The sequence below is a fragment of the Cnephaeus nilssonii genome, assembly GCF_951640355.1.
Source record: "Cnephaeus nilssonii genome assembly, chromosome: 4".
NCBI lineage: Eukaryota > Metazoa > Chordata > Mammalia > Chiroptera > Vespertilionidae > Cnephaeus > Cnephaeus nilssonii.
Genome location: NC_137075.1, coordinates 32,619,762 through 32,757,115, shown reverse-complemented (window position 1 = coordinate 32,757,115; position 137,354 = coordinate 32,619,762). Strand labels below are relative to the sequence as shown.

The window sequence follows — 137,354 nt, the reverse complement described above, 5'->3', positions numbered from 1 at the left end:
GAAGAGGGACAAAGAGATCTGTTCTAGGGCTAGTTAAAGCAGTTTAGTGGGGAAAATAATAAAAGTTAGAGTAAGAGAACCACGTTTGTTTGACTAGACAACTAAAGACCCAACAGTGTTTGCTCTAGAAGTAACAAAGGACGTCATAGGCCATCAGGGCTGCAGGGACCTTAAAAGTTACCAGGTACAGAAGAGGACATGGAGACCCAGAGATCTGGAGTGGGCTTCCCTATGGTCACCAGCTAATCCAGATCTGAAATAGGAAGCCAAGATTTCTGCCTCCCTGACCTGTGAGCTTTTCAAGGTCTCTTCCTACATCATCCTTGGATCACCCAGTCCCTTATGGAGGTGTTCCATGGGGAAACTAGGATAGCCCAGTGCCTCCCTTGTTGGACCCATAAGCAAATGCCTGTAATGCTGGGGAGAAGACAGCCTGGAGGAGGGGGTTGGGAAGCTGAGTCTAGTGCCCACTCCGGGCATCTCAGACTTTACCTGAAGCTCTTTGAGCTTCTTCTGCAGCTGACTGCCCAGGGCCTGCTCATCCTCAATCCTTGCATTGAGGGCGTTCAGCTCAAAGTCCTTCCTGTGGGGAAAGAAGGAGGCTGAAGCAAGGGAGGTTGTTTGGGCTCTAGAAGGGCCCACCTGTGGTTGGAAATGGTAATAAAACAAATGAACAGCAGGATTTCAGCAGAAAAACTATTTCCAGGGCTGATGGAGGGTCCACCAGCTGAAGGATTGAAGTCCAAAAGGAAATGTGATGGGAAGAACATCGCAGGTAGAGTGATAGGACCTGGACTCTGAGGGACTCTCCCTCTTTGGTCTGTAAAATGAGAGGGTTGGACTAGATGTTTCAAAGGCCCTTTTAACTCCAAAGGTCTTTAATTCTGTCACTCTAACTTTGAATTTGGTTAACATTTCTGACCCTTTGTTTCTTCTTTAGTAAATTGGGGTTAAAAAAGCCATCCTTTAAAGGTGGTTTGAGGATCAATGGGATCATGTATTTACTCACTCATTCAACAAATACTGTGCCTGGGGAAGTGTGGAGACTTGTAAACTGATGTAACCCAATGACGATGTGGAGCCTTTCAAAGCCCTGACTCTAAAGCACCATAGGATCCTTGATTACCCAAGCATGTTCTGCAGGCTCACTGTTTACCAAGCTGGAAAGTAGAACTATACATTTTAGAAGGACTTGCAATTAGATTTAGAACCACACGTTCATGAGGGGAAAAAATGGCCCAGATCCTGCATAGCTCAAGTGTGATGGCTGACCCATTTCTCTGTGGCTCTCTGGGCTCTCCGTGAAGGACCTAAAAGAACTTTCTTGAGAGGCTTTTGTGTGGAGCATTCCTCCATGTTAACAGCTGGTCTCCAAAAAGACTTGTGTATAAAGGGGGTGAGCTGTTATTTTCCATCCCTTTTAAGTGCCCAATAGAAAAAAGGGCTTGAGGGATTCAAGTTAGACTTTACCAGGGAGAACTGCTGGGCCCTGATGTACATGTCTCGGGGAGGAAAGAGCTCTTCCTGGAAGCTTTGACCTGAGTTTTGCACTCACTTATTGAATCTAAATGAGGCTGTTACCTCTGAGGATGGATGTCTTGGGTCAGCTTAGACTGTGATCCACAGAACAGGGTGCTGGGCTGGGAAGGAAAAAAAGGCAACAGGGAGGGAAATACGCTACTTTTTCAGCCGCTCATCCAGCTGTTGCTTGGCATTCTCTAGATCCATGATGCCCTCCTGGGTCAGTTTCAGGTCACCCTCCAGCTTCCGCTTTGCTCTCTCCAGGTCCATGCGCACCTTCTTCTCCTGTTCCAGGGACCCCTCCAGCTGGTGGAGAGAAGGACTAGTGTGACGCATGAGAAGTATCCTGACTTGGTGATTTGAAAACTCAGTCACTCCTGGGGTTGGGGAATCCCAAGAGATGTTCAGGACTTGGGGAAACTGCCCCTGAGTGGGCCAAATGTTACCAGGGAGCTGGGAGAATGCCTAGCCATGTAGGGATGCTCAGTAACCGATAAAATGATAGAATGAATGACTGTGGGATGAAACCCCAAATCTGCATACCTTCATTCTGCGTAGTATAAACACCTACTAAATTTCAGGAGCCATACTAAGCACTGCAGAAACGAAACTAAATAAATCTAAGTTTCTGCCTAAAGGCAGCTCACATTCTTGTGGCTGAGACAAATACTTCAATAATGATAAGACAGAGTGAAAGTGACTCAACAGAGATGTGCACAAAGAACTATCTGTGGAAACAATGATCACTGAGAACAAGACCCTGCCTAAAATATCAGAAGCCCAAAGATCCTCTTTGAGGATTCTCACAAAATTCCCGGAGAAATGTATCATGTTCTTATGAGATAACCCTCTAAATCCAGTGGTTGAAGGTAGAGATATATATACTTGAATCTACTGTTGATCTACTTAACTCGCATTTGGTCATCCTTCTCCTTTTCTTTTTTTAAATATTTCAAGAAAAACAATTTTAAATATAATGTTACATGCAATAAATGTTAATATTTCAAGAAAAATGATTTAAATATAATAATATTACATGAAATAATCATTAATATTTCAAGTATCCTTCCCCTTTTCTATTCCCCAGCTCCCTTCTAGAAAGGTTTCAGGAAAGGGAGCACACTCCAATACCTCTGCACAAACACACACACACAAGCATAGATGGGCATGGTATATCTAGGCCCTGTGACAATCTACTCACATCGTCCACCTGCTGCTCCAGTTTGACCTTGGCCTTAGTCAGTGTGTTGACCTTGTCCTCTTCAGCCTGAAGGTCATCCAGGGCCTGCTGGTGGGCCTCTTGCAGAGCTTTCTTCTCTTTGGTCAGTTTGGCGATGATCTCGTCCAGCCCAGCCATCTCCTCTGTCAGGTTCTTCACCTGTCAACCAAGAACCCCATCCCTTTTAGGGTCAAAGGTCACAAGCCTGAGGACAGTTATGGAGATCTCCAATGCCAAGGACCACCCTGCTATCAGGATCCCCTGAGTGGCCTGGTATTGGTTAAGGTCGGTGTGGTCTTTGAATCCTGAGGAGACCTGGGCTGGCACCGAGGGAGCTGCCCTCACCTTGTTCTCTGTTGCGTGCTTCTCTTTCTCCACCTTGGCCAATGTCAGCTCCAGGTCATCAATGTCCCTTTTGAGTTCAGAGCACTCATCTTCCAGCTTGCGCTTCTTGGCAGTGAGCTCAGCATTCGTTTCCTCCTCGTCCTCCAGCCTCTCATTTATCTCCTTCACCTTGGCCTCTAGCTGGATCTTGTTCTTGATCAGCTGGTCACAGCGCTCCTCTGCATCAGCCAAGTTGTCTTGTTCCTGAGGGTGAGACACAGAGGGGAGGCTGTTCAGTGGGTGGGGTCTTTGCCGAGATAGGTGGAAGTGGGAGAGGCTCAGCCCTCTCTATAGGAGGGGAGATTCAGGACATCCCCCCACTGAGAAGAACTGCAGAAGGATGGGGAGGGGGTGAATTTTTAAAAATATATATTTTATTGATTTTTTACAGAGAGGAAGAGAGAGGGATAGAGAGTTAGAAACATCGATGAGAGAGAAACATCAATCAGCTGCCTCCTGCACATCCCCTACTGGGGATGTGCCCTCAACCAAGGTACATCCCCTTGACTGAAATCAAACCTGGGATCCTTGACTCCGCAGGCCAACGCTCTACCACTGAGCCAAACCCGTTAGGGCGAGGGGGTGGATATTAGGGCAATGTGGTGAGAGCTTTGGGGAATGGGAACAGAGGGTAGGGAACCAGAAGGCTCTTTGTTTGGCCCTCTTCATCTGGTCTCCTCCTTTGAAGAAAGGGAACTACATAAATATATATATATATATACATCATATGTTTGCAATGTGGTGAGATGGGTAGCTTTATTCCATTTAGGGATGAGGACAAAGAGATTCAAAGGTAATGCATGGTCTGCCCTGGAGCTGTGGATACAGGATGAACCGAGGTAGAAAGCCTGTGTTTTAAAAGTTATTTCTTTCTCCCCTTCCCATTTCTTCTCTTAAGGGACCCCTTTGGAGGCCTTTGAAAGTGTTGATTTTAGAATCCTCTGCCTGTGAGGGGACAAAATGGTGAGCCCCTGGGTGGAGAGGTGTAGCACAGTCAGGGCTGGGTGGAGAGGTGTAGCACAGTCAGGGCTGGGTGGAGAGCCAAAAGGGGCCCAGAGCCTCACCGCCTGCACTTGGAGCTGTAGGTCGTTCTTCTCCTGCAGCAGGGACACCATCTTCTCCTCCAGCTCCTTGCGGCGAGCCTCGGACTTCTCCAGCGCCTCTTTGAGGCGCCCAAACTCCTCCTTCATGGTGGCCATCTCCTTCTCTGTCTCTGCACTCTTCAGCAGAGGCTTGATCTTAAAGTACAGTTTCATCCAGGGCCAGTTCTTGACCCCCATGAAGGCCCGAATGTTCCACTGGATTATCAGCAGGGAGTCTCTGCAGGGGCCCAGTGAGAGGAGTGGTGAGAGGTCCCTCCTCCCTCCTTCCTGCTCTGAGGCCCTGACTCCTAGGCCCTTTCCTTCATCCATCCTGTTCTCTGACCATGAGCCCCACCCTCTGTCCCTATGAGACATTCCTGCCAGTCTCATTGTTTGAAGCTCTTTCTCCTGACACTGCCCCTGAACCAACCTGGGCCTCGGGTTGGCACCCTCCTTTTGCGATCTCTCACCTGCGTTCCAACAACTTCCTGAACTCCATTCTGGAGAGCACACCACGGGACTGGGCCTGAATGCGAGTGATGATGCGGCTCAGCTTCTCATCTCGCATCTCCTCCAGCAGCCCCAGCAGCCCCGCCTTGAAGAACACCTGCGAACAAGGGAGAGCCAAGGGGGTCGCAGCCTCAGAGAAGGATATCCAGGATGGAGGAAGAGGGTGGGAGACCCTGGCTGAGCTTCCAGGGGACCCATCACCTGCTCATTCCAGACCTGGAAGTGAAATGTGGAAGACAAGAGAGAAAGGAAGCCTGCCTTCCAGCCTTTGGGTTGAAACAGGAAGCCAGGAATCAGGGGTCTGCCTTCCAAACTCCCAGCTACTCTGCTCAACATGGCTGCACCCCCTGCAAGTCCACCCTGTGGAGCTCTAGACTCACCTTGGTGTGGCCGAACTTGTACTGGTTGTGGTCAATGTCCAGGGAACCTAGCAGCTTCTCTGCCCCTTTCCTGCTGTCAATGAACTGCCCTTCAGGGATGGCCGCTGGGTTCAGGATGCGATACCTGGGAGGGAGGTGGCCGAAGTCACCCACGTTCTGCACTGGCCGGCTCTTCTCACAAAATCTGGGGCCACCTGCCGACTCCATTCCCCACGAAGGCCACCTGGACTCCCCCTGTTCCCTGTACTCACCTCTGCCGGAAGTCTCCATAGAGAATACGGTTGGGGAAGCCTTTCCTACAGATGCGGATGCCCTCCAGCACGCCATTGCAGCGCAGCTGGTGCATGACCAGGGGGTTGTCTATCACCCCTGTGGCAGGAGGGAGGGAAGAGGAGTGTGTGGGAGAGCACTAGACTAAGAGCTACGTCCTGAGTTCTGATCCTGACTCTTCCACTTATAAGCCGGTAACTTTAGCAGGTTAGTTAATAATGATCTTTAATTACTTTTCTGTCTCTCTTTCTTTCTTTCTTTTCTTTTCTTTCTTTTTTTTTTTTTAGCTTTTAAGAGTAACCATAGGCTTTCACATTTTTTATATAGTTTATGCCTAAAGGGTAGCCATGGAAGATATATCCCATTTTCTAGAAAATAAACTAAAACAAGAGGGGTTAAGTTCAGAGAGGTTAAGGGACCTGACCAAAGTCACTAAGTTGATCAGAACAGAGCCAAGCCTTAGACCCAGGCCCCTGAGCCTCTATCTCCTTATCAGTAAAAAAGGAATAAACAACCCTTATATGTCTCATTGGGGGTTTTAAGGTATTCATGAGGTAATGTTAATCAAAGAGACTTATACGTTACCCTGAGTTACACATTTCAAAGGTAAGGTAGTATTGGGGCAAGGAACCTCATGGGAGATAGGAGAAGGATGTAATTTGGAAAACATGGTGGTGGGAGATTAGTAGATGCCTGTTCTTGGAGCAGTGAGTCTCCAGCAGTGGGCTGGTCCTGAGTTCTGGGGCTCACCTGGAGACTTGGTCTCATTGGGGATGATGCAACGCACAAAGTGGGGATGTGTACAGCGCAAGTTGGTCATCAGCTTGTTCAGATTTTCCTGTGATCCAAACAAAACAAAACAAAACAAAAACATGAGGGAAAAGTAAAGTAAGTGAAAGAAAGAGAAGTAAGAATGGGAGAGGAGAGGAAGAACAGGAAAGAGAGACTGAGAGAATACAAAGAACTAAAAAAGAATAGAGGAATGCTAGGGGAAGACATGGGAGAGGAGAGAGAGGATGGAAGGCAGGAGGGAAAGAAAAGAGAAGTGAGATGGGAACTGAGTAAGGGAAGAGACCAACAAATGAAGGGGAAGAGAATGGAAATGAGGAGATGAGCAGATAAAGAGTGGAAAGGATCACAAATGGAATGAGGAGATGGAGTGGGAGGAGTCAGGATGAACAAGGCAAAGAAGGAGCCATGTTGGGCTGGGGTCATACACTCACCCTGTGCACAGCTGATACGGTCTGAAAGGATGAGCCTTTCTTGGCCTTGCCTTTGCCCTTATCAGCAGCTGTGGGTAGGATAGTCAAGAGAAGGGGCACAAATAGGTATGTGGGGAGGCCAGGGCAGGGGTGAAAAGTCACATCCTCTATTAAAAAAAATAGGCACCCACAGTGAAGACCCTCCCTTGGAGTCCAAATGCTAGCAAGGATATGAACTAGAGCAGCGGTCGCCAACCGGTGGTCCACGGACCACTGGTGGTCCATGAGGTCCGAAAGGTTGGTGACTGCTGCTCTAGTTCATATCCTTGCTAGCATTTGGACTCCAAGGGAGGGTCTTCACTGTGGGTGCCTCAGTTTCTCCACCCAATTCTCTCTCAATGAGTCTGTAAACCTTGAGTACAGCCTAATATGAAAGTGATGGAGTGTAGCAATTTTCCTGCTTCAGATCCAGGGCAGAAATTCTGTTCCTTAGTCCCCTGGTTTCCAGTCTCTACTTACGTGCATCAGATGCAGCATAATTGGCAAACAGGTTGCTGAGCAGCTTGAGGGAGGACTTCTGGTACAAGCCCACCACTGTCTCATTGAGTGGGTCTTTGTTCTTCTGCAGCCAGCCCTGGATGTTATAGTCCACGGTGCCAGCATAGTGGACCAGGGAGAAGTGGGCTTCCTGCTTCCCCTTGATATTGCGAGGCTTCTGGAAGTTGTTGGATTTGCCCAGGTGGTTGTCGTACAGCTTGGCCTTGAAGGTCATGTCTGTGGCCTTGGGGAACATGCACTCCTCCTCCAAGATGGACATAATGCCCATGGGCTGAGGGTGAAAGGGAGAGCATCACTGAGCATGCCTCATATAGATGGAGATAGAGCCTGCTCTAGGATCATTATTTGCTTATGGAGATGCCCCTTTGGACATTAAGGTATCAGGGTCAGCTCTGAGCACAGTTATCTACTGTGCACAGCTGACACGGTCTTCCAAGGTAGAAGACTTTGCTTGATTTCAGAGGAACCTTTGTGAAAGTCTGGGAATGTTGATGCTATACATATCATTCATCACCCAGATCCCTGAGATGGAGGAGTTGAAAATAGGAGCACTCTTACAATTCCCCACCCTACCCTCCAATTTTCTGCTCCTTGGATGGGTAAGCCAGCGTGGTTAAACACACTGGCGTGGGAGGTCATTCTAGAGGTAGGAGGTCCTCTGTGTGCCTACTCTCAAGCCCTGGGAACTCAGCTCTCCTAGGTGCCACCCTGTCCTGGGTGGCTAGGACAATAGAGGGCTCTGGAAATTGGGGCTCCAGATGCTTTTGTTATCCAGATCCTGTTCCTTAGAAGGTATGGGGCTGCCAATTTCACTGGGGCGTTCATGTGGGTATGAGTGGACAGTTCAGGTGGGGCGGAGGCAGCACCTTCTCAATGAGGTCGATGCAGGCCTGCAGGTCCATGCCAAAGTCGATGAACTCCCACTCGATGCCCTCCTTCTTGTACTCCTCCTGCTCCAGCACAAACATGTGGTGATTGAAGAACTGCTGCAGCTTCTCGTTGGTGAAGTTGATGCAGAGCTGCTCGAAGCTGTTGAACTGCAGGGGAGATGAAGGCAGAGGCGGGTCAGGTAGGCAGATATCTGAATGGTCAGCCCAGTGAGGGGTGTGGCTGGTACCCTCCCCTGTCAGGGCAGAGAGGGAGTACCCCCTGAAGACAGGATGCTGACTGCCTCTGTCACTGCTGAACCCCACTTGCCTTTCTGGTGTCTGGCTTATGGCTTTCCTGTTGCATGTGCCGATGAGTGTGTTATTGTTCCCCCTACTCCCAGGGTTCCCCCTACTCACATCGAAGATCTCAAAGCCGGCGATGTCCAGGACTCCAATGAAGTACTGGCGCTGCTGTTTGGTCTCCAGGGTGGCGTTGATCCGTGTCACCATCCAGTTGAACATCTTCTCGTACACTGACTTGGCCAGTGCCCCAATGGCATATGACACCTGGAAGGTAGGGGAGAGACCCAGGTGAGCAGACTCATTGGGAAGAGTGAATTCCAAAGCTCCCACTCCACCATCATTTATCTTCTAAAGATGACCCACCTGCTGGACATTCTGCCCTTTGGTGACATATTCATTGCCCACTTTCACTCGAGGGTGGCACAACCCCTTAAGCAGGTCGGCTGAGTTCAACCCCATGAGGTAGGCAGACTTATCAGCCTCTGGAAAGAAAGGTAGCATAGTTGATAAAGAGATGACTCCTGACATATTTCAGAGGGAAGAGGAGCCCGGAAGCGATTAACCAAAGAACTTATATGCATATATGCATAACTCATGGACATAGACAATAGTTTGGTGGAGGCCTGGGGAGGGAACAGGAGCAGGGTGGAGGGGTTCAATGGGGGAGGGGCATTTGTAGTACTTTCAACAATATAGATAAATTTAAAAAGAGAGAGAGATGACTCCTCAGCAGATGCAGCCTTCAGCGACTCCACAGCTGCCCCCAGCATCCCAGACTCCCACCTTCCGTGCCATCCGGCTCAGCCTGCTCCTCTCGCTGCTTCTGTTTGAATTTCATATTTCCAAAGTGCATGATGGCACCGGTCAGCTTGTAAATGGAGTTCTTCTCCTCTGGAGTGAAGCCCAGCACGTCAAAGGCATTCTGTAAGAAAGCCCCATATTGGTGGACCACAGCAGAGGAATTATGGCAGGTAAATGAGTTCTCTCTTCAGTTGGAGAGAAAACCCCGTGAATTCTGAGATTCCCATACCCAGTGATGACTCCAAAACAAGGTGGGAGGTACCAGTGCAGGGTGAAGGACAGACCGCCTCAGCCCCCGGCGTCAGTGATCACAACTGTTCTCTGGAGGTGCTCTGGGTTACCCACGCATGTTTCCTACTGTTGCCCCTTTTCTAGGCCCCACACTTGCTTTCCTTCCTGGACCTTCCATGTCTGTCCATATATGCTGTTTACCTAACAGTGAGCCCAGCTCATGGAATCTACATGACCCTGCCCTCCCTCCTTCTCTTAGTGATGCCTTATTTTTTCACTTGTCTGCTTCTCTGTCCCATGGCTTTCAGCCCTCTCTGGTTTGATTGAACACCAAATACTGGCCAGCCTTATCTCATTATACCCATATCCCAGCACACTCTGACCAGAGGGACATGCAGGCCCTCAGGGAGCGACATACCACTATGAACAACAGACAGCCAATGTCAGCTCTACTCCTGGGCCAGTGGAATGCCCATTTTCCCCTCACCACCAATACCCTCACCTCTGGACTGGGTCCTTTCTTACACACTTACATCAGTGGCCATGAGCTCCTCAGAGTCATCAATGGAAGCCACAGTGGTCTCTCCTTGGGAGATGAATGCATAATCATAGGGGTTGTTGGTGATCAGCAGCATGTCTGGGGGAAGAAGATGTGATTAGGATATGGCACAAACCCCTGGCTCTCACTGCCACAGCACAGGGCCTGTAGAAAAGCACATGACAGGACTTAATGTGGCTCCACATCCCACAGAACTCAATTCAGCAGTGCCATAAACCCGGTGCATGCCAACAAGCAGCCCAAGCAGAAGGAACCAGGTTGCCATGGAGACCATTGGTCTCAGTTGGTAGTCTGACTCACCCAGAAGCTCAGGCTTTTTATTAGACAGGATTTGGTAGAAAATGTGATAATCTCTTTCTGATTTCAGCTGGAAAATAACTCTGGATTTTTCCAGAAGGTCTGTGAACAGTAGGGGAGAAGAAAGAGAGAAAAAGGACAAGAAAACAGAAATGAATGGTTATGTAGCAAGCAAAAGGTAGAGGCAGAGGGAGAGGGATAGAGGGAAGAAAGAGAGAGAGAGACTCATACACAGACACACAGAGATGGAGATAGAGACAGAGAGCCAGGACGAAAGAAATAGTCTCAGAGAAAGACACACAGATCTACAGAGTCAGAGAAGGAGAAAGACCAGAGGAAGTCTCAGAGAGAGAACTAAAGACACAGACACACAGAGACAGAAAGAGAGGGAGAGAGACTGAGGGCCAGAGGCCCAGAGAAAGACAGACAGAGAGAGGTTGGGATCAAGATGGTTAAAATGAGTGTGGGTTCAGGCTGAGCCCTAGCAGATTGATGGCACTCACAGGTCTCTATATCTGCTGATGCCAACTTGCCAGTTGCCCCAAAATGGATTCGAATGAATTTCCCCTGGTGAGACGGAGGAGAGTAGTGATGAGTTGAGGGAAAGTTCATATTTGATGCTATCCCTCGACCAGCCCAAATCCCAAGTCCAAGGTCAGGAACCACTCACAAAGCGGGAGGAGTTGTCATTCCGGACGGTCTTGGCGTTGCCGAAGGCCTCCAGGGCAGGGTTGGCCTGGATGATCTGGTCCTCCAGGGTGCCCTGCAGAGGTCAGGAGGATGGGAGGTGAGAGGACTCCCTTCCCTTTTTGCAATGTGGGCCCTTGAGGGACAACAGGCCTACCTTGCCTGTGTTCTGGTCCTTCTTGCTGCGATCCCCAATGGCAGCAATAACAGCAAAGTACTGAATGACCCTCTTGGTGTTAACTGTCTTCCCGGCTCCGGATTCTCCGCTGTCAGGACATTCAGGGGCTCATTAGTCAGTGCACAAACACTGCTGGGGGCCAACAAGCCTCATCAGGAGAGAGTGTCTGGTCCTACTTGACAGTGGGAGCCCTGGCGCAGGCAGCTGACAGATACTAAGCATCCCAAATACATAGCTGTACTTTGACATACCCAGGGTCAAGCGTAGCAACCAGGAAGGATGACACAAGAAGGTGCGGGGTTTGGGCAGGTGGAACCTGGTCTTAGCTGAGTAAAGTCAATCAGAGGAGATGGGCCTAGGCCATTTAGAATAAGAATGGATGGGACTGGAAGAATGGGCAAGGGAAAGATGGAAGAAAATGAAGAGTCAAAGAAGATATGGTGATACTGGGCTTAGGAATAAATGATGAGTTGGTGAAGAGTGGGTGAAGGAGATTGGAAAGGAAAAATAAGAGAGGGAAGGAAGAGAACAAAGAGAAGGTAAGGGGAAAGGCCAGAGAAGAAAGAGGAGCTGGCATGAAGGTGGAGGGAAAAGAGTGGGCTATGCATAGGGGCTGGGGATCCTGATGGGGCTGGGCTCAGGGAGATTCCGGAAGGGAACAGGGTAGGATCCACACTCACGTAATCAGGATGGACTGGTTTTCTCTGTCTGTGGGGAGAAAATGAAGAGGGAATCAGGAGCCACTCAGGATGTTCTTATTTGGTGTCCATCCCCCCATCTCCCCACTCCCTGACTTTCTCCAGGCCTGTCCATCTTCCAAACCCCTCAGGAGGAGGAAGAGAGCCAGCGTGTGCGTTTCCTCATGTGGGACTCTCAGGAAAACCTGTCACTTGGGGCCTGTCACCTGTCAGCATGTTTTGATAGGCGTTGTCGGAGATGGAGAAGATGTGGGGCGGTGCCTCGCTCCTCTTCTTGCCCCGGTAGGCAGCCACCACCTCCGCGTTGTACACGGGCAGCCACTTGTAGGGGTTGATGGTGACACAGAAGAGGCCTGAGTAGGTCTAGGAGTAGAAAAAGGGAAGTGAGTTGCCAATGGGAGGGATGGCATTGGAGTTAGAGAAAGATCACAGAGAGGAAGAAGAGAAAGGAAAATCTATGAATACATTAAATCTGAGTCGTGCCAGCCCCAGGGCATTAGAACTGAACCAAGGATGAAGGGACTACGACAGAGTGCAACGCTGTCTGGGCACAAAGAACAGAAACTCTCGTCTCCAGGAGGTAGGTGTGTATGGGCCAGGAAGCCACCAGATTCAAAGGGATGTCCTAGGTGGAGCACTCACGTAGATCATCCAGGCCGCATAGCGCTCCTTGAGGTTGTAGAGCACGGCGGGCTCGTGCAGGAAGGTCAGCATGGCCATGTCCTCGATCTTGTCGAACTTTGGCGGGTTCTGCTGCATCAGCTGGTCCTCCTTCACTGTCACTGTCTGCAACAGACCCCACACAGAGCCTACTGTCAGTCCTCCCTCAGCAGGGATAAGAGTTAGGCGAGCTACAGGACGATGGTATTCAAGAGAGAAGAGGCCAGGATCATAGAGAAGATACACTGGATGTTGGGAATGAGAATGGCTATTTGGAGGATGTGGATCCCTACCTAAAGGAAGGGAAAATCGGACTGTCCTCAGGCTTGTGAGGGGGGGTATCCAGGGAGGCCTCTTATGACAGCCCTGCCACTCACCTTGCCATTCTCGGTCTCGGCAGTGACTTTGCCACCCTCTCGAGACACAATCTTGGCCTTGACGAACTCTTCTTTGTCATCAGGTACGAAGACATCCTTCTTGAGGTCAAACGGCCGGGTCTGGGCTTCCAGCCGCTCCTTGTCTGACTTGCGCAGGAAGGGGGCAGCAGCCCCAAACACTGCCATCTCTGCATCCCCCATGGCTGTGTCTGCAGTGGGCAAGAGGAGGAGCCGGCTGCCCTCCCACCCACCTGTCCTCCCCTCTCCTCTTCTCCCTGAGATCTCCTCTATAGTGGGAGCCCCAGAGCCTAGCACCATGCTCAGGAGTCAGGAGGGGTCACTGGTAAGTCCTTTGTTTCTTGAGCTTATCCCTCAACCCAAGAATGCCTAGCAAATCTGTCAGGCAGAAGGAGAAACTAACTTTTTTTTTAAAATTCTCACTCGAGGATATGCTTTTATTGATTTTAGAGAGAGGGTAAGGGGGGGGGGGAGGAGAAAGAGAGAGAGAAACCTTGATGTGAGAGAGAAACATTGATGGTTGCCTCCTGATGCAACCAGGGATTGAACTCGCAACTAAGTTATGTGCCCTGACTGGCAATCGAACCCACAACCTTTTGGTATATGGGATGATGCTCAACCAACTTTTGTTCACCCTGGGCTCTCCTGGACAAGGGTGGAGCATCCTGGGCTTCTTGTGGGAGTAGGAAGTTGACTATATCCATCTCTGACCCTTGTCTTTCCCTGGCCCCCTCATTAGTCACAGGTGAGGACTCCTGGTCACCAAGACCTTCTCCCCAAGGCCAGGCAGAAACTAGAGTTCAGTATCTTCCCAGATCCCCCACACCCCATCTTCAGCTTTCCTTACCTTGGCTTCTCAAATATGTCTGTAAGAGGAAAGCGTCTCAAGTCTGTAGGGAACCTGGAGAGAGGGAAGGCTGTGTCCGTGCCACCTCCTGCTACTTCCTGGCTGTACCCTTCAGCACCCACCCACCCCTCCCCTAGTACTGAAAATAGGTGGGCAGTGGTAGTCAGCTTCTCTGGTCCTGTCCTCTCTCTTGCTTTCCAAACACTATTCCTTTTATCCCCTGAGCAGTAATTCTAGTTTTCTGATGTCAACTCAATTCTTAGCCCTAGTCCCCCTCCCTCTGGGAGATGGTCCCACCTTAGCCTATACCCATCTAGTGAAACTTCCTTTCCTCGAGGCACCTGAAAAACAACAAATGCTCACATTTGTTCAGAGCTTTATAGCCTCCAAAGCATTTTATTCACATATTCTTACTCCATCCTCACCCCATTCAACAGACGAGGAAATCAAGGTCATAGGGCTTACTTGTCCGAGAACACAAAGCAGTAGTAAGTGAAGGAGCCAGAACTTGAACCCTAGTCTCATGACTCTAAAGCCAGTTCTCTTCCATGCTGTCCCCATTTGATTGTCAGTCCTGGTGGACATTCTCAGAGAGGAGACCTTGTGGGCATCCTCTCATAGACACACCCCTCACACCGCCAAAGGTGTTCCACATGTCCTCTGATAAACACGCATGCCCGCCACTCATGTCTCACACAGACACATTCCCTTCCTTCATATACCTCGGCACACCCCCCCTGCCATTATGCCTCAGCAAGAGATGCGTGCACACACACACGCACACCCCTCTGATGCATTCTGGTCTCATATGCTTTGATACAGACATCCCCCAGTAATACATGAGCCCCCACTTAAATATGTGTACAGCAAACACAGTCTGTCTCTGAGTATGCAGAGACCTGGACCAGCCACACCAGGTGCCTGCGAACGCCTTTGCAGGGTGTACACAAACTGCAGCAGTCTCAAATGCTGGATGCGCACACAAGCACCTCCACGTGCGTGGACATGGGTAGTTACACATTGAAGACCTCTCAGAACTAGCTTTTAAACATACACACTTTCTAAATAATCATTCTCTGCCATCCTCTCCCCCTGTGCCTCACCCCAAATGGACCTGCTTGTCCTCAGGCATGATCATAAACACACTTGATATTTGTGTATCTGTGTTCAGACCATGCATGCTTGTACACACCACGCACACACACACACACAGCCCTCTGATGCATTCTGGTCTCATATGCTTTGATACAGACATCCCCCAGTAACACATGAGCCCCCACTCCTCCTGGGCACATACACGCATGTTTAGACCTGAACATGTGTGCTGTTACCAGATCCAGTACTCTGCATGAAGTCCTGCATGCAGCTTGCTATTCCAAGAGGAGCCCCTTCCTAAACCTGGGGCCCCCTTATCCCAGAGGAAGGCTCCCAGCTCCGTCTCCTACCTGACTGCAGAAAGGACAGAGTTCAGGAGAGAGCTGCGGAGCCTGACCTGGTCAGGGGCTGTATATATGGGGCAGCAGGGCGCCCCCACCCCCACCTGCACCCAGTCCCCAGCCCGATTTAGAAAGGCTGTTGTCACTAGAAGCATTTCCCCCAGGCTCCCCCCCCTTTCCTAAACACCACTCCCCTCCCCCCTTCCAGCCAGGAAACAATTGGAAGTGGTCGTCATTGTTATGGCATGGAGAATGCAGGGTCTGAGTTCCAGGGGGCGGGGATGGCTCAAAGTGCAGCCAAAATATCTCCCAGGCCAGGCCTCAAATTCCACAGCTGGCAGGAGAGGGAACTGACCACAACTGACCACCCGTGACCTCAGGCAGGCAGCGCCTGGCCCTCCCCAGGGCTCTCCTGGCCCCTGGCACTGCGGCCCCTCGGCCCCCTGCCCCAAGCACTGGCCTGGCCCCATTTGCACAGTGTCCTCCCTGCTCCCTGGCTTGGGTCCTGCATTCAGCTGAGATGGGAGGGGGCTGAGTGTCAGCAGCAGAGGGTAGGGCAGAGTTGGGGGCCTGGCTCCAAGATGGGGGCCAGACTGCGGTGCCTGGAAGAAGGTTTCCCAGCCAAGTGGCAAGAACAACGACCAGGAAGCTTAGAGATGGGGACTCTGGTTTGGGCACTAATTTCCTTGGACTAGCCAGGTGATGTGTTGAGATCACTGAGCCTCAGAGCCAGACAGGCCTTAGTGACGGGTCCAAGCCCTTCATTTTATAGAGAGGGGAAGTGCCTTCTTTAAGGTCGAGCAGCCAGTCAGGGCAGCAAGATTCAAGGGCAGAAAGAAAACTCAGCAAATGGGGGAGGGAGCCCAAGTGGGTGGAGGGAGGCTAGAAAGGAGGGCAGGGAGTCTAAAGACCCAGTGCGGAGGGCAGGGTCCAGCTTCCGGGGAGCCTTTGCCTGACTCCTTTTCCTAGCTCTGCCCACAGGTGCTAAGGGCCTAGCCCAGAGCCAGACGATCCGGAGCCACAGAGACACAGCTCCTGTAGAAGGAGACCTCTAACCAAGACAGCCGTTGCCTGGCCCACCGGACCGCTTGTGTTCTGTGGGATGGTCTCTATCCAAACCTGGAGAGACTGGTGTTCTGGTAAGTGGGGCAAAGACCTGCCCCTTTCTTGCAGGCCTTAGGGACAGCCACAGAGTTAGTAAGGAAAAGGAGCTGGGCTCAGCCTGTGAGCACAGGACGTAGCCAATGCCACTCTCTTCCAGCAATGGTGTGCAAGCTTCACTGGCTCCGTGTCCAGGCAACCACTGCGTGGTTTGATTTAGAATCCCTCCTCCTTCCCAACTGCAGGTCTTCAGCGCGCGCAGGTTAACCCTTCTGATTAGCTGTCAGCTTGGAAGGAGAGCGGCAAGCCTGGGGGATGGGATAGTGCAGGCACACTTTGAAGGTAGGGAGGGCATAGCAGGGAAGGACAAATCTAGGCTGGGGGCCTCAGTGGGGGCTGCTTGGTAACCGAGGCATAGCCTGAGGATATTGAGCAGCTGTAAGGAAGGGTGCAGGCAAGTGGGGGTAGAGCATGAACACAGGGGCCTTGTCCAGTGCAGCCACAGCGCTGCAGTGCTGAGATATACAGCTGCTGGGGTGGCCCTCATGGGCCCAACTGCTAACGTGTCTAGCAGAACAAACTCTGAGGGTCCTGATCAGGCCCCGCCAGGTGCCGAGGAAGAAAGCCCACTGGTAGGGACCCCAGGATTGACAATGAAGGGTAAAATCTCTCTCTCTGTCCTTTTTATAAAAAAATATTTTTATTGATTTTTAGAGAGGAAGGGAGAAGGAGAAAGAGATAGAAACATCAATGATGAGAGAGAATTATCGATTGGCTGCCTCCTGCATGTCCCCTGCTGGGGATTGAGCCCACAACCCAGGCATGTGCCCTGACCAGGAATCGAACCGTGACCTCCTGGTTCATACGTCAGCACTCAACCACTGAGCCACACTGGCCAGGCTGTCTCCCTTTTTTAGAGGTTAATTACTTTTATATTGTTTAATTACATTGTAAAGTCTACATCTACAGTGTAATCAGGAAGAAATGCTTCGGGAAAATGTCTTTTCATCCACCCCTTCCAACTTACCAAGCTCAAAGCTTCCATCCCTCTCTGGTTTTCCAGGGCTCAGGCACAGAGGCAGGCACTTGAGATGCACCAAGAATACTTGGGACATGGCTGAGCCATTTCAAAGCCAGTGTCTTCACAGCTGGCCTCCCTGGCTGTGGAGCTGGGAAACCCTTTGTACATTTAGTGAATCAATTGTACTTTGTTTCCCTCCTGGTGGGCTTGGGAGCACTGGCCTACTGGTGTGACAGAACTCGGCACCCTCGCCTCTGGGCTTCCTGCCTTGGATCTCCAATCTGAAGACAGGGTCTGATATCCTTAAAGATCCCCACTCATCCCCCAAGCCTCTGGCACCCACTCTTGGTCCCAAGATTTTCTTCCCTCTGATGAACTGAGCAGCTTTGCTGATTCTTTCATTCAACAAGTATTTACTGAGTGCCTACTAAGTGCTAGTCATTGTTCTGGTCAGTAAGGATCTAATGGTGACCGAAATAAAGACCCTTCCTCCGGGCAGCTCTATTGAACTGTTTGCAGAATCGAAATCCAAGACTGAGCTTACAGCCAGTGCTTTTGCTCACATGTACATTCCTGGTGGGGGAAGTGAGGGGCCGGGGGCCCCACTGGTGGAGGTGGGTGGGGATCTCACAGAGTGTACTATAGAGTGATAGCAGACAAGACAAAGGAGAGCAGAGCAGAATGCTATAAATAAAGAGCGACTGGAAGAAGGCTCCTTCACCAATGTAGACCAAATAAGGCCTGGAGTGGAAGGAAGGTGATCTGCCTCCCCTGCCCCTCCTGCCCCCCTTCTCCCCGGCATTGTGTCTGCTTTGTCTGGGCTCTGTCACCACCCTGATCAAGTGTCAGGCCCAAACAGGGGCTGTTTTCTGTGAACATGCCAGCGGGAAAAAGTTGCTAAAATTACTATCAGGAATGGGGGGAGGAGAGGCACGCTCAGGCAAGTTAGAGGAGACCCTGTTGTGGAAAGAAGCCCCCAAATCCAAAGGAATGGGAACAAGATAGGGGAGAAAAAGGCACCAGTTGTTTGTGCACACGGGAGAAGGCACCCACCCTGGATCAGAGCTGAGCACTCCTATTTGCCTGCCCCCAGATTCCCTGACCTTGGGGGGACCCCGACCTTGGCTCCACATGAGCCTGGGATTAGGGCTTGAGCTTTGTGCCTGTCTCAGGTTTCCCTTTACAAACAGCTGCTCCTTCTTGTCATTTCTTTTGTCTTCCTCCTGGCTCCAAAATCTTTGTACCTTTCTGCACCCGCCCTCACTCCCTAGTCCAGAGTCTCTGCTTTCCCGTAGATAGCGGACAGCTGGGAATGTGGGGCCAGGGGCTGAGGCTGGCCCAGTTTTGTTTGGGGTGTTTGGGAAGGTGGATCTTGCCATCAGGGAGTGTTTGGATGAGCACAACTTACCCCAAAGGAGGCTTTGTGGACTTGGTCAGTCTGGATCCAGGGCTGGAAGCCTCAGAGGGCATGCCTGGTGAGCTTTAGGGTCAGTCACAAAGATTCACTCCATTTTCCAGCTGTGTGGTTGAGGTCAATCACAGAACTTCTCTGAGTCAGTTTCGTCCTCTGTAACAGGGGCATAGTCATATTTCTCTTCCAGGGCTATAAAGACCACAAGAGTTTGTGCAGGTAACGGGTCCAGCACAGCCCCAGGCACATAGTGGGCCCTCACCAAGTAGCAGCTTTATTGTTAGGAACACAGACGTCACTGCTGGTGGGTTGGGCAGTTACACTGCCGTCAGTTCTCTGCCCCACATCTCCCTCAGCCCCACTAAATCAACATGGCTCCAGGGATGGTCTGGGCCAGGGTGGAGAGAGTCTCAGCAATCCTGCGGTCTCTTTTGCCCAGACTGTGGCTGCCTCTGGGAACATCATGACCAGGAGGTCAAGTCCTCAGGCTGGCCCATGCTCAGTTTAGGCCCACAGCCCCTGAGCCAGGAGTGGCACCACGGCCTGAGTGCAGGTCATGGACTAGGCCTCATACAGGCCAATGAGCTGAGCTGAGGTCCACCCAGAGTTGCCCAGGCTAAGTGGTGACATTAGCCAAGGACATCTGACAAGGTAGAGGCTGCTTGGCCAGTAGACCCCACCAGCAGCAAGATATGTTTGTGTGTGTCCTGGCTAAAGATCTTAGGGATCCTAAGCGGAGTTGCCTGGGGGAGCTGGACTGGCCTTAGGAAATGGGAGTTGGGTAGTGGAGGGGAGAAAGGTTAAACTGAAGCCCTCAGACATGGGAACCATCCCTGGGCTGGAGCCAGACACAGGATACAGAGGGGCTAGCAAGCTCTGGGAGGAGACTGGCCAGGGTATTGTGATGGGAAATTATTGGACAGACTGAGAAATAGCATCCTGGAGTCACCTGCTGGACACTTTGATGTCTCAATCTGGAGCCCTGCACACTGCTCTCTCTATTTTGGGCCCCAGCTGGGGACCCAGCACAGGCCCTTGCTCCTCCACCTGAGGACCTACCTGCTCACAGGCCTCCCTGTGCTGCTGGGCCGAATCAGCCCAGGATATGGAAAGACCATGGGATTTACTAGGGGTGAATGGGTAATTGCTCAGTGAGGAGCTAAGAGGCTGGGTAATCAGGAGCACCCTTCCCAAGGGGAGAAGAAGTTCTGTACTTCATTCCTTTCTTCAGAGGCCCCACTTCCTTAAGCAGGCCTCCCTGGGACCATCGCCTGTCTCCCTGCCTCTACCTCCATCATTAATGCAGGCATGCAGATATGCATACATCTCTGCATAAAGACCTATAACATACAGTCTCAACTACCTTCTGTAGCCAGTCTTAAGACAAAGCATTGGTGTTTGGTGAACTTGCCAGGACTGCCTCCCTCCCAGCTTCCAGCCTATCTCATTCTTCTTCCCACTGCCCAGCTGAGTCCCAGTCAGTTCTTAATCAGATCCTTTGCTGACCCTACTGTGTGCCCAGCTCTGTGGGGGCCACAAGAGGATCTCATGGCTTCTGACTCACAGGCATTCCCATCAGCTCAGCCACAAGTAACGTAGTGGAAAGCAAGGGAGGATGGTTCAGGCTACACGGTGTGGTCCACATCCAAACAACTCAAAGCAGAGAAGCTCTTGTTCAGTGTGGGCTGAACAGGCAAACGTGTCTAGGTGGGCGCCTCAACTGGGGCTTGAAGGGAGGAGGGCAAGGCTTTGAAAAGCACTGGGAATAGGGTGTGGTCTAGGTGGTCAGATTCACAGCATGACCAAAGGCATGGCAGGGGATGGCATGCTGAGGTTAGTAAGGAACCAGAAGACATATTCCTGATTGGACCATGGGGTCTGGAGATTTCAGGTGGGGCCACATTGTAGAAGAGGAGAAAGGGCTGTTCATAGGTGGAGAGCCTACCTGTGCCAGGTACCATGCATATTATCTCCCTTAATGCTCACATTTGCCTGTCAATTAAATTGCACTTTATGGTTGAATAACGGGGTCCAGAGGCTAAGATGTTTGTTCAAGATCAAGCAGCAAGTGTAGTGCTGGCATTCAAACCCAGGTCTGTCTTGCTCCAGGGCGCTTTCTACTGACACTACTATGTTTCCCAGGCTAGCAAAATGGACAACATCCTGGAAGCAATGAAGAACAACTGAAGCTCTGGACCAGGGGCAATCACTGTGAGGCTGTGACAGCAGAGTTTTAGGGGCCTCACGGGAGTACTGTGACCTCAGGCAGGCAGCTTGCTATTCCAAGCACCCTGCTGCTGGGTGCTTTGAAAGAGAAGAGTCTGGAGGCAGGGGACCCGAGTGAAGGACAGAATAGCAATCAAGGTCAGGAGGAGGATGTGGCTAGCAGATGTGAAGAGGAAAGGGCAAATCCAGAAGGATTTTTAAGGAAGAGAAAAATGCCTTGTTACAGACTGGACATGGGAAATGAAGAAGGAAGACTCACGACTTCATGATGTTTGGCAAGGACAGGGATGGTGGCAAAAGAGAACCAGCTCTTAGGCAGGCAGGAGGAAGGACTAAGTGTTCGGTTGGGGGGAGTTGGAGGTAACAATGGGGCATGTGTTGGAAGATGCTTTGCAACCTTGTAGGAAGTTGGAATTATGGGTCTGGCAGGAGGCTGCTGAATGAGACTGCCTGCCTCAGGGACAGTGGAAGAAGCCATGAGATTGGAAAGAAGAAAAAAAGCTCGAGGAGATGCACATGGTACCAAGCTAGAAGGAAGAGAAGTGCATAGAGAACGAAGAAGTTGACTCAAAAGAGCTCGGGGACCTGAGAAAAGGGCAGTTTCCTAGAAGCCAGAAGTGTTTCAAGAGGAACAGGTGGCTGTAGTGTCAGATACCAAAGGAAGACTTCGTGTCAGGGAGACGGAGAAGAGAAAACGGAATGATCTGGGAGGAAGCACCTTCTATAGAGTCACAGGGCAGAGCCAGGCTGCAGTGAGGTATTAAGAAAAGGATGAGTGAACAGGAAGTGGAGGCAGTGGGTGTAAACCATGCATGTGAGGAGCTTGGCAGTGAAATGAAAGAGATTAGACAGCAACTAGAGGGGAAGAGGGCCAAGTGACACTGTTTTGTTTTTAAGGCCAGGCAATCCCAAACACATGAAGAGGGGGTGATAAAAGATGCCCTTTTTTTGTTCCCCATTCTCTTTTACAATTTCTGGTTCTATTTTTAAAATATCTTTTTTTTATTATTGAAGAGAGAGAGAGGGGGGAGAGAGAGAGAGAGAGAGAGAGAGAGAGAGAGAGAGAGAGAGAGAGAGACTGATTTGTTGTCTCACTTGTTTATGCATTCATTGGTTGATTCTTTGTATGTGCCCTGACCAGGGATTGAACGCACAACCTTGGCTATCAGGACAATGCTTTAACCAACTGAGCTACCTGGCCAGGGCTTGGTTCTATTTTCTTATTGCTACCTTGCTTTCTGGAAGCCTGAGAGGTGGTCTGGAAATACCTGAAGAGTGGGGAAGCTCACCACCATACAGTGGGCTTGCAAATGGGAGGCCCAGCCAGCTCTCTCCTCATCCCTAGATACACATGTAGGCAGCCCCGGCCCTCACACTTTGGCCCTCACCAACTGGCTCTAGAAAGGTCTTGGCTTCCTGTGTTCCAGGGTATGAGGACTAATGGAGGGCTAGAGGGCAGGGAGTAGCCCTAGAGAGTCATCTGGAAGCACAGTTAGCACCCAGGCCTCTGCTCCTTCTCCTTGCTTATACCTCAGTATTTTAGTTTTAGCTAGAAAGGTGATGCTCCTGGTTTGGTGGTACAAGTGCCTCTACCAGACATAACCCAGTGCCACAACTCAGCCGAGGGATAACTACTGCTCTCTGGGAGCAGGGCCCTTGCTGGTGTCCCAAGAGGACAGGAGGTGGAAGGAAGGCCGACCCTTCTCTGATGTTCCTGTGCTGCAGAGCCCTGGAGCATTCCTGCTGCTGGATGTGAATTTCATCCCTTTGCTACACATGCTCCAAAGTTCTGCACAAATATTAGAGACTGATCAAGAACACACAGAGGGGCCACATTTTTCAGGTCCTTCCCGCCATGGGGGAGGGTGGTAAGTGACTTCCCTGGGTCTGATGTGGAACAGAAGAGCCAACCGGCTGCTGTTTTCTCCCAAAGGAGCTTTCAGGGGCAGCAGGCAGCCTGACTGCAAGATCGCCTCGGAACCACGGACCAGACTAGGGACTGAGAGCTGGTCAGGCTCCTTGGTGTCTGAGGGACCAGAGCTGGGGTCTCAGCTTCCTGACCTGCAGTAGGGAAAGAAGGGCCTTTATCAAAGGGCTTTGGGTTTACTAGATAAAAAGAACCTGACGCATTCTGAGCAGGAAGAGTGGAAAGGAAGCAAGATGGTGAGGTAGTTGCTTTGTTGGGAGTAGGTAGAGCCAGGGAAGGGTCCACAGGGAGCTGGAGAGAGGGGCAAGCCAGGAGGTGCAGCTGAGTAGTAGGGATGGGGCTGGCAGAATGGAGGCTCAGCTGTGCAGTGACTAGGCCAAGACTGCAGAAACAAGCAGAGCTGTGTAACTGTGTGTCTGCACGTGTCATGTGTCATGGCGGGAGGGAGTGGTGTTAATGACCTTGCCCCAAGGGCAGAGTCTCTTGGCTTGGAGAAGTCAGGGCAGGGGGCATAGGTTCCAGCCTGGCCTACTCATGCCTGGGCCCCTGTCTCTGAGATTACAGCCCTGGCTGCCAAAAGCAGCTCCCTGGGGGCGGTGTAAAACAAACCAAAAGGCCCTTTTGTGGTCCTGGGTGGCTAAGAATAGCCCTGGCTGGGCTTGGGGAGGTGTCTCCCAGGGCCTGCATGTTCTGGGTCTTGTTCTCAGAGGTGTCCCTGTGCCAGGTGTCTGGTGATGATTGCTAGTTGTTAGGGGAGTGGAGGCTGTCAGCTCACCCCAGCCTCTGTTACTTGTGCTTGTCCAGTTCAGCTTTGAGGGAGGCACAGCAACGGGGCAGAGGGAGGAGTGGACAAGAAACAGTTAGGAAAGAGAGATAAAGGCCACCAGCCTGGAAAACAAATCTGGCTCCTGAAGCTGAAGACGGTGAGGATCCTGGGAGGAGAGGGAGTGGGGCAAAGAGGCCAGGAGGGAGACGGCAGTGGGGAGAAGGATAAGTAGGAAGGCCTTGTAGGAAGTGGTGGGAGGAAGCAGAGCAAGACAGAGAAGTAGGGAGAATAGGTGCAGGAGACAGGAACAGGGGAAGAAAAAGGTTGAGGAATTAGGATGGCAGGAGAGGAAGGTGGGGAGGGGCCAGGGGGAGGGAGAATGGGTGGGCATTCACGGAGAAGAGCAGAGGAAGAAGTGGTGAAAGACCATGAGCACTCCTACACAGACAGGGCAGAGGAGGGAGTGGTGCAGCTGTTGGAAGAGCTTGGAAAAAGGCTCTCAAACACCATTCCTGTGAGATAACAATGCAGTCAAATCCCTCCCTAATCTCCCCTCCTATTATTAGCCCTGCAGTCCTCCCAGAGAAGAGGCCACGGTCCCTGGGCCCTGTCCTTTCTCCCATGCCCTTGGCTAGAATTAGACAGACGTGCCTGCGTGGTCACCTGCTAACCATGGTCCTGCTGGCTTCTGACAGTGTCACTGGAGAAGAATGTGGAGAGGTGGCTGGAGAGGAACGGAAGGCCACTGCACACCCTCTGTGGAACAGGCAACACTTAGACACTGGAAGGGGTAGAGAGGCAGGTCAGAGGCCTCTTTGTCCTCCAAGCGTTTTCAGATCAATAAACACATGGCCAACATGATCACAGGTCCAGAGTGACAACAGTTAACATGTGCAAAATAACTGAAAATCTGAGTGTAGAAATACAGGCATGCAGAAGTGCTGTCGCTGAAATCAGAGCAGCGAGGACCGAGGGCCATTAGGGAGGTTTCCGGGGTCGGTACGCTGGAGGTGGTCCCTGAAAGGGCTGAGAGTTGAGCAACCCTATTCATGTCCACGGGTCAATGCTGTCTGCTTTCTGGAGGAAATAAAGGAGGTGAAGGAGGCAATGTCTACCTTTCCGGCCCAGCCTCTAGGAAGCAAGGTTGTCATAGCTCAAACAAGGAGCAGCAGGCTCCAGGGTTTTAAGCAGACTGCTATTTGTTGCCATTGACTTGATACTGCGGTTTCTTTCTTGTCCAATATTTTCTTTTTATGCTGTCCCCTTGCCCTCCCTCTTGCCTCTAGTTTCCTTAAATATTATTCATTGTTTTGATATTTTGAATATCCAGAAGTTATTATGTATATTTTTATCTTGAACTCTTTCATCTCTGATAAATCTAAATAAAATACATGATGAATAATGTACCAATGAGGGTGAACAGCTGCTGTTCTTTGTTCCTATGAGGGTTCCAATTGCTCCTGCGGGATAAGGGACACAGATAATCCCCTGGATCTTATTCAGGGAGAGGGTGGAGGTAGCTCCTCTCCCCCCCCCCCTCTCTATTCTTCCCTCCCTCCCTCCTTTCTCTCTCTCTCTCTCTGTCTTTTCTTCTCTGTCTCAAATCTCTTTCTCCTTCCTTCCCTTTTTGTTCTTCCTTCTTTTCTTCCTCCCAATTGTAAAAGTAATGGTCATGGAGAAGTAATATACAGCATAGGGAATAGAATAAAAAATATAATAACTATATACCCTGACAAGTGGTTACTAGACATTGTGGTGACCATTTTGTAAGGTATATAAGTGTTGAATCGCTGTGTTGCACAACTGAAACAAACATTGTATGTCAACTATAATTAAAAAGGAATTTTCAAAAAAGCAATGCTCATTACTTTAAAAATTCAAACAATAAATCTTTTATAAAGCAAAAAAAGTGGAGTCCCTTCCACTATTCACAGTCAATAGTTGGAGTGTATCTGTCCAGACCCTTTTATGTGTATGTATAAAATATATGTTGGGATTTTTTTTCTTTTTTTACTGGGATACACAAAAATGAAACGTTTGTAAATTTTGGAGGCTTCAAGTCATGGATGATTCCAAGGTTCCCTCAAGTAACTTGCATTTGGATGCTTACCAGAGTCTCCAGAGGTTACACAGTAATCTGCTCTCAAAAATGAACCAAAATAAAATTTAAAATGAATCAGAAAGGCTAGGGAAGGATCTGTAAGAGGATGCACGCAAACACTCCCTTTCTGCCTCCTCTTTGCCCCGGGATATCCTCCTCTTAGAGAAGGGGTCACTTGGACAGAGACACTCTGCCTGGGGGCAGAAGTGACAGTAGGTACATGATGGGCTCTCAGATCCTGGAAAATCACTCTAGGATAGCAGAGGCAATTATCTGTCTCTGCTGTGAAAAGAGTGTTGTTTTTCCACTGCAGTGACACTGACATAAAGATGCCTGATAATTTCTTTTGCAAAGCCAGTACTGATTTGCCCCATTTTTCACGCTTGCAAATGTATCTAGTCATTTCTGTTTGGGGCTCTGTAACTTATTCTTTAGGTCACATTTGTACCTGTCCTTTGTTGTGGAAGTTATGAAGTGGCCTTTAGCCAAAAGTCAATCAAAAGTTCTGACCAAGATCCTAATATAGTTGATGACTCTGATTCAGCCCTCAAGCTGACAGCTGGTATAGTGTGGATGACTGGATTCCTGATGCAAAAGCATAAATCCAGAAGCATCTGAAATTCCCTGTTCCCTAGTGTCCTGCTCTGTCTGCTTCCATGGGCCCGCCACTCCCCATTGCAGACCCCAGACTGAGTCAATGCTAGCACCTCTGATTTCTACCACTTTCCAGAGAACTATGCCCTGGCCAATCAAGGAACAGTCAGGATGAAAAAAAGGAAAGAAAAATGCAAAGCCATTGTTATAGATCCTGACAGACCAGGGTCAGTAGGATAAGGGCCTGAAATATGGAACTATTTAGTCTTGCAAACAGGGAATGTGAATGTGGAGGACTAAAGTGGGAGAAAGGCGTGAAATCAAGAGAATGGAGTACAGGGAATGGGGTCTACAGCTCCAGAGGATACTTGTGAGCCCTAGGAAAGCCAAGCCAAGGATCTTAGGGAGGAGAATAGGAAGGATGGCCTGGCTCCCACTCCTCATCCTTTTTCTTCTCTCCTGTGCCTCATCACACCTGTGGAATCATTCTTGCGCCTGCCACTGGCCCCATTTCAGGCCCCAGACAGGAAGGATAAAATGAGTCTTACCCACACTTGGAGTCCAGCATCAAGTCATTCTTGCTGCTGTGCCCTAGTTTTAAAAACTCAGCTTCTATCTTGTTCCTAAGACTTGGGCCCCATCCTGTGCCCCAGTCTGGTAACTGAGTGCTGTTCCTTCTGCTAGAGTCCCTGTCTTGGTACCCTCTAGTTTTTATAGCTCCTGTCTACTTATTAGAGACTAGAGGCCCAGGGCACGAATTCGTGCACGGGTGGGGTCCGGCCAGCCCGGCCCCAATCGGCAGATCGGACCAGGCCTGTTGGGAGGAGGAGACGGCAGGAGGCTGGCTGCCGGCCCACCCCAATCAATCATGGCAGGCGGGCTGGGGGGAAGGAACCTGTCCCCGAATGGGGTGGGGAGGGCCGATCAGGGGTCAGCAGCCGGGGGGGAGGGGCCACAAGCGGTTGGCCGGCAAGCCCCGCCCCGTATTGGGGTAGGGGGGGCGATCAGGGGCGGGGCTGGCTGGGGGGAAAGGCAGGGAGGGTTGGCCAGCCAGCCCCACCCACCATTAGGCCGGTTCACTGGCAGCAGTGGGCATTATAGCGACCAGTCGTTCCAGTCTTTACAGCGTTCCGGTCACTGGTTTTTTATATATATAGATTAGATTTTCCCTTTAGCCCCAGACTGGAAGCTGAGGGCCCTGTTTTCTGCCAATAGAGGGAGACTGGATATCTTAATGATTTAGAGAGTAAGTTTTAACATCAAATAGACCTGTGTTCAAAAATCCTGGCTTCACTAAAGGACCAGCTGTGTGACCTGGGTGAATTACTTAACCTCTAGGAAAAAAGTAAAGTATTATGCAGAATGTTGTGACTCAAAGTGTGATCCATGGACTGATACATCCACATCAGTGGGAGCTTGTTAGAACTGCACAAACTCAGGCACCAACCCAGACCTATTAAACAGAACCTGCATTTTAACAAGACCCCACCCCCACCCCAGCCCCTACCCCCGTCAGGTGATTTGATGAACATTAATATTTGAGAAGCAGGAGGATCTTGCTTTGAGTTCCAGCTTTAAACCTGAGTCTTGCCCTAACCAGTTTGGCTCAGTGAATAGAGCATTGACCTGCAGACTGAAGGTCCTGGGTTTGATTCCAGTCAAGGGCATGTACCTTGGTTGTGGACTCAGTCTCCAGTAGGGGGCGTGCAGGAGGCAGCTGATTGATGATTCTCTCATCGATGTTTCTAACTCTCTATCCCTCTCCCTTCCTTTCTGTAAAAATCAATAAAATGTATTTAAAAAAAAGACTGTACATTAAAAAAACAAAAAACAAACCTGAGACTTACCTACCCCATATACTTGGCTTTAGGATTATGTATTTGAAGTTATATATATATAAAAAAGTGGTATAGCCATTATGGAAAACAGTATGAAGGTTTCTCAAAAAATTAAAAATAGAACTAACTTATGATCTAGCAATCCCAGTTCTGAGTATATATCCAAAGGAAATGAAATCACTGTCTTGAAGAGATATCTGCACCCCATGTTCATTGCAGCATTATTTACAATAGTCAAGACATGGAAACAAACTAAATGTTTATCAAAAGATAAAGGGTTAAAGAAAATGTTATATATATATATCTCCATCCATTTGTGACAACATGGATGAACCTGGAAGACATTTTGCTAAGTGAAACATGCCAGACACAGAAAGACAAATACTGCATGATTTCACTTATACGTGGAATCTAAAAAAGTTGAACTTAAACTCTTAGAAGCACAGAGTAGAATGATGGTTCTCAGTGACTGGGAGGTGAGGAAAATGTCATTCAAGGGGTACAAAGAATCAGGTATGATGGATAAATAAGTTCTGGTGAGCTAATGTACAATATGGTGGTGACTAGAGTTAACAATACTGTATTGGGTACTCCAAATTAGCTAAGAGAGTAGATCTTAATTGTTATTTCCAAAAGAAAGAAAGAGAAAGGTATCTATATGAGGTGATAAATATGTTAGTTAGCTTGATGGTAGTAATAATTTCATAATATATGCATATATCAAAACATGCATCTTAAATACATATACTTTTATTTATCAAATATACCTCAATAAAGATATGGAGGGAGAAGTTATAGATACTCCCAACAAACAGTGAATGCTCAATAAATGGTCTCTATTACTACCACTTTCCTGCTTAGCTTTCCAAACCTGTTCCAGTGCTCTCTTATCAGAATACTAGATGCCCAATGCATGAAATTCATGCAAGGGGCTCGGCCCTTGCAGCCTCGGCGGCTGCCTCGGCCCTCACAGCCCCAGCTTCATCCAGAAGGTCGTCCGGAAGGACTTCCAGGTCTTTTGGCTGTCCGGTCTAATTAGCATACAGTATTAAGCTTTTATTATTATAGATCTTCCTGATTCTGAGGCTTTAATAGATTAACACCTTTTATCTGATGCCAAGTTGGTCTGGACTTCCTTCCAGCATCTGCAATGCTCTCTAGGATCTGCCCCATGTCAGTGGGCCCTGTCTTATAATTCCAGATCCCAGCTCCTTCCAGTTTGACTGTTCATCGAGTATTAAGGGACATGACAATGTTAATGGGAGCATGCCTCACCGCCGACCATGAATGAACATTCATTCCACCAATACTGACCAAGCACCACCTTTGTGGCAGGTACTGTCCTGACTTCAGGAGCTCACAGATTACTACCAGGGGCAGACAAGCAGACATACAGTGAGACAGTATAGTGTGACAGGTACTATAATGGAAGAAGTAGCAGATGCTATGATGGAAGAGGTCATGGAGCACAAAGCAAGGCTACCTAATCTAGACTGGAGGTCAGGGAAGGCTCCCTGGAGGAAATTACTTTTAGGTGACACTTGAAGGGTGAGCTGGAGTGGGTCAAGGATAGAGGAGCTGGGTAGAGAGACCAGAATGTCCAAAGGTCTGAGAAGAATTGAAATGAATTCAATGTGACTAAAGAATGGGAGTAATCAGGGGAAGTATGGCAAGAGAAAGTAGCTGACTGCTGGTCACGAAGGACCTTATGAATCAAGTTAAAAGAGTTTGGACTTTATTCTACATGCACTGGGCAGCAGTTAATGTGTTTTAAGAGGGGGAAGTGATGTATCTGATTTTATAGAATAGGTGGTATAATCAGTCATTCTTGGGAAAAGTGACATTAAGTTTTCTGATTCATTTGTATAGGGGATTCTAGATTTGTGGTCACAGGTAAGAAAGAGAACTGCCTAGAGAAGCTGGAAATTAGAGATGAAAAATGGGAAGATGTTTAGGAGAAAGGGACCCAATATTATTTCCATTATTCTGTAGATTTCACCTTTAACGTCCTGCCTCCCCTTCTTTCCCATTCTCTCTTTAAAATCAGTAGGCAAGCCCCCAATCACAAATGTCCTCATAAAACAGATGCAGCCCTAGCCGGTTTGGCTCAGTGGATACAGTGTCAGCCTGCAGATGAAGGGTCCCGGGTTCGATTCCTGTCAAGGGCATGTACTTTGGTTGCAGGCTTCTCCCTGGCCCAGGCCCTGGTCAGGGTGAGTGCAGGAAGCAACCAATTGATGTGTTTCTCTCACATTGATACTTCTGTCTTTCCCTTTCTCTTCCACTCTCTAAAAATCAATGGAAAAATATCCTTGGGTGAGGATTTATAAAAACCCCAAACAAAAATAAATAAAAAGTTATAAAACAGATGCAGAGAAAGATAAAGCAGAGGAAGAGGAAGCAATGTGACGGAGGAAGCAGATACTGGAGCTGCCAGCTTGGAAGAGGAAGAAAATGGATTATCCCCTTGGGCCTCCAGAGGGAGCATGGCCCTGCCAACACCTTGATTTCAGACCAGTGAAAGTAATTTCAGACTTCCGGTCTTCTGAACAGTGAGAAAATAAATGTCTGTTGTTTTAAGGTACCACGTTTGTGGTAATTTGTAAAAGCAGTAATTGGAAATCAATACAACATAAAAAAAAAAAAAACCTCAAGAATGAATTTAACAAAAGAAGTGCAAAATTTACTCTCTGAAAACTATAAAATACTAGAGGCCCAGTGCTCGAATTCATGCACGGGTGGGGTCCGACTGGCCTGGCCCCCATCGGGGCGGATCGTGGCTGGGCCTGTCGGGAGGAGGAGATGGTGAGAAGTTGGCTGGCCGGCTGGGTTGGCTTGGGGGAGGGGCCGTGGGCGATTGGCTGGTACGTCCCACCCCCAATCGGGGTGGGGGGGCCGATTAGGGGCCAGTGGCCTTGGGGAGGGGCCATAGGTGGTTGGCTGGCCAGCCCTGCCCCTGATTGGGGTGGGGGGGCCGATCTGGGGTGGGGCCAGGTGGGGGGAGGGGCTGCAGGAGGTTGGCTGGTCGGCCCCACCCCCTGATTGGGCCAGTTTACTGGCTGCAGTGGGTGTCATAGCACCCGGTTGTTCTGGTAGTTATGGTGTTCCAGTTGCTGGCTTTTTATATATAGACTAGAGGCCCAGTGCACAAATACGTGCACAGGTGGGGTCCCTTGGCCTGGCTGGTAATCAGGGCCAATCGGGGCTGTCTCCCGCCCAGATCAGGGCCCAGGGCCGATTGGGGCGAGCAGGGCTGGGGGAGGGGCCGAGGGAGGTTGGCCAGCTGGCCCGCCCTGATCAGGGCCATCGGGGCGGGCTGGGGTGGGGGGAAGAGGGGGGTCAAGGGAGGTTGGCTGTGGGAGAGCACTGACCACCAGGGGGCAGCTCCTGTGTTGACCACCTGCCCCCTGGTGGTCAGTGTGCATCATAGCAACCGGTCGTTCAGTTGTTCAGTCGCTTAGGCTTTTGTATATATAGATTATTAAAAGAACATTTTAAAGACCTAAACAAATAGAAAGACATTTCATACTCATGGATCAGAAGGCTTAATATTGTTAATATGGCAACAGTCTCCAAATTGATCTACAGATTCAACGCAATCCCTATTCAAAGTCCAGTTAGCTTTTTTTGCAAAAATTTACAAACTGATCCTAAATTCATATAAAATTCATATAAAAATGCAAGGGACCTAGAATAGTCAAATAATCTTAAAGGACTCACACTTCCCAATTTCAAAACTTATTACAAAGGTAACATAGTATGGTACTGGTATAAGGACAAACATAAAGATAGACCAATGAAATAGAATTAAGGAAGAAATAAACCTGTACATTTATGGTCAATTAATTTTCAAAAAGGATTCAAGATAATTCAATGGGGAATAAATAGTTTTTTTAACAAATGGTGGAGGGACGACTGGATATTAAAATGAAAAATAATGAAGGTGGAGCCCGATATCACACCATACACAAAAATTAACTCAATATGGATCAAAGACCTAAATGTAAAAATTAAACTCTTAGTATAAAACATAAGCATAAATCTTCATAACCTTGTATAAAGCAATGGCTTCTTAGATATGATACCTAAAGCACAAGCAACTAAAGAAAAATTAGATACGTTGGACTTCATCAAAATTAAAAACTTTGTGCTTCAAATGATACACATCAAGCAAGTTAAAAGACAACCCACAGAATGGGAGAAAATATTTGGAAATCATATATTTGATAAGGGACGTGTATCCAGAATATAAAAAGAATTCTTACAACCAATAATAAAAAGACAAATAACCCAATTAAAAATGGACAAATGATCAGAATAGACATTTCTTCAAAGAAGATATACAAATGGTCCATAAGCACATCAAAAGATGCTTAACATCACTAGCCATTAGGGAAATGCAAATCAATATCACAATGAGATACTAATTCATACTCACTAGGGGGCTACAATAAGAAGACAGATTAAAGCAAGTGTTGGCAAGGCTTTGGAGAAATTGGAAGCCTCATTCATTGCTGGTGGGAATGTAGAATGGTTTATCCTCTTGGAAAACAGTCTACAAGTTCCTCAAATGGTTAAACAGAGTTACTATATGACCCAGCAACTCCATTCCTAGGTACATACTCAAGAAATATGAAAACATACTTCTCCACAAAAGCTTGTATACAAATGTTCATAGAACTATTCACATCAGCCAATAAGTGGAAACAACTCAAATGTCCATCAACTGATGAATGCATAAATAAAATGTGGCATATCCATACAATGAAATACTCAGCAACAAAAAGGCATAAAGTTACAATACATGCTACAGCATAGATGAACTTTGAAAACATTATGCTAAGTGAAAGTGCCAGTCACAAAAGACCATATATTGTATGATTCCATTTTTATGCAATGCCCAGAATAGGCAAAGATTAGTGGTTGCCTAGGACTGGAGGTGAAAAAAAAAGGGGGACTGCTATTGGGCACATTCCTTTAGAGCGTGATAAAATTGTTCTAAAATTATGATATTTGCACAACTCAGTGAATATACTAAAATGTATTGAATTATATGCTTTAAATGGGTGACATATATGTATTAAATCTCAATAAAGCTGTTAAAAATTTACTCAGTATGTATGTGCAAATGTTATGATTGCCAGTTTATGATCTTGTCTTCTTTGCCAACACTAGTTGAGTCCTAGAAGAGTTTTATAAAGATTTACTGTACTGCTAACTCCAAGATTTTCTTGTAACGAAATGGCTGATAAATATTTAATAATAAAAAACAAAACAAGGCAGTGTAATTTGTCATTGATATAATGCATAAGAACAAATTAAATTTCAAGTTCCAAGGAAAGGAAAAGCTTATTTGTGACCTAACTTGTGAATTTGTTGAAATGGAAACTTTTCCTAATACAAATCCTGACAAATGGTACAAAAACTGTTGGTTAATTGACTGAGTAGGCTGTTAAAGCACCCTGAGCTTGCATGCTGGGCCTGAAGCAGCAAGTAAGTGTTAGAAATAAAGGCATGGAGACTGGATTCCCCTTGCCTTCTTCTTCTTGAGTCCAGCAGATGATTTAGAAACCAGGACTTCCTCACCCTGGCTGCTGAGATATAGAGGTTAGTCCTTCCTTAATTCCAGAAGGCAGCCCCAAGTCAGAACCGATTTCTAGTCCTAAATCCGCTCTGCAGTTGAGGGCAAATTCAAAACCTTCATTTGCTCTTGCGGTGCTTATTTCCTAAGGCAGACAAAGAGAACGACTCCTACCCATCCAACTTGCTTTACCTGTGAGAAGCAGGAGTGAACTGACACAGTTGACGAGTGTTGGGAAAATTTGAGGTAGGACATAATGAAATATGCATAGGCTGGGTTTGAACCAAGTTCTGCTGTGGACCTGTGTGACCAGGGGCAAGTCACCTAAATCTGAACCGGCTTCGTTATTTGTAAAACGTGCTCCCTTTCATGTCTCCAAACTGGTAGTGATGAGTGTTGGGGCGGCATCGGGGGGCGGGGGGGGGGGGGGGGTGTCTTTCCGTAGCGCCCTCAGATGCGCACGAAGAGGGCAAGTGTCCTGGTTGTCCGTGTCTAAACCCTGGCTCCGGCTTCTCTCGCCCAATTGTCTTATTTACAGATAAACAAAGTTCCATGGTTACACAGAAGGACGGTCACAAAACCCATCCAAGAGCCTTGGGGTTTGTGAGCAATTCGTCACGACCAGCTTTGGAGCAGCCGCAGGCGACAGCAGCTGCACAACGTGGCCACCTCCTCGGAGACAAGCGGAGGCCCGCCGCCTAGAGGCTGGCTCAGGCCCCGCAAGGGAAGCGTCGTGAAAAGCCTCTGGGTCCTGCGGCATCCCGGAGCCAATACGCTCTCCGTTAGCTCTGCTAACTCTTTTTTTCCATTGGGCCTCTGTAACTGCCAATCAATCATTTGCCCAGTTTTTATTGGTTTAGCTTCGATCATTCTACTCAATTTACTAATCACATGTTTCTTTCCGAAAACATCTTTACGTCATTAGCTCCCTTCCGGATTTAACCAGTTCTTCTATTCCATTGGCTGGCCCCAGTCCCTCGTCTAGTACATCCTGTTCGAGGCGGAAGTGAGAGAATCCCTATTCCTATTGGCTTAGATTTGCAAGCGGTGGTTGTCCATCAGTCTATCAACCAGGAAGTACGACTCCGGAAGGGGCGGGCTTTGTGGCAATGGCGGCGCCGGTGTCTACGGTGTGTTCTCATTCTCTTTCTCCGGTTGCTATCGTGGATGCTTCCTTTACCCTAAGTAACTCAGGGAAACCATTGGCGCGAGGGAAGGGTGGTGATGAAAGTAGCTTCAGGGAGGCAGCCTCCCTGGCACAGCGTGGGGAAACGGGGCTGAAATTACCGCTCCTCACCAGTAACCTTTGAGGGGCTGGCCGGCTAGCAGGCAAGTTGTGAACAGGAGTGGGAAGGCCGGAAGTCTGGGGTGTCCGAAGGAAAGCGGGGGCCTTTCCACCTCATAATCCTGAGGGAAGAATGGCTTTTCTTTATTCTCCCTCCTATAGGAGGTGCTGGAGTCAGACCTGCCGAGAGCGGTGGCACTTTTGAAAAACCTCCAGGAGCAGGTGAGTAATATCACCCTTTTGGAATAGATTAATCAGCGATTGACTTTGACTTCGTATACTTCACCTCCAAACTTTGTTGATTTGGGAGCATATATTTGAATGCTACCAAATGCCATAAAAGCAAAATGATTTGATGAAGCCCTTTTCAGGCTACAATGAAAAGTAATTGACTTCTGCATCCAAAGGAATACAGAAAACTTAAGAAAAAATTATCTGAATCCGTTTCCTTTATTCTTATAGTTAAGGAAACTGATGCTGGGAAAGGTGATGCGACTTGCTTTTTGGATGCCCAGCTAGTACACATTTATGTAGTTCTGTGCATTGTAAGTTCAGCCGTTACAGATAAAGGTATAGTCCCCATGGCTTCCCCATGCTTTGGTAAGGTGATTTCTTTAGCTTTAAGAAGAGGTGAAAAGTTTTTTCTACCTTTTGAAGAAGTATCAGAAACCATCCCTCTTTATTCTATTCCAGAACTGAAAAGAAAATACTGTACGTTGAACAGTGTTTAAGATAACTTTTAGGTGGCATTGTTTAGCTTTTGCCCTTTACAGCTTACAGAGATCACTTGATGTATTCTAGTCAGCTGTTTTATTTGGACTAATTTCAGGTAATGGCTGTAACTGCACAAATTCAAACTCTGACAAAAAAAGTTCAAGCTGGAGCCTATCCTACAGAGAAGGTAAGACATACTTTAAGTGTAAGCATCCCCTGAGTTGATGTTCTCAACAGTTCTTTCATGATAGGTTTATTGAATGTCTTGTATACTAAGTTGCTGGAGCTTTAAAGACGAATAAAGCCCAGTTTCTGTGCTGAAGTCTAGCGAGTAAGACAGATCAAACTAACAGGTATAAGCAGTAGCAGCCCTGTTGCAGAGTCATGATGAGTGCTGTGCAAGCCGAGGAGAAAGATTAAGTAATTGCCAGAGGAGCAGAGGAAGTCAGGGAAGGCTTATCAGAGAAGGTAACAGGATTGTGAGGAATAAATAGGAGTCAGAAGTACAGAAAGAAGCAGATGTGTAAAGGCACAGGGTCCTGAAAGCATGGTGATATTCTGGGAGAGGAGCTAAGTCCTTTAGAGAGAGAGAGAGTGTGTGTGTGTGTGTGTGTGTGTGTGTGTGTTAGGGGTAGGAAAAAAGACTGGAAAAGGAGTGATTGTGAGAAGTCTTGTCAACTGAGGAGTTAACTATTGTGTTTCTTCTAATCCAAGATGATGCTGTTAATGGAGAACATCACTCATTTTATTTGTTTTTGTTTTTTTTTAATCTTTTTTTGTGTTTTTTTTTCTTTTATTCTTTTTTTAAATCTTGTTTGTTTTTGTTTTTTTATTCTTACTCATTTTATATATATTAAGAAAAAATGCTACCTGTTAATCTGTGACATATATTAAAATACTGTTGATTAAAAGATGCATCTTGACTTCAGAGATGTCAAAATATGAAAACAGTGTGCATCTTAAAATTGAAAGATGGTGGTTTATAAGTTAACGTCTTATAGAACCTTCTCAGGGATCATTTAGTATGGCCAGTATAAACAGAGGGTTCTGGATTCCTCTACTTACTTGAACTGGAAAATCTGGTGTCATCTGTTTTATATATTAAACTTTTTTGCTGAGATAATTATTTAAGCAAAACATACCATAGGTTAACAAAAGTATGAAAATTACTGCAGTAGGATAATAAAAAGCATTGGAGGATTTTTAATCATGGGATTTATTCTTTGGAAGGCAGTTTTGTTCTTTAGAAAGATAGCTAACAGCATTTTAAATTTTTTATTTTTTTATTGATTTCAGAGAGAAAGGGAAAGGGAGAAAGAGAAACATCAATGATGAGAATCATTGATTTGCTGCCTCCTGCATGCCCCCTACTGGGGACCGAGCCCACAACCTGGGCCTATTCCCTGAGCAGGAATCAAACCATGACCTCCTGGTTCACCGGTCAAGGCTCAACCATTGAGACACACCAGCTGGACATAAGAGCATTTTTAATATATTCTCTTTGTCTTTTCTTTCTCATCATTAAATTTTGTTCTTGTCTATTTTTATACTTTCTGATTATTTTTTTTAATCTGCTTTTTCTTCCTTTTTTGTGTTTCTCTCGTGCTTGTAACTCAGTTTGCACTTGGCAGTGCCACGCATGTCAGAAGAGCCTACTTCTCAAACTCTTGGCTGTCTTTATTCTGGGTACCATGCTTTGCTTCAGTTTAATGCCTTTTTGAAATGGGCTGCCAGCATGTATCTCAGATCACTATATATTTGTTTATTCATTGAGCAGATATTTAGTAGCTTATCACCAAAGACTTTTACTAGGTGTTTTATAGGTTACAAAGTGTTTTCATGTTACCTTATTTGCACCTCATAATTGCTCTTTGACATAGGAAGGAAATAGTGTTCATATTACAGATGAGGAGACTGATATTAGAAGGTTAAGTGACTTACTCAATATTTGATTACTGAATACCTAATTCAAAAGTTAAACTCAATTTGTCTGCCTTTAAATCCTTTGCTTATTCTCCTGTACTACACTAATGCTGATCTTAAGAGCTTATCTTGTTAGACTGAGTTTTAATCCCAGTTCTATTCCTATTACTGTGTAATCTTAGGCAGAGTATTTAACCTGTTTGATACAGGTCTTCCTAGAACAAATGACATTGAAAACACAACAATCCAAAGCCTATGGGACACAGTGAAAGCAGTCCTGAGAGGGAAGTTCATAGCATTACAAGCCTACCTCAAAAAACAAGAAAAACTATCTATAAATTATCAAACTCTACAACTTCAAGAATTAGAAAGAGAGTAACAAGAAAAGCCCAGGAAGGAGAAGGAAGGAGATAATAAAGATCAGAGCCCTGTCTGGTTTGGCTCAGTGGATAGAGCGTCAGCCTGCGACTGAGGGGTCCCAGGTTCAATTCCGGTCAAGGGCACATGCCCAGGTTGCGGGCTCAATCCCCAGTAGGGGGCGTGCAGGAGGCAGCCGATCAATGATTCTCTTTCTCTTTTTTTTGTATAGATTTTATTGATTTTTTACAGAGAGGAAGAGAGAGGGAGAGAGAGTTAGAAACATTGATGAGAGAGAAACATCAATCAGCTGCCTCCTGCACACCCCACACTGGGGATGCGCCCGCAACCAAGGCACATGCCCTTGACCGGAATCGAACCTGGGACCCTTGAGTCCGCAGGCCGATGCTCTATCCACTGAGCCAAACCAGTTAGGGCCAATGATTCTCTTTCATCATTGATGTTTCTATCTCTCCCTCTCCCTTCCTCTCTGAAACCAATAAAAATATGTTTTTTAAAAATAAAATAAAGATCAGAGAAGAAATAAATGAAATAGAGACCAAAAAAACAATACAAAAGATCAATGAAACCAAGAGCTGGTTCTTTGAAAGGATAAACAAGATTGATGAACCTGTAGCCAGGCTCACCAAGAAGCAAAGAGAGAGGACCCAAATAAACAAAATCAGAAATGAAAGAGGCGAAATAACAACAGACCCCACAGAAATACAAAAGATTGATATGGCTCTTCCTAGGACTATGGATTTTCTCAGTTTTATTTTATACAACAGTGACTCCTTTTTTAAAAATAACTAGGTTAAGTCAGTGCTAACACATTGTACTTTTTTTTACTTAAAAGAATAAACATATTTGTTCAATTTTCTGCCTGTAAATATAATAAACTTTTAATTTTAGAAAGTTTGGCAGATACGTAAAAACACAAAGAAGAAAATTAAAAGTTTTATATAATCACTGTTCTAAGACAGGGGTCCTCAAACTTTTTAAACAGGGGGCCAGTTCACTGGCCCTCAGACCGTTGGAGGGCCGGACTATAGTTTAAAAAAAACTATGAACAAATTCCTATGCACACTGCACATATCTTATTTTGAAGTAAAAAAACAAAACGGCAAAAATACCCGCATGTGGCCTGCAGGCCGTAGTTTGAGGACACCTGTTCTAAGATAACCACTAGGGTACATTTTTTTGGAAATTTCTTTTATTATAAAAGTAATACATGCTTGATGAAAAAACAGTTTCACAGTATAAGCACTCCATTTCTTCTTTTTTTTTCTCATTTTGCTCTCCAGGGATAGAAGTTGTTAATTATGTGTTATTTTCCAGACATATTTTTATACATATAAAATGTATGCATCATACTCCCCCATTTTAGTTGGAACCATATTACACACATTTTCTTCAGAGTGTAGAAAGTGTTGTGATATGAAACTAAATTAGTATGATGAATTATGTCAGTATGTATAGATCACTGTTTTTACCTATATTGTATAATTCCATTGTATGGGGATAAAATCAGTAATTGTTTTTAATTAAATTAGTTTAAAATTCAGCATTATGGAGGCATTTTTTAAAAATGTGTTTTTATTTATTTCAGAGAGGAAGGGGTGGGGGGGAAAAAGAGATAGAGACCTTAATGATGAGAGAAAATCATTGATTGGCTGTTTCCTGCACGCCTCCCACTGGGGATTGAGCCTGAAACCTGGGTATGTGCCCTCACCAGGAATGGAACCATGACCTCCTGATTCATGAGTCAATGCTTAACCACTGAGCAACACTGGCTGGGCTGGAGGCATTTTTTATTGTCACAACTTGAGGGGTTATCAGTGAGTAGCGGCCAGTGATGCTGCTGAGCATTCTCCAGCACCTAGACAGCAGTCCACAAATGATCTGTCCCTAAATGTTAATAGCTCTGAGGTTGAGAAATCCTGCTGTAGTTATTTTGGGGATACTTTATTGATTTTCTTGCTCTTACTGTGTTTTAAAAGGGCTCTGAGCTCTGCTTCTCTCTTGTTAGCATAATTTTCTCTGTGGCCATTTCAGGTACAGCCACCCCCTTGAAATTACTCCAGATATCTTATATGAATTGATTGGGAAAAACTTGAACTTGGAAAAGATTGTCCTGTTTGTCCTAGGCTCTCCTCCTGATTCTCTGGCTAAAACAGAGTTTGCATCACTTATTGTTTTGTTTAACTCAGGGTCTCAGCCTCTTGGAAGTGAAAGACCAGTTGCTGCTCATGTACCTTATGGATTTGAGCCATCTCATCCTGGACAAAGCCTCAGGAGGGTCTCTTCAGGGACATGCTGCAGTTTTGAGACTGGTGGAGATTCGCACGGTATAAAGTATTTGGCATCTTAGAGTCCTAGGTTTCCAAATCCTGAACTCCAGGACGGTCACACAATAGCTCTCATTTAAGTGAATGTTCTCATATTTAAGTGAGGAAACCAAATGAAAGATAGTATTTTTCTCTTCTTTGGTTCTAACTTTGTGCATATGCTAATTAAGTGCTTTATCTGGCAACTTAATATAGGGACTCTGGTGCGTGCTTAACTTTGGGAAGGGAATGTGATCCTTTCTAACCATGTTACAGGTTTTGGAAAAACTTCGTCCCTTGGACCAAAAACTGAAGTATCAAATTGACAAACTGGTCAAGACTGCAGTGACAGGCAGCCTCAGTAAGTGGGAGAAGCTGTAAGGTTATGTGGATTCCATCATAAAGTCCAAAATCTTATAAAATCTCTTGGGGGCTTTTTATGTTTCAGGTGAGAATGACCCACTCCGTTTTAAGCCTCATCCCAGCAATATGATGAGCAAGGTAAGGGGTTGTGTTATCCTGATTTTCCTGAATAAGCCTGAATGAGCCTCGTGGTGATCCTGGATCTCCTGGGATTCTCTTACTACTCTTGATTCCCAGCTTGTGCCTTACAGTGTTGAGTATGAGATTTCCCCCTTCTGCCTTTTATTTTCCCACCTCCCCAGGGTATACCAGGTTTGGCTTTTCTAAACACTTCCTAAGTTAGTGAACATTATATTCTTTTTATAGTTGAGCTCTGAGGATGAGGAAGATGAAGCAGAGGAAGGACAGGCTGGGGCTTCAGGGAAGAAATCTGCAAATGGAGCAGTTAAGAAATATGTTCCACCACGCTTGGTGCCAGTACATTATGGTATGAACCGTGGTTACCACCTCCTCAGTGTGAATTGTGTTTCTTTTCTTTTCTCTGTTCTGGGATAACCTTTGCTAATTTTTATCACAGATGAAACAGAGGCTGAGCGGGAAAAGAAGCGTCTAGAACGAGCCAAGAGGCGAGCATTGAGTAGCTCTGTCATTCGTGAACTTAAGGAGCAGTACTCAGATGCTCCAGAGGAAATCCGTGATGCCCGGCATCCTCATGTTACTCGCCAGAGTCAGGAGGATCAACACAGGTCTGAGTCCTTGTAATTAGACATTGCTTTCTGCGCTGTAGAGACTTGTTCTTGTGCTTTGGATGAATGTGGTTAAGTCTAGTGCCAAACGAACCCACATTATATAGGAAATGGAGTGGAAAACTTGGGAGGACATAGGGGTTTGAAGTACAGACTAAGAACTAGGAAAAAGATATCCCCCACCGCCACTCCCAACTGAGCAAATGCTATATGAAGGAGAATATATGCAGTTCCACCTAGTAGGGCTTTAGCATTCTGGATTTCACTATCACAGCTCTCACTTTAAAGTAGGTTTTGTAATGGCATCAAGAGTACTAGATAAGTTCAGGGAAGAGAAGTAGAAAAGTGATTGTCACTTAAATACAGACTCATTGACTTTGCCCAGTTGATGGGTTTGAGTGAAGGGGCCCATGTAGCTAATCCTGTCTATAGATCTGAAATATAAGAGTTTTCTGATATAATAATAGTTTAAATATTCCAGTGGTTGGGCTGTGAGTTCTTCAGTAGGGAGGAGGGAAATTCTAGCACAAAGGATGTTTCCTTGAGGAAGTTCAGTGTTGAGCATTTGGTATGTCCTTACCAAATACTATATTGCCCTGCTATGAAATCTGTTGAGAACTGTCATAATAAGGGGTGAGTAAATGTCTGGGCCCAGGTTCTGGGCTGCAGCTTGTGTCTTGTGGACTGAGCATGTTAGAAACTGTGTGTTTCTCTGACAGGATTAACTATGAGGAGAGCATGATGGTGCGTTTAAGTGTCAGTAAGCGAGAGAAAGGACGACGAAAACGTGCAAATGTCATGAACTCACAGCTTCATTCTCTCACGCACTTCAGTGACATCAGTGCTTTGACAGGAGGAACCCCTCATCTTGATGAGGTGAGGTTGTGATACAGTGGTGGGAGGTGGCTTTCATGCTTTCAGACAAATATATGTGGGGCTTGTTGCTATGGGAAACTGGGGAAGAGATACCAACACTTGTACTCGCACTGCCATTCCTTGACTTCTCCATCTGTCTCCAGGATCAGAATCCTATTAAGAAGCGGAAGAAGATATCCAAGAAAGGTCGGAAGAAAAAAGGTCAGTAAATGGCTAGGAGTTAGGTGATCAAGTGCAGGGTGGAGAGTATGAATTGAGATGCCAGCTTTGAATTTGCCATCCTAGGTCTTACTAAGCCCTATAATATCTCTTCCATGCTGGTCATTAATCTCTTTAGAGGTGGGATATTATTTTTCTTCTTTCCCAAGCTGAAAATCAGCATAATTCACAGAAGAGATTTCTGGATTGTTTCTCTAAGCTCCCACACCTTTTCAGGCTTCCTTAAATAAAACTATTAAAGTGTCACTTGAAGAAACCATTATCCCACTTCAATTTCTTCCTACTTCTAGTCTTTTGTCCTGGGAGGATATAGAGTAGTGCCTAGTGGCCTTCTCTTTAGATGTCTTTTTGTTCTGTTCCTTCAGCTTTTCCAACTGTCCTTTTCCTCATTCTTGATTTCCCTTCCTTTCAGGTTTTCGGAGGCGGCGGTGATTGTGGGTGTACATATTTATATATTTTTTTTGTCATCCTGGGATACTTCCAATGGCACTGTATGTAGGTTCTTTTCCTCGGAATGTATTGTTTACTCTGGACATGTGGAAATCTGTTAATAAAACTGATTTTACTTATGAATTGAAGCCCCTATTGCACATGTATGACTCATTTGCTGGGCGTGGGGTATTTTAGGTGAGAGGGCAATAAAAGGGAAAGATGAGGTTTTGGGGGGAGTGGGAGAAGTTTGGCTCTATATAGGTGCTTTTTGTTTTATAATAGAAACTAGAAATTGGTTATTTAACAAAATAAATAAATAAATGAGCTCTGGCCAGTATTGCTCAGTGCTTAGAATGTTGGCCCGTGCACCACAGAGTTGTGGATTTGATTCACAGTCAAGTACCTGGGTTGCAGGTTCGATCCTCGGCCTGTCAGGGCTTGTGCAGGAGGCAACCAATTGATGTATCTCTCTTACATACTATTTTCTCTCTCTCTCTCTCTCTCATTCTCTTTTCCCCCAACCTCCCTCCTTCCCTCCCTCCCTCATACTCTCTTTAAAAAGCAATGGAGCCCTAGCTGGTTTGGCTCAATGGATAGAGTATCAGCCTGCGGACCAAAGGGTCCCGGGATCAATTCTGGTCTAGGGCACGTACCTTGGTTACAGGCTCCTCCCCAGCCTGGGCCCTGATCTGGGGTGTGCAGGAGACAACCAATCGATTTGTTTGATTTGTTTCTCTCACATCGATGTTTCTTGCCCTCTCTCTTCTATTCTCTCTAAAAGATCATTAGAAAAATATCTTAAGGTGAGGATTAATTTAAAAAAAAAAAGGCAGTGGAAAAAATATCCTCCGGTGAGGATTAAACAAAAATTTTGAAAAATTGAGAGATTAGCGTATTATAGTCAACTTTTCAACTCATGTTGTCCCAAGTTCCTGTGATACATAGATTTTAAGTTTTTTAAATGTATTTTGCTGGCCACCAGGTGGCATCAGTGGTTCAGAAAACCTTTTGATGCTTGACTAATCAAAAGCAAGATAGAACTTTTCCTCATCAGTCAGTTACTCTTGTCTGCATTTCTCTGGATGTTTTTCTTTTCTTTCTAAAATGGCATGAACGCAGGGCTGATCTTAGCTCAGTTATTGAGTTTATCTGGAGAGAACAGTGAATGAGAAGACTAGAGTATGATGAATCTGTATAGTCTTGTGTTTTTCAGCCTCTTTGGCCCTCCTTCAACTAAGGCCTCAGTTTACTAGTCAGTAAAGGCCAGCCCTTTTACAAAGAGCTTGCAAAAGAATGCCAGCAAGCAGGCAGAAAGAAAGTTCCTAGCTTAAAGACCAAAGAAATGAAAATCTCACAGAATTATCTGCCAAGTCAGGAGATGGATGGGAGTTACATATCTGAGATCTTATATTCTTTTCAGAGAATGACCTGTTAGTAAGAGATCCCTCAGGCCTTGGATAATAAAGTGAAAAGAGGAGTGGAAAGCGAGAAGTTGATTCTGTAGAGTTAATTCATTGTAGTTTAAGGGCATGGGGTCTCATGAACATCTAATTTTCAAGTCTGGCATTCCTGGGCAGCATCATGAAGAGGGATATAATTTGGCTCATTGATTCCTATGAATTGGGATCTCTACTGGTCTGATTGGGGCGGGGGCCTGTTTTCAGTCAGCAGCACCCTGGTAGAAAGTAGTTAGGAGACAGCCTGGTAATGTTTTCTGTTAACTCTGTGATCTTGGGTGAATCACTTAACATCTCTGGTCTTTAATTTTCCTCAGCTGAAGAATGAATGTGTTAGACAATCTCTGAGATTCCCTCCAAACCAGAGAGCCTAGAGCTGTTTCTCATGGATGACACCAAGATGCTCTTACTTCTGGGGCCTCTTTTAGTCCCTGGTAGATCTGAGAGAACCTGACATACCCAGGGCCCTCATACTTCTATTTCTTTGAGTAAATCTAAGCAAAGAGGCACAAGAACAGATTTAGAGATTCTTTTTCCTTTCTGGTTGAACTAACTCGACAAGAGGTTCAGTTAAAAAATGCTTTAGGACTATTGCATTTGCTTCTGATTTATTAAAATTTTTGGATTATGGGAACTGCCAAGGAAAAGGAGGTGCTTTCTCTTTTTTTTTTCTTTTTAAAGATCTTTCTTGCCCTAACTGGTTTGGCTCAGTGGATAGAGCGTCAGCCTGCGGACTCAAGGGTCCCGGGTTCGATTCCGGTCAAGGTCATGTACCTTGGTTGCGGGCACATCCCCAGTAGGGGGTGTGCAGGAGGCAGCTGATGTTTCTCTCTCATCGATGTTTCTAACTCTCCCTCTCTCTTCTTCTCTGTAAAAAATCAATAAAATATATATTTTTTAAAAAATATCTTTCTTTGTGTTACATCCTGAGCTAAGTGCTTTACACTTAATCCTTACAAAATATGTCATGTCTATATTACTAGTGAGGAAACTGAGACACTTAGGTTATTTGCCCAAGGTTACCAGGCTAATAAGTTAGAGAAACAGTGCTTGTGGAACTTAGAGGATGGAGGACTTCAAGTGTCCTATGATTTATGAAAGTCTTCAGAATTTTTGATTTTTTCCTTTTTAAAAAATAATATTGGTAGGTAGTTTATAACCTCAAGCTTCCCCCTCTCTGCTGCTCATTTCCATTCAGGCCTTACTTTCAAGGAAACCACAAGTTCCAGACATTGTTCTGGCCTCTTGGTGGTATAGCAGTGAACTGAATAGACAAAAGTCCCTGTCTTCGTGGATCTTACATTAATTCAACCCAGTCTTCTAACTCAGAACATCTTGTTATCCCTCACCTAATAGATGACAGGCATTATTTGAAAGAGGTTTTCAACAAAGAGTTGAATAATTTCTGAGAATATTTGCTCTGGTATCATCAAACAATGTTTAGAGTACATTGTTCACAAAGTTTTACATGGATTTTCAGTGTGTAAAACAAGCATAAGGGAGGTTACTTTCGTTAAAGTGAGAATGAGGGGTCCTGGAGCTCTATGTTGTCATGGCCCTCTTTTCCCAAGATTTCTGAGGAGCTCCCATGTTTCTTTAGAACTCCATAGAATGTAGTTTGAAAACCCCTGTAGTAGAGCAAGGGAACTAAGACTTAGGATTTGAGGTTTTCTTTATGGCCATTGTTTTCCTTCTCATTCCTACTCATAAATTGAGTTCTCTGATCATTGAGACCACATGAATGTCAGGTTTCCTCAGTACTAACAGCAGATGATTCATTTCTAATGCTTACTAAGTAATGTCCATCGTTAATGCACATGAGCACCTGTTCAGTTTTATCATGTGATAGTAAAGAGTGTTGGCTTTGTTCTGGACTAGTAATTGAGCACCTCTGCTTTAGTATTTACATCTTGAGGGGGTGGGGAAGAGGGTTTGACCAAGACCTATTTTTGCCTTTGAAGCTTTTGTTATGACTTTATGAAGGCTTGTCTGTCAGGAGTTCATGTAGTCTTCATGGAAACCTTAACTAGAAAAATACATTTTGTCTGTAAGGAAAGGGTGATGTGATTGAGTCCGTTTTCAGCACCATGGAGAGTTCAAAAATCATTCCTTGTTAGGGGTTGGTGGAATGTGCAATCCATAGAGCTGGGTGTGTAGACCTGCCCTTTTGCAGAGCTCAGTTTATCTGCCCAGTCTCCAGTTATGATTGGTACAGACTGAGTGAGAGTCAGCAGCAGTCCTGAGTGTCCGCATCCTCCCTGGGACCTGTGAGATGTGTAAACTTCAGATTCATGTTTAGAGTTATCCAAGGATTTGGTCAACTTAACAGAAGCATATGAATGAAATCCTGCCTTCTGCTCTGTTGATAATATTAATATAATGATGCACAAGGTTTTTTAACAGTCCTTGAGAAAAACTCTCTGTCTCCTGTTCTCTTTTGCTTATAGACCCTTGAGAAGACAGAGTTGCTTTTTCATTCCTTGGGCTCAGCCTCTTTTTCTGCCTCTGCATGGAGAAAAGCATCATTGCGCTGGCTCTCTGCCCAGTCTTGCTTTTGTATTTCCTTGATCTCATTGTTCAGAGGGTCTCAGAGAAACCCCAAGAGCCATGCCTTTGCATGTTTAAGCTATTGATGCTTTTGAAATAACAGAGCGTCGCCGTGTAAGAAGTGTATTAAAGGTCTATCTTGAACAAATTTGGGTCAATAGGTGGCAGTAGTCACCTAGTCCCGAGGCCCTGACACCCCCTGAACACAAGCACATTTGATGGCCATTATATTTAAGGTTGTGGGAAAGGAGGTCACATTGCAATGAAAATGAGGGAAAGGCAATCCTTTTTGTTGGAATCCAGAATACTGAAATGTACTGGATTACTTGTGAGGGTGTTGGAGGGGGGAGATTGCTGTCAGCGGTGAAGGGCATGGTAGGAAAGAGCAGGGCCTCAGGATTGGGGGAGTGCCATGTGGGTGGAAGGGCTTCTCAGAGCTAGAGTAGGACTGTTAAATGAGGACCAGTGCTAAAAGAATAGAGTCTTAGATTGGGGGAGTAGAGAGATGGAGAGAAGTGGAGGAGGGAGAGGCAGAGCTGTGTGAAGGGACCCTGGAAAGGGTGGGCTGTGGTGGGGAGGACTGCAGTTAGAGGGGGAGGGGTAGGCTGCTGCAATACTGAGCCTATCTGATGGGGGGAGGGGAGGAGGAGATACTGGTCTGTGCTGCAGCTGCATTGGTTCCCCTCCCCCACACTTTCCAAGGAGCCAGAGCAATGCTGGCAAATCTGTCTTTATGTATTTATTATTATTAAAAATGTGAAGGATCCTTCCTCCCTGGAAGCACAACAAATATCACTGATCACATTTCTCTCTCCCCTCCCTCTGCAGAGCTTTTGCATTCTTTCATTCTTTCCACCCTACCCCTCCCACCCTCAGGTCTGTTTGACTGGTGGGGGGACCCTTCCCTTCCTTCCCCGAGCTTGGTGGCTCCCTGGGGGTTTCTAATGATGGTTGAGGGTTGCAAGGCAGTGCTGGGAGGAAGCAGCTGAATGAGGGGCGTCCATTGCTCCAGGAAGGGAGCTGTACTCCAGCATCCAATGGGGAAAGGAAATCACTTGGAAATAAAGATGAAGTCCTTTCTCCAGCTAATGAAAGAAGAAGCAGGTGCACACATTTTTTTCTGAACCCAGCATTGCTCCCTTTTCAAACCCTTTTTTTTTTCTACTGCCTGAACTTTGAGGGGGAAACCCCCTTGCAATGGAAAAAGCCAGGAGTTCTCTGTCCTCCCTCCCTTACCTTGTTAAGTCCCTCTCCTCCCAGGAGAGCCATATATAATTTATTCTTCTAGCTTGTGTGTTGTGTTACTGAGAGGTTTGAAGGGCAGAAGCCATGGCTTCTCCCTCCCGACCTGCACCCCAGACCCTCGTGCCCAGGTGGGGGCCTCTTTTGTTGCTGCTTGTAACACCTTCACCACGCCCATAGGTGGTGCTGCTGTCGCTCTGCATGCAGGGTCCTCCTCTCCAGCACCATTCCTCCCCACCCCCTGGCACCCTCCCCCTAGCCCCTGCCCTCTTCTGCCTGATTGTTATTCCACCAACGTCTCCTCTACTATTCCCTTCCTCAAATTAATTTTGTGGTGCTCTTTTTCCCGCAGTGCCATCTTCTTCCCCTCCCCCCTGCTCCAGCTCTTTTGCTTTCTGTCTCTGTTTCTCTCTGCAAGATTCCCATCTCACACCTCAATCTAAAATCTATACTCTCCCTTATTCCCTTTCGTTTTCTTTAGCTCTTCCACCTTTGGCATTTTACAGATGACTCCTAATGAAAAGGGGCTGTAGGTGAGAGTGGGTTAGAAGAGAACAGGGTGAGGGGAACTTCAGGGTCAGTGTTGAGGGCTAGGTTAGGGAAAGATAAGGCTCTGTGAGGTAAATGAGTGGAGATGGGGAAATAAAGGAATCCTTTGCTGTCCAAATCTATTCAGTTCCTGGATTTGGATAGTGAGAGTTCAGCTGGCAAGGGACATTGTGTTATCTGAATTTATGGCATTTCATTCCACACGCTGGGAAAATGGGAGGTAGGGAGTCACAAGAATTCAGAAAATAAGGGCTTCATCCAAAAACTTTTGGTTTCGATTGCTAAGGATAGTTCTGCTTTTATTGTCCTGTATTTTGAAGACGGGAGGAAAACCATGCTCTAAAACCTGTTCTGTGGTTTCTCTTGAAGTGTCCTGTTACTGATCTTTTGAGTACTCAGAAGGTTCTTGCTGGGGCAGTTGTAACGCTTGATGGGCACCCTGGCTGTCTGGACACTGCTGAGCCCAATTCTGGCTGCAGGACCTTAGTTAGCTCTTGTAGCCTACCTCCCCTGTTATTCCCTGTCTGTCCTTTATCTCAGCCATGTTTACATGGTTATCCCACTCAACCATAGCTCCCTTTATTGTTTAGTCTTTCCAGAATGTAGCCCAAACTCATCAGAGCATTACCCTACCTCTTTCCCCACTTTGCTTCCTAGTTTTATCTGGAGACTGCTAATTGTGTGACCAATACAACCACTCAGCTAACTCGCCTGTGTTGTGTGTGTGTTTTTTTAAATATATTTTATTGATTTTTTACAGAGAGAAAGGGAGAGGGATAGAGAGCTAGAAGCATCGATGAGAGAGAAACATCAATCAGCTGCCTCCTGCACACCCCTCACTGGGGATGTGCCTGCAACCAAGGTACATGCCCTTGACTGGAATTGAACCTGGGACCCTTCAGTCCGCAGGCCGACACTCCATCCACTGAGCCAAACCGGTCAGGGCTCGCCTGTGTTGTTGATTGTAAAATTATCAACTTCTAGGATGGCTAATTTTCTCTTATTGAATTATTTTTATGGATTAGTAGCATCATAGTAACTCCCTAGATGATAGTGCTGAGTCTTTGCTTTGGAATTGTCTACAAAATGGACAGTGTCTCTTTCCTTTATTCCCTGGTGTGTTTTCCTTAGCTTAAGTGGCAGCCCCAGAATGACTGGCTTCCATCTCCCTAGCATATGTGTGTCAGGGTTGACTTCTGGATTGTGAAGAGAGGTAAAGTTGGCCTGCCCAGCAGGGCCCTGGAAAGAGCCACAGTGAAAAATGGGCGAGGACACCAGACCCTTCCCTTTATTTTATTATCTGGGCCTTTACGATGCCTGTGAAACCTCTTTTGTCTGCCGCTCCTGCCTTCCTAAGGTGTGTATATTGTGGAGGCACATGGGCCTGTGTCTCTTTGTTTCCTCAGCCGGTTTTCCTACTGCCCTTTTTAGAGACCTCTCTTGTCCTATTCAGGGGGCTCTGGTTAGGGTCATGGACTCATGTAATAAAGACAATGGTCCCTGTTAAGGTGCCTCTCTTAAAAGCAAGGCACAATAAACAATTGTTGCAGTGAATGGTAGGGCTTTCCAGCGTTAGTGTTTTTCTCCAGAAGAAGCTTATAAAGTTTTAACTCTTTCTTTGCTACGTGCTGTAGAGCTGTAGTTAAAATTGGTTGATTTTTGTTTTCTTCTTCTCAGGCCCTATGAGGGGAGTGATTTAACTAAAATTGTGCAAATACATCATTAGCAAAGCAGGCATTAGAACCTTTATCCTCTTGGACATCTAGACTTTTTGTTGACTACCCCTGGGAAACCAGTGTTCCCTTTTCATCCCCAGGGTCACTGAAGCTTACAGCCAGCAGCAGGCCAGGCTCTGTGTCTAAGACACCGTGTAGGCCTGCTGAGGGGGAGCATCGGCAGTGGGAAAGGCAGGGGAGGGATGCAGGCGGGCAAGGTACCTGGCTCACTGGAAAGGGGCCAGCATTCCCCTCCAGTGTCACACCGTCCAGCCTATCGGAGGGCTGAGACCAGTCCAAGGTGGAGAATTTCTAAAGCCCTGGCTTCTATTTTCTATTTCAGATTTAGTTTGACTGTAATGCTACTAATAAACCCCTTCTTTTAAGCCTTTTCCCCTCAAAAGTATCATGAGCTGGATAGCACATGGACATGGTGGTGGATGCTGGAAATTCTGGACTCTGCTCATTTGCAACGAACTCTTCAGTACTAGGACCACAAAAATTAACGATTCCTCTATGGAACACATATTTCCTCCTACTACTAGTGCTGATAATCCTAAATCTTACAGAATTTCTCTCAAGTGTAAAGCCATCAGTGTGGCTATATGAATAAACGTTCTTATAGTTTTTATTCATTAAAACCTACACTAGAAAATAAACTTCAAAAGCATTCATATATTTCCACTTTGACTGAGTCTGTAGCAACTTAACTCTGAGAACTGCTTTGTCTCACCTGCCAGCCTTGGGTGTAGCCCCACAGGCGAGCTCTGCAGAATAAAAAGCCCTGCGTTCCTACTTCCTCTCCCAGTTTTGATTCACTTACTGCTAGCTCTTGCATGAGGCCCTAGGTGGTAAAGAGATCAAATCAGAATTCCTAGCCAGGAAAACCCTGTCTCTCAGCTACAATGACCCTTGTCTGCCATTGCATTCAGCTCTGTGGCAGTTAACACCAGAAAGCTTCCTCTGGCTTCACACCCGCCTCTCAGTTTCTTTCAGTCGAGTCTTATGTAATCTGTCGCTGATGGCAGACTTCCTTCTTGCCCTCCTCTCTTCCCTCCCAAGGCTTTAAGCTCCAAAGCTTCCTCGTGCCTCTCACCGAAGGGGTGCTTTCTGAAACCCAGTCTTTCCTCTCTTTCTCATCTCTCAGATTCTTAAATCAATCCCCTTATTGATGTATTTCCCTCAGAGACACCCTTAGACAGTCAGCTGGGTCCTGCTAAAAATCCCATTCCTCACCCATCTCCCTGTTGGAGCTCCTGGAAGCGGATTCTGCAGCCTCCTGTCATTCTAGCCTCCTTTTCTGTTCATTCGAAAGGTTTTCTCCATTGCTTTTGATAAATTCCTGGTTTGGTAGAAATATCCAGTATTTAGGAAGATCTTGCAGGTTGAGTTCCCTGTCACCGGCACTTTAGTTGACCCTCAGAAGGATCTGCTCCTACCCCCTCTCTGCATGCTGCCATCCCCCGCTCTGCCTGGCCTAGGCTGGGCGGGATCCTTAGGGGGAAGTCCTCTGCACAGACACTCCAGCCCTCTTTATCCATCTTGGCAAACAAAGCATGGCTCTCCCCCTGACTTCTCCTCTTCCCTCTCCATTATTTATTTCTTCTCCTTCACCTTCTCCCACTGCTCCCTTCCCTTACGTACACCCTTCATCCTCTTCCTTTCAATCTCCTCTTGTCCACTTGCTCACCGACGCCCATCTCTGCCCACTCCTGCCATCCCCGCATCTTTCATTTTCAGTGGCCATCTTCCTCATCGCCTGCTCATGGGTGGAAAGAATGGCTGCAGAGTGAGTCTCTGGTTGTGAGAGTAAGCTATCCCTTTTTCCCAGAGGATCAGTGGCTATCTTTTCCCATCTTGTTTTCAGTGGTCCTTAGGAGTCAGGGAACCCCAAAATGCTGGCTTGCTTTGGGGATGAAAAGGCTCTCCTCTTCTTCCAGTGTTGAAGAGGAGAGGCGTCATTCGGTTCCGATGCCCGCTTCTTTCACTCTTTCTGAGTGTGCGCCGGTCGTGTTTCTCCCTCCTTTCTCTCGTTTGCTCCCTCTTTCTGTCTCTCCTCAGTACACAGCAGCGGCAGGACTGAATAAGTCTGTCTAGAGGCTCTGCCAGTCTATGCCCCTCACTTTTGCCCCTCCCCCGTCGCTGTGCGTGCTGTTGGGGGGGAGGGGGTTGGAGGATGGTGGCATGGTGCCAGCCAACCCAGAACCATCTGTGGTGCCTTCTGCACTGAGGCGGGCTCTCTCTCCCACCATCCTCTACCCTTCCTCTCCCATTTTTAATTAGCTGCTGAATTAATTAAATCCCACATGCTAATTAACATTCCTACGGGGAAGAATACCAGGTCAGAAAGTAGGGGGTGGAAAAGCAAGGCTTCTGTCCATTTAGAATAGGAGATTTAGGGTGGGAAGGTAGGGGGAAGGGGAATAAAAGATTGACGAGGAAAGAGGGATCTAAGGGTGAAAGACACCAGAGAGAAATATGAAGAGACAAAGAATGGAAATCATGGAGAGGGAATCTATTAAAAAGGAAAATAATTAGACTTATTAACATTGGAGAAATGAAAGTGTCTTGAAGCCTCTGAAGATTAGAGGCAGAGCTGTGGGTCTCCAACATTAGTATGCATGAATAACCTGAGAAATAATGACACAGAGGATGCTAATTTGCTACCTTGATTGTCTTCTGTAGAAATAAATCTCAATTTTAATAGGAGTGCTTTAGGTTAGAAATGAAGGAGAACTTCCTCCTTGCAAGGCCAAGGCATGCTCTACTGGAGGAACTCTTTGGGAGATAAATTCCTATCTGTCTGGAATGGTTAAAGTTTGCCCAAAGCCAGGGGGAGTGCTGAACTTTGAAGTTGTGTGTGTGTTTTTCCCTAGGTAGACAAATATTAATCCTTAAGTGTGTACTGTGTCCTGGAGAACCAAGAAAATCCAGGATGGGAAAATTCAGGATTCATTTTCAGTTCCTTTATCTTATTGTTTTCAGGGTGAACTCTGAGTTTGCTCTTGGTGGTCCTGTCAACTTCTTAGGGATGAATCTTCTCCTCAAATCAGTTCATTGCTTCCTGGGAGGTTTAGAGCACTGATTCCTAGCCAGGACTTCAGAAAGATGACTGTCTGATGGCTGGCAAGGCTTCTGTCCTTGACTGGGATGGGGAGACCAGAGAATGGCTGGAGTTATATATGGAGCAGAAGAAGGAGATTGGGGTGTGGATTGACAAGTGTATAGCTGTCACCAAGGATTCCTTTAAGGTCACTGAGAAAAGAGGGACAGCTTGCTTGTCATGGCTTTTCTCTTCTGAAAAGAAAAGAAGACTATATTCAGTACAGATCTAAACTCTCCCTGTCTAGCCCTTCACTAAGACTGAAGTCTGGGAGGAGTGCATTAGGTTAGCAGAGCCTCTTGATGGCAGCTACCCCAGTGTTTCCCAACCTTTTTTAGTTTGAAGTACACTAGGAGCGAGAGCTATCTTGTCTCTACCCCTAACCACCATTCATTTAGATAGCATTCTCTGCCATTATTCATACTGAAATATTAATTTACTCAAAAAATAATTGCACTTAACTGCAGAGCAGAATATCATTAATAAAAGAACATTTATGAAGTACCTACTGTCTGCCAGACACACTAGGCATTCATTAGGTTTAGATAAAAAAATAAGAAATAAGATAGAACTATATCTGAGGGGTTTATATTTTGATTCAGGAATAAAAAGATGTATTCAATAAAGTGCAGTAACTCTGTATATCTGCAAATGTGCCTGAACTTCTGTGGCACTTATTGCCTGTGTTGCTTTTGTGCCCTCTTATATTATTACTTATTCTTTCTTATGTAAGTGTCCTACCTGTCCACAGAGATGGTAGCTCCTTGAAGGCAGAAACTCACGTCTTAGAATGGTTTATACATTTCACTAGCCCAAAGCTTTATGGCTTACAACTATTCAACTGTGCTGATTAACATACAGCCATATATCAGGGAATAAATGTTGCTTCAGAATCGGTGACAGACTAGTAATGGCAAATATTTGTCCTCTGAAGAGAGCTCTTATTTTTTAAAGTTACAAAAAGCATGACGGAGAGTAAGATAAATTATTTGATGAGTAAAGTAGGTCACTAAACAGGATAATGGTGCTTAGGCTCCTCAGTGGGATTTGAAGCCAGGTCCTAAAGAGGGACCAGAGCTCAGGAGATGGAGTGGAGTGTAGGAAAAAAGGTCACAGGCTTGTTTTTAGATGTACTGTATTTCCTTTCACTTTTTTTAATATGTTCCATTATCTTTATTCATTTAAAAATTTTAGATTCAACTATAAGCATTTTAAGATATAAATATAGTTACAGAATAAAATGTAAATATACACTTGAAAAGATCAAATGAGTGAGACAGTTTACAGAGTTTAGATGATAGAGGAGGAGACGATAAATAGGACATATAGGGTTCCAAATTTCCTTATCTTAAGTAATGGGAGAAGTATAAAAACAGATATTATATTACTCAAAGTTAAAAAGATAACCAACAGAAGAAAGATTGGTAATCTTAAGCGCTAATAATTATAATTCAAAAATAAAATGATAATATCCACTAACAGCAAAAAAAACAAAAAAAAATAGAAAATGCAAGATAAGTTTCTCAGCTTTCATGATGAGGAGTCAATAGAAAACATCTAAAGTTAATAAATCATGAAGAGGAGATGTAACCATATTGTTCAAATATATAGAGCTGAGCAAAAGAAGAACTACAAATAAAATCATACTAAAAAAATGACTTCTGGGGAGGAGATATCAGAGGTAGAGGAGAGGGTGAGAAATTTAAACTTTTCATTTTATAAGATTCTATACTTTTTTCCTTATCATCTGGATATATTACTTTTATTACATTAAAAAGGTAAAACATTTCTGATAACTAGCTTAGTATTTTCTTCAATGATATTATCCCCAAGTGCATTCTTACTGAGGATGAAATGAACATACTCCTGCAGGTAATAGTGAAAGAGGCAGCAATACCAAATGAATATTATAATTAATATTGCAATGAGCAAAAGCATCAGGAATCTAAACATGTCAACTTTACAGCTTAACCAAAATACCGAACTTAACTGACACCCCATATACATATGAAAAACAAAACTTTTCTCCACTGCACCAAAAACGGAGGGTTGCTAATTTCCTTAGTGTGTCCTAACAGCTCCAACAGAAATAATAAGTCATGAGGATCCTGGCAAAAGTGACAGCAGTCTCGACATAAATCCATAGCTGTTCTTTGAGGTACTTGATAGTTCTAAAACAACTTTAATCAATTTAGAAGAAATAGATGCACATCTGAACAAAGAGTAGAAATGATCTTGGCCTGTGTCTCACATCCAAGGCATTTCACTCGCCCACCAAAGAGCCTTGCAAAGAATCTCCCTCTCAGCATCCCAGGAAGTGCATTCCCCTCCTTTCACTTTTTATAGCCATTTCCCACCATCTTCCCACTCCAAAATTATGATTAGGTCATTCATAGACATTTATGTCCTGTTTTTTTTTTAAATATATGTTTTTATTAATTTTAGAGGGAGAGGGATAGAGAGAAACACATCGATCAGCTGCTTCCTGCATACCTCCTTAGTAGGGATTGAGTCTGCAACCTGGATACCTGGGCCTGTGCCCTCACTGGGGATCAAACTAGTAACCTCTTGGTTCATGGGTGGATGCTCAACTGAGCCTAACTGGCTGGGCTATGTCCTGTTTTATTCACTTAACATTGTGTCATATTTTCTTACTAGTAGCTCTGCACACGAATCCGTGCGCCAGTAGCTCGCTGCCGCCCTCCTGTAGCTCTCCACCCGCTGCCCCGCCCTCCTATAGCTCCCCCCACACCCCCCTCATAGCTTGTTGCCCTGCCCCCTCCTGTAGCTCTCCGCTGCCCGCTTGTAGCCAGTAGCTCACTGCCGCCCTCCTGTAGCTCTCCGCCCGCTGTCCCGCCCTCCTGTAGCTCCCCCCGCACCCCCCTCATAGCTTGCTGCCCTGCCCCCTCCTGTAGCTCTCCACCGCCCACTTGTAGTTTGCTGCCCCACTCTTCTGCTGATCCGTGATCCGGTCATTATGCGGTCGGTCGTTATGCTTCACGGTGTAATGACCATTTGCATATTACATCTTTATTATATAGGACTAGAGGCCCGGTGCACAAAATTCATGCATGGGGGTGGTCCCTCAGCCCAGCCTGCAACGATGCCAGCATCCCGTGCCCTGGCCTCTGGCCAAAGGCCCTCCCTCCACATGGCCAGGCCGTGGGGGCCACGGTACGCTGGGCTCGTCGCTGGGGGTAACCGTGAGCCCAGCATCCTGTGCCCTGGTCTCTGGCCAGAGGCCCCTCCCTCAGTACGGCCGAGGTGTGGGATGCTGGGCCCCTGGCCCCTCCCTTCGCGCGGCTGGGTGCGGGGCGCTGGGCTTGCGTCGCTGGGGGCGACCGCTCCTCCCTCCGCGCGACCACGAGCCCAGCGTCCCACACCCGGCCTGTGGCCAGAGGCCCCGCCCTCCGTGCAGCCGGGGCATGGGATGCTGGGTCCCCGGCCGCTTCCTCCGCGTGGCCGGGGCACGGGACACTGGGCTCGCGTCACCAGGGACGGCCACCTCTCCCTCTGCCCAGCCGGGTGCGGGACGCTGGGCTCACGTCGCTGGGGGCAACCGCCCCTCCTTTCGCATGGCCAGGCACGGGATGCTCCCCCCCCCACATTCCCCTCCCCCCCCCCGCCACTATGGGTGCTGACATATTTGTCACGGAATGATGGTTAATTTGCATATTACTCTTTTATTAGATAGGATGCTATTAAACTATCAGATTAAAAAAATAATGACTATGTGATATTTCATTATGGATATACCATAATTTATAAAATCACTTTTTGGTTAGACATTTAAGATGTTCCCAGGTTTTTTTGTTGTTTCTTCCCACATCTTTATACATAAGTCTTTGTAATTTTTCTGGAGCAAAGGATGAGGACCCACCATTCTGGTCTATGGATTGACTGCATTAGATTCACCTAGGGCAGTGGTCGGCAAACTCATTAGTCAACAGAGCCAAATATCAACAGTACAACGATTGAAATTTCTTTTGAGAGCCAAATTTTTTAAACTTAAACTTCTTCTAACGCCACTTCTTCAAAATAGACTCGCCCAGGCTGTGGTATTTTGTGGAAGAGCCACACTAAGGGGGCCAAAGAGCCACATGTGGTTTGTGAGCCGAAGTTTGCCGACCACGGACCTAGGGGAGTTTATTATTTAATTTCTTAAAAGGATTTCTTTTTTTGAATAGGTGAAAAATTTAAACACTACAAAGGGAATACAATGAAATTTCCTTCTACCTTTGTCCCTCCCTCATTTCCCCTCCCCATAGGTGTTCTATGCCTGTGGAGATACAGGGTTATAAAAAAAAGAGCTCATTCAATCTCACCTCCCAGAAATTCTAATCCAGTCTAAGTGGAACCTTAGAAAGCCCTTTTTAACCTCTAAAGCTTTCTAGCTAATTCTGTGCAGCCAGATTTAGGAACCACCAAGTTAGATGAACTCTTGGGATCCTTTCCAGCTCTAAAATTTAATGACTGAAACTCACAGAATTAGTAATTTAAAAAATAATAATGATTAGTGTTAAGACTAAATCAGAATCAGGTATCATAAAGATTCTCTTTAAAATGATACCAGCGATCTAATTTTTGATACTGAATTTATTATTATTAACACTACCATTTATCGAGTATTTATCTGTGCCAGGTTCTGTGGAGAGTACTTTATACATTTTCATTTAAACCCAATAGCACCCTATGTGCTAGGTAATTCTTAAACCAAGGCTTTGGAAAGATTAAGCTGCTAACCCACGATCAATGGACCATTAAGGGGCAAAATGAAGATAATAACTCAGGCCCTGACTGATGTGGTTCAGTTGCTTGGGCATCATTCTGTGCACTGAAGGGTTGCTAGTTTGATTCGTTGTCAGAGCACATGCCTGGGGTGTGGGCTGGATCCACGGTAAGGGACATGCAGGAGGCAGCCGATCAATGTAGTGCTTTCATATCAATGTTTCTCTCTCTCTCAAAACAACAACAACAACAACAAAAAGATTATAACTCCGGCCTCTTCTCCAGACTGGTGTTCATTGCCTTCCTCCCCGCAACCCCATCATGAGATTATACTATGCCTGGTGTTTGGTAACTTCCTTTTTTCACTAAAAACCTATCTGAACTTCATTTCACATATAAAGGTGGCCTTTATATTTTAGTTCATTTTTAGGGTTTTGGAGGTATTTTTGTCATTATTCAATACACATGAATACATATCTAAAACAAATTTCAAACAGTACAGATAAGAGAAACCCCCTTGATCCTCACTCCTTCAGTTCTTATAACCAGTTATCAAATTCAGGTGTACCTTCTGGACCTTTTTTCATGCATTTATGTATGTACAGAAATATATGATTTTGTGAGTGTTTGTAGTTGTTTTATTTTTACAATAATGGGAGCATACTATACATAGGGATTTGTAACTTCCTCTCCCCCTCTGCCCCCATTGATTCTTTTTTTTTTTTTTTAAATATATTTTATTGATTTTTTACAGAGAGGAAGGGAGAGGGATAGAGAGTTAGAAACATCTATCAGCTGTCTCCTTCACACTCCCCACTGGGGATGTGCCCGCAACCAAGGTACATGCCCTTGACCAGAATCGAACCCGGGACCCTTCAGTCTGCAGGCCGACGCTCTATCCACTGAGCCAAAACGGACCCCCCATTGATTCTTAGAGAGAGTAGAAAGGAGGGGGAGAGACAGAGAGAGAGAAACATTGATGTGAGAGAGACACATTGATTGGTTGCCTCCCACACATGCCCCAACTGGGCCAGGGATCAAGCCTGCAACTGAAGTACATGCCCTTGACTGAAATTGAACCCGGGACCCTTCAGTCCTCGGGCCGACACTATCCATTGAGCCAAACTGGCTAGGGCTGTAACTTGCTCATTTATCATAATTTGAAAATCTTGCCATGTCTCTACCTAAAGATCTTCAGTTTTTTTAACTGCTACGTAATGTGTATAGTTTACGTAACTAATTCCCTAATGATGTGAATTATAAACACTATTGTGAAGAATAGTGGATGATTTTTCTCATAAATGCCTAGATAGAAGTTTGAAGTGCTAATGGAGACTAAGGGTGCCTTCCCCAAAGTCTAACCCCCTTTATGCTTCCCCGGCCGTATGTGAGAGTGCCATTTCCCTCGCCAGCACAGGCACACTGCAGCTCTTCCCCTGAATTTGCTTTATGTTAATTGCTTCTTCTGGATGGTCTCTTGCAGAACAAGCCAAATATTGACAGATCTCTTTTGATTAAACTCTAGGGTAACTTTCCCCCTATTATTTCTGACCTCTGTCCTGAACCTGTTCTCCGAGATACATAGACTTTTTTTTAAGAGTCTAATTGTCTAAATCTTGTCTCTCGGGCACATCTCCCTTTTGCAGTCGCTAATATGCCTGGAATGACTTAGGTATAACCCTGTTTACAGCCAGAATGACTTTTCTTAATTATTTATTGGCACAGGGAGAGGCAAGTTGAAGAATTATATAATACTTTGTTTTACAACATAGTGCTTATTTTCTGTTTTAATACTTTGTTTAGTAGCTATTATTTTCCCTTCTTTGCCATCTGTTCAGAATGTGTGTGTCAGGCTACGTTGAGTGAAAGCCACTAAAGGGTGAGATCATCAAGAGGCCTGGTGACAGGGCAGTGCTGGCTAGCAACCAGAGTGAAAGTGGGCCTGCCCTGATGATACGGGCACAGGCAACTTCAAGCCCTACTGACTTGGATCACATACATAGGAATAAGTAAAGAGGGAAAAATAAATAAACAGTATTAAAATTAAAGTATCAGAAGAAGTAAACATTGTTTGCTACATTAACAGGTTCAGTTGCCTTAATAGTTATTTGAGAAAAAAGAAAGGAGATAGATGAATTTGGGAAGCCTTCTATTCCTTTAGGCCTTCCTTGATTTTCCTCCTGTGTGAGTGATGAAAGAATAAATATGGAAGAGACCTCCAGTGCCAGGGACCTAGGATCCTTGAATAATTTGGAGAGTTTGACTCTGGGGCCATACAAAGTACAAGTTGGGTGATTTAGCATCCAGATCTTGATGCCATGAACTGATGAAGGGAGAAAAAAGCAACAGTAAGGGATCATTCAAGAAATTCCAGAGCATTCGAGCTGAAAGGGAGTTTGATAGTTGTTTATGGCATATGCCTTAATGGGTTTTGGGCTGGGTTTAGATTTCTTGACTTTTAGCCCAGTTTTCTTTCTACCACCCCACAATACAGTTGTTTTTCATTCATTCTGTATTTAAAAAAGAAAAGACCCCTAGCTGGTTTGGCTCAGTGGATAGAGCATCGGCCTGCGGACTGAAGGGTCCCGGGTTGTCCAGGGCCTGTACTTTGGTTGCAGGCTTGATCCCCGGCCCAGTTGTGGTGTGTGCGGGAGGCAACCAATTGATGTGTCTCTCTCACATCAATGTTTCTCTCTCTCTCTCTCTCTCTCTCTCTCTCTCTCTCTCTCTCTCTCTCCCTCCCTCCCTCCCTCCCTCCCTCCCTCCCTCCCTCCCTTCCCCTCTCTACCCCTCCCTTCCACTCTCTCTAAAAATCAATGGAAAAATATCCCTGGGTGAGGATTAACACATAAAAAAAGTAAAATAAATAAATAAAAGAAAAATCATGCTGCAGCCACTTTCCTCTTCTTCCCCCTTATTTTCTACTGTGCTCCCAGGCTCTGGTTGGGCAGGACTTCCAAATGGATGAGGCTGATTTGAGCCAGTATCCTATTAGCCAACTGTTTCCTCCTAACAGGAGCTGCTGAGAGGAAAATGTCTGGTTGGCCTTTGGGATTTTTCTGCAATTTGCAGAGGGAAGAAGGGAAGAGGAGGTGAAACTGGAAGGTCCAAGGCTAAGAGTCTAGCCTCAGCAAGGAGATGCAAAAGTCATCCTGGCTGGTGTGGCTGGTGTAGTTGAACTTGGTTCGGTGTACTGAAATGTTGCAGCTCGATTCCCAGTCAGGGTGCATGCCTGGATTGTGCGGTTGGGCGCATGTGGGAGGCCGCTGATCAATTTCTCTCTCCCTCTCCCTTTTTCTCTCTCTTAAGAAACACACAAAACATTAAAAAGAAAAGAGATGCAAATGTTAGTGAATCCTTGGCTCCCTTGTTGTTAAATCCTGTGCAGATATTGCCCTGGATGGATGAATTTGGCAACACCCACTCTCCTTGAGCTTTGTCAGGGACTCTTGTATCCCGGCTAAATAGCATGGCTGCCAGATCCCATCACTGTGGTACCCTGTGCTCTGGACCTTTACCTGCCTTTCTTGACCATATTTTATCTTTTTCTACTCCCATTCCCTTATTTGATTTCTCATGGTATCTTTCCCAGATAATGCCTTAACCTAGGTAAGAGAAGCACTTCTGGGCATGGGTAACTTGGGCAGCATGATATTTGCAACAGGTAGCATTTGCTGGCGTGCACTAACTCTGAGCACTGCTTGTGATAGTAGGCACTGTGTGAGGTGCTGGGATAAGACACGAGCCTCTTGTGTAGGAATTCACAGTTTAGAAGGGAGTCAGGCATATTCAAATAGTCATTATAATAGAGGTTGTGCTGTGGGGCAGACCATTTGTATAAGGTTTTAGTAACATCAACTGAGCGAATCCATTGGACATGTGGAGATTTCAGGACCTTAGTCCCAGCCTGGGTATTGGCTGTGGGGGGCCTGCACACTTTAGTTGTCTGTAGACTCAGGATCTCATGGACACCTGATACTGTGGTGGAGTCAGAACTCTTGAGAGTTTGTTATTGGAATAAACACGGACTTGTATCTAAGAGTAATTTTCTTGATGGAGCAAAAGCCTTGATAGCACTGTTCAGTCCCACCTAGGAGTAGGGACAATCATCACACGCTTTTATCCAGTTCTCTTACCTAGAACTAGAGCTGGATTGGTTAATAATTTTTTTTGAGCACCAAACATGTGCAGGGAAGGTATGGGGATCAGGCATATAGATTCCTTTCCTGACCCCAAAAGCCCATGGTCAAGGTTCAAAACAAAACTTGTAGGGCCAAAAAGGGGAAAGAATAGGTGATTTAGAAGTTACTCTTAAAACAACTTAGTGGCAGAAATTGAACTACCAATAATTACATCTTTTTTATTTTATTTATTTATTTTAAAATAGGTACTCTCATAGCTCCTTGCTTAGAGCTAGCTACTTAGCAAAGCCCTTGATAAATACTTTACTGACTAAGATTTGTCAATGAAAGAAAAGACATGTCTGAGACTCTTGGTGAAGTGGTATTGCATCACTTGAAGAAATAAAAGAAAATTCCCTCAACTTCTTTTTTTTAAATAATTCTTTATTGTTGAAAGTATTACATATGTTCCCCTTTTTCCTCCATCTCAACTCTTAAATGTGTATAAATACCAGTATATAGTGCTTTAGGATCCTTGGAGGAAGATGGCGAACTAAATGCAAAATGCCATCATTAGTCTGGTCCATGCCATTGGGAAACTCTTGTCCCATTTTATAATATATCTATACATTAATGTAGGGTAAATATTATTCCCTCTTTATAGATGTGATGAAGCAACTGAAAGACAGGCTGACTCTCAAACTCACTCTGCTGGTAAGTGCAGAAGTGGGACTGGAGCCCAGGTCATGATCCAGGGTGCTTTTCTCGACCCCATGTGGCCTGGACTGAAGCCATAGGTGGCATACATCTCATAGCGGGACAAGGTGAAGTAACTGAGCTCTAGAAAGGCTAAATGACTTGCAGCTAATGTTTTGAGCTGATCTTATCTTTGTTTCAAAGACAGATGTTTACTTAAATGTCACCTCTGTAGCCACCCCATTTAAAATTTCCCTTTGCCCCTCCTATACACACCCTGATCTCCCCTGCTTTATTTTGCTCTATAGCATTATCACCATTTAACATATATATACTTAGAGATGGCTTACCTACTGGAGGTTGCCTTATGGTACATTTTAGGCTGGCATTTCAGAAGCAGAGGAATGAAGTATAGTGCTTAGAGTGAGCCCTGGACATTATGGGTCTTGGGCCTTGTCTTCTGGCTGAGAAGGGATTCTGCCAAGTAAAAAAATCTTAGAAGTCTGCTTAGCTGGGTTTGGCTTCTAGATCAAGGATAAAGCTAATAGTAGATAATGTTTGGAAGAAGAGATCTGGGAAATAGAACTCTTGGGTTCCTTTGCTCTTACGCTTGGTCCTGGGCTCTGTCCTGCTGGGGGAGGCCAACAGGGTTCTGAGTGCTCGGGTTCCCTAGAGCAGCGGGTCGGTGAGGTCCGAAAGTGGTGACCGCTGCCCTAGAGAAAATTCTATAGGTTTACCCAGTTGTGACTAAGGTTACTGTATTAAAACTCCAGGTTTATGCAAGATGTAATGATTGGTGAGAGAGAGATTATTCACTTATACAAAGATTCTGGGCATTTATGTGCTATAGATGACAAAACCCTGGATGAAGACTTAGCAGCCCCGGGTCCCAATCTTGGCTTTGCAGCTAATTTTCTGGGTAACTATTGATAAGGCACTTCTCTTAAAGCTGGCTTTCCTTGTCTCTTTCTAGTTCGTACGAATCCTGTGAAATCATAGATTTAAAAGTCAGTAAAGGAAGGAAGGAAATGAAAATTTACTAGCATTTATTGAATGACTCCTAAGTGCCAGCCACAGTATATTTTCATCAGGAAAATTACTTCATGTAACCTTCACAACCACTTGGACCATTTCACAACCGTGTTAAAGATGGGGGAACTGAGGCTCAGGGGGATTTGTCCTCAGAGTCAGTAACTTCTTCAGGGTCTTGGGTCTATAGCATGAGCTCCTTCCTCAGGGTCTTTGGCCCTCAGGAGACTGCCGGGCGACCTTGCCCTGGGTGTCCCTTGAAGCACTACTGCTTGTCCTGGCACAAGTCTCTACTGAGCTTCCAGATGAATGAATAAATTGTTTTTGTTTTTCAGTGGCATTAAAAGGGGATCATGAAACACAGCAGTCCTAAGCAGTGTTCTGTGTCAGCAATCTGGATGAAGTAGATTAGTGTTCCCAAAATCGCAGGCTTTGCACAAACCCAGTGGGCCCAGCATTTGACCTATTGATCTCTCCCCTGGAGCCTCTTCTCCCTTGGCTTCTATGACCCACACTCTCCCATTTGTCTTTGTATCTCTCCGTTCCTTTTGGCTCAAACACCTTCCCACCCCTTTAATGTTCATTTCTCACTCAGCTTTTTCTCCCTGGGGATACCATTCATTCCCAAGGCTTCATCTCCACCAGTTTCCTAGTAATTCCTAAATCTCTACCTTCAGCTCACATTTCTTCCTTGAGCTTCCAACTCCTATATTCATCTGCTTGATGGGTTGTACTTCACCTGGATGATCTAACAAACTTTAGCGTAACATTTCCAAAGCCAATTCCATTATTTTCTCATCACATCTACTTCTTTTATTCACTTTCCTAGTAGGTGGTTTCATTATCTTCCTGATCTTCCAAGTGCCAAAGCTGAGCATTATTCTGGATTTTTTTTCTCCATTCACCCCTACATACCATCAGTTAAGGAAAGCTGATATTATTTCCCTTTCCTATTACCACTGTTTTTGTTCAGTTTCTAACCTCAACCAGCCACAACCGCCTGTTATCTCTGCCTCAAGTTTCATCCCCATTCAAATCTAGCCTCCAATGAGCCACCCAAGTAATCTCCCTGGAGCACAAATCTTACCATCAGTCCCCTGCTTGAAACCCTTTAGTTGCTCGTGATGGCCTTCAGAGTAATGTTCACATTTCCTGAAGTGGTTTACGCAGAAGGCCCTTCCAGATCTGTCACCTGCATATCTTTGCCTTATACTTTATGCTGTGCAGCAACAGTCTGTTCATGGTTCCTGTGCTCACCACTGCTCTTTTGCAGGCGTAGCACAGTTCCTGGCATAGAATAGGGCCTGTTAGTTGAATGATAGTGTGATATATAAGTGTTGAGAGCCACTCAACTAGAAGTATTCCAGGTTCAGATCTTTTAGAATAGGATACTAGGGAACAACTTAGATAGTGAGCCTAAAAGTTCCCCTGGCCGAGAGTTAGTGTGAACCCTACTGACTTGATAGAATTTTTTTCTGCTCTTGGTTTTGTGGTAAGGAACTTGAGTCCCTTTGGGATTCAGGACACTCATACCTAGTTTTAAATCTGTCACCTGAGGTCAACTCCCATCCCATATCTAGGCCCAGAATCACTGCAAGGCAGTTAATAGAATGGGCTCTGGAACCCAGTCGGCTTGTTTGTAACTCCAGTTGCTCCTCTCAATAGTTAACCACTCCTTGCCTCAGTTTCTCCATCTATAAAATGGGTTTAACCCTTTGCACTTGCTTGCTTTTTTCTCGATTTCTTTATTCTAATGCTAACCGTGTCGAGTCACATTCGACATCCGAGTGCAAAAGGTTAATAATAGTCCCTATCTCAAAGAGTTGTTAAATCAGATGAGTTAATATAGTGCCTAATATAGAGGAAGTGCTGAGTAAATGTTGGTCACTATTACTATTGTTGTTGTTATAGGAAATATAGTTGGCTTTGGGAGACTTCCAGATAACTGATGATTATGAGGTTCATCTAGTAGAGGTAGCGAGAACCTAGGGCTCCTTTTCAACCCCTAGTCCTGGGATTTGACCTAGCAAATTAAAAGTGTAACTCGCTCTTTCCTATCTGTGGAATGGGGTAGGAATAATGCTTGCCTCTAGCAAGCTGCTCTTATGACCCTGGGACAGACAGGATATCCCTTCTTGCTCATTACTAGTTTCTGTTCTCCTAGGCCTTTATCTTTGAGACTAGAGGCCTGGTGTACGAAATTTGTGCACAGGGGTGAGGGGATCCCCTCAGCCCAGCCTGGACCCTCTCCAATCTGGGATCCCTCTCACAATCCGGGACCACTGGCTCCTAACTTCTCACCTGCCTGCCGACCTAATCGACCCTAACTGTCCCCCCTGCCAGCCTGATCACCCCTAACTGCCTTAGCCTGCCAGCCTGATCGCCCCTAACTGCCCCACCTGCTGGCCTGGCCTGCGTGGGGCAGCCTGCTGGTCAGTCGTTTGGTTGTCCCTCGCTAACCCCCCTGCCGGCCTGGTCGCCCCACGCAGCCTGCTGTTCGGTTGTTACTGTGAGGGCGTCGTGACCAATTTGCATATTACCATTTTATTAGTATAGATTCCAGGAGTTTCTGTGCTGGGGTCCAACTGATAGTCATTGTGTCATCCCTTTGGGAACATCTGCTTAGTAGTTGCCCTTCCTGGACAGACAGAGTTGCCCCAAGGGGTGGTGTCCTTAGAGGTTGGCATATTGATTCCCTTTCATTCTGTTAATTAGAGCCTGTCAGGGCAAGAGTCTGTATTGGGCCTGGCACTTGAAAGCACTCCAGCTGAGCTGTCCCAGGCTGCTCCCCTGATACAGGCTGAATTTCTCCAGACAAAATGGGAGAAGGAGATGCTTTCATCATTCTAGACATGCTCATTTATATCTGTTTACATTTCAAGACGACATATTTAAACTTAATTTCTAAAGAGGCTGTCAAAAATATAAGGTATAGCATCAAGAGACTCTGGGATATAGCCTTATCTATGAGCTGGGCTTCATCTTAGCTCTACACCATTGCGCTCCACTTCCTTGCTTTCTTTCCATGTTTCTCCAGTGCTGTTTTAATTTTTTCACTTCTGGTGGAAAAGAAAATGACAAGCCCACTGGAAAGTCCATTCCTTCTGGTCCTAATCCTGGGCAGAGCCACTGGATAGATAGATTCAGAGAAGAGACAGCGGTAGGCTCACTTAATAAGTCATCTCACTGTGTCTGACCAAAGTTCCTCGAGGTGTGGCCTAACCAGTGCCGACTATTACAGTCTCCTTGAGGAGTGGAGAGAGTTGTTCAGATGCATATTTCTGGTCCTTCCCCTGTCCTGTTGAATCCGTCTCTGGAAGGCGGCCTGGGAATAAGCATTGTAAAAGCTTGTCAGGCTATTCTCATGCTTACGTAAGTTGGAGAATCATGGCTTTAGTTGGTTTTTCAGTCTCAGATAGCCTGCAGTAGGGGACTGAAGTTGGCCGAGGAAGGCTAAGCAGCCTCACTGAAGGGAAGTCAGGCAGCTGCTTGGGTTCAGCAGACAATATCCCACATAGACATCTGGTTCTCCTTGAATGGCATGTTCTCGAGGCTGTGATGGAGACGGAAGAGGACGTGGGGCGTTCACCAGCCATCTTGCCAGAAGGTAGAGAGCACTGAAGTGATGACCCATCTCTCCCTGTACGTTAGTAGGTAATTCATGCAACGGAAGAAAATATCCCACATAAACATCTGGTTTTCCTGAATGGCATGTTCAGGAAAGAGTAGAGCAGGGTATGCCCAGCCAGTGTGGCTCAGTGTTTGAGCATCGACCCATGAACCAGGACGTCATGGTTCAATTCCCGGGCAGGGCACATGCCCGGGTTGTGGGCTCAATCACAATGCAGAAGGCAGCCAATCAATGATTCTCTCTCATCATTGATGTTTCTATCTCTTTCTCCCTCTCCCTTTCTCTCTGAAATAAAAGTATATTTTAAAAAAAGGAAAAAGAGTAGAGCAGTGTAAAGGGGCTGGGTGGCGGCAGTGTCAGTATTAAATAGGAGATTGGGTCGGCCTCCTGAGAACAGAGCAGGAGGCGGGCAGGGGGCTGGCCATACAGGTCTCTGGGGAAATGTGCACCTGCCCAAGAGAACACACAGCACAGAGGCCCTGGCTAGGGGAGCAGGCTGTGACCTTTAATCAGGCTCAAGGCCTTAAACCATTTTCCTAGAAAACTTACTGCCGTGACCCTACTTCTTTTAGTGTTCAGGGCCTTAAAGAAATCTGACAGTAGCCTTAGAAGACGGGCTGAGGTACAGAATCAGAGAAGGTTGGCACTGGAAGGGCCTTAGGCACATTCCCTTCTTTTTATCAGAAATTCACGGAAATGAATTCCACGCTGGAAGATACGGCAGAGATGGGACCAGACTGCAAGTCCCTTCCTGCTCAATAGTGTTAGATTTTTCTGGGCAGTTTTGTTGGAGACTAACCCTCAGAAGGCACAGCCTGAATCATGTTGGGGCGGGCGCGGGGGGTAGTAGGGGGTGGAAGTGGTGGGCATGGAGGACTTTCCGTCTTCCCCCAGGGTTCCTGGCTGCCTTTGGCTTTCTCTCTGCCTAGTCCCACCCCCGGGGCCATTACTAACCAGCCTCTCCCTCTTTTTTGCTGCTAATGATGGGAGCCTTAGAGAGTGGCTGTCAGGCAGAGTGATGGTTCTAGAAGACAATATACAGTTTATCAATATTGGATTTTGTAGCTCTCCTCTGCTGCCACCATTGGGGGAGCCGGCCAGGCTTGGCAATGTTATTTGATAATAGAATCATCATCATTTATATCGCCGCTCTGGAGGGCCTCTGCTACTGACAGTAGCTCAGTGCCTGGGTGTTGGAGAGAGAAAGGGGCTCTACAAGGGAAAGTTAACTGGGTTGGAATCCATGACCCTGTTAATCTGGACTTTGGCCTCTCTTACCACCGAGAGGGGATAATTTAACAAAGGTGTCACCCAAGGATAAAAGCAGCCCTAAGATGCTTTATTTCTGTGTCCTGTGAGCACATCCAGGTGTTACCTCTTCCTCTCTGGTTGGATAGCTGACTCCACTTTGGCCCCCTCTATCAGAGGAGTGGTCAGCAGGGTTCCACTCTGAAGTGGCTCTGCCATCCCAATGCCGTAGGGCTGTCCCATCAGGAACATGGAGGGAAGGGGAGATGGGGTCCTGGGACATTTATAGACATGTAGAGTTCTGGGGGACCTCATCATTCCCAGAAATTTGGATGTGGAGCTCTTTGGCAAATCAATATTGTATTTCAAAACTATTCTCTCTATATATATACACAAACTAGAGGCCTGGTGCATGAATTCGTGCACAGGTGGGATCCCTCTGCCTGGCTGGTGATCGGGGCCAATCGGGGCCAGCTGGCCAGGGGAGGTTGGCTGTGGGAGCGCACTGACCACCAGGGGGCAGCTCCTGCATTGAGTGTCTGCCCCCTGGTGGTCAGTGTGTGTCATAGCGACCAGTTGACTGGTGGTAATGATCACTTAGGCCAGTGGTCGGCAAACCGCGGCTCGCGAGCCACATGCAGCTCTTTGGCCCCTTGAATGTGGCTCTTCCACAAAATACCACGTGCGGGCGCGCATGTACAGTGCAATTGAAACTTCATGGCCCATGCGCAGAAGTCGGTTTTCGGCTCTCAAAAGAAATTTCAATCGTACTGTTGATATTTGGCTCTGTTGACTAATGAGTTTGCCGACCACTGGCTTAGGCATATATATGTGTATGTGTGTGTGTGTGTGTGTATAATTTCAGAGAGGAAGAGAGATAGAAACATCAATGATGAGAGAGAATCATTAATTGGCTGCCTCCTGCATGCCCCACACTGGAATATCAAGCCCACATCCCAGGCATGTGCCCTTGGCCAGAATAGAACCCGGGACTTTTCAGCCTGCAGGCTGATGCTCTATCCACTGAGCCAAACCAGTGAGGGCAAAACTATTCTCTCTTTTAAATGGTGTGGCCATTTATCTTGTGAAGAGAGTCATCATTCTTGTGAAGTTGTGGGGGGTTTGGTACTGGGATGGTGGGTGTGAAGTGGTGCAGGCTCACACAATGGGATCCAGAAAGCAAAAGCAATTGAATAATGTTCTTTAACCTTTGAAATGAGCTAGACTCCACCTATCTCAGTTGTTCTCCAGCTCCCCGAATGGCATGGTGAGAAAAGATGGCCTTGGGCTGTGGCAGGAAAATGGATGTTTAGCAGCTCAGGGCGGCTCTTGCCCTGGCCGGTCTCTGAGGCTGGCTCCCCAGTCTCCTCCCTCTGGTGAGTCACCTGTGCCTACCAGCCTATCCTCCTGAGGATTCTGATGGAGCAGTTAAGCGGCCTCGGGCTGCAGATGCCAAAAAGAGGATCGGAAAAAGAAAGTCTAGGAATACTGCGGAGTTGGCCCATGAGGCATTTGGAGTTCCCTGAACAGAAGGGGGTGAGGTTGTAAAGGGAGGACACGTTTGGGTTGATAGCAATGACACTAGTATATACTGGGGCGGGGTCATCCTAGAAGAGAGGGCGGAGCTGCGTTAGAACTCAAGTTCTGAATCCAGGTATCAGGAACACTTGGGGAGATTTTGAGAGACTCCTGCTCCCTTCTCCACGTACGCCCACAGGAGTACAGAATAGACTCTCCAGAGGCAGGTCGATGCTTCAGGCTTCCAAAGGTGGTGGAAGCAAAGGGCAGGGGTGGCAAAGGCCAGGCCCAGCCTTAGTCAGCAGAGGGAAAGGGGGTCTCCATAAAGCTCTTTAAAAGCCAATGTAACTGATAAATCCCATGCTGGCTTTGTCCTGGAGTATTAATAACAGAAAATAGAGAAACAGAGCTAGGCTAGAGGTCAGGAAATCTTGGTCCTAATGTCAGTGCTGTCATCTAGTGGCTCTGTGACCTTGGACAAATCCCCTCACCTCTCTGAGTCTCAGTAAAATTGATGGTTGCCAAGGTCTCTTCCCAGCTCTGAAAGTATAGGTCTGTGTTTCTAAGTATAGGCCTGGTTTCTCCACCAGAGCTGGTTTGGTGCCTTCCTGCGTTACGGCCGGAAGACCAGGGCCTGGTGCTGTCCCTTTGCTCATGAAGCATTAAACTTCAGCTGACCTGGAGCCAGCTCCTCCATCTGCCAGCTTCCAGGCCAGAACCACCCTGATCACTCGGGAGAGCTTTCCTCATAGCAGAACACTGCTTCTGTGGGAATAGAATTAATTAAATTAGAAATTTAAAAAATGAGGGTTCCGTGGCCCAATGACTTTGAGAATCAGTGGGTTAAACACAATTAAGGTTTTCTTTTCTTTCTTTCTTTCTTTTTTTTTTTACAACACTTCTCAGAGCCTTTAACACACCAGTACACATTTTGAATCTCTTAATTAAGAGATGGAATACTGTACACAGTATTTCTCAAATTAATTTTTTAAAATATATTTTATTGATTTTTTACAGAGAGGAAGGGAGAGGGAGAGAGAGTTAGAAACATCGAGGAGAGAGAAACATTGATCAGCTGCCTCCTGCAACACCCCCTACTGGGGATGTGCCTGCAATCAAGGTACATGCCCTTGACTGGAATCGAACCTGGGACCTTTCAGTCCCAGGCCGACGCTCTATCCACTGAGCCAAACCTGTTAGGGCTTTCCCAAATTAATTTGATCATGGGATCCATTTTTTGAGGAGTATCTCATCAGATTAGTGTTTCATAGGGCACCCCCCAAAGTAAGTTTTACTCTACTGGCACCTCACTTTCCTGAAAAACAACTCACTTTTCCTGAAGTCCTTGGCCCTCCAGCCGGGGTAGGAGTGTCCGCTTTTCCTACTCCGGAGTCCCAGAGGCAGACTTCTTTACTCACCGTCTTCCGGGGCAGCCGCGGGCATTGTCAGTGATTCTTCTACTAATTGTTACTGAGTCCTTATTGAACTGATACCTGTCATGGTTCCCCATATCGATCCCGTGTGTCTCTGCAGCGGATGCTCACAGAATGCCCTCTTCACCTTGGCAAAGGGGTAGCAACGGGCCAGGCAACGGGCTTCTCTGAGCCTGGACCCTTCTCTTGTGACCTGGGCTGAGAGTCACTTGGCTGGATTGACGGGGATTCGCTGTTGTCTGTCTGGCTTGGGGTTGTTTTCTGTGAGAGAGAGGAAAAGCTGCCGGAGCTCCCACCCTACGAATATATCCTCTTCCAGGTGGGCCAGGAGGGAGGGTGAGCTTGGGAGGAGGAGCTGGCTGTGTCTTCTTTGGGCGGGAAAGGCTGGGCTGCACTCAGGCAGTTTTTACCCTTTTCCATGCCCCTGCCTTGACATTTACCTCTTTTTCCTTCATTCTTTTGGGTTCTTTCCATCTCTTCCTCTTCTCCTCAGCAGACAGGCTCTCCCTCCTCCCCCATCCCAATCTCCTCTTTACATCCCCTCTATGTGCGCCCCCCCCCCCAGGCTGGCAGCCTGCCCTTTAGGAATGTTAATTAGCATTCTCGATTTAATTAATTCAGTAGCTAATTAATGATTGGGGACTGGGGGTGGGGAGCTGGGGTGCAGGGAGTTGGGGGCTGGAGGTGGCAGGGAGAAATAGCGGAGACTGCAGAAGGCATCGCAGATGGCTGTGCGGTGGCTGGCACGGTGCCCACCGCCATGGATGCAAACACAGGCACGCACACATACACACATACACACACGCACACGCACACACACACAAAAAGGAAAGGGTGATCGAGGAATAAAATCAAAAGCAGGGAGAGAAGGGCACAAGGGCCCTGGGAACTGGGGGTGGGGAAGGCTCTAGGTCTATTTGAATCTGCTCCGGAAGTGGAAGAGGAGAAAAAAAAAGAAGCCACCACAGGCGCAGAGAGAAGAGCGCTCTCCCGATACCCCACCCCACCCCCACCCCACCCCAGCCACCCCTCCTCCCTGGCATGGGATTCATGGGCACCAGCTGAGGACAGGGTCCCCTCACTGCCTGCCACAAACATTGGCACCGAGGACCCAGACGCAGAAGGACAGGACATCCCCAAAGAAAAGAGTTTTTCTTTTAAGTTGCTTTTTAAAATATATATGTATATATTTTTTAAAATATTGCACCTGTTTTGGTGTGAGGGCAAAGGCGAATGAAAGAAGGTGACTGAGCCAGGAGGAGAGAGCACAGATGGCTTGGTGGTGGTATGGTGTGGTGAGTTGTGGGAAGGAGGAGAGGGGGTCTGGTAGAGGTTGGGGGTGTGCTGAATGAGGACCTGCTTTCCTCTTTCGTTTTGCTGTGGATGAAGGAGAGAGAGAAAGAGAGAGAAAAGGGGTGGGGAGAGAAGCGAGACAGATGGCAGAGTGGAGAGGCGGCAGCCAGTGCCGGCACTGCCCAGCCTGGGCGGACCCACCTACCCCCGCCTGCCAGCTTTCCAAATGCCACCCTTCCCCCATCCTCCCCTCTCCCCATCCCCCCAGCTTGGCACTGATCTCCGAGAGAGAGGGAGGGAGGCTGGGCAAAGAGCATCTGTTCCCTCCATTCTCCCGGCTCCATCGGCTGCCAACCTAGGGCCATCGTCTGCCTCCATCTCCCCTCCGCCCGCCTGCCCGCCCGCCTACCCACCCAATCTCAAATGGGTGTTGGATCAGGTGCTGAATCTGGGTGACTCCTCGGGTATACCAGTCACTATGCATTGCTGTGTGTCTGCCACCGCTGCCTGGCACTCATGGGGCCGTGTGTGTGTGTGCGTGTGTGTGCGCGCATGTACATGTATGCATAAGTGCGTGCTGTATGTGAGCCTCCTGGGCATGGGTGGGGGTTGACACTGCGGCTGCCAACCTAGTGTCCAACCAGAAGGACAGAGGGATGGAGTGGAAGGAGGGGAGAGGTGTGGGGCCTGGGAGGGCGGAAGAGGAAACATGAGCTGCTTCATGCTGCCTGCTTATAGGCATTGGCATTACAGCTGCCACCCTTGTGCCCGAGGAGATGGAAGGAGGCGAGTGGGGAGGGGAGCAGCGGCAGGAGTCCTGTGCTCTGGGAGGAAGGCTGGTATCCGGGAGCCATTGGCATCACATCCATCAGGTCGGTGCCTCGAGCTGGGCCGTGGAAATGGGCCCCAGGAGGTGGAGAGGGGGGCAGGGATATTGGCTGGTGTCCCCTACAGCTCAGCTCTGAGGGGCGGTTGGACTGTGGGGTAGTTAGTCCTCTTCAGGCTGGGAAAGTAAAGTGGTGGAGAGAAGCCAGGGACGTGCCAAGAAAGCACCTAAGAGGCAGGAGAAGGGACTGTGCCCGGGGAGAGCCCAATGGGGCTGGCAGTCTGGCCCTTTGTCAGAGCACTGAGGAGAGGCCAGGGGACCTGGGTGTGAGGTGGGTGGATGCTGGCACTGCCCAAGGAGCCTGGCATAGGCTCTGGCATTGTTAGGAATGGGGGACGGTGGCAGTGCCTCTTGCCAATCTGGTTGAGAGGGTTGTGCCAGAAGTGAGAAGGGAGGAGACGAGGTGTGTGTGTGCGTGTGTACATGTGTGTGTGTGTGTGTGTGTGTGTGTGAGACTTTTTTCTGCCAGGACCTCCTTCCCAATCCCTCGTAGGCATGGGGAGTGGGGCGACAGAAGGAGAGAGGCATGAGGACACAAAGGAGGAAGTGCGCCATTGCCAAGACCCCAAGGAAGAAGGATGGAGAAGCTGGCAGTCCTGCCTGGCCCCCAGCCAGTTCCTGCTGAAGATGGCCAGACCCTCTTGCCTGGTCTGTATCTGTTACTGTGCGGGCGTGGTGGGGGAGGGAAGGGCTTGCTTGCTGAACTGGGGTCTAGAATGGGAAGGGCACCTTTCTGCGGATCCCATTTGGACTCTCCACTCTAACAAGTGAGGTGTCTGGTTTTCTCCCCGGGGCCTTTCTCTCCTCCCCCTCCCTCTACTTGACCCCTCTCTCATCACCCTGTCACCACTTGAGCCCTATTGCTTGGCACCCAACCAACTAGATGCTGCCACGCTTGGCACTGCTGCACTGGCACGTGAACAGTGTCTCAGATCCTGGCACTGCGGCAAACCCAGAGCCACCAAACATGCTCACGACCGCCACTTGGTGGCAGTGAAAGAGGGGGCAGCACTGCCAGGCGTTGGGTGGAGCTCTGCTGGGGCCTGGCATCAGAGGTCGATGCCCCATCCGGGGGCTGAATCAGCACTCTCCAGCCCATCCCAACTCCGCCTTCCTCCAACTAGGCAGCCGCCTCCTGCCTACCCTCCCGGCCCCCAAGAAAGGGGTTTAGGTGGTGCCACACTCGGTTTAAGCAGCTGTTCCAACAGAAGCTGGAGCACAGAGGGACAAGGGCATAGGTGAAAGCCGTACCCGAGGCTCCAGGCCAGTGGGCTACCCATTTTTGGTCAGCAAGGCTAGGAGAAAATCCTAGGAGGACGAAGTGACATCCTGGAGAGAGGCCAGCCCGCTGTTGTCACAGAGGTGGTGCCAGGAGAGAGTGGAAGGGAGGAAGTAGGAAGGAGAGACCCGCAGGCCTTGCTGTTGGGTGTGAGGTGGTTTGTTCCTGCACGGATTTCGTTCTGCCCTGTGCCTTGTAATTGGCTGAGCGGTGGTTGAGATGGACCAGTTCTTTCTCCCTTTTTCAAAGGCCCATATTCCATAACAGTCCGAGAAAGGTGGAGGGGTGCTCTGGGTCTAGAGAGATAGGCAGGTGTTTGAATGACAAAGGCACCTCGGACCTGTCCTTCCAGAAAAACTGTTCAAGGAGATTTTGTGTTTAGGGATTTCTCAATGGAACCCCAATTAGAGTTGGATAAATGTCTGTATCTTGAAATCCACCCCTGGAAGGGAGCACATGGGTCAGCAGTGAGCCCTGGTAGAGAGGAAGGCCCCGGGACAGAGTCCCCAGCCCCTGGTCCCTCCGGTCAGACTTACGCCTCCAGCGGCGTCCCACAAAACTGACCATGGCCTTCACCTGGAAGAACTAGCAGGTGGATTTTTCTTGCTTCCTGGGTAGGCAGAGACTGGGCAGTGACTGGGAAGCTCTTCGGGTAGAATTGGCTCTGGGTGATGTTGGGGGCGGCTGGGTGGCTCCGATGAGGGATAGGACCTGCCCAGAGAGAAGTAAAGCCATTGCTCGTGCTGGGCTGAGCTACTTGGAGCCGGGGGAGTTCTGCTTTCAGCATCTCTGGAAGTGGAATGAAACTTCAGAAGGAGCAGGGGGGTTCCGTAGCAGAGGCTCACAGTGAAGCGTTCAGCCAAGGGAATGAGTGGACAATGGTGGTAACTCTTCTCCTGCTCAGGAACAGCCACCATAAGCAGAAGACTCTGTCAGATTTCCAAACTATTGGAGGTGGGGCTGATGTCAGGACAGTGAAGAAGATAATCTCAGGTGATGCGAGGTTCCTGGGTGACAGCCCCTGGTGTAGCAGGGCTGGGCCCTGGGTACTGAGAGTTGGGGGCAGGTCAAAGATGTTTTGGGGCTGAGTAGTCTAAATTAGTGTTCCTCAGATTCCAGAGAGCACACAATCCCTTCTGGAGTTTCTGATTCAGTGGGCGTGGTCCTGGAATGTGCATTTTAAACCAGCACTCAAGTGACCATGCCACGGGGCCGAAACGCCGAGAAACACTATTCAAAGGGATGTCTGTCACCTTGTGGGACAGTTGATCTAGTCTGGAGTTACCATGCCTTTTGCAACTTTCTTCTTCCTCCCCAACCACAGTCGTGTCTATGTCATCACACATGTGATATATATGTGCTGTGGGATGTGTGTTTTAAGTGGGGCAGCAGGAGGAAAGGGGTGATTGTGAGGTCAAATCAGGCAGATTTAACCTGTGAGAACTGTAGTTCCCATTGGCAGTAATTATCACTGAAGACTCCCTTATGGAACTCTTTCAAAATGTCCTCTTCCCCTCACCCCAGATTCTGGTGGTTGGCTGCTGTGTGTTTCTAAAGCCTCACCACTAAGGACCACTAGTGAGGAGTTATCAGGAAGCTGCTCTCTGGGATCTGGTCAGATTGGGGTGGGTTCTATGGCTCAGACAGGATGGGTCCTGGTTACACTTCTCTCTGAGGCTGGTCAGGGTCCCGGTCTCGGAAGTAGGTGAGCGTAGTGCCGGGCCTAGCCTGCTGCCGATACTCGGCAAGTTGCAGACGATGCTGTCGTTTGAGCACTTGGTGGACTCTCCAGGAGTGAGCACGGTGCGGCTCCTTCCAGTGGCAAAGACAGGGTGCAGGTAGATGTGGGCAGTGCTCAGCGCCTGCTGGGGCTTGTCCTGGTGTAGCCATGGTTTGTGTAGGAATGTGTGTATGGTTGGGGAGGATTATGAGTCCATCTCGGGTCACCTTTCCCCCTCACCTTCTTTCTGGTGCACTGATAACCATCTGCTTCCCCACTAGCTTCCAGCCAGGCAGCCTCTCCATGGCTGGGGAGCTGTCTGTCATTTATGTGGAAGGCTCTCTGGGTCGTGTTTATGGAGAATACATACCACATATATGTTCTTCCCTTAAGGTTAGTCTCTCCCTGGGAGTTCCCTGGGGATCACTTCCCATCTTTCTGAAAATTTGATGAGCGTAATCTAGGTCTTCTACCCACGTCCTCTCCCTTGCTTTTCTTTCATCTGAATCTTTTCATAATGTATCCAAGCTGTAATGACCCTGAGGCTGGGTCTATGCCTTTCTTTTTTTTTTATATATTTTTTTTATTGATTTCAGCGAGGAAAGGAGAGGGAGAGAGATAGAAACATCAGTGTTGGAGAGAGAACATTGATCGGTTGCCTCCTGCACGCCCCTACTGGGGATTGAGCCCGCAACCCAGGCATGTGCCTTTGGCTGGAATCAAACCTGGGAACCTTCAGTTTGCAGGCAGACTCTATCCACTGAGCCAAACCAGCTAGGGCTGAGTCTATACCTTTGTTGTAGCAAGAGCTTTCTTGGTATTGGGGGCATTTCTTCCTTACTCAGTCTTCTAGAAATGTCATCCTCCTGGCTTACAAGTTTCTCACTATTGCTCCCCACTGGTGGTTTGAGCTCTCCGCCACAACCTGGAAATGCTCCCCAGCACCTGGCCCAGTTTATGCCAGTGTTGCACATAAGTTTTCCCCAAAGTTTCCTCCTGATTTCTACATCCCTCTCCTTTCTAGTGTCACACTCCAAAGGAATGCAAGGTCCTTTCCCCATGTTCAACATATGGTTACTTTTTCTGGCATGTTACACTTCCTTGTGTATAACCTTTTCCTACCTACTGTTGTGTGAAGAAAATATGTACTGGGGGGTGTTTCTACTTAGGGGTGTGTTGGTGATGGGTCTGGGACATGTCTCTTGTGCCCTATACTTGCTACATTTGTGGGTATCCCTGCAGCTCTCTCTACACGGTTCTGCTGCTATTTCTGAGGGTGTGCTTGCTTGTTTTGTTGGTGCAGTGTTATACACAGAGCTCTGTACTTCAGGTGGGAATATTACACAGGGGTGACTGAATGATTGCCTGAGTGAATGTCTCTTAAAGCAGATCAGGGTGGTGATGATTTTGGGAATCAGTGATCTGGTCTATAAGCCCTGAAAGTGATTAAGGAACAAATACAAGGAAGTAAGGAGGTAGGTGCTATTGTGCCTGGAATAATCGGCTTTTTCTGTTCTTGTGCATGCTTCATAAGTCCACTCAGGGGCTAGAGGGTCGGGGGAAGAACAGGTGTCTTTTTGTGGTCTTATTGCAGACTTTGCCCCATTTGGCCACTAAGGCTTCAGATTTTTGTCATATTCTTCTGTAGACAGACTTTGATTTTGTTCTCACTTAAGAGTTGAGCACCTTAAGTCATCCCTACCCAGACTGATTTAGAGCAAAGACAGCCAAGATCATTTCCACCCCGTCTTTCTACTGACAAAGTAGAGTGAATCAGAAGTTTGATGTTTTAGGACCCACTATGTCAGAAACCCAAGGCCTATGCCCCAAGCCGTGGAAGACCAATCTTAGGAACCACCAATTCAGGCTCACTTTAGGGCTGTGGCATTACCTACAAAATAGGTGTTGCTGTGTCAGGCACTTGAGCTGGGTTTACTACTGCACAGAAGCAACACGATTTGACCCAGGTGTTCACCTCGAGCATTCTGTCCATCAGAATTGCTCACTGAGCATCTCTGGAGTGGGAGCGCTGAGGCCTCCTGGGCGGAGAAAGGGGCTGGGGGAATGCTTCCAGCCACTGGGGACACGGCGTGGTGTACCCTCCAGAAGCATGTTGATTGACCCGTCAGCAGATGCAGCCGGATCTTGTCCCCCAAGTCACAGGTTCCTGGTAAGGACAGCTGCTCCTGTCTACAACTGTGAATGCCCCTGGTATCGCCAGGCCAGGGTATCTGGGTGTAAAGATGATGTAATATAGCCAGAGGAGGAGGGGTTTCTGGCGATATTAACTCCTGGTGAAAACATTCCTGGTTCTAACTAAAGCCAAGCCACACTGGCTGCAAATCCCTAAAATGCATGGCAGCACAACTCTAATCATCCCATGCCAGGTGTTCGCCAAGGTTTTCTTTAAAATGTTTCTTCTTTTTTTCCTATTCTTCAAAAAAAATTTTTGGTTTGTTTTCAACTTTTATACACAAGTCACATTCCCAGAAAGCAAAGAGTGAAAAAAGTTTCTTTCTTCATACACATGCTGCTAAGAAAATAGTTTTATACACAGAATTTCAACAGGAGAGAGAAAAGGGATAGGGAGGAAGGGAAGGATGCGAAAGAGATGTTGAGAGGTGAGAGAAGGTGGCAGCAAGAGCAAGACCACAGTAGGCCAGTTTCTATCCTCCTGCCTGCATTGTTAAGTGGCATTTTTGGCATCGTCAGAATAACTGATTCCACCCCACCCTGGTTTGTTAGAATTGGAGCTTTTAATTTGAGAAGTGAACGGGACAGGGACTAGGGACAGCCATTTCCTTCCTCCTCTCCCCTCCCATCTTTTCTGCAATAAGCCACTGCTTCGGTGTTAACATGCCCACAGAGAGGAGTGACAGACTGGGAAGTCCAAACACAGGGCTGGCTGGATGTGTGCGCGTCTGAAACAGAGAATGGGAGCGGAGGAAGCCGGGAGGAGGAAGTCTGGAAGCAGACTCCCTCGAAAGGGGAGTTCTTAGGGGCAGGGTAGTAGGAGAAAGTTTCGGGGGCTTTTCTGTGCTTCTCCACCCTATTTCACTTACCACCTGATGATTACAGAGACAATTAGGATAGAGTTGGGAACCTGTCCCAGGTCATTCCTCTTGGTGATATCACCCTATCAGAGATTCACCTGTGCTTTAGTCAGCTCCTTGCCCACCCATCACCCTGCAATCATGCTCTGGCCCCCCATGGGGCTCACCACAGACCCTGACTCCTTTGGGGGTGCTCCCAGCAGATGCTGCTTACTGGAGGGGGGCTGAAGGGAACAGGTGCCAGGGCATACAACCAGGGGGAAGAATACAGATGGGGAACAAGGGTCCCCAAAGGCAAAGAGGTTTAACCCTTTGCACTCGCTTGCTTTTTCTCGATTCCTTTATTCTAATGCTAACCGTGTCGAGTCACACTCGACATCCGAGTGCAAAAGTTAAGAAGTGGCCAAAATGTGAAGGGGCCAGTAGGGAGGGAAAGGAGTGGGTTATGGAAGTTGTGAGTAAGAAGTGGTGATTAGCTACCTGAAAAGGAAGCATGACCAAGACTCAGAAATCAAACTGCCCACCCACCCCTTTCTTCCAGACACTACCACGGTGTTTCTGGCAGCACCGGCTTTTCTAACCCACATCTGGGGATGGGGATGTGACCTCTCCTGACAAATACTCAATTCAGGGGCAAGGATGTGTCTCCCCATCTCCAGGCTTCTCCCCATTACCAGCGCCCCCACCCTGCACGACCAGGGCAAGGCTGCACTACTTTGTCCCCAGGGTCACCCACCGTACCCATGCAAGGACTTAAAGCCATTTGACCTTCCAAAGATGAGGTGCTTTAAAGAAACCCTTAAAATGGGGGGAGGTGACACAAACAGGAAAAACCACTTGTTTGGTGGGAGAGTTTTCAGGTGTTTTTTTTTTTCTTTTTTTCTGTATTTTCCAAGTTTCTTTTTAGTTCATTCCTCTGGTCTCTCCATCTCTCACTCCTGTGCACATGTGTGCGCTCTCTCTTTTTTGGTTGTGTGTGTGTTTCAGTTTTTGTTTTGTTTTTTAAAGAACTTTGGATTTGCCGTTGGTGGGCAGCGCCGGTCCCAGAGGCTGGACCCCCACATGGCAGGGCTGGGACAAGGGGCAGGCCCACGGCTGCTGAGAGGATCTCTGTGTTTAAAGCCTTTGAGAATAAGTTACTGCAGTTCTCAGGGTGCAGGGTGGGGGTTGACAGAGGGATCCCTGGTGGCAGCTTCCCCTAGAGTCCAGGCCACAGGGGCTCCCTGCCAGACAAGGAGGTTAGGGGGATGTGAGGAGAGTGAGCCGGGAGCACTTCTCCCCGCCAACCTAAAGTTTGGTTAGTTTTGTGGGCTCCCTGCCCATCCCAGGCTCCAACATTGGGAGCCAACTGGGTTTTTGGAAAGTTTTTGAGCGGTATGGCGCTCTAGACAAGGGGGCAGGAAGGAGAAGGGGGAGCGACAGTTTATTTTCCTTCCCCCTTCTCTGTCTTGGGGTTTCCTTTTTCTTTCATCTTTTTTTTTTTCTTCTTCTTTTTCTTTTTTTGGTGTTTTCTCAGTCAGTGGAACAGCACGGGAGAACATGTACTCGTGTGTGTTTACAGGAGTTGGGGTGTGACTGGGAATTCAGTGGGGAAAAAGCTGTGGGAAGATAGATCAAGGACAGATTCTGTGTATGCTGAGCAGAGCAGACATGAGTGAATAATAAGGACGATAAGATGAGGATGTCTGTGAAGTCACAGGGCAAGGAGGAGTGGAGGGGTGTGTGTGGGCAGGGGAGGAGGCAGGACTCTGCTGGAAGTGGGTGTGTGAAGCCCACTGAGGGTGGGGATTGAGATCCCCAGGAGGTGGGCGAGCTAAAGGTTGGGGTGAGGGATTTGAGATCCCACTAAACACCCCTTGGGGTAAGAGAGGGAGCCCTGAGGCCCTCCCTCTCCCCAGATCTTGGTTTATCTTTCATCTGTTTATAAAGCTACAAGTGTAGAGGTAGTAGTAGTTTTGGGGTTGGAGTCCGTGTGAGGTAATCTTGCTTCCTCTTTGGCAAAAGCCACGGCAGCGGTGGCAGCTGTGGTGGCGTTGGTGACGACGATGGGTGGGCCCCCGGGGGGCGGGGCCGCCTTCCGCCTGTGGGCCGAGGAGCGCAGGTGGGAGGCCAGGGCTTCACGCCCACTCAGCAGCACCTCACATGCCAGGCAGTGGTAAGTGCAGATGGGCACCCGCAGTGGGGGGGGCATGGAACCCCCGGAACCCCGCCCAAAGAAGCAGAAGGATCTCTGATGAGCAATGGCTGGAGCCTCCCCGTCAAATGCCATCTTGCACTGGCGGCACAGGTAGCGGTGGGTCACGTCCACGGTGGAGATGCCAGGGCTGCCCGTCAGCAGCTCATCCGCCTCCCCGGTCTCCCCCTCCCCTGGAGCGGGCAGGTCAGGAGGCTTTGGAGGTGCTGTGGCTGTGGGCTCAGGGGGCTGGGGTGGGGGCTGGAGGAGGGCATTGGGGAGTAGTCCGATGAGGGTCTGAGGTATCACGGGGTTCATTGGAAATAGCCCCTTCTTCATGCCATAAAGCTGTTGGAAGTAGGCTCCTTGTAACTGGGGGCCAAAGACAGCCGGTGGTGTGGCCCCTCCTGCAGGGGGCAGTGGGAAGGGCAGGAACTGGCCCCCCAACAGGGCTGGGACAGTGGCCTTCAATGCTTTGAGGTTCTTGAGGGCATCAGTGGAGGAGCTGGTGGGGGCTGCAATTGGTTTTCGCTCACCAGAGACCTTATCCCCAGAGGGCTCAGTAGGCGGGCCGGGGGCAGGGTCAGCGGTGCCTGCTGTGGAGGTGTTGATTTGGTCGGGCACAGATCTCTGAGGTAAGGGGCAGCCTGGGCCAGCAGTCTGGACCATTGTGGTAGCAGGCAGAACCGAAGTGGCGAGGCCAAGGAGGCCTGAGGAGGCTGCAGGGCCTAGGAAGATGAAAGGGAAGATGAAAGGGATGATGAAGGATTAGCCACCTCCTGGCCCCGCCTCTTTCCTGCTCTAGGCCACCTCCAGCCTCACCCACCCATTCCCACAACTAGCCTCCATGACCCTTTCCTCCCTTCTTTCCCCCAAGAACCTGAAGCAAAGGAAGACCACAGGTGATTGGAGATGGGAAGAGTCAAGAAGGAAAAGGAAGGGCATGTTATTAGAGGGAAATGCTCTCTGAATTCCAGCTCCTCCCAACCTTCCACTCACCTGAACTGAAAGGAGCTAAGCTGCCCAGTGGGGGCTGGGCCAGAGCTGGGCCAGGCAAGAGGACTGGGGCCAAGCGAGGCAGGGCTGGGGCAGCCCCGAGGGGCGCAGAGGCGGGTGTAGTGGCAGGTGGGGCCTTGGGAGCCGGAGATGCCTCGGGTGCTGGGACCAAGTCGTAGCACTTGCTTTCACTCTTCAGCTGGGCTTGGACCGCCTCCTTGAGTTTGGCCAGGTGCTGGCGGGAGAAGAGATGGCCTCGGCAGGAGACATAGAAATCATACTTGACATCACAGTAGGGGCAGTCAGTGCGCTGGGCTCCCGAGGGGCCCTCACTGCTGCCCCCAGCCCCGCCAACGGCTGCCCCCTGCAGTTTGGCTTTCTTTTCCTTGGCACGAGCATTCTGGAACCAGACCTGGATGACTCTCTTGGGCAGCCCAATCTCCTCCCCCAGCACCTCACACTCCTGCATGGTGGGGGTGCGGTAGGCTTCATAACAGGCTTTCATGATCTTCAGCTGCAGGCTGCTCATCTGGGTCCTATAGCGCCGCTGCCCCATTCCATCTGGAACCCCAGCCCCACCTGGTCCCCCACTGGTCCCTCCAGCCCCAGGGGATTCTGGTTCGGCCAGGCTGGAAGCAGAGGAATCGCTTAGATCACCTGCAGAGGGACTGCAAGCCTCGCTCTCTGGAGAAGCTTTTGTGGGTTCCTCTGGGCCCTCGTCCTCACTGGGGGGAAGGGGAGGAGGGAGAGGTAGAGGTGGCTCAGGTGGTGGGATGGTGGCCTCTTTCCCAGGAGGCAGGAAAGGCAGGGGCCCCGCAGGAGGGGTGACCGTGGGGTAGGGAAAAGCGGGTGCTTCTCTCTTGGGGGCCTCCCTCCCAGTCCCATCATCCACCTTGCCCAACAAGAGGTTGAACTTGGGGAAGGGTGCAGGGGTGGGTGTGACAGGGGGCTTGACCGCTGGATTGGGCGCTCCCCCGGGGGTGCTTCGAAACTGGCCCTTCCTCTCTCGGGCCCTGGTATTCTGGAACCAGACCTGCACCACCCGCTTTTTGAGCCCCACCTCCTCGGAGATGCAGTCCAGCATCTTGCGTGTTGGGTTGGAGTCCTGCATGTACCAGCGGTACAGGATCTCCAGCTGCTCGGGCAGGATGGTGGTGCGCAGGCGCTTGTCCCTGGGGGGCTCGCCTTCCCCTCCACCCCCTGCTTCACTGCCCGTGGGGGACAGGCTGCCGTCCTCGTGCCTCCGTTTGAGGGGCGGCCCTGGCGCTGGTGGAGTGCCTGCCACCAGGGGGTTTCGCTCCCCAAACACCAGCAAGGGTAGATCTAGGAGGTGGGGGGCAGCCCCGGGCTGCACAGACGGCAGGAAATGCAGTCGGCGGTGACTGGCCAGGAGGTCCTGGCTGGAGAAAGACGCGGCGCACTGGTCGCAGGTGAGGGCTGGGGAAGGTGAGGGAGACGCCCTCCCTCCAGGCTCTCTGCCTTCTGGCTTTGTTGCTTCTGCTTGGCTCAGCTCTTCCCTGTCTGGAGGTTCTGGTGATGGGCCCTTGGGACATTTTGGGGGTTCCGGGCCCTGTTCCTCCTCTGCATCTTCCTCCTCGACTTCCTCCTCCTCTTCCCCTCTCTCTGCCTCTTCCTCTTCCAGGGGCTGGTCATCATAGCATTTCTTAAGGTGTCGCACCAACTCAAAAACACAGGAGAAGGCGGCGTGGCAGCGCCTGCAGCCAGAGACTCCCCCAGTGCCTCCTGTGGTGGGTGCAGGCCCGCCCTCGCTGGCATTCTTGCGAGCTTTCTGGCGGGCATTCTGGAACCACACTACCACCACACGGCTAGCCAGGCCCAAGAGACTTGCAAGCCGCTCCACCTCTCCATCCTTGGGGTAGGCACTGGTCTCAAAGAAAGACTGCAGGGCTTGGGTCTGGAACTCTGTGAACTTGGTTCTGGAGAATCGGCGGCCTGCAGGCACCAGGGGAGGAAGAGTCCCTCTGGCGTTTTCTTCCTCCTCTGGGGGCCAGTGTCCTGTCCGGCCTCGTTCCTCAGGGGGGTGTGCCACCTCTGTCTCAGGCTCGGGCACCAGGAAGGGTAGACCCAGTTGGGGAGCAGGTGAATCCAGAGACCCATCAGGAGGTTTGGGGGGCTCTGCAGAGGGCGGGTACAAGCTATCATAGCTCTTTCGAAACTGAGCAGCATAACGGCTCAGGGCCTCGAAGGGCAGAAAGCGGCGGTGGACGTGCTCCTCGTGTGTCTTGAGGATGAGCATATTAGAGAAGAGTTTCCCACAGGCCCTGCAGGCCAGCTTATCCCCACCCCCCAGGGCCTCTGGTGGGGGTGGGGTGGGAGGAGGGGGCACAGCCTGCTTCCCTTCATTGTACTGAATCACCAGCTCAAAACCAAAGTTTTCTAGAAGGGCTTTGGCTGCAGTGTGGGCTGCCTCGTTGGGTGTTGGTTCGGGGGGTGAGGCTGCCCCTGCCTCGGTTCCCTCTTCAGCTATGGGGGGCCGCTCCCATTCCCGCTCAGCCAGCTCAGCCTTTGGGGGTGGGGGTTGGGGCGGAGGGGTGGCAGCTGGCAGGGACAGCAGGGGCGCAGGCCCAGCCAGTGCCAGCTTGGGCCCCACCTTGAGGTCATGGAGGTAGAAGGGCAGGAGCAACTGCTGCTGCTGGAGCTTAAGCAGTGATTCGGGCACCAAAGGGAAGGGGGGCAGGACCGGGGGGGTGAAGAGAGGGGCTGGGAATCGGTGCAGGTCCAAGGGAGGGGGAGGAGGGGACAGGAAGGGCAACCCAGACATGAAGCCGCTGGGGTCGGGGCCCTTCTTCTCAGTGCCCGCCTCCCCCTCAGCCTCGCCTTCTTTGGGCTCTTCCTGGCCACGCTCTGGCCCCTCAGCCTTGGCATCAGCCTTGGCCCCCCGTGAGCGAGTCTGGTGCAGAACTGAGCGCATGTGGATCTCCAGGGTGGAGCTCTGGTTGTAGGAGACTCGGCAGACTGTGCACTTAAACGGCTTGTCTGTAGCCGCAGTGGTGGCAGGCGCTGAGCCAGCCTCTCCCCGGGCAGGGCCAGAGGGGTCAACGGCCGCTTTCTTCATCTTGTGCAGGTGGGAGACAGAGTTATAATGGACCAGGAGGATATTCTTCTGTGTGAAGGACTCTTTACACACAGTGCACTTATAGGGCCGGGCAGGGTCAAGGAACTTGTCCAGTGCAAAGTTGGTGGTCTTCCGATAGGTCAGAGCGGGGCGCGAGTCCGCTGGAGCTGGTTCTGCAGGGCGGGGCTCCCCAGCAGTCCCCTCTTCCTCCTCAGCCATGGCGGGTAGAGGAGCTATTTCTTCAGCCTGGGCGTCAGGTCGAGGGGCTGGAGATGGGGCTGGAGAGGGGGGTTGGTCAGGGCTTCCTGTGGGCTTGTCTGGGGCCTCGGCTGAGGGCAGGGGAGGCTCAGGAAGAGGACCGGGACTGGCTTCTGGAGGCGGCTGAGGGCCTTCTAGGGGAGAAAAGGGGTTGCAGTGAGAAGGGAACTTTAAGTCAGACCCCACCCACTCAATATCAAGGGCAACTGATCCCTGCCTCCCTTCCTTCAGACCTTCTTGGTCTGTGAAGCCCAGGTCCCCTTTCCTGCCACCTCGGGAGGTTTCCCATCCCCTTCCTTACCTGCTGCCGGGTCTCTGCCGGGTGCAGGCTCTGGCCCGGGAGCCAGGGGCCCGGGGCCATCCCCCAGAGGGCTTAGAGAGGGCCCAGGCAGCACTTTGGTCACCAAGGTCATCTCTACAGTTGTGGCCTGTAATGGAAGAGACCCAGTGACTTCCTTCGCGCCCTCTGGCTACTGCTGTGCCTATGCCCAGCCCCTTTGCACGGCTCCAGTCTTGTCTCTGGACAGACCTCCCACCTAACTTCTGCTTTTCCCACAGAGGAGAGGGCCTGGCAGCCGGGCCTGCTGTTGAACAGCTCTTCTCAGGACCTAATGTGAGTGAAGGAAATGCTTAGCCTCCTCTCAGGCGAGTAAGGCAGCTAGATAAGCTCCACTCGGTTCCCTCCAACTCCAAAATCCACCTTGAAATCTGTGAAATGCTGTTTCCTTCACCAACACCCCCCCCCCCCCCAACACACACACTTGCCCGGCACCCCTGCCTCTGCCTGCCCTCTGCCCCGCCTGACAGGGCTCCCTGGACGGGTCCTCACCCAACCTGTACTCACCACAAGCAGCAGCTTCTCAACACACTCAGGCACCACGTTGTGAAGGTGGCTAAGGTGGAAGTGCAGGGCAGGCCGGCCCACCAGCTGCTCCTGGCACAGCGGGCACCTGTACTTAGGCTGCACTGCATGCTGGGAGAGTGCATGAGCCCTCACCTGCTCGGACTCTGGGCTCAGGAAGCTGCAGTATGGACAGCAGTACACCTGGGGGCACATGGGCGGAGGGGGTGTCAGGCACAGGTGGGACCTGCCATCACTTAGCCTTTACGCTCCTGCACACAGCACCATCTCCTCTCCCAATAAAGAAGCGAGCCCAAGGGGAAGGCATCGCTGTGGACCCAGCCACAGTCCTGAAAGCTGGCTCCTCCCTGGTTTCCCACGGACTGGGACGAAGGCCTAAGCCAGGCCCCACCTTGCCTTCTTTCTTGTCTGGCCCTCGTGCTCCATCCTGGTCTCTGTCTTTCCTTGGTCTGGCTTTCCCTGTCTCTGCTGCCCTACTCAGTTCTCCAGCTGACAGTATGGCCCTGTAGCTCCCTCCCTGGGATTTAGTTTCCTTAACCACCCTCACACTGCCTGTATCTTCTCCCTGAAACGGTTCCCCTTCCCTCTGGCACTTCCTGCACCCACTGCGCTCCCCAAGGCCCCTGAACTAAGTGTCTCCCCACCTGTCTGCTCGGAAGCCAGCTCATTCTCCCTCAGAGGCTCAGCAGTTCCCACTTTCTTTTCCTTTTATTTTTCTTCCCTTCTTAATGCAAACAATAACCATAGCTCCCTCCGTGGCTCAGGACATTCTGGCTTGACTCTTAGTGCATTCTTGCCCACACCTCTGGAGGATGGGACTGGGGAGCCCGGGGGCCCCTCTATTTCCCCGAGTCACCTGTGTGCCTGATCTCCAGCCTGCACTTGTCTCCCTGGCGCACGCCCTCTCCTGCCCCCTGTGCCCTCAGTCCAGGCCTGCACAGCAGGAAGGGGATGCTCATCTGAATGCACCGAGGCCTAGGAGCAGACATCTGGAGTGGGTGTGTGAGGGAGCAGGGGTTAGGAGGAGGGGAAGCTGAGGACATAGCCATTACTGCAGCAGTGTGAAGGAAGGCAGCCATGATAAATACTGCATATTGCAGTTCCCGTGTGGAGAGCTGTGAGGCACTCAAAATCAATACTTTCAGGCCACAGAGCTAGACTACTGGGGCCTGCCTAGGCCAGGCAGAGGCCTGGGTCCAGAGACAGAGATTTGCAGAGCTTGCTGTCTGGATGAATCATCTGGGCTGGTGCCTCTACCCTCAGGAAGGGGGTGCCAGGACACCCCTCCAGGCTCAGGGCTTCCCGTTGGAGATGAACAGCCACGTCTAGCTGCCTTTCTGTTCATAACAGAAATAAAGAGCCGGGCGGCAGCTAGTTTTTTGTCTTTGCCTTGCTTAGTTTCTTCACTTCTTTCCTCCCCTCCTCCCTCCACCTACCTCCAATCTTTCCTGCCCTCAATACAGCTTCTCTCTTCACCTTTCCCTCAAATTCCTGCCATCCTTCCTGTCGTCTCCCTCTGTGCTCCATCCTTGGCACCAGCTCTGCTCCCTGTTGGTCCAGAACATCCATAACTGGGCCCAAGTGGGATTTTTTAAATCATGTATTTTGAGTTAAATAAGTCACAAGCACGACAAAATTAGGTCTACCCTTGGTCTGAAATCTCTGTAAAGCCCTGCTGATTAGAATGTCAGCTTTTAGAACATGAGTAGATCTCAGTAAAACTAGACCCCCCTCAGCTCTTCCCAGGTACCCCAGTTCTGACCGTGGTCTGGTTGGCACTGTCTCCAGGAGGGCCAGTCTTGTTCTCTGCCTCTTCAGAAGCTGAAGATGAAAGGAGAGGAGATTAAGAGACTCCCCAGACCTCCCTCTTCCTTTCACAGACCCTCAGCTCTTAAGGTGACCTGATTTGTAGCACAGAGCTTCCAGGGGAGGGGGCTGGGCTCTGGGGAAAGGTAGGAAGGGCAGGAACGTACAGAGCTATACTGAGTACAGCGGGGAGGCCGGCTCAGCAGGCTGAGCCCGGGTTAGTGGATGGCCAGGTTTGGGTCCTCGAGGAGAACAGAAGCACCCAGCCTTCTGTGGCTCTGCCTCCCTCCCCTCCGACGTGTCCTTTCTTTTGGTCACTTTGGCTCCTTTACCCCAGGCCTGGCAGGGTGTGTGGATACTGCACACTCCCAAGAGCATCTCAGAATGTGTTAGGATTAGGGATGGGGAGGGCAAGGGATGGAGGGAAATTAACCAGATGAGCAACTCACCTAATTGTTCTGTCTTATTCTGGGCATCTTTCTCAGGGGTGGGTGGCTCAGCTAAGGGGGCAACAGGAGCCTTCCCTGTGTAGAGGGGAGAGTCAGCTTATAAAGATGAAGCATCAGGAAAGGGAAGAGATAGAGCAAAGAAAGCAGGACAAGCAGCCAGGCAATGAGGGAGAAAATGGATGGATGAATCAACAGGCAGGGGAGGACAAAAAAGAAATACAGAGGAGGAGAGCCTAGGAAATCATCCCTGGGAGTCCAGCCCCTGTCGCTTGAAGAGAAGCAAACAAGCCCAGCGGTAGGTGACAGAAACAGGACCAAACTCTCAGCTCCTTGTCTTGACTGATCCTGGAAGCAAGGAGCCCAGAAATGTAGAGGGAGGGGTGCTGAAGAAGGAAGGTGAGGTTGCATGGAAGCAGCTGCAGTGAGCAGGAGGCGGCAGGTCTAACTGGGAGAGGAGATTACCACTCAAGTAAGAATTGACAGATGTGTAGGAATTTATTTTCGGTGGCGGCCTAATTAAAGTGTTAAAGTTCCTTAACTCCATTCAGCCTAGCGCCAGGATCGTTAGCTATTGATCTGGGCCCCTCCGGCACTTAACTCCAGCCGGCATATTGGCAATTCAATTAGCACAGTCAATGCTGCCTGTTCCTGGTTCCTGCTGCCCGAGCCCCAGCCTCGCCCACCACTGGTCTCTGTGAATCCCGGACGCTGTGCTCACCTCTGACAGCCCCTTCCAGGCCCCTCTCCTGCACCCTCTGGATCATTGGCACCTGGTGGGCCCTTCCCCGTTTCTGCAGTTACACCCTGCCAACAGCTGCCTTGGGGGACCCTCGGCCCAGCCTTCAGGCTGAAGACCTTCTAGGAGACAGGAAAAGGCTGGGGAAAGGGCTTCCCACCGAGGCTGCCTTCAGACCATGCCCACAGCTCCCATCAGTTTCCCATATGTCCTGGCCCATTCTTTTCTTTCTGCCTCTGTCCTTCCTGCCCAGCTCCTGCCCACGCCCCCTACCCAGCGTTGCTAGGACACTGGTCAGTACTTGGAACCACTGGGTGACTCCTCCTCACCTCTCTTCCTGTTCTCTGTTTTTTTAATCCTCACCTGAGGATATTTTCCCATTGATTTTTAGAGAGAGAGAAGAGGGAAAGACAGAAATATCAATGTGAGAGAAATATATCAATTGGTTGCCTCCTGCACGCACCCCGACTAGAGCCCAGGCTGGGGAGGAGCCTGCAACCAAGGTATGTGCCCCTTTGACCAGAATCAAACCCGGGACCCTCTGGTCCACAGTCTGATGCTCTATCCACTGAGCAAACCAGCTAGAATTGTTCTCTGTTGTCCACCCAGCAAAGTCCCCGCCCTTCTCTGCCTCCTCCCTCCAACAGCCTCTTGTTCCCCCCTTCACTCGGCAGCCCCACTGTTCCTGAAATCTGGAGCAGACCTGTTCCCCTTGTATCCCTTTCTCACCAGCCCTCAGCTCCATGCCAGCTGCCCTCTCTGCCCAGCCCTACCCCTTCAATCCCCTCCGCCTCACCTGGAGTCCGGAGCTGCCCGTGGCTGAAGCTAAGGATGCTCTGAAGAGCTGAGAGCCCTTCCTCGGCTGCCGGGCCACTCTGTAGCAGCTGCAGGCGCCGCTGGGCCTGGGCATCGCGGTGGGCCGGTGCTCGCAGGTGCTGCAGCAGGGCCAGGCGGGAGGGCGTCTCCCAGGCACACAGCAGGCAGCGGAACAGTCCCAGCTCTGCCCCTGCCGCTGCCCCCTCCATCTCCAGAAGAAACTGGAAAAACGGAAAAAGGCAGCTCAGGCCCAGAAGGAACAGGTACCTTCAGATCTCCTTTACCTTCCCCAAGGGAGCCTCACCAGCAGCACCCCCACCCCGCCCTTCCACCCTCTGAGCTCCCCTATTCCTTCCTAAGGCCATCTGAGTATTACTGCTTTTTCTCCCCAATCTCCTCTTCCTCCGACCCATCCTGGGCTCTCCTGGTGTGTGAATGGAATCTGGTTCTGTTCTCAAACTTCTGGTGATAAGATGGGCTGAACAGAAGCAGAGTCCTCCCTCCAGCCCCAAACACCAGAAAAGCGGAGTGAAATATTGGATTCACTTTGTTCGACTGAGTCCACCATCCTTGGCCTCTTTCTCCGCGTCTTTTTTCCTAAACAGTGTATTATCCTGTGCATAGTACATGCTTTAAAAAAATTTTTTTTTTAATTTTATTGATTTCAGAGAGGAAGGGAGAGGGAGAGAGAGATATAAATATCAATGATGAGAGAGAATCATTGATCGGTTGCCTCCTACACAACCCACTGGAGATCGAGCCCGCAATCTGGGCATGTGCCCTGACGGAGAATCGAACCAGGACCTCCTGGTTCATAGCTTGATGCTCAGCCACTGAGCCACGCCGGCTGGGCCATACATGCCCTTTTCTCCAGTTCTGCCACCTTGGGCTTTCCCATCCCTCTCCACTTCCCTCTCCCCGAGGCGGCTGCTCTGCCCCTCACCTCAGGCCTCCCTCCCCCTCACCTTGTACACCTGGCTGTTTTCCTCGTGGGCTGCCCCCCGGGCGTGTAGCTGCATCTTCTCCTTGCTGTTGGACTCAAAGTCACAGATGTTGCAGCGCAGGTGCAGGGGGGGCACGGACCCATAAGGAGTCCCATCTCCCAGGGGCATGGGCAAGGGAGTGCCCGTAGCCCCACTGCCCTCCCTCAGGTGGGCTGCCAGCTGGTACTTCTGAGCATGTTTGTCGGTCTTGAGGTGGAGTTGGAAGTTGGCCTTGAGCTGGGTGCCATAGCAGCAGAGCTTGCAGCGGTGGGTGTCACCGGCCACCTCCTTCCATTCGGCCTCCGGGAGGCTGCGGCCCATGCTGCAGTGGTAGAGCAGCAGCTCCAGGTTGTCCGTGCTGAAGGCCTGGCACACCAGGCAGCGGAACACCTTCAGAGACGGGCTGTCATCTGGGGGCGGCGAGGTGGGCAGGCCCTCGGACAAGGAGCCCAGGAGCTGACTTTGAGGCAGGTGGGCGTCCGGGGAGAAGCTGCCAGGGGCTAGGGGACAGAGACAGGTTAGTGGCCCAAGGAAGGAACGGAGCAGGGTCAGTTTGGTCTGCGGGAATGTGGGTGGTGGGTAAATGAGGATAATGCTGAGGGCGCTGGTGTTACCTAAGCGGGTGCTGGCCCTTGGGAGAGAGCAGGGAATCAAGTTTGACCCGCGAAGGGGAAGAGGAGCAGAGCCAGGGAGCTTACCAGGTGTGGGGAACTTTCGGGCCGGTGCTCCGAGGTGGTGGAAGCCGTTGAGAAGCAGCTGGGTTTCCAGGGGCTTGTCTGGCCTCAGCCCAGGGCCAGGCAAGGGAGCCTGGGGCTGCCCTAAGGCCTGGGGCCCAAAGTACTGGAAGAGTTCAGGCGGAGTGGCAGGGGCCCCTGTTGGGGGCGGAGGGCTTGGCCCCACAAGCCCAGGTGGCAGGCCCAGCGGCAGCCCCTGGTGCAGCATGAGGACATTCTGCATGTGCTTCTCAGAGGTCATGTGGATGCGCAGGTTGCGAGAGATGTTGGTCTCATAGCTGCACACCTTGCACTGCCAGGACGATTTGGTCTTGGGTTCCTTGTCCCCAGAGCAGGGCGGGAGCGGTGCCTCTGGGGGGCTTGCCTGCCCACCAGGCCCAGCCTGGAAGCCCTGCAGGTTGGCCAGGTGCTTGTCAGACTGCATGTGGATGCTGAGGTTGCCCTTGGTGGTGGTGGAGTAGTTGCAGATGTCGCAGCGGTAGGGCTTGTAGCCACAGTTGTAGCTCTCTCCACGCGCCAGGCGGGGGTGGGCCCCCCCGGCGCTGCAGTAGCTGCAGTGACTGTTGCTCTCAGGGTGCTTCTCCCGCATGTGCACATCCAGGGTCTGCTGGTACTTGTAGTGCCAGTTGCACTTGGGACACTTGAGCGTCTTGCAGGAATTGCGCGAGTGAAGCAGAGACATGTGGCTGGACAGGCTGAGGCCCTGGAAGGCTGCAGGGGCTGGGGTGTAGTCCTCGGCTAGGCGGTAGGGCTGGGGTGGCTCACTGGGGTCTTCGGGGGAGCCCACTGGGACGGGGAGAGTGCCCCCCTCCTTGCAGGTGGGTGAGCTTTGGTTAAGTGGGGGGCAGAGCCCTCCATCCTCTTCTTGCCCCTCGGGGAACCAATCTGGGCCTGCCTCCCCAGCTGCCGGTGGTGATTCTTTGGCTTGGGTTGGGCTGGGATCCCAAGTGGCTGGGGTAGTGGATGGGGAAGGCGGACTGAGGGTTAGGACGTCTTCTGTAGGCAGAACAGGGGCCTGGGTTTCTGCCTCAGGGCAGCCATCCTCAGTCCGGGCTACATTCGCCTCCAGGCTCACTGTGCTGCTCTTGTCAAGAGGCATTTCTGAAGGGGGGCCAGCAGGTGGTTTTGGTTCCAGGAAGCTTAGGAGGGCCATGCAGCCCTCATCCCCCTCCTGGAGCACAGCTGGGTTGCCTGTTAGGCCCTGGTGTTGAGCAGAGGTTAGCTTCACCCCATGAGACTGTGTATGGCCCACGAAGGCCTGGGACTGGCTGAAACCCAGGCGGCATAGGAGGCAGAGCCAGAACAGTGCCCGGTGGTCTCCCCCCCTGCTCCCAACGGGGCCATCTTTGGGATCTCCGGGTGGGTTTGGTGCTAGCTGGTAGCTCCAGAAGGCTCCATCCCTTCCCTCACAGGTGGCCGGAGATGGCGCTGAGGTATCATGGGACAGAATTTGGTCAGAAGAGCTAAAGCCTTGGATTGGGTCAAAGCCATGTTGGATGTGAAGGGCAGTGAGGTGTGCAGGGGGCGGGTGGGGTAGGCTGGGCTCTTCCTTGATGCCCGCCTCACCCCAGGGGAAGCCCTTTGGTAACAGCAGTTCACTGCCACCTGGCAGGGACAGCTTGGCCACCAGGCAGGCCTCTCCGCCAGCTGAGAAGAAGAGATGGCTGCTTAGGTCCACAGGAGGGAGCCCTCCTCCTTCCGCCTTCTGCTCCTCGTCCTCTTCCACCCCCAAGTCCTTTGGCGGGAAGCCGCCACAGCCAGGCTCCTCCTGGGGCTCCCCAATCTCCTTTGGGGGGATGAGGCCACAGCCCGACTCCAGAGGCTGCCCCCCTGGTTCTGAGGGCCTCATGCTCTCAGAGGGGGAGGGGGCAGCAGGGGGATCTTTGGTGACAAGATCAGGGGGGATGCTGGGGGAGGAGGTGTCCAGAGGCGGGGACGGGGCATTGTGCCCAGGGGGTGGGGTGGTGCCAGCAGTAGAGGATGAGCTAAGGGTGGCCATGGCAGACGGAGGAGTGCTGGGGGTTCATCTCAGCGTGACAGCCAGTACCCTGCAGGGGAAACACAGAGAGAGCCGTGTTGTCAGGTAGCCGGGGAGACAGCAGTGACTCTCCTGCTACGCCAGCCCCACCCTCTTCCCTGAGCACCAGACTCAGGTAGCCATGTGCCACACTGAAACTTCACTTAGTGTCTAACAGGCACTTCAAACTTAACATGTCTAAAATCAGAACTCTTTATTCCTCCCCTGAATTTATTCTTCCCCATCTTTCCTATCTCAGAATTTGGTACAACTATTTATCTGGTTGCTTAAGCTAAAAACCTAAAAATTTCTCTTGCTCCACAATACGCAATTGACAGCAACCTCTCAAACATGTGTCCCATCCCTCCATTTGTCTTCATCTACGCCAGCACACCCTGGCCCCAGCCATCCTCATCTCTCTCCTGAGCTAATGCAATGGATTCTACCACTGCCCCTCCAGTCCAATTTCCTCCCACCCAGCATCCAGGTGAGCCTTCATTTAATTCTCAATTATGAAAAATGTCAAACATATAAAAGTAGACCAAACAAAATAAGGAACATTTTTGTACTCATCACCCAGTGTCAACAGTCACCAACTCATGGCCCTCATGGCCAATCTTGTTTCATTTATATCCTTACCCACTTCCCCCTTTTCCTGTATGATTTTAAAGCAAATTTCAGGCATCATAAAGAATCATCTTTTAAAATGTACATCATACTATATTCTGCTTAAAACCCATCAATGATTTCTCACTGCTTTGTGAATAAAATCCAAACTTCTTTCCCTGATTTACAAAAGGGTCTATCTGATCTGACACCTGCTTGCCTATCCTCCCACCACTGCCTAGCTGGCCAGCTCTAGCCCACTAGCCTTGTGTCTCAAACACACCAAGTTCATTCCTACCTTCGAGCCTTGCCTAAGCTGTGTACTCTGCCTGGAATGCTCTCCTGGTGGCTCCTTGTTATTCAAGTCTCTGCTTAAAAACAGCCTCTTCCAACAGGCCTTCTCTCTAGAAGCTAAACAACCCCCCTGAAGAGGTAACTTCCCTGAGTTAAGGTCCTCTTGCCAGAGAGGCTACAGTGAAGTTTCCATGGGCCTGTAGGCACCGTGCTGCTCGAAGATACCTTCCAGACCCATCTCTGGTCAGCTGGAAGACAACAGCTTTTATCTGATTAGCCTCCTCCTCCCCAAAGAGATAAAAGATAATAAAAAATAGTAGTAATCTTACTAATAGCTATTAAGGTACATATACCATGATGGTCCTAGCACTGTGTTCAATGCTTTACATCATCTCATTTAATCTCATAACCTTATTTTACACATGCGTCAGCCAAGAAACAGAGAGACTGAGCGAGCTGTTGATGGTCACTCAGCTCCAAGTGGTAAAACTAGAAAAGGACTGGAGGGCAGAGCTACATCCCAAAGCTGTGGCCTGGGCTCCTCCATCCAGTCAGACTGTCCCTCAGACACAGTACAGGCAAAATGGGCCTCCAACGGTCTAGAAATCGGGATTCCTGGGCTCCCTCTAGCGTCTAGAAGTACCAAGCCTCAGCATGCTGCTCCCAACCTTTTTATTTTGATACTACACCCCCCCCCGGCCCCCTCCCAAACTCACCAGTTCCCCATGCCTCACCATCCTATACTTCTCTCCCTGTCCCAAGTGGCCTACAACCTCTCTAGTTCTTAACATCAGCAGATCTCTAAGGATTAAACCTTTAGCGCTCAGGCCAGAGTGCTTCAAGGAAGGGATGAGGTGTATGGCTTCTCCTTCCTTGGGCCACCTCTAACCGTCACCTCCAGATTCCTGAATTTGGAATGGGTCCTCGGTCTGGCCCCACCAGCCTGCAGGCCCAACTCTGTCCCCCTCCTGGGGGGCTAGCCAGGCGTGAAGTCGAAGCCATTAAGGAGCTCCGAGTGGGGCTGGACCCGCATGCTAATGAAAATGCAAATAAGCACCTGGACAGGGGTGGAGGAATGGGGGCGGGGTGTGGAGAACCAAAAAGGAAGTAAAGGAATTAGGTGGAGGGGAGTCTATCCTCCAGAAATGATCAGAAAGAAGCCCTGAAGTTGTGGGAGGAGGGTATTCTTCCTACAGAATCTGGGGGTGGGGGAAGGGGGGATAAGTGTGTGAGGATCTGACATTGCACTGTCCCACTCCCACAGCAGGGCCCAGTGCCATTCACTCACTGCCCCACCTAACGGGAAGAACCTCCCAGGGCCCTGTCACCAAGGCCAGAACCGAGTGCATCGTCTTCCCCTGGCCCACCCTGCCTGTATCACATCGACCAGCTCCACTCCTTCTCCCTGGCCCCCGACTTACAACTCTAGATCAAACTTCAGAGGAGAGCTAGGAAGACCTAAGCCCCAAATCCTCTCTCCAAAGCTGCTACTTCCCAATATTGGGGGGGAGGGGGGGTTCCAGCTGATTTGTAGCTAGAAAGCAAAGGAGCTGAGCTTTGGGTTAGCCTGTGTGTGAGACCCAGATTGCCTAGGGTAGGTCGGCAGCTGTTTAAACTTGCAAATCTCTTCCCCACCTCCCACCCTGCCCCTCCTCCTCTTCAGGAAAGAATTTCAATTGCAAATTTATCTCTGCCTCAGTTCACCCCCCCACCCCAACTCCTCCTCCCTCTTCCTTCTCTGTGCTTCTCCCATCACCCACTATTTATTACAAACCTTTAACTGCAGCAATTATTTTTTCACTTTTTTCCCTCCATTTCCCTCCTTCTCGGTCTTTCTTTCCTTCCCTCTCTGAATCTCCAAGTCCCTTTCTTTGCCCTTCTGACCTTGAACCCAGTTTTCATCTCTTTCTGGAGATGATGCAGACCCAGATGACAAGCCTAAGTCACCCTCACATAGAATCCTGTTCTTCAGACCTCTGCCATTTCTCTTAGTTCTGGGCTTTCCTTAAGGGGCCTCTCTTCTCCCTCGGGGCACATCTTAGCAGGGGAAAAGGGAAGAGGCAACCCCTCAAAGGCCCTGGCATTCCAGCCTCTGGGAGGGAAGGAGGAAGAGGATGGATCAGGTGTAGGGGGGGGGGCAGTCAAAAGGAAAGCTGGGTAGAGGCAAGGGGGGGCAGGAGGAGAGGGTGAGGGGAGACGGAGCAGGCAGTGGCGGCGGTGTGATTAGAACGGAGATTGATGTGAAGGGGCGCCACAGACGGCAGAGAGAGTCAATAAAACGAGAGGATCACATTAGAGGCGACAGAGAGAGCTTTAAATTACAAGGCTGCTGCCACCGAGGGGGATGGGAGGAGGCAGGCCTGGAGCCAAGGGAGGGGGGAGAGTTCTGAGGGTGTAGTCATCCCCCAGATGAATCTCCCAACTCCTAACCTAAAGGCCCTGTCTCCCTCCCTAATGCTCCCTCCCCTCACAGGGGGAGGGGGGGGAAGCTATAGAGAAATAGAAGATACTTTTATTTTGCTTTGGTATATTCCCACCTTCCAGATGGGAAGTATGGAAGGGCTGCTTTCACTGAACTGTAAATATTCTTTGGAGGTGGACAGAAAGGTACCCCGTAAAAAGCTGGTCGAGAATCCCTATTTCTTTTAAATTTTTAAAAAATTTATTTTTATTGATTTAAGAGAGGGAGGAAGAGGGAGAGAGAGAGAGAGAGAGAGAGAGAGAGAAACATCAATGATGAAAGAAAATAATCAATCGGCTGCCTCCTGCCTCCCCCCGCCAACCCCACCTCCGCCCCCCGGGATCGAGCCCACAACCCAAGCATGTGCCCTGACCAGAATCGAACTGTGACCTCCTGGTTCATAGGTTGATGCTCAACACCGGCCGGGCTGAGAATCCCTATTTCTTGATATGCACTCCCTGTTCAGAAGGCAGATACACAGTACTTAGAACAGGGAGAAACCAGGGAGCCAGAAGGCTCCAAGATGCACAGCAGGACCCAGAAAGCTACCGAAATAAATAGAGCTGTTATGAGGTGGAGAGAAAGGCTCAATGTGTGGACAGCTGAAAGGCAGGCTCTGGGACCACACAAGCCAGGGAGGTCACTGCGAGACTTCAGAGAATTACAGAAGCCAAAGGGGAAAGGGCAAAGGAAGGACCAAAAACATGAGGTATGAGGAAGGAGCCTGCCCCTCACTTAAGAGGAGCCAGGGCCTGGGTTCAGGTTGGCCGGTAGAACAGGAGGCAAAGCTAGGGAGGAGCTCACACTCTGGGGCCCCCAGTAAGATCAGGACTACCACCAGGTACAGCCCCCTCTCTCCTCTGGCCGCAGGGAGAGGAAAGAACAGGAGAGGACAGGCCTCGTGGGGATAGATGGGCTTTCTCCTCTGGCCTCCTCTTAAAACAAACGCAAAACCCCTTCCAAACCTGACAATGCAAAGGCTTTCCCAGCGAAGTCTGCCAGAGGGCACCAACACATTAGCTTAAAATTTGCACACAATGATTCCCACACCAGAGCCTTCCAAACGTTTTTCTGCCTTTCACTTTCCAACTGTTCAGTCTGTCCTCTTTCCCTAACGCAGAGCCAAATTTTAGGACCTTTTCTCTATCCTCGCTGAAATTCTTGCCTGAGGTACTGCTCTCTCCCATACTCACTTTGCCCCTGCCTCTCTCCCCTTTCTGACTCAGCCTGTTGCTTTCAAGAGGAGGCCACCGTGGAGAGGAGGGGGAGAGAAAGAGAAAAGAGAGTGTGCATACTGCGTAGGGGGGAGTGGTTGGTATAAAGAGCAAACAAACTCTAGCTAAATGAGCTATTTTTAATATATATATTGATTTCAAAAAAGAAGGGAGAGGGAGCAGAGAGAAAGAAACATCAATGGTAAGAGAGAATCATTGATTGGCTGCCTCCTGCACACCCCACACTGGGGACCGAACCCACAACCTGGGCATGTGCCCTGACCTAGAATCAAACCCATGACCTCCTAGTTCAATGGTCGGCAAACCACGGCTCGCGAGCCACATGCGGCTCTTTGGCCCCTTGAGTGTGGCTCTTCCACAAAATACCACGTGCGGGCGCGCACCTACAGTGCGATTGAAACTTCGTGGCCCATGCGCAGAAGTTGGTTTTCGGCCTGGGCGAGTCTATTTTGAAGAAGTGGCATTAGAACACTCAAGGGGCCAAAGAACCGCGGTTTGCCGACCACTGTCCTAGTTCATAGGTCAACGCTCAACCACTGAGCCACACTGGCTGGGCTAGATGAGATATATTTTTTGAGGCAGTGGATGAACGTGGGCTTTGGATTCATGCAGACACAGCTGGGGTCAATCCTGGCTCCCCCACTCACCAGCTGTGCAACCACAGAAAGTTGTTTAGTTCTGAGTCTCAGTTTCCTTACGAGGGAAAATGGGAATAAGGATGACTTCCTTAACCAGCTGTGGTGAAGACTAGACTAGGCAACCTGTGAACGTGCACATACTGAGTGTTCAATCGGGTTAGTTCTCTTCCTTCTCTCCTGACTATCTCCTCCCACATACTGGAGCAAGGTGTTTGCAGGTAGGCTGACAGCTTTCCTTCTGCCTTGCCCCTTCTTGATCAGGATTCATCCTCTAATTGCTGCCCTTTTCAATCGAGGCAGATTCTTGGGTGGGCAGGATTGAAATCTAGTCTACTGAGCAGCAGAGTTCATTTCTCACTTGGCCCTGCTGACTGCTGGACTTATAGACACCCCCATTATCCTAGAGCAGAGATTGAAAGCTTTGACCAACCTTGCACTTTGCCTGGGTGCAGAAGCAGCTAATACTTGCATCAAAACTAGTATGACCTGGGCCCTGGCCGGGTAGTTCAGTTGGTTGAAGGGTAGTCCAGATACACCACAGTTGTGGGTTCAATCTCCAGTCAGGGCACATACAAGAAACAATCAAAATCCAGGCCATGGTGGCCCAGTGGTTGAGCATCGACTTATAAATCAGGAGGTCACAGTTCGATTGCAGGTCAGGGCCATATGCGATCGTGCAGGAGGCAACCAATCAATGATTCTCTCTCATCATTGATGTTTCACTCTCCCTCTCCCTTCCTCTCTGAAATCATTATATATATACTAGAGGCCTGGTGCACAAAATTCGTGCACGAGAGGGGGAGGGTCCCCTCAGCCCAGCCTGAAACCTCTCCAATCCAGGACTCCTGAGGGGATGTCCGACTGCCGGTTTAGGCCCGATCCCTGGGATCGGGCCTAAACCGGCAGTCGGACATCCCTCTCACAATCCTGGACCTCTGGCTCCTAACCACTCACCTGCCTGCCTGCCTGAATGCCCCTAACTGCCCCTCCCCCCCCCCCGCCAGCCTGATCACCTCTAACCACCTCTGCCTGCCAACCTGATCGCCCCTCACTGCCCCTCCTGCAGGCCTGGTCGCCCCTAACTGCCCCCCTGCTGGCCTGATCACCCCTAACTGCCTCTGCCTGCCAGCCTGATCACCCCCAGCTGCCCCACCCCACCTGCCTGGTTGCCCCCAACTGCCCCATCTGCCGGCCTGGTCGCCCCACACAACCTGCTGCTTGGTCATTTGGTCGCCCCTCACTAACCCCCCTGCCGGCCTGATCGCCCCTCACTAACCCTGCCGGCCTGGTCGCCCCACGCAGCCTGCTGCTCAGTCATTTGGTCGCCCCTCACTAACCCTGCTGGCCTGGTCACTCCATGCAGCCTGCTGCTCGGTTGTTTGGACACCCCTCACTAACCCCCCTGCCAGCCTGGTCACCCCACACAGCCTGTTCAGTCGTCCGTTCGGTTGCAATGGTCACTTAGGCTTTTACATAGATAGATATTAAAAAGAAACAACCAATGAATGCATAAATAAGTGGAACAACAAATTGATGTTTCTTTCTCCCCTCCTCTAAAATCAATCAATCAATAAAATATTTTTAAAATATAGTATGACCTCTCCCTGAATTTAAGACTATCATTTTCTCTGACTCTAAATCTTACCTTCTATATTTAAAAGAAAACATAAGATAGTACTCCTATTCCTCCATTTTAATTCTACCTATCTTTCCTAGACCTCTTCCTCTCCCCCCAAAATATTTGGGGAGTGCTTACTTTGTGCAAGATAAATTTTGTCCAAAAGAGAGAAAATGAGAATGGCAGGAAAGGAGTGTCATGGAGGGTAAAGAAAGACAAGGCAGAGAAGAGGGAGGAAGAGAGAGAGGTATGTAAGTGTGTGTATATGGAGGTTTGCTGGATCCTGATCTGCATATGAATCTCATTGAAGTCTCCCTGCTTTGGCACAAGACTGGACGAGATTCTACTGAATCTCATTGAAGTCTCCCTGCTTTGGCACAAGACTGGACGAGTTATCTGTCCCCAATGAGAGGGATGGAGCAAGGAGGCTGTGTCTTACAACTTGCAAGATGCTTAAGGCATGAGGGAACTGGATGAGGTGTGAGGAGAAGAGGCCGAGAGGAAGACTATGGGTGATGGGTAAGGAGTAGACAGGGAAGCAGACAAGGGTAAAAAGGAAGCTATGGGCTAAAACCACAACCTGAGATCTGAACATCCCTCCACATTTGCATGGCTTTGTTGAGGTATGCTCCAGGGAGGAGTGGAGAATCTTGCCCATGCATCTCCCTGGATGAGGCCAGCAGTATTAAGACAGCAGTGTAGAGCACTGGAGAGACTCAGGCTTAGACAACAACACAAAGCCAACTCTGAACCCTTCTTCTACATAAGCATTTGGAGTGAGGGACAGGAAGTTGTACTCTTGAATTCAAATTCAGGATCTTATCTGATCCTGACACAGGGACCTCTGTATAAGACCTTGATCTCCCTGAGCTTCAAAGGCATCACATGCAATTCTTCTAGAATTATTTGGAAGGAAACCATTGTAAGTGACCGTGTACATAAATAAATCCTTCTGGTTCTTTGATTCTACATGACCCCTTGTGATGGTAATGACTCCATTTAAATATTTTACAACAATAACTAGTTAGTAATAAAATAACATCTTTAAATGTTTACCATATGCCAGGCACTGTGTTGAGCCCCCTGCAAGCATCATATCACCTAATCCTCCACTACAATCTGACAAAATAGTTATTCATTCCCATTTTAAAAACATGGAAATAGACTTAGATGGGTTAAGTAATGTTGAAGTCTCACACTTGGAAAGAAATAGAGTCAAGATTGGACTCAGGTTCAATTCTGGTCAAGGGCACATGCCCGGGTTGCGGGCTTGATCCCCAGTTGGGGGATGTGCAGGAGGCAGCCGATCAATGATTCTCTCTCATCATTGATGTTCCTATCTCTCTCTCCCTCTCCCTTCCTCTCTGAAATCAATAAAAATAAAATAAATTTTTTTTTTTTTTAAAAAAGATTGGACTCAGAACAAAAAATAAATAATAAAATAAATAAAAAGATTGGACTCAGGTAGCCTGACTCCAGGGCTCTGCTCTTGGGTTAATTTGTAAGCTTCTAAACTCTGGCTGGCATGCATTTTGAATGAAGACTTTGAGTTTGTTACTCTGCCCTTATGCATATGTACTGTCCTGCTACTCTTTGAGCTTGAGGGTGTTAGATGGCAGTCTCCCTGTTAGTTTCTTAGTGTAAGTTTGGCCAGAACAGGCCTACCGCTTTGTGCAACTCCAGTGGGCGCCATCCACATTAGTTTATGCAGGGGCCATGGCCATCGTGTGTGTGTTGGGGTTGAGGTGAGTAGAAATAGATACAAAAGATTGCGTTATTTGACTGATGATGCGTATATTCATTTGTGATGTCTCTTAAAACTGAAAGTCTACAAGTGTGAATCCATAACAGAATATGAACCTCATCAAAGTGGTTTGGTATAAAAAACACAGCCTTTAGGCCCTAGCCGGTTTGCTCAGAGCACACAGACTGAAGGGTAGTGGGTTCGATTCCGGTCAAGGGCATATACAGCGGTTGCAGGGTCAATCCCTGGCCCTGGTCAGGGCACATGTGGAAGGCAACCAATGGCTATGTCTTTCTCACATGGATGTTTCTCTTTGTCTTTGCTCCTCCCGTCCACTCTCTAAAAATCAATGGGAAAAATATCCTCGGGTGAGAATTAACAAAAATAAATAAATAAATAAAAAACCTACAGCCCTTAAGGGCCAGACAGATCTGGAATAAAATTTAGTTCTATTCCTTATTATGTAAATGACCTCAGGTAGGTTACTTAAAGCCTGTTTCTTCATATATAGAATGCGAAAATAGTTCCTCACGGAGCTGTGTCCACTGAGATGATCATTATTGAGACTGGCACGTTGTATGTGATTAATAAAAACAATAATTATTCAACCACATGCCTTATTTCCTGAGTTAGGGTGTCCGTGTATGTTTATTGCTTTTTGATGGTGCCTGTGGCTGAGGGCCTGGGTGTAGCCCTGTCTAGTACCTCTTCCAGGTTAGGAAGGTGCTGTCTCTCAGACATGGCGCTGGGCCTCCCTCCGAAGGCCTGTGATACCCGCGTGGGCTCTGGGCTTCCGTTCAGCGGTGGGGTACCCTGGGGTGTCCTGCGTGAGTGTGCTGCCTAGTGCCTGTTTGTGCTCAGAGGCCCGGCTGGCGGGGGCGTGTTTGGGGTGGTGGTAATTACTGGGATGGCCCAGCCCTAATGAGTGTGATCTCGTTACACTCTCACTGCCTCTAATGGAGCTAACCTCATTTCACAGCCATTAGAGATGGAGATGAGGCCCCGCCCCCTGGCCCCGCCAGCTGCAGCTCTTTCAGCCCAGGCCACGTTCTCTCCCTCCCGTTTGCCACTTCCCCAGTCCACCTCTTCTGCCCGCTGTTCTTCTGCTCCTTCCAAGCTCCCCTCTCCTGCTCCCCATTGTTCTTTCCCCTTCCTCCTCTTTCTGCGTCTCCCTTGTCTCTCTTCTCCTCCATCCCTTGTCCCTCTTCCCTTCCCTCAGCACCTCCCTCTTCCTACGGCAGGTCTGTCGGTCCTCCCCATCTTCATTCCCCGCCCCCATCTCCGTGCCCCTCCCCCGCCCTCCTCTGCGGCTGTCCCTCCCCACCCCCACGTTGCCCCGTCAAGCCAAAGGACAAATCTCAAGGGGGAAACCAGCAAAGACAAACAAGGAGCAGTGACTTCATTATTGTCGTTAATTTGCCACTTCGGTTCCTCCCACAAAGGTCAAAGCCAGCACAGCTTGAACTCAGGGCTGACAAGGAGGCTGAGACCACCGCCTGCCTTGGCCGCGTCAGGCCTCCCCCGCACACACAGGTCCTCGTCCTCCTGGTCTTCATTTCCCTGCAGGGGCTCAGGCTCCGGGACCCTCTCTTCCAGTGGTTCACAATCCTCACAGCCTCCCTTCCTTCTCCTTTTTCATTTAAATTGTGGCCTTCTCTCAGTCTCTCTCCCGGCTGGAAGTCACATGGTTTTTACCTTAAACTCCCTCTCCTTGTCATCCTCTGCGGGTCTGGTTTCTCCCACTCCTCTCTGCCCCATCCATCTTGAACCTCTTTCTTGGCCTTCCTTTTTTTTTCTCTCTTCTTAACCTCAAATGCACTCCTTTCCCTAAAGCACCAGGATTTAACTCTAGATTTCAGAAACCTCGTAGCCTGAAAAAAAAAAAGCTAGAGATTGGAGGCATTTAAAACCCAAGCAGGCCAGTGACGCAGAACATGGAAGTGGCTGGAGAGAAAGGAAAATAACTGCGATGTCAGGGGAAGCAACGGAATCCACACTCAGACAACCAAGACCCAAGACTCTGGGCTCCAGATTAAACAGCTTCCCCGCGACCAGAGGAAGAGGACAGAACCAGGGGGCCTTGGGCTTGAGGCTGAGGTGGGGGGCAGTCACCAACAAAACAAGGAATGAAAAATTCGAGGCTGGAACATCAGTTCCTCAGGGAAACACAATCCAACACTCCCGTCCCACCCTCTGCCCTCCTTCACTGAGAAGCCAAATGACTGGCAATTGACTCTTGACCTTCAGCCCAATCCCAGCCCCAATGGGAGAAGCTGAGGGCTGCTGGCTGTGACTGGAGGAGGCACTAGGGAAATGTCCACACCGGAAGGAAAGATCTCTGCCCCACACCTACCTCGCCCCACTGACTGCACATGCTACCTAGGACAGAAGCTGCACACCTATAACCTCTTCTCTTGCTGCTTTTGCCCTGCTAATAAGGACCATTCCAGTGGGTGGCCCTGCTATAATTTCAAGGCTGGAAGCATAATCCCATATCCCTGCCCAAATCACAGGCGAGCTCCTGCTCTCTCATTTGACTTTGAAAAAAACATTTTGAGGGGTGCTGAAGGAATTAGAAAAAGATGTCTTCCTCCAGGTGTATGCAGCTCACATGCCAGTGGTTCACCTTGGTGACAGGAGAGCAAGTGGACCTCTGCCCTGTCACCCTTTAACTGGGTGACACCCTGAACAACCATACACGGAAGCCCTGGCTCGGGACTAGTTCCTACATGAGGGCGACACTGAGAGCCAATGGGATTGTCTCAGAGTGCCAGAAGGCACCTCTAAATCTTTTACTCCTGTCTGACCAGCCTGGGGTGGAGGAAGGGGGGGCAGGTGGTCCCCTGGAGCTTTCCCCAGAGAAGCAAGGGGCTCTGGGAAAGTGAGTGGTGGGATGACTGAGAAGCCAGAGAAGAAAGATGGAAAAATCAATGAAATGAGTTTCTAACGGTGAGGTAAAGGACTGCAGTGTCGACAGCCTGTCGCCTGCTGCAAAATATGAGTTGCCTAAGTCCACGGTGGCCGCTGACAGTGCATCCCGCCGCCACTCTCCTCCCTTCAGGCCCCCAGCCCCCAGCCCTTTCTCTAGCTGCCCCAGCTCGCTCACTCTCTTCCTGCTTTCCCTAGAGCCCTCAACCCATTCAGGGTCTTTCTGACTCATCACCAGAGGAACAGGACAGGTTATAATGCCCCACCCAGTGCAGCTCTCTTCTCTATGGCTTCTGTTTATTTAGACTTCCCCTGTCTTCAGATTTCCCTGAGCTGTGGTGAGTTCTACATTTCTTGCCTCCCCCTCTTCTCCTAGATACTTCTGAACTCATTCAACAACAGGCAGTCAGTGACAAGGCCATCCCCACAGGGTTCCTCACATCCAGGGCTGTGCCTCTTTCTGCCTTTTGGCCCACATGGCCAATGCTGACTTCCTTGTAATTGCCTGGATTAGGACAGAGTGTTTAGGGGGGGCTTAGTATTTATTTATGAACTCTTTATTTGTGACCAGTGTATAAATATGGGTATGACTGATTCAACTGTGGTTCCATGATTGGGGATGGGTGGGGTGGGGATGCTACTCTGAATTCAAATCTGCCGACTCTGTCTTAGGAAATAAGTCTCAACCTTTTCTGGAAACCACCTTCTTTTTCTACCCGCCTCTGCATCTTTCTCTTGGGCTCTTAAGACTATCCATTCATGTTTCCTCCCATTATTTCTATAAAGACTCCCAGATCAGCCCCTAGAGTCCACTCTGGCTGCCTCCAACTGTATTCCTAACCCAGTCTGCCCTCTCAGATCTCACAGCTGCTCAGTTAATGCTCCTCCAGCCCTTTCCTCCAGTTTCTGATTTCCCAACTTGCCCATTTATGCAGACTTAGGCCTGAAGGGTGAATTGAGAGGAAGGCAAGCAACTTTTTCCTTTAGCCTCTTCCTTTAACTCTATTTTTGATCAACAGACATTTACTAAACATCTTCCAGGTGACACCATGCTAGGTGCTGGAAAACAGTAAGAAACTAGACAGATGCAGCCCCTGCTCATATAGCCATCAGGACTAACCCTAGGTCTCTCACCAGACAGCTTTGTCTGTCTGACTCAGAGTCCCATTTTTTTCTTTCTCCACAGTCAAATTCCACCATGCTGTGCCTCCTGGTAATTCAGAATCCTTCCCTTTTCTCTATTCCTGCATCAGTTTACACTCTCACACAGCTCTGACCCCTGCTCCTCTGCATTTCCAGCTTCAGTCTTCATTCCTAAACCCAAAGAGGTACATTTTATATTTTTGATAAGTCTCCTCCCTGCTCACAAAGCCCTGCTTTCACATTCTGTAACTGCCATTTCCAGTTTTCTTCCTTGCCTGCCTTTCAATCCTACTATCCCATTCTCCAAGTCCCCGTCCCCCCAGCAAACCTCAAGCACTCACAAACAAGACCTCATTCTGAGCTAGGAACAGCTCCAGGAAGGCAAGGTCATGCTACCAGACTCAGAAATCCTACAGATTTGACTCAGGCCCCGGCCCTGTAAGTGTACAGCTCCCCAGCAAAGCAGCAAGTTGTTCCTCTATGTGCCTCCAGATAACACCAGCCGCTCTGACATCATGGAGGGAGGAACCCTGTCAGGTTGTCAAGGCAACACCAGCAATTTATGACATCAGAGGCTTGAGGTCTTTGGTTCTCAGGGGGTTAGAAAGAGTCAAGTTCCTGTCAGCTAAAGTAAATAGAAATTCTACTTTTTCATCTCTTTGCTTGTGTTCCCCTGGCTTGGGAATGAAATGCAAAGGCCTGTGGTGGGGTCTGAATGATTTGGCCAAAGGAATAATGCTTGTGAGGCTCTGTTTCCCTTTCTCTTCACCAGATAGCTCTGTGTCCTCTCTCTCCCTCTCCTTTGGCATCTTCCTCTTTTGGGGCTTGGCCCAGTGGTATTTCTACTCAGCCCTTTTTTTCCAAATCACCCCTCCTGCAGTGCTCTCCTTGCATCCGTCATGCTGTGTCCTTCTCACACCAGAAGCATTTGTTTCCTTTGATACCTCACCCTTTCCTCTTTCCTCCTACCAAGCTCTGTACAGCTCTGATCTGCTCCAGCACTCCTCCTTTGCCTTCCATTTACCTTCTTTGTACTACACTCATCTTATTCTCCAATTTCTCCCTTCCCCCACTTTACCATTGTATTCATTTCATATTGCTTTTTTCTGGTGACCTCCTCTTTAGGAATATTCTATCATTTCTTTCCTTCTGTACTGCTATTAAATCATTTTCCATTTCATTCTCCTAGTTTTTCATTAATCACCCATTGGTTCCTCCCCTGCCTCTCATTCCACATGGATTTTCTTCTTTTCCTTTGCACATTCCTCATGGCTTGCATTTTTCTACCCCACGCATTTATTGCAGCCGGCCTCTCCTTCCTTTCTGAAACTCTATTCATCTCTGAAATCTTCCATCTTCTGTCCATATCTACCTTTTCCTTTTATAATCCTTCTAAGATCCTGATGTCTGGAAAACAATGATAGGCTTAAAACAAGGTAAACTTTCCAGATTCTTTATCCACCTTTCCCATTCTTTAGGCTGAATGAACCTGGCCCTCTGCATAAGAGCTTTTGTCACACTAATGAAAATTGCCTCCAAAAGAAAGCATGCTGAATCCAAACATGATCATAGCAGGGCCGCAGGATGAAGACGAACTGGAAAGTGAAGAAGCTACTAGAATAAACTGAAGGATAAGGGGCAACCAAGCAGGGTGGAGCTCAGAGTCTTAGAGAATGTCCCCTGCCAAAATCACAGTTGACAGTTAACGGACATAATGGCCCTGTCTGGTGAAGGGGTTATATGCCCCTGGAAACCCATTAAATTGATTTCTTGGCCTGTTTATGTGCCTTCACAAACCATACTCCCAACCTCCAGACCCTTGCTCTCTGGTACCTTTTGCGGCTGGGGTTTTTAAAATGCTGGGTGAGAGGATAAGGGATAAAAGGAACTTAGAGTAACCAAGGAGAAAAGGTAGAAAGACCACAGATTATGGGAACAAAGGTGGAAAATAGGCAAGAGAGACCATGGGAGACGGCAAAGGAAAAAAAAGGGGGTGAAACAAAATGGGGAAATGAAAAAACATACAATGGTAAAGTGAGGGTATGGAGGAAAATCGAGTCAGCAAGAGGAGGTTTGTGGTGGGGAGCGCCTGGAGAGGCAGCTGACAGGCCAGAGGTGAGGTCCTGATGGGGGAGACAGACACATGGCGAAGGGACAGTCAACAAGGCAACAGCAAGTCCCAAAGCTTCCCAGCGAAGGCGGACATGGAGGCTGTTCTGGCCCTGCTGGAAGGCCCCGGAAGGAGTCCTTGGGGAGGTATGTCTGCTCCATCCCCTGCTCTTCTAGGCCCCTGACCAGAGACTACCACAGTCATGACTGATAAGCAAACTCTCAGGAAGCCTGAAAAGGCCAGAGAAAGCCATAAGGACCCTGAAGGAGAGGGCATGGAGTCCTAAATGGGCAGAACAGTCAGGCAGCCAAGGCATGACACATGGTGGCAGGGACGCACAGGCAGAGGATCACTTGGATGGCAAATTCACATGCGGAGACAGTGACATACAGACCCAGAGACGGATGGGTGTGGGGAATGAATGAGGTGAAGAATGGCAAAATCAAGAGGTAGGGACACATGGGCAGGGATCAGCTGTGCTACAGGCACAGCGAGACAACGCGTGGTCAAGTACTCCAAAACGACAGGGCCACTCAGAGAGAGGGGCAGGCAGCGGATGGAGACTCAGGGGGCAGGAGAGGCACGCTTCACCTTGAATGTAGCAGTGGGCTCCCCTCACCTCGCACCTTTCCAAAAACAAAACAAAACAAAACAAAAAAACCCAACTCAACTTCAGGCAAAAACGAAGATCAAAGATTAAGGGTATCTACGTCCCCCTCCCACCCACCCCCACCCACAGCGCGCTAGCCCCATCCATCAGCCCACCCGCCTGCCACGGTTTCTCCCCCATCCGGCCGCCGGCGAGGGGGGCGGGGGGGCCGCCGAGACCCAGGCCCCTCCGGGCTGACAGCTCCGAGCCCTCGCACTCACCCGGCCTCCCCTTCCCTCGGGGATCCCTGCTCCCCACACTGCTCGGCGCGGTCCGTCTAGGCTCGCGTTACCCTCCGTCTGTCCGGCTGGCTCCCAGTCCAGCCTCAACCTCTATGTCTTTCCCTTCCCCGTCTCTCCTCTACCCCTGCATCTCTCTCTTCCCCCATCCCCGCTCGCAAGCCTCTCCCTCCCACAACCCTGCTCCTTTTTTCCCCTCAGGCTCTAGGTCTGTCTGTCCGTCCGTCCGTGTCCCCTCCCCCAGCCCCTTCCAGTCCCTCTCCGTGCCCTCCAGCGGCAGTGTCCGAGCGCCTCCTCTCCCCTCCGTCTCAAGCTTCCAAAGAGCAAGGAAGAGGAGAAGAGAGGGAGAGGAGAAAAAAAAAAAAAAAAAAAAACAACGAAAAAAAAAAAAAAAAAAACACAACCAACCCAGCAGCATCGGAAATCGATGCACTTACACCTCAGCTGGAAGCAGGGACGGGAGTCGAACCGCGGCCGCCGAGCAGCGCGAGGCGGGGAGGGGAGGGGGCGGCTCTTGGAAGGGACTTCTCCGATGTGTTGATTCCTTTTTTCCCCCTCCTCCTCCCTCCCTCCAGCGCTCACTCCGGGGCGTCGGGGATGGAGATGGAAAAAATAAATAAATATATTCACGGCGGTGAGGGAAGTGAAGGAAAATAATCAATGCTATTTGGCTGCGGCTGAAGTGTTTTCCCGGCTTCGTGAGGGGGTTTCCATTGATTCACCCAGGGCACTCGCTCGTTCCCTGCCTCCTCCGCCTCCTCCTCCTCCTCCTCCTCGCCCACCTCCTCCTCCTCTTCGCCCTCACTCCTCCGCCTCATTCACTGGCTGGAGCCGAGGCGTCCCACACAATGGAATAATCAATACCCAGGCTCCCAGGGCGACCCCACTGAGCAGGTGCAGCGGTCCGCCCGCCGCGGTGAATGCCGGGAGTTGTAGTCCGCTCGCCCGCTAGCCCGAGCGGAATCCGTCAGCCTCGCTGAACCGTGGGAGGGGCCCCAGGCCCCAAGGCAAGGCCCGCCAGTGGGCCTGGCCACCTGCTGGACTCTGGCGCCAGGTCCAAGCCAGTGCCTGCAAAGAGGCTCCTTTAAACTTTTTCATCTTCTCTTCTTCTTTCGGGTTACGAAACCATATGTGTGTTTTGTTTTGTTTTAAATCATCTCTAGAGCAAGCCCTGGCTTCTACCAGCTTCCCAGAACCGCCCGAGGCCTCTTTTTCCATTCCTTCTTCCTGCCTTATTAGCCCCTCCCTTCCAACTGGATACTAGAACATCCTCTTCCACAGCAATTACTCTGGAGTCTCTGAGAGCGCTCTCTCTCTCTCTCTCTCTCTCTCTCTCTCTCTCTCTCTCTCACACACACACACACACACACACACATCACAGAGTCCCCAGAGCTATTATAATAACAATAATTGCTAAGATTTATGGAGTGCCAGGGACAGTTCCAAGCACCTTTCCATATATTAACTTATTTAATCCTCACAACTAGTCCCCATTTTACAGTTGAGGAAACCATGGCACAAACAAGTTAATTAGCTGGCCCCAGGTCACATGGTGGGTTAATAAGTGACAAGCGGTCTGGCTCCAGGGCCTGCCTTAGCTGCTATAGTCTACTCTTTAAAAAGAAAATAAAAACCCTGGAGTTCATAGGAGAAAACAAGGAGAAACTAACATTCGGAATCTCAAGCATGTGACAGGGTGTCAGTGAATCCTCACACATAACTGTGAGGCAGTCCACATTTTGCCAATGAGAAACAGGTTTAGTGAGGCAGAGTAGCTTGCCCAAAGCCAAACGCCTCGAAAGTGAAGCTGGCACCCTGGCCGGTGTTGCCAAATGATCAGAGCGTCTGCCTGACCACCAAAGAGTTGTGGGTTTGATTCCTGGTCAAGGGAACGTACCTGGGTTGCAGGTTCCATCCTCAGCCGGCCCGGTAGGACGGTCAGGGGCAGTCGGGGGCAGTGCAGAAGGCAACCAATCAATTTGATTTGTCTCTCTCATATCTCTCTCTCTCTCTCTCTCTCTCTCTCTCTCTCTCTCTCTCTCTCTCCCCCCCTTTCTCTCTTCCCTCTCCCCCTTCCCTCCCTTCCACTCTCCCTAAAAATCAATGGAAAGAGTATCATTGAGTGAGAATTAACAACAACAAAAAGTGAAGCTGGGAGTTTACCCCAGGTCTATCTGGCTCCCAAATCTGGTCGTTCTTTTCCGTTAAGCTCCTCTGCCCACTGGAATTGGGTTTTATAATTCAGGGAAGAGATTAGGTCTTCTTCCCCTTGACAACAAAACTGAAAGGCAAAGGACAGATGAAAAGCAGGCCAGTGAGAGGAGTTAGTGGCTGGGGTCCTCCCCTCCCTGCCCATTGGTACTTGTCATGGCAGGGGCAGGGGGTCCTGGGGGGTGGGTGCATCTAAGACATCCCAGATCAAAATACCATGTTTGTAAACCAGTGTCCTCCCCCAGTACTTACTGGGTTCATGTGTTTTCAGAAGCATGCTGGGAGAGGACAGGTGTTGAGAACCTAGCACTTCTCGCCAATCATAGAAGGGAATCCAGGAGTTGGTAAGAGCCACTGTTCCTCAGCAAGCCACCACATCCAGAGGGTCCAGCATGCAGTTGACTCCTCCAGGTAACCACAGTCCTCACAGGGACTAGGGAGCAGGAGGGTTATTTTATTTCCCAAAGCAGTCAAAGGGCCACCTCCATGTCTTCCTGTATTTTAAATGACCATGAGTACTCTCCTATTCCGGACAAAACCTGCTCAGTGCCCATTGGAAACTCAGTGACATACTCCTCAGTCTGGCACTCAAGGCCTTTTCCAACCTGCTCCACAACTTATTTCTAGCTTCATCTCCTTCCACACTGGCCAGGTGCTCTCCAGCTTTTGAGTCTTTGCTCAAGCTGTTCCTGTCTCCATCTGAGTCTCCAACTGTTGAAATCCCATTACGTCTTTAATTCCCATCCAAAATATCACTTCCTCCTCAGACAGAAAGTTTCCCACTCATCCTTACCCTGGACACTCATGCTGAGGTATGAAAAACTCCAGAATAACTAAGCTTGTCTTAGTTATGCTTTATAAACAAACAAACAAACAATTTCAGAGAGACAGAAACATCAATGATTAGAGAGAATCATTGATCGGCTGCCTCCCACACACCCTGAGCCCAACACCCAGGCATGTGCCCTTGACCAGAATCGAACCCAGGACCCTTCCGTTCACAGGCCGATGCTCTAGCCACTGAGCCAAACTAGCTGGGGTTCTTAGTTATGCTTTTATCAGCCCATTGCCAGTGGCCTGCATTTAGTGCCCCCCTCTGCCCCCCGCCCCCCGCAATAGTCAATAATACTAGTGTATCTGCTGAACAGTGTCTGAATGAGTGGCGTGTATTTCAGGCCCATCTGCTTATGGAGGGAGGGGTTTGGAGACCAGACTGGGGCCTCAGCTCCTCCCACCCTACTCTCCCCACAGCCCCCGATCAACTTTAGATAGTCTCCTTGGCACTATTCGCAGCCACCATAGCGACGGTGCTGGTGGTGGTTGTGGGGCAAAGTCTCCTTTTGGAACTACATCTCCCATCATGCATCCTGGCCCCAGGATGCCAGGCTCAGCCTGAAGCGCGGACCGGGCCGTTCCGCGGGATCCAGGAAAGGTCGGGGGTGAAGAGCAAGCACAGGGGGACGGCCCCGTTCCCTTCTCACTGCGGAGGTCCCGGCCCTTTAAACCCTAGCAGGCCTCCCGGGCCGGCCTGCCCGTGGCACTACTACTTCGGCCTAACATGGCCGCTCGCGCTGGGACCGGTCCGGGGTGCAGAGCCGGGCCGAGGTCGAGGGCCAGGGACTGTTCCCGGCATCCCTCGCGGCGTGGCGTGGGCTCTCGTCCCCACCTCCAGGTCCCGCGAGAGGGAGGCTTTCGGGCTTCGAGGTGACACCCGAGGCTCTTCTGGACCGCGCTGTGGTTGGGGAGGGCTGGTCGGCGGGGTCACCCGGGCAGTGAGCCACCGGCCTGCAGGGTAAGGAGGTGTGTGGGGAGCGCTGAAGGGGCACCGGCCATGCGGCCTGCTTTTGAGGGAGCCCTTTGGATTGAGGACATCTTCAGCGATGCAAGGGATCTTACTGGAGACCTGTCACTGTTACAGTCTTAAAACATCAGACAGACGGGGGGCGGGGGGGGGGGGAGAGGGGGGGAAGGAGGGGCTTCCAGCACAGAGCGGGGAGAAAGGGCTGCAGCACCAGCAGAGATTCTGTGACAGTGTTTGTGTCTCATAAGTTCTTCCAAGGGTGGTGGTGGTGGTGGTGGTGGTGGTGGTGGTGGTGGTGTGTGGCGTCTTTGCTGAGCTGTCACGCTGCAAGGCTGAGCACCCTTGGGAGGTCAGCAAATAATTTTTTATTGACTGATTGCAGGTAGTAATGGCCCAGGGATTGATTGAGGTGGAGCGCAAGTTCGTTCCTGGGCCTGAAACAGAAGAACGGCTGCAGGAGTTGGGGGGCACCCTGGAGCACCGGGTCACCTTCCGAGACAGCTACTATGACACCCCTGAGCTGAACCTCATGCGGACTGACTACTGGCTGCGACAGCGAGAAAACAGTGGTTGGGAGCTCAAAAGTCCTGAAACAGCAGGTGTCTCTGGACCCCACACTGTGTACATGGAACTCACAGCTGAGCCTGAAATTGTGGCCCAGCTCTATAAGGTGCTGGGGGCTGAAGTCCTGGGGGCTGAGGGTGTGGCTGCTGTGCTGGGCCCACTGGGACTGCAGGAAGTAGCTAGTTTTGTGACTAATCGTAGTGCCTGGAAACTGGTGCTTTCCAGAGCTGATCAAGAGGAGCTTCCGCTCAGGGTGGACCTGGACACAGCCGACTTTGGCTATGCTGTGGGTGAAATAGAGGCCCTGGTGCACAAGGAGGCCGAAGTCCCAGCTGCCCTAGAGAAGATCAACAAGCTCAGCAGCATGCTTGGTGAGGGGGACAGAACCTTCTGTGCTTTCCCTGTTCCTCTTCTGGGTGTACCCATTAGGCCAGTTCTCAGGGAGGGTTTTGGAGTTTTTTCTCTAATGGGAATTGTTTTAGCAACTTTCTAGAAGACTGAGTTTTCTTAGGTTTCTATCACATCCCCTTTCCTCTTTTGTAGTAGTGCTCTAATCTTGATTTAATTCTGCCAAGTGTCTCTAATCTATCTGTCATTCTGATTTAGTTCTCAGACCTCTAGTCTTCAGTTCCATTTGTCAGTTCTCTGCTTCAGTCCTTCAGTTCATCCTCCCATCTCCCAGTTCCTATCTCCTCATTGTTACAACTACCTAGATCTTCACTTAATTTGTCCTGTTAGCTTTCAGAACAAAGCAATAATGTATTTATGAGAGACCACTGGGGCAGGCACTGGAAGACTTTGGTTTTTCCTGTTCCTAAGCTTAGTGACCTTGTAGACAGTTCGTCCACACAAGTATGGGGTTGTGCATCCCATGGGGCCTTACAGCCCTTGAAAGCTCTTCTCACACCTCAGCAAACATACGCTGAGTTCCTAGTTATGTGCCCAGTATGCCGTCAGGTACTTCCAATAAGACACTGGCTTATCATGGCTCCACCACATAGAGGCTAAAATTCTGAGTCCCACCCTATTGCTATAGCTGCTTCTCTCTCTCTTTTTTTTTAAATATATATTATTTATTTATTTATTTTTTTACAGAGAGGAAGGGAGAGATATAGTTAGAAACATCGATCAGCTACCTCCTGCACACCCCCTACTGGGGATGTGCCCGCAACCAAGGTACATGCCCTTGAGCGGAATTGAACCTGGGACCTTTCAGTCTGCAGGCTGACGCTCTATCCACTGAGCCAAACCGGTTTCGGCTCTCTCTCTCTCTTTTTAATTTTAGAGAGAGGAAGGGAGAGGGTGAGGGAGAAACATTGACCAGTTGCCTCCCATATGCACCCCAACCGGGGATTGAACCTGCAACCTGGATATGTGCCCTGATCAGAATTGAACCTGTGACCCTTCCGAGCACTGGACAGTGCTCCAGCCACACTGGCTAGGGCTCTCCTTTTCTTTCTACATCCCTCAGTTTCTCTCTGTGTGCATCTCTACATGTGCCTCATTACCAAATTAATGAGCTTTGGCCTGTCTAGATGAACTTTAATCTTAATTAGGGGACAGGAGCCATATACTGAAATAAGTTTACTCAGGCCCCCTCTGTCTTCATGGTGCTTAAGTGCCTCTTTACCATTTCTCCTTGCTGGAGGAGGAGCTCATGCTTGGTTTCCCAGCCCCACTCCTGCCAGAAGTGGCCCTTTTAGGCCCCACTTCCAAAATCAGGGAGTGGGCTGTGGGTTATACAAGCGGGTTGGATGGCTGGCATTCTTAATCCCAGGGCTGCCTTGGAAACAACTTGGGGGTCCGGCTGTGTGGGCAGGGAGTAGACTCAAAGCATTTGTAGCTCTTTCTGCTTCTCTTACTCTCCTTTTGCCTGTAGGTGTGTTGGCACAGGAGAGGGCACCTTCCAAGCTGATCGTGTACCTACAGCGTTTCCGGCCTCAGGTCTGTCAGCGCCTGCTAGAAGTACACAGCTCCAGAGAGAAGCCAGAGGGGACTAATGATGCTGACAGTAGCCTGGGCTAAGGTGTCACTTCCTCAGCAACAGAGAAGAGAACTCTGAGCCTAATGGGGTTCAGTCCTTTCCTCACTTGTCTGTTCTCCTGGCTTCCCTTTCCAGCGTGACTCCTCTCTCACCAGCCCGGCCCGTTCCTTCACGCCACCCTCAGTTATCCTTGTGGAGCCCTCCCAGGCTGCCTCCTCTCCCTCATCCGTCAGATGCAATCTGTGGGCCGCCCCTCTCCCCTGGCCGCTAAGCAGCCTCCATTGATTTCCGCTCGTGTTTATAGGATTTCCACTTAGCCGTGATCAGTAGTTAAGCACAGGAAAATCCCTTGCCACCCCCCTTCCCTTGGTCGATGCCATTGATTCTGCCAGCGGCTCCTAAACCACCTTACAGCTGAGTTAGAGATGAGGGGAGGCAGCAGGGATTTCCCTGCCTTGGGGTGTGGGGAATAGCGGCAGGTTGGGGATACGGGTGGGAATCCCTATTGGAAATCTAGAAATTCTGGTTTGATTTTGCCACTGTGCCCTGCTCTGGCCCAAATGGTAAAGTGCCTCCTGTGGGGTCAAATTTGTTCCCCAGCCCAGAGAGCGGTAGAAAGAAAACACTTCTTTGTTGAAACAGATTCCTGAGACCAAGGGTACATACTTCCTGTTAAGACTTTTTCTTTGCTGTTATTCATATATTTTCTACCTCAAATATATACAAATATAACTCACTCCCTCAGGCTTTATTGGACTTTCATCATTTGTCGGGGAGAGGGGTGGGCCCCCTCCAGTTTTTGCAATGGCAAGCCACAGGACCAGAGCGCCACCTGCTGGTAGTCCTCAGATGTAGGCTCCAAGAACCTGGGAACCCAGGGGTCTGGGGCTCAAGAGGATTTCAGGCTGAGTGGAGGCTGAGTTACTGCCATGTCTCCACAGGCAAGTTGTTCACCTCAAAGATCTCCTGCACTGACCGGCCATAGTGGTTGTAGGTGAGGCGCAGCTTTAACCGCAAGGGGGCCTAGGAATAGGAGAGTGGAAACCAGGGTTAGCACAGATGACTTCTCCCTTCCCTGGTCTTAGTCACAGGAGGCTCCTGGCGCTCACCTTGTTAGGATTGAGGATTCGGAGGATCTGGGTCACTGGAAGGCCACCCTGTGCTGGGACTGTGTCTCCACTGGGGGCCTGTAGCTGCAGCTGGAAACTCTGAACATAGGAGATGGGGCAGGTTCAGGCAAGCCCTGCACACCCAATAGTTTCCAACCCTCTTCCCATAACTCCCCAAGTGATCATCTCTGCATGGCACTCCCTTCTCATCTCATTCTCTTTCCCATCCACCTCCTCTACTTATTGGCCTTTTCTCCTGGAGTGCCCAGGCCACCTCTGAATCCTGGTCTTCTACAAACCTTGGGCACAGCGGCCTGGCAGATGAAGTGGGTGACATCACCCTCTGAGGCGTTGGTGGCAGTGACAGTGATTAAGAGCAAAGTAGGGGTTCCAGGGGGTCTAATAAAAGACAGATTCAGCTGTAGTCCTTCCCGCTCAAACACTTTGAGATTTGGGATGGGAGCTAGAGAAGAAAGAGAGAAGCAGCTTACTGTATGGACCAACGATGAGTTCATTCATTCTTCCATTCAACAAAATTTAAGTGCGCACCAACTGGGTGCAGGGCACTGCTTGAGATGCTAGTGACAAAGTGGGCAAGAAGTTGGAGCTGACAGTCTAGTTGGGGGAGAGAATAAACAAGAAAAGCAAGATAATCACAAACTATAATTGGTGCTAGAAGGAAATAAACTAGGCCAGAATAACTGGGAGGAACCAGGTAAAATAGGAGTGGCAGGGGAAGCACCTGACATTTTAGCTGAGGCTTGATGAGTAAGAATAAGCTAGTCATTTGATGTGCTGGGGAAAGAATATTCCATGTAAAAAGAACATGCATTGCCAAGGGCTTGAGGTGAGAGGGTCTGAGGAGCTAAGAGGGGTCAGTGGAGTGGGTAGTAGGAAAGTATACGAGATGGGCCAGGGAGGAAACAGGGTCTTCAGGCCAGGATAAGACATCTGGAACAAAGGGAAGACACTGAAGGCTATCTAGGAAGGGAGTACATGCCAGAACCCTTTTACCTACTAAGGTGGGGGGAACACAGCAGGGAAGAGGGTACCTGAACTTCAGTGCTTGGCTAAAGAGAAGAAACACATTTCTATACCTCCCCCTTCTCCGCCCCACCCCCCCGACATCTCCCTTTTACTGAGGCTTACCTGGGGCTAGGGGGGCACAGGGAAGGTCGAGCAGGTGTATTAAAGTGCCTTCTGGAGAGGAATCCACAGGGGGAGGCTGCTGGGAATCCTCAGAAGGTCCATCCAGGAGATCTAACAGATCCAAGAGCTTTGAGGCCTGTGGGGAAAGGGCAGAAGGATCAGGGCTAGGTATGGAAGCCCCACCAAGTCCTCTCCCCACTGGGGCTTCCGGCCTCCTTACCTGGGGCTCTGTGGGGACAGGGGCTGGTTCCAAAAGTTGGGTTGCTTCTTGGCTTTCCTTCACTTCCTCATCAGCCTGAGGGCCGCCTCGTTCCACAAGAGGCATCTTTTCTAGGATGGCCGCCCTGCGAGGATGGAACGCAGGTGTGTCCCTCTGGGTGGACCCTGCACTTTTTACAAGAGGCATGTGGCAGGAGGAGGAGGAACATGGAGCCCTGGACACACAGGGTTGGAAGTGCCCCTCTGACTTCCTAAGGTGGCACACTATTGATGGTTTCCAGGTGAGCAAGGAGGGTTGGCAGCCAGCTTAGCTCCAATGAACTGGATGAGGAGGGCACAAGTGAGGTTGTGACCCTGGTACCCAGAAAGGGACTTTGGGAAGAGGGCATTTGAGGAGAGGGCAGGGATTTGGGTTCTATGCTGGGGCAGACTGCCCGTCGCACCTCATGTGGTCGTACTTCCGGAAGAGTGTGTTGTACTCCACAGCCCGCTGCTGCAGCTCCACGTCCAGGCAGCTTCCATAGATGGACACCACCTGGCGGATGCGGCTGGGCCACAGGGTGGTGTGTGAGGGGGAATGGCAGTCTGCCTTGCCCTTCAACCCCAGGATGTGGCAGGGAAGGGAGAGGCCCCACAGAGCAGGGCGATGCCCATGATACTTGGCTCAAAAGGAAGAACCTAAGAATTGGGGGTAATGGGGTGTGTGCCTGGAGAGGAACTCAGAAACTGGTGGGCACCGTGAAGGGACACTGTCACTGGAGGCACCGAGAAGAGGGTCTCTGGGAGGGGCTGGGACCCCTTCTTACTTGTTGTCCCCACGGAGCCGGGTGCTAAGCTTCATGAGGGCTGTGAGGGCGTATCCTCGGGTGGCTGGCAGGGACATATGGGACTGCAGCACCCTTTCCAGTAATGCTAGCACTTCTTCTTCTTCCACCTTTGCGGGGGGGGGGGGGGAGGGGGTGGAGGTACAGGTAGTGACCCTGGGCCAGCCCTGCCCTCCCCGACAAGTCCCTCCTCAGTGTACCCTCAATGCAGGTCTCACCTGAAGTGGCTCAGTTTCCTCACAGCTCCCCTCCAGCAGAAGGTCCCCGTATTCCCCAATGCACCAGGCGGCCACTTGCACCAGCGGTTGCTGTGTAGGGTAAGAAACATGCTGGGCCAGTGTCTGGGTCCCCTCCTCACTTCCAGACCCTGTGACATCCCTTCGGGTTTGGAGGGGTGGGTAAAGGAAAGGGCCTTGGCACAAGCAAGTTATGTTAGTTTGTTCCCCCACTGCCCTGGTTCCTGGGCGTCCTCTGCCCTCTGGTGGCCAAGCGTCAGAACTACATGGTCTAAACCACAAAGGGTACAGCAAGGATGAAGTGAGGGTCCCTACTTAATATATGGAAAGAGGGCTACAGATACTGACTGGCATCCATTAATTCACTCAGCATTTAAGTAATAAAAAAGCCCCAAATACATGCATAAAGAGCTTTGATTGATCTCATTTGATCCGCAAGACAGTTCCGGGAGGTGGGCAGGGTAGAAAGCTGAGTGTGCCAACATAAAGAAAGTTACATTAGTCATCTGGTTACGCAGCCAGTGGGTACCAGATCCAGGACAGAAGTCCAGGTGTTCTTACCACAAGCAGGGCTCTGCCCTTGAGGATGTCCTCCACTAAGTAGAAAGTTATGACTTTGAGGGGAAAACCATTGGGAACCAGGTGTAAGGAGCAGTTGGCTGGGAGGGTTGGGCAGCCTGGAGTCTGGGTGGTGGAAACATTACCTGGGAGATGTCCTGTGCCAGGGCACTGTAGAGGCGGCGCACAGAGTAGGCGTGGAGCTCCTGGGCCCCGCCAATCAGCTGGGTCAGGTTGGCCACCGCGTCATCCCGAACATGGGTGCCCGCCTGGAGCAGTGTACATGGCCAAGTCAGTGTGGCGAGCCCTGCCCACTCCTGCCCAGCTCTCTCAGCCCAGCCCCTGCCTCACCATTGTCAGCACTCGCAGGATGGTGTCTATGTGCCATCGCTTGGTTGGGGCAAACCTAGGGGACACAGGGCATTTCCGTCCCAGCACTGACCCTCCCCAGACCCCACCCTCTCTGCCTCCTGGGCACCGGTCGCCTCACCTCTCTGCAGCCAGCAGGATTCCTGAGGCACAGTCTGCCCGCAGGTCAAGGGGGCAGGTCTCCAGGAAGCCCTGAAGCTCTTGTGTCATGGCTCGCACGTTGGAGCTGTTCACCAGAGCCAGGCTCAGTTCCAGGGCCCGCCTGCCAGGAGAAAGATGTGTCTCTACGAGGTAACTTAGGCCCTCCTCTTCCCCAAGCACCTGCCTTAGTCGCCTTACTCCAGCTGCTCTGAGCTGGTCCACATCTCGGCCACCAGAAGCTGGGCCTTCTGTCTTGCTCACCGGCTGAGAGAGGCGTCAGGTTCCCGAAGACATTCCACCACAGTGGGCCGGTGTCGCTGCACCGCGCTGTGATCAGACTGCACCAGTCGCAGCAACGATGTCAGGGCTACGTATCTGAACAGAATGGGAGAGGCCCCATCACGCCATGGCCCGCAGCCCTCCTCCCCGCACCATCCTGCCCTGGGTGCAGGGATCAGAATGAATTGGGAGACTCTGGGAGGAGTAGGGCAGAGGGCCAGGGTTCAGTGGCACAACCCAGCCAGACACATGGCATTTTTACCTAATATTCTTGTCACTGTTGAGCAAGAAGCGGCCAAGGATGTTGACAGCTAGAACCTATGGGAGGCAGAGGTCAGGGACAATTAGGGAAGGAGCAACCTGCTCCTTCAGGAGTGGGGACTGCCGGCCACAGGACCTGTCTTCCCGGCTGGGGTGGGGGGGGGGGCACAGGGGGAGGTATAGGAGATGGTACCCGCAGGCCAGCTGCAGAGCGGATGTCCACGATGGTGAGCACAGTCTCAAACAGGACCGCGCTGCCTGCATTTCGGCTGGTGTCTGTATTAGTGGCCACCTGAGTGGATGGGACAGAAGATGCATGTAAAATGGGCCCTGTCCTCTCCTCAAGTCTCTGGAAGGTCTCCACAATGTCATTCAGTCCTCAACCAGCTAACAAAGTTCCCTAAGCCCCCACACACCATGTGCCAGGGGCTACCATACTGAGACAGGCTGTGTCCCTCATGGATATCACAGTCTGGAGGGAAACGGAGACCCGATTATGTGGCCACCTCATGGTGAGTTACCACGTGAGAGCTGCCCAGGTGGGATCACAGAGCAACATACTTAACCAGCGCCCCTCCCCAGTCCCCCACCTGGGCCAGCAAGTCATTCATGCTCTCACTGCTCTCCTCGTGGTTCCGGCCCAGAATCCGAAGCAGACGAAGTATCTGGACCTGCGTTTGGGTTAAAGGTGGAGAGGTTCTTAGGGTAAGGAGCCAAGGGGCTGAGGAGAAAAATCTGACATTGAGGAGAGCATTGGGAGGGTCTGGAGGGTTTCCTAGAGCCTCCCTGTCCCTCTGCCTCCGCGGCACGGGTCCCGTAGGCCCTGGAAGGGGACCCGGAGATATGTGAGGCCAGCGGATTTGGGGACAGGCTGTTTTTTTACTGTTAGTAAACTGGATTTTCTGACCTTTAGGCATCCCTTCCCTGCACTGGTCCTCGGATGACCTGGGCAGCCCTGTGCCTGCCACCCTGCCCTGCCCAAGACACTAACTGAGCCAAAGTGTTCTCCGGGAGGTGACCCCTGGCCACGGGCTCACTGCCAAGCTCTCTGTTCCAGGGATACAGCCGAGAAGCTCAGCCCACCTGTAGGAAGGGGTCACTGACTCCAGATATGCTGTGCTCGGTGGAGTAGCCCGTCATCACCAGAGTCCGGAGGATCTGTACCAGCTGGGGCACCACCTGGAGGGAGGGCACAGCCTTATCGGGGCAGCCTTCCTCATCTCCTCAACCAGCAGCCCCATTCCAACCCCACTGCCCCTCTTTTCCTGGCCCAGGGCCTGTCCCTTCGCCAGCCCACCTTTCGAAAGTGCTTGAGGGCGGCAGGGCTTCGTTCGCAGAGCTCTGTGATCAGCGTGATGGTGCCCAGCAGGACGCCTGGTGTCAGGGCAGGGGAAGTGAGTGGTGGGCCAGGGGCACAGGAGAGTCTACCGTGTGTGTGCACATACTACCCTTCCCCGGTGAGCTACGGTTCCTGTCCCGTTTTCCGCCTTTGGCCACAGCCAGAGCTGAGGAGGGGATGGGGAGCCCCCGGGTCTCACCGTGGTGACGTTCGTGAAGCAGTTTGGCACAAACTGGGAGGAAGGTGTCGGAGAGCTCGGGGACTTTTCGGATCATGTGCACTGCAGTCAGAACAGCCTGCAGAGGTCAGGGGGCTCAGAGAGGACAGGGGTCTGCCAGGATGGGCCCCCCACCTCTGCCATACGGCACACAGGACAGTTTCCGGAGGGACAAGTATCTAGAGTCCCGCCATCTCACCTTCTTACGCACGTAGGGGCTTCGCTCCAGGAGCAGTTTCTCCACCTCAGTGGCCAGGTCCCGGCACATCTCAGCAGAGCCCATGGTGCTCAGAGTGCACAGGGCCAGGCCTTGTACGGCCGGAACACCCTGGCTCAGGTCGCTACAGAGTTTTGGGAGGACCGTCAGTCAAGCCTCCAGTCCTTCCAGTACCTACAGCAGGCAGCGCCCTGGGAGTCCCCAGTTCCCCACCCTCCCATCTCCCTGGTTCCAGAAGCTCTCACTTCTTGATGCTGTTGGTGATGAGCAGGTGGGCATCCTGCCTCTCATCCAGCAGAAGCATGGCCCCCAGGTAGCCCACCCTCTTGTCTATGAACCTGGGGGAGGCGATCAGTTTCAGGCACTCCATCTATAGGGAAAGAGGCAGACCCGGAAGGGACAGGAGTGAAACTGGAGGCACCAACATCCCTTTTCTATCTTCCTCCTAAACACCAGGTTACCTTCTCAGGGCACCATATCCCCCCACTCTCCCTTCAACCGAAGGAGAGGCTTAGAAAATTCAGAGTTGGTGGGTAGTTTCAAGAAAAGGAAGTTGAGGAGAATGGGAGAGGCGAGGAGGTGCCCTGAACGGGGCTGGCCAGAGAATGCAGGGTTCCGTCCACCTGATGACCAATAGGGACTGCAATGGGGAAGGAGGTCGGTGCCGCATGCTGTGAGGGCTTGGAACATTGTAGAATTAAAAAATAGGGGCAGCACAAATAGGCGAGCAGGTCCAAGACCCTATCCCACCAGCCTCCCTCACCAAACGCAGAAGGAAGGCACCCGGGAGCAGTACCTGTCCAAAGTGGGCGGGGTAGCCCAGCATGTGGACATAGAGCAGTTTGGCCAGCTGGCGGTGCCTTTGCAGAGGGTCCCCCTCGCGGAAGGAGGCCCGGATGTGGGCACACTCCTTTTGGATCACTTCCCGCTCCTGGGCCTGGGTCTTGGCCCCTCGAATCTCCTCGATTAGGTCTTGAAGCTTCAGCGAAGACATCACCATCCTGGGGGCGGCGCGGGGGGAGCACAGCCCGGGAATGGAGAGGGCTGTCACCGCCTCTGGCCTTCCTGCCCGGGCTTGCCCTGTGCCCAGGTCCCGAAGGCCGGGGTCCCACAGCTACTCTGAAACTGAGCCTCCATTCACCTTTCCCCACGGAAGTCTCCAAACCCCGCCCCCTCCTCCCCGCCGGCGGCGACCCCCCACTACGCATGCGTCCCCGCCCTGCACCCGCTCCTACTGAGCATGCGGTGGAACCCCGCCTATTTGCCCCCCTCCGCCCCACCTGGTTCCCCATCCCTGGCCCAGCCAGGCCTCTCCTTGCAGGGCGCTGCGCCGCTTCTCCCGCGGGATTCCTCCCGGCGCTCACACCTGAGGGCCCCGGCTTCCCCAGCACCGGACGCCAGCCTCACCTGGCTCCCGTCTCCGCTCCGCTCCGCTCCCCCAGGCGTTTCCTGGTGCAGGGCCGGGCGGGGTTGGTGCTCCGTCTGGTCCTTCCCTCTCCCCGCCCCCATCACGGGACCCCGCCCCCCTTGGGCCGCCTGCTGAGCCGTCTTGGGTACTCTGACCTCAGGCTTCGGAGTTTAGGGGAAGAACTCTCAACTACACGGAAGCCTTGAGACTGCTGACAGGCCCGAGGTTCCCCAAGAGGGCTCCACGCGGGGGTCCGCAGAGAGCTTAGGTTTGAAGACATCGCACCCCAAAGGAGATGACAGTCACCCCCTTTTTTGAACTTTTTTATTAATATATTATTTTTTTTTTTGTTAAATTTCTTTGTATTTTTTTTTTTTTTCCTGCAAGACTTGGTGTTGGCGGCACTGTTGTAGTTGAACTTCAATCCCAAATTCCATGAAATAGAAATCAGAAGTAAAGGTTGAGAGGGAAGGAAGGAAGGTGGCAGGCCAAGGAGTAAACAGAGTTTGACTAGAAAAAAAAGAAGAGGGTGTGTGTGTGTGAGAGTGTGTGGTGGGCATTCCCAGGCAAGGCCATTCCTTGAGGGAGGGGTTTGGCAGGCAGCTTGCCTCTGCCTCATGCAGGGGAGAGAGGGAAGATCCCCTGGGGACCTCACAGTCCCCTTTCCTAGGGCTTCCCGCCCCCAGGGGAAAAGTTAGTGCCAGGGATCAGCCACAACCTCAAACAGGGCTCCCGCCCACCTCGGCCCTGCCTGGAAAAGTGTATGATACATCGGCTTCCTGGGATCCCCTTTTTCTGTTTACCCATTTCACAAGATTCTGATATGATGTGGGAAGAGATATAACCTACTTAGAGATTAAGCTTGTCACAACTTTTGCTGCCCTGTGAGTTCCTGTCAACTGGTCGGGTTCCATTCCCCAAAACTGCCTCCCCCAACACAACTGCCAGAGTTGGGGAGTGGTGTCCTTGCTCAGGTGCCTCTAACCCTCTGCAGTAGGAATGTCTTCTTCAGGCCCCTTAGAAACTTAATCAAAGGCCACAAGTGAGTCCAGACCAACCAAATAAACTCTTAGGGGAGAGAGAAGGGTGGGAGAGGTCAGTGGGTGGACTTGGCTGCATTGGGCTCTTTCTTTCCTTTACACATTGCTCTTGACGTGGCAGGCCACCCTAGGGGGTTGGATGAGGGGCTGGCAGTGGAGGAAAGAAAGTGGGAGATGCTAGGGAGTCATCCCTCTTCATTTCCCTTCACATCTCTTTTTCAGGGAAGGATGGAATTAGGGAAGAACCTATCTCAGTGCTTGGAGGGGAGATAGGATCCTCCAAAGCCAGAGATGGTGACTGTACCTCCTCCAGCTTTTTCACTGGGCCTCAGAGGGGCATCAGGGCCCTGGGTTAGAGAGCTTGACCAGTATAGTCCCTCCTCCATTTCCTTCCTCCTTTCCACTCACCTTCCAGGAGACTCCTCAGGACACCAAAACCCCACCCGCATCCAAGCTCAGGTCTAAAGAAAAGATGGGCAGGGTGTGGGGCAATGGTCTGACTTAGATTTGTGTGTCTCAGAGAAGAGAGAAACTCTGAGCAAGAAAAGCCCTTCATATGTAAACAATCTAGAGAAAGAAAGAGCTGGGGTGGGACAGGGAGTGAGGAAGGCAGAGACAGATCCAGAATAAATGAGAGAATCTGCAAGGAGAGCAGGAAGGAAAAAGCAAGAGATAAAAACAAAGGAAAACAGAAAAGGAAAGGGAGAAGAAGGGAAAAAATATAGGAGAAAACACAAGCAGGAGGAGGAAAAGGGGAAAAAAAAAAAAAAAAAGGCAGATCAAAGGAGTGAAGAGGCAGCAACCGAAGCCAGAATTAGGCCAGGCAGGAGCCTTAGGTGAGGAGCTGGGAGAACAGGAACGCCAGGCTGAGGTCCAGGAGGGCCACGGCTCCCACCACCAGGGGGTTGGCAGCTCCCTAGAGAGACAGGGGAAATGCAGGCTCAGTCCCTGAGCACCGGGTCCAGTGACCCGTTCCACCTTCCTGCCCTGGCCAAGGTGGCAAAGCAGAAGGGTCCCAGACACCCCTCCTCAGAGGCCAGAGCATGGGGATCGCCAACTTCTGTCTGGGATTACAAAACACTCCTCTTCTCCCAGCCAGGGCCCCACCTTCCCTCCGGCTCCTTTAAGTCAGGAATAACCCTTCCTCCCGCCTCCTTCCACTCTACTCCCACCAGCATGTCACATGGCCCAGGCAGAAGGTGTCTGGCCTTAGTAGCATACATTGGCAGCAGCAGCTGGTACTGCAGTAAAGCAGAAAGGGATGAGGATGTGGTTGCTAGGAAACAGAAGGCCTGGAGTCCAATCAGCGTAGAGGGTTCTGGGGAAACTCCACCCCTCCTAGTTTTCTGCCTTCTTTCCTATTTCCCTTCTTCCCAGAAGAGGGAGGGAGAGTTGGGGCAGGGAGGGAACAAACTTTTCCTTTTTTATTTCTGGGCACCAAAGAGAGAAAGTGTGGAGGTGGGGTGGGGGTGGAGTAGGAAACTGGGAGCTGGAAATGATATGGAAGGAGAGCAGGGAAAGATGTTCTGGCTCTACCGTTAATTATTCATTTGTAACCTTGGGCTAGGTACTTTAAGTGCTCCGTGACTCAGTTTCCCCTTCTGTCAAAAGAGGGAGTTGGACATGATGGTCTCTAAGGTTTCTGCCAGCTCTCGAGTTTTTAAATGTGTTTGAGGTAGGATATAGTGTAAGACTGGGCAGGCACCGAGAAAGCTGGAGCCCAATCCAAATCCTCAGGGGATCAGAGGGAGGTCTGGAAAGGAGGAGAGGCAAGGCTGTGAGGAGAAGAGGGTCAGAAAGGAGTGAGACTCAGGGCACAAAGCGGGATGAAGGGCGTCCGTCTCACCGGCTGGGCTGGCCTCTCGGTTGCCGCTGGCTCCTCAAGCTCTTCCATCAGGCACCCAGCTCCAGGCCCCCTTGAGGAGGGGCCCCTCAGGACTGGCGTGGCCAGAGGCTCAGGCTCCGAGGCCCCTAGGGTCCTTATGAGGGGCAAGGGCTCTTCATCTTCCCCCTCCTCCTCGCGAAGACTTCCGGAACTGTCACTGCAGCCTCCAAGGAGTGAGGAACCGTCTCTGGGTCCTGGGCCCTGGATCCCAGCCTCATCCTCGGCCTCATAGCCAGCTAGTTCCTCTGCCTGCTCACCCGGGCCCCCCCACTCCTCAGGCCAAGTTTTAGGGCTGGAGAAGGGACCCCGGTCCCTTCCGGGAGGCAGTGGGATCCGGCAGGCTGGGGGTCGCCAGGGTTGGCGGCAGGAGGCAGGGCTGCTGGGCAGTTCCGGGGAGCCCTCTGAGGGGGTCAGTCCATTCTCGTACACTCCAGGGCTGTCCTCATCCAAGGGCTCTGTGTCGGAACCTTCCGAGTCCTGCCTGGGTCTGCGGCCTGGGGCAGGGATAGCTAAGAATCAGAGGGGCCAACTTGCCTTGGACTGCAAAAGCTACTGCTTTATCCCTCCAACTGGGCACCTCCCAGGACTTTGGTATCCCCAAACTTACAGCCAGTCATCGCAAGACCCAACTCCTTGTCCTTATGACTCTATTTCATCAATTCTCAGTTCTATTCCCAACCCTGCCACCCTCTGTCCTCTCAAACCCTCATATCTTGGCTTTCCCATCCCCAGCCTCCTGTGGGGATTCCCTCCCCCATTTCCCTTCCAGCTCCCCAGGGGGCCCACCCCCACCCCCAGCTTCCCATGCCTCACCTGGGGCCTCTAACATGGGTTGCAGGTCCTGGGCTATCAGTTTGGCCATTCGAGCAGCCTCCACAGCCTTCTCAGCCACGCTGCTGGCTGCTACGGCCTTTAGAAGGGCGTCTGCTGCCCTGTCAGGTTCCAGGGACAGGGATTTAGCAGATCTGCTCGGATGTCCCCGCCCCCTGGCCCGTGTCCCCACCACAGCACATCCCCTGGCCTTTGGTTTCCTCTTCTGGACCTGGGGTGTGCCTGCTGTCATCATACCCTCCTGGTCCTCTCACACCCTTCCAGCCATTACATTCTGTAGTAACACTTCCCTTCTTCAAGCTACAGGCCAGGCCAGGCCCTCCCCTGCTGCCCTCAACCCTATTATTCCATTCCTGTCCTGCTCCCTTCCTACTGAGAACTGAGACCTCACTCTTTTAGCACATCCCCCTGCAGTCCCACTTGCTTGGTGCTTATAAGCTATGCCTGCCTGCCCTCTTTACTGCTTGTCCCTCCTGTTGTTATCAACTCCTCTCACGCTCCCTGGGATCACACAGCTTTTTGTGGGGTCCAGGATGTTTTTCTGTACCTCAACTCTCCCCTTCTAACAGCATTTCCCTCCCCGCACCTAGCCTTTACTCTAAGCCAGTGGTCGCCAACCTTTCGGACCTCATGGACCACCAGTGGTCCGCAGGCCACCGGTTGGCGACCGCTGCTCTAAGCCACCCTCTCCCCGTGTTAGGAGCCTTTGCCTCCCTCCCCCACCGCTGCTAGTCCTTATTGAATCCTGCCTCTCCTTGCAGATTTCCTGACAGGAGAATCTCACATCTTGCTTTTCCTCAGCCTCTTCATTGATGACATTGTTCTCTGCTTCCTCACTGCCACTGCCCCCTGCCCCATCTCATCCTTTCTGAACTCTGGGAGTGGAGTAAGGGTGGGTTTCCCCTTTTGCTATTATCTATCCTCTCTCCCTGCCAACAGGCATGCTTTCTCGCCACTGGGTAATTCTACCTTCTGGGTAAGCTCCTGGTCTCCCTTCTACAGACCCCCTCCCGTCCCGCCCTGCTCCTTAGCTACAGGTTACCTCGAAGCATTATCAATCCGTTCCCTGCTGTTGTTTCCCAGTTCTCTCTCTGATTGATATCAGACACTTTTTAAAATTTTTCCCTTCCCTTCCCCCCTCTGTTGTTAATGGTAGATGCCTTGTAATCATTAAATCAGTTCTGTAATTCTGACTGATATACTTGCCATGGGTTTGAATGGGTCAAGACCCATGATTCCCTCTGGCCCCAGGCCCCTTTAATCTGGCCTAGGAAGACAGTCTAAGTATGGGGGTAGGGAGAAGGATGGTGGTGTCCACTGCAGACTTAGGTCCACCTGCTCTGCCTGTACCTTGGAAAATATGGTCAGCCTCCTCCCATCAAACCTGGTGGGTCAAGGACCTTAAGAGCCTGCTTGGAGGGACCTCAGATAATGCTATTTGTCCATCTTAGGGCTTTCAGACTCTATATGACCAGTCCTGTCCTAAAACTGAGCTGGTCTCAGGGTTTAGGGCAGGGGATGAGGATACCAGTCTTGGGTTACATTGAGCTCTGTTGGTGGTAAAAAACAAAAACAAAACCAAAAAACCCCCAGCAATGCTGACTATGTTTTTGAGTGGGGAGGGTGTGGATGATCAAGTCCAGGCAGTAGACCCAGTCTGTGCTTTGGCATCAGGCCAGGCTCAGGCTACCTGGCAAAGGCATTTGCTGCTAAGGCTCTGCTGTTTCCATGGCAGCTCACAGCCAATCAGGTTTGCCAGGCCTGTTGCTGGGGAGACCAACCAGCCTCCTCCCACTGCTTGATCTTCCAGCTACTGAGATCCCTTTATTTTCCCTGCACATGCCCACTCCCCATCTAGCCTGAAGTGCTCCCTGGTGCTCTGCCTTCCCCCTCCCCTGGCTTAAGGCCCTGGACACTAACCATCCAGATGTTCACACATGTATACAGAGAGACGTTCTCTGGCTCAGGCATCTATTCTGGATATGACATGTACACACACATCCCTGGTCACTCATTATACAAATCCACTGAAGTATATTTAGACATATCTTGATCTCTGAAACAGTCTCAAAATTAAACAAAATCCTTCAACTGTGCCCTCTCCTTGAAATAAAATCCAATATATAAAAATTCATATGTGTGAGTTGCATAAATCAGGGGCCTGTGGATTTCATTACAAATGGATTTTGGGTTCTCTTTAGATCTGGGCTATCTACTCCAGTCATCACAAGTCATATGTAGCTATTAAACACTTAAAACATGGCCAACCTGAATTGAAATGATGTGCTATAGGTGTAAAATACATACTAGATGGCAAAGATTTAGTAAAAAAAGGGGATGTAAAATACCTCATTTATAATTACATATTGACCATGGGTTGAAGAGGTAATATTTTGGATGTATTGGTTTAAATAAAAACATATTATTCAAGTTCACCTAATCTGTTTCTTTTTCTTTTTCATATGGTATTAGAAGACTTAGAATCACGTATTTGCCTTACATTGTACCAGACAGCTCTGCTTTAAATAACAAGGTTCTCGAGGGATGAAAATGTAATCTGATTTGCAGGAAAAAAATTCATTTACCAGCAAGCCTCCTCCCTTCAAATCTTTATCAGTGGGTAAAGAATGGGAGGCAGAGGAGGCAAAGCTCAGAGGGACTTGGAAAATACGGTCCTTTTAGGTGGATAGGTCAGCTGTACAAACTAGACCTCCCCAAGGCCCAGGGCTGAAATGCTATGGGACTGGGGGCGGGCTGAACTGTGGTAGGAATGCCTGCGCTGTCTCCTTGCCGAGGGCCGCTGCTCCCCATCTGAGGCCTGAAGGCTAGGTGAGCTGCCAGAAGAGGAAGACTAGGAACATATCTGAGGTCTGCGAGGTTTCTGGGCCTGCACAAGGCAGTGCTCATTGCTAATGCCACACACAATGACACAGGTCCCCACAAAAGACACTGAGACACACTCACATTCTAACACGGCTTCCCTCAAATACCCAGCCCCCCACAGTTACACCCACATCCACCTGTAGCCTCAGAAATAAACACTCCAAACTCCCAGCGCTACAACTGCCTGGCCCTAGGCCTGCTCTTCCCCACTAGGCCCCAGGCCACGTGTCTGGGTCCTCCTTTAGGCACCAGCCCCCTTCCCTGTCGCCAGGGTACCTCCTCCCCTTAGCCCAGCTTTGGTCTCTGCACCCGATGCCCACCTGGCAGCGGCAATCTCCTGGCGCTGGCGGGCAGCACTCACTGCTCGACGGGCGCCCTCGACGGCCCTGTCCACCTTCTCCTTGACTTTGCCCCGCCGAAGGGCCAGGGGCAGGAGGCTGCGCACGCGCCCCCCGTGCACCAGCCTGTTGCGCTTGTACTTGCCCTCTTCACGGGAGCCGTCGGGGCGAGTGGTGCGCCCGTAGCCGTGCCGCCGGTTGCCCAGCCACTCGCCCTCGTAGCGAAGCCCGTTGGAGCGCTGGCTCACGCCGTAGCCGCTGCGCCGGTCCGCGCGCCATTCGCCCGCATACACCTCAGTGGCAGAGCCCTCGATGAGGGCGGGCGGCGCCGGGGCCAGGGACCCGCTGGCCTCAGAGCCCGGGGGCCCGGTACTGCCCACCTCGCTGCTCACCTCGCTACGCAGGGAGCCTCGCTTGCTGCCCAAGGAGCTGCGGCGCCCGCCCGCGCGGAGCCCGCTCAGCAGCAGCGAGCGGCGGAAGAAGCCGCCGGCCACGGGGGTGCGCTTGCGGGAAGACGCACGGTCAGCGTCCCCAGGCCCGGCTAGCACGAAGCCGCCCCGAGAGCCGGAGGCCGGGCTGCCTCCCTCGTCGCCGGGCAGGGGCAGGGGCGGGGGAGGCGTCGGGGGGTCGCTGTGGCCGGAGTCCAGAGAGGTGCGGCGGGGTGAGCGCAGCAGCGCCGCCTGATGGTAGGGTACGCTCTGGCGCACCCCGTAGCCGTGGCGCTTCCCAGCCTGCCACTGGCCCTGGTAGGTGCCTGCGGGCGGGGTAGGAGGGGGAGAACGAATCAGGACCTGCTGCTCCTTGGACCCCAGGCCCCAAGCCCCTTGGAATCCTTAGCGTGGAAGTGAGGGGAGGGCACTAGGGCCGGGGACAGGCCGGGCTGGGTCGGAAGGTGCGGAGAAGCGCAGTGCAGACCGACAAGCAGCAGAGGTGTGAATTTGGGCAGTGTAGGTAGACAGGGGAGAGGGAGAGGCGCAGGCAGGCTGTGGTGTGTGGAGGACAGACAGTCCGGAGGGTGTAAGGGACAGGCTGGCGGAGTGTAGGAGACAGCCATGTGACAAGCAAACAGGACGAGGAGGGGCAAGCCGACCAAGGAAATGTGAGGGGACAGGCAGAGCAGGGGTGTTAGGGACAGGTAGGTGGAGAGGGGAGGTGCGTGGGACCGGCAGAGAGGCGTGTAAGGGGCTGGCAGGCGGGGGGGTGAGGGTCAAGTAGACGGAGGGGGGCGGGGGAGAGGGAGGAACAGGTAGATTGGGGGGAGGGAAAAGCAGGCAGGGGGCTGACAAACAAGGAGGGCGTGTGCGATGGGGGGGGGGGGGGAGGAGAGGACAGAGCGATGGGCGCCGGAGTGCACGTCGATGGGGATGGGGATGGGAAGAGAGCAGGGCATGGGGGTGGGGGAGCTATGGCAGGGAAAGGCATACGCGGGCCAGACCGACTGGGAGGCGCGGACGAGCAGACAGACAGCAGGGGCCGGGCCCGCACCTCCGTCGGAGTAGGTCTCGGTGCCGTAGCCGTCCTGGAAGCCGTCCTTCCAGAGCCCGGCGTAGCGCAGGCCGGACGCGCTCTCCCACACGCCGCTGCGCCCCTTCAGCCCGCCCAGCCACTCGCCGCGGTACGTCCAGCGGCTCTTGCGCTCCACGCCCAGCCCTTCACGCTTGCCCTGCTGCCAGTGGCCCTGGTAGCTGTGTCCGCCGGGCCCCGTGAAGACGCCCAGCGACTCGAAGCCGTGCGCCCAGCAGCCGCTGTACTCGCCCTGGGCGCCGGGCCCGGTGCACACGCCGTAGCCATGTGCCCGCCCCGCCTCCCAGCCCCCCACGTAGCAGCCCCCGTCGTCAAAGTCGAACTTGCCCCCGGGGGACATGCATGTAGTTGGCGCGGCCTCAGCCCCCCGGCGGCTCAGCGCATCCTGGGGCTGGAGAGCCGGCTGGGGGCCTGGGAGCCGGGCGAGGCCTGGGGGCGGGGGCAGTTAGACTGGGGCCGGGCGGGGGGGCCCCAGCGCGGGCTGGCAGGGCCGGACCCTCATCCTGAGTGGCTGCGGAGAAAGAGGGGGGAGGGGGGAGTGGTGAGCGAGGCCCCTCCTCTTTGCCCGCGGCTCCTTGGCCCCGTGGCTCGGGGGCATTAGCACCGCCCCCAACCCCCCACCTTCGGTAGCATCTCACAGCAGCTCCTAAGCTTTGGAGGCACGGGGGCTCCCTCCCCTCTCTATTCTGGTAGAGGACCCCCTCCCATGACTTTGGGTCCCAACCCCAAGCGGGAGTCCGTCCCACTTCTCCAACCTAGAACCCCAAAGTGTCCAGTGTGGATGGCAGTTTGGGAGAGGGGGCTGGGCAGAGGCTTAGGCCCTACGCTTCCTTGGCTGCTGTCAGGACCTGTCTGTCCCGGTTCTCTGGCTTCCCAGGCAAAGGGGGCAATGTAGCGGAGGAGATCTGAGCTAGGTGGGCAGAGGGTTTGGTGGGGGAAAGGGTAGGGATGGGGGAGGCTCTGCAGGGCCAACGCGAGGGTGGGGGTGGGCAGCCAGGCAGGAGGGAGTGGGTAGGTTACTCACCATGTGGGCTGGGGCTCAGGCTGCCTCCCAGGCACGGCGTCCATGGCTGGATACCTCCACTCCGACCTCGCCGGGACAGACCAAGCCCCCTCCCCTTCCGGAGAGACTGCTCCAACCCCGAGAGCAAAGGTGCCGGAGCCCAGCTGGAAGACCAGGCGGGGTGTGTGTGTGTGTGTGTGTGGGGGGGGGGGTAGTGGCGAGGGAAGCGGGGAGAATAGTGTAGGGGAAAATTCTGCCTCGGATGGAGATAGGGAAGAGGAGCTGGGAGCTGGGTGGGAAGGGAGAGGGGGCTACCAAGAAGGGGTGTTTTTATTATGTTTTTTTCTTCTTATGGTTGGGAGAGGGGGAAAAAATATCAAAATACCGATTCCATCCCAGCACAAATCAATGTTTGCTCCATCCCAGCATCACGGGGGAGGCTGGGCCAGGCAGATTTAAAGGGGCAGGGAGAAGAGAGGAGAGGGGAGGGTGGGGAGAGGAGATAGAAGAAGAGATAGCGGCGACGATAGCGGTGGTGGGAGAAGCACAAGCAGAAAAGGATGGATGCCAGATAAACCTGCCGTGAGGAGGCGGCAGATAGACCCTAGAATGAGAGGCACAGAGACCCCCACGGTGGAACCCCCCCACCCCCCACCACCACCCTGAGATTCTGGCCGGCAGTGGGGCGAGGCCGAGGGGAGGGGAGAGGAGTAAGGGGGAGGAGACTAGCTGAAGATGGGGAGGCTGGGGGGAGGCCGAAGCCTGGCAGGGGAGGAGAGATGCTGGCAAGGCGCTGAGAGGGCAAGAGGAATACAAAGAGAGAGGCGCAGGGGTGAGAGCTGAAGAGGAAGATGCTGGCGGAGAGAGAGGAAGGGAGGGAGACCCATTCTGGGGCTGGTGAAGGATGGGAAGGAGGAGAGAAGCGGGGGAGGAGAAGGGGGGAGAAAAAGAAAAATTTACATATATATATATATGGAGAGAGAGAGAGAGAGAGAGAGAGAGAGAGAGAGAGAGAGAGAGAGAGAGAGAAATAAGGGTTGTGATGGGAGAGGGAACGCTCTGCAGGGAAGGGCAGATAGGGGAAGCATGGAATCCAGGCGGAAGAGTCTGAGCAGAGGCTGGAGGGCTGGAAGTGGTGTTGTGGGGCTCTGGGGAGAAGGATGAACCTGCCAGCTGCTTGGACTGAAGCCAGGAATCCTTTGATGTCTATGTCCACCAAGTCCACTGTCCTCCCTAAGAAACCACTGCAGGGGGACCAGGAGGCTCCCCCACAGCGCTTGCTGAGGAAACTTGCAATGGGGCCCTGCCAGGAAGCCTGGCACCACATTCTTCACCCCCACCAACTATTTCTCTTGGGTAGTCCCTCTGAAGGGAGCGGGCTGGCATGAGAGTGTATTGTTTTTGAATGGTGAACAGGGGGTCACGCTTGGTGGTGCCTTGAAGGTACTGGGGCTTCAGAGTCTTCTCTTTTTGCAAACCTAGAGGCAAAGGCACATGGGCATGTTTGGGTGGGCCCTCACTGACACGGGGTCCCCTGCAGCCTACGACCCCTCCCTGACCACTTTCCAGAAGGGTGGTGCATCGTGGGCCTCACTGTTCACAGCTGGAATAGGCACATGCTGTCTTCCCTGCCCCGCCCCCCCCCCCCCCCCCCCCCGCTGACTTAGACGCTGCATCTGTGCTGCCCCTAAGCATCTAGGAAGAGGACACTGTCCAGTCACACCCAACCGTATGCATAGTGAGGCGCACTCAATTGCCTTTATTTTTGTACAAGGTCACCCATCATTTTACAGAGAAGAGAACTGAGGCCCAGAGGGGGAAGTCACTCACTGGAGGTCACACAGCAGAGGTGGCGGAGCTAGGATTAGAACACTAGACTTCAGACCTTCTCAGTCCCGTAATCCCTCCCAGAATCCTGTGTGCTCGAGAACCTCCCTTAGATTCAGGAGCTCCATTTTTAATACTTTGGTAAAATAAAGAGCATGAGGTTGGGAATCAACAGGATTTTCCTTTACATTTGTTTTCCTAAAGGTGGATATGAGGTTGGAGAAACGTAATTTTAAGCCTCTAGGGCAGGGACTACATCTTAGTGCTTAGTGTGAAACAAGGCAGCTATGGGTCCATTAGGACAAGACTGGAGGTGAAGGAGCCCTGTTTCCTCCCTCCCTCCCTCCCTCCCTCCCTCCCTCCCTCCCTCCCTCCCTCCCTCCCTCCCTTCCTTCCTTCCTTCCTTCCTTCCTTCCTTCCTTC

At 50.2% G+C, this 137,354-nt stretch overlaps 6 protein-coding genes across 12 annotated transcripts in view; 2 read left to right on the top strand and 4 right to left on the bottom strand.

Moving 5' to 3' along the window:
• The window catches only part of MYH7 (myosin heavy chain 7), a gene marked incomplete at both ends in the record, with an annotated part of 20,554 nt that extends 7,567 nt beyond the window's left edge, over window positions 1-12,987 (bottom strand). Inside the window, 24 exons of the mRNA XM_079767721.1 lie at window positions 493-583; window positions 1,682-1,827; window positions 2,723-2,899; window positions 3,086-3,328; window positions 4,189-4,444; window positions 4,677-4,813; window positions 5,097-5,220; window positions 5,348-5,465; window positions 6,117-6,204; window positions 6,590-6,657; window positions 7,088-7,397; window positions 7,993-8,163; window positions 8,413-8,562; window positions 8,662-8,780; window positions 9,082-9,220; window positions 9,864-9,967; window positions 10,190-10,288; window positions 10,690-10,753; window positions 10,857-10,949; window positions 11,031-11,139; window positions 11,732-11,759; window positions 11,956-12,112; window positions 12,392-12,535; window positions 12,787-12,987. Coding sequence (XP_079623847.1) covers window positions 493-583; window positions 1,682-1,827; window positions 2,723-2,899; window positions 3,086-3,328; window positions 4,189-4,444; window positions 4,677-4,813; window positions 5,097-5,220; window positions 5,348-5,465; window positions 6,117-6,204; window positions 6,590-6,657; window positions 7,088-7,397; window positions 7,993-8,163; window positions 8,413-8,562; window positions 8,662-8,780; window positions 9,082-9,220; window positions 9,864-9,967; window positions 10,190-10,288; window positions 10,690-10,753; window positions 10,857-10,949; window positions 11,031-11,139; window positions 11,732-11,759; window positions 11,956-12,112; window positions 12,392-12,535; window positions 12,787-12,987 — 3,336 coding nt within the window. The remainder of the gene's footprint in view (window positions 1-492; window positions 584-1,681; window positions 1,828-2,722; window positions 2,900-3,085; window positions 3,329-4,188; window positions 4,445-4,676; window positions 4,814-5,096; window positions 5,221-5,347; window positions 5,466-6,116; window positions 6,205-6,589; window positions 6,658-7,087; window positions 7,398-7,992; window positions 8,164-8,412; window positions 8,563-8,661; window positions 8,781-9,081; window positions 9,221-9,863; window positions 9,968-10,189; window positions 10,289-10,689; window positions 10,754-10,856; window positions 10,950-11,030; window positions 11,140-11,731; window positions 11,760-11,955; window positions 12,113-12,391; window positions 12,536-12,786) is intronic.
• A 21,761-nt stretch (window positions 12,988-34,748) lies between these two features.
• Window positions 34,749-64,123, top strand: NGDN (neuroguidin). Of its 2 annotated transcripts, XM_079768974.1 has the most exons (12): window positions 34,749-34,783; window positions 35,101-35,160; window positions 35,768-35,839; window positions 40,143-40,280; window positions 40,536-40,620; window positions 40,708-40,760; window positions 40,989-41,109; window positions 41,200-41,368; window positions 42,088-42,244; window positions 42,388-42,445; window positions 63,022-63,071; window positions 63,904-64,123. In XM_079768974.1, the coding sequence occupies exons 1-12, from the start codon at window positions 34,763-34,765 to the stop codon at window positions 63,928-63,930; spliced, it is 1,011 nt and encodes a 336-aa protein (XP_079625100.1). In that variant the 5' UTR covers window positions 34,749-34,762; the 3' UTR covers window positions 63,931-64,123. The 2 variants fall into 2 exon arrangements, with proteins under 2 accessions (XP_079625100.1, XP_079625101.1); XM_079768975.1 differs by lacking the exons at window positions 63,022-63,071; window positions 63,904-64,123 and adding an exon at window positions 42,876-43,041.
• A 13,034-nt stretch (window positions 64,124-77,157) lies between these two features.
• On the bottom strand, window positions 77,158-111,566 carry ZFHX2 (zinc finger homeobox 2). 5 transcript variants are annotated; one of them, XM_079768510.1, is made up of 10 exons: window positions 111,123-111,566; window positions 92,997-95,080; window positions 92,281-92,798; window positions 91,296-91,536; window positions 89,764-89,838; window positions 89,271-89,329; window positions 87,491-87,691; window positions 86,948-87,074; window positions 83,316-86,780; window positions 77,158-83,044 (listed from the first exon to the last, which is right to left on the bottom strand). In XM_079768510.1, exons 2-10 carry the CDS (start codon window positions 95,029-95,031, stop codon window positions 82,065-82,067), a joined length of 7,701 nt encoding a protein of 2,566 aa, XP_079624636.1. In that variant the 5' UTR covers window positions 95,032-95,080; window positions 111,123-111,566; the 3' UTR covers window positions 77,158-82,064. The 5 variants fall into 5 exon arrangements, with proteins under 5 accessions (XP_079624636.1, XP_079624635.1, XP_079624637.1 ...); XM_079768509.1 differs by having other exon boundaries at window positions 111,152-111,566; XM_079768511.1 differs by having other exon boundaries at window positions 111,345-111,566.
• Window positions 111,567-114,333: 2,767 nt separating this feature from the next.
• Window positions 114,334-118,010, top strand: THTPA (thiamine triphosphatase). The gene is made up of 3 exons (XM_079768955.1): window positions 114,334-114,717; window positions 115,109-115,661; window positions 117,170-118,010. Exons 2-3 carry the CDS (start codon window positions 115,115-115,117, stop codon window positions 117,313-117,315), a joined length of 693 nt encoding a protein of 230 aa, XP_079625081.1. The 5' UTR covers window positions 114,334-114,717; window positions 115,109-115,114; the 3' UTR covers window positions 117,316-118,010.
• A 134-nt stretch (window positions 118,011-118,144) lies between these two features.
• On the bottom strand, window positions 118,145-125,664 carry AP1G2 (adaptor related protein complex 1 subunit gamma 2). Of its 2 annotated transcripts, none has more exons than XM_079768953.1 (22): window positions 125,600-125,664; window positions 124,989-125,193; window positions 124,438-124,562; window positions 124,175-124,316; window positions 123,958-124,054; window positions 123,717-123,793; window positions 123,503-123,598; window positions 123,010-123,090; window positions 122,613-122,711; window positions 122,421-122,476; window positions 122,141-122,254; window positions 121,860-122,000; window positions 121,721-121,775; window positions 121,516-121,638; window positions 120,794-120,883; window positions 120,558-120,685; window positions 120,195-120,299; window positions 119,753-119,876; window positions 119,533-119,668; window positions 118,683-118,846; window positions 118,384-118,482; window positions 118,145-118,297 (listed from the first exon to the last, which is right to left on the bottom strand). In XM_079768953.1, the coding sequence occupies exons 2-22, from the start codon at window positions 125,190-125,192 to the stop codon at window positions 118,196-118,198; spliced, it is 2,358 nt and encodes a 785-aa protein (XP_079625079.1). In that variant the 5' UTR covers window position 125,193; window positions 125,600-125,664; the 3' UTR covers window positions 118,145-118,195. The 2 variants fall into 2 exon arrangements, 1 of the variants encoding a protein (XP_079625079.1); XR_013813427.1 differs by lacking the exon at window positions 118,145-118,297 and adding an exon at window positions 118,875-118,998 and having other exon boundaries at window positions 118,468-118,482; window positions 118,683-118,782.
• Window positions 125,665-127,472: 1,808 nt separating this feature from the next.
• JPH4 (junctophilin 4) lies at window positions 127,473-135,153 on the bottom strand (the record flags this gene model as incomplete). Its single annotated transcript, XM_079768014.1, has 6 exons — window positions 135,126-135,153; window positions 134,063-134,612; window positions 132,560-133,331; window positions 129,339-129,457; window positions 128,487-129,019; window positions 127,473-127,556 (listed from the first exon to the last, which is right to left on the bottom strand). Exons 2-6 carry the CDS (start codon window positions 134,439-134,441, stop codon window positions 127,473-127,475), a joined length of 1,887 nt encoding a protein of 628 aa, XP_079624140.1. The 5' UTR covers window positions 134,442-134,612; window positions 135,126-135,153.
• Between the last annotated feature and the right edge of the window lie 2,201 nt (window positions 135,154-137,354).

What these genes read in the sequence shown, in the direction of transcription:
- NGDN (XM_079768974.1), top strand. Translation starts at nt 34,763, where the DNA reads ATGGCGGCGCCGGTGTCTACG. An exon ending in GAGCCTATCCTACAGAGAAG is followed by an intron (nt 35,840 to 40,142) that starts GTAAGACATACT and finishes TGTTTAACTCAG; the next exon opens with GGTCTCAGCCTCTTGGAAGT. An exon ending in CTTGGTGCCAGTACATTATG is followed by an intron (nt 41,110 to 41,199) that starts GTATGAACCGTG and finishes TTTTTATCACAG; the next exon opens with ATGAAACAGAGGCTGAGCGG.
- ZFHX2 (XM_079768510.1), bottom strand. Translation starts at nt 95,031, where the DNA reads ATGGCCACCCTTAGCTCATCCTCTACTGCTGGCACCACCCCACCCCCT. An exon ending in AAAACAGCCAGGTGTACAAG is followed by an intron (nt 91,537 to 92,280) that starts GTGAGGGGGAGG and finishes CCGTTTTTCCAG; the next exon opens with TTTCTTCTGGAGATGGAGGG. An exon ending in GAATAAGACAGAACAATTAG is followed by an intron (nt 89,330 to 89,763) that starts GTGAGTTGCTCA and finishes TTTCATCTTCAG; the next exon opens with CTTCTGAAGAGGCAGAGAAC.
- THTPA (XM_079768955.1), top strand. Translation starts at nt 115,115, where the DNA reads ATGGCCCAGGGATTGATTGAGGTGGAGCGCAAGTTCGTTCCTGGGCCT. An exon ending in CAAGCTCAGCAGCATGCTTG is followed by an intron (nt 115,662 to 117,169) that starts GTGAGGGGGACA and finishes TTTTGCCTGTAG; the next exon opens with GTGTGTTGGCACAGGAGAGG.
- AP1G2 (XM_079768953.1), bottom strand. Translation starts at nt 125,192, where the DNA reads ATGGTGATGTCTTCGCTGAAGCTTCAAGACCTAATCGAGGAGATTCGA. An exon ending in GCTCTGCAGCTGGCCTGCGG is followed by an intron (nt 122,477 to 122,612) that starts GTACCATCTCCT and finishes TGCCTCCCATAG; the next exon opens with GTTCTAGCTGTCAACATCCT. An exon ending in CTGTCCCCACAGAGCCCCAG is followed by an intron (nt 119,669 to 119,752) that starts GTAAGGAGGCCG and finishes CTTTCCCCACAG; the next exon opens with GCCTCAAAGCTCTTGGATCT.